We start from the raw sequence: 119,948 nt of genomic DNA on the forward strand, positions 1-119,948 counted from the left end.
ATTCACTTCAGTGCATACAACAGTATGCAAATAGACACATGCCGAAGTGCAACCTAATCCAGACCTGTGAGAGGCAGCTAGTCCATCAGAATATGGCCACAACGTTCAACGCTGATTCTGAATGTTTTTTCATGAGTAGTACGTTCAGTATGTTGCCGTCCAAGATACTCTCCTTATTTTTACTTTCATCTACATCTATAGGGCACTGCTGACTATGAAAGAACACATGGGGGAAAAAAAGTGTAAACAGAGCAAATCTGTATTATTTTATAGATTCTTCAAAGTAGCCACATTTTGCTTCTGTCCACCAGCTCTGTGAGGTAGTCACCTGGAATGCTTTTCCAACAGTCTTGAAGGAGCTCACATATACGCTGAGCACCTGCTGGCTGCTTTTCCTTCACTCTGTGGTCCAACTCAACCAAAACCATCTCACTTGGCTCGACACTGGGTGATTGTATAGACCAGGTCATCTGATGCAGCGCTCCATCACTGTCCTTCTTGATCAAGTAGGTCTTACATAGCCTGGAGGTGTGCTTTGGGTCACTGCTGAAGAACAACTGATGGACCCATTAAGCAGAAACCAGGGATGACATGTCGCTGCAGGATGCTGTGGTAGCCATACCGGCTAGGTGTGCCTTGAATTTCAAATAAATGGCCAACAGTGTCTTTAGCAAAGCATCCATCACCATCACATGTTTGAAAGTGGGAAACACACATGCAGATATCATCCATTTGCCTTCTCTGTGTCTCACATAAACCGTGGTTACAACAAGAAACAAATTTTGGACTCATCAGACCAAAGTGCAGATTTCCAGTGGTCTAATGTCCATCCCGTGTTTCTTGGACTGGCTGACCCTCATGTCTTAAAATAATGATGAACTGTCATTTCTCTTTACTTAGCTGAGTAGTTGAGTGGCTCTTGCCATAATGCTCTGTAACCTCTGCACAACACAGCTGATATCAAACACATGAAGAAGGCAAGGGATTACACTAATTCACTTCTGATGAGCAACACCTGCTAACTGAAATCATTCCAGGTGACCCCCTCCTGAGGCTGGTTGACGGGATGCCAATAATGTGAAAAGCTGTCATCAAAACAAAAGGTGGCTTCTTAAAAGAATCTAAAATATAAAACTACAAAATTCCAGATGTGTTCCTTGATACTTTTGAAAAGAAAGTGTGTTTCGCCAGCAGAAACTTTCTAACAGCAACAATTCTTTTTTCATGGCATATAGGAAGTTACATTCTGTGGTGTTGTATATCTGCTCGGATCAACTGAGTGACTTTAATGTAGCTGTGTTGATTTTGGAAATACTGTACTCAGCAAGGCTCAGTCATTCACAGCGAGGATGGAGGAGGTCCACCCCTTCGTGAACACATGATATTGTACACATGATATTATTATTGCATAAAGGAGATGACTCTGCTTTGTCAAACCGTTCAGCAACAGCTGTTTCTGACCTAACCTGGATGGGATTTTTTTAAGAAGAAAGGTGAATTCTCAATACCATAGGTTTTTCTAAAATATTTTACCCTGCGAGCATGATATTATTCAAAAACTGTCGGTTGGTTGTGGACTTTAGAGAAACCTCCAAAGCTTTTGAAAAGAGGATACATGTATCTGAATGCAAAATGACTCAATTCTAAGCTGAAACTGAGAAAAATGGACACTGAAATGCATTAGTTAGGACTTCCTTAATTACTTAATTAGCCTTCAGTTGAATGAAAGGCATGGAGCTTGTCTCAGCTAATTATAACCGTTAGGGCATGTACCAGCAGCCCACTTACATTCTCTTATTTGAAAAGAAGAAGGAGAGCAGGACAAGTGTCTGACACCTTTGACACTCGTAAATAGACTCAACAGACCACTCAGCTGGGTAAGCAAACACCAATAGGTTGAGGAAAAGAAAAAAAAATCAGCAACAATCAAACTTCCCTGGAGGCAAATCCAGTCAGCAGTCTGCTTCAGGATCCACATCTTCTGTGGAGAGAAAATCAAACCCAAGAAGTCATTCCCAGCAAATCGATCATCACCGCAGGGAATGGGGATGAGAGTGGTCGATAAGGGGTGAATTGGTATCCCATTACTGCGCATTGATTTTACCTGACAAGGAAGAATGGAGCTGATTCTCACAGTGTCTGTTAAGAGTCTGCAAAATGTAAGAGACAACTCCAGGAGGAGTTCAGAGGGATACAGGGAAACGCCGAAGAGGACCGTAAAACATTTCAATCCAACATCCAAACATTCAAACAACAGCATAAAGGCACAGATACATCCAAAAACAGACCTGGATGACACTGGGTCCAGCACATTGGACGCAGCGAATTCTGTCATGTCCAGTCTGTGTTCGGGCTGCACGCGTGGCCATAAATTTAGGACCACCCACATATGACTGCAGGAATCCTTGCAAAAAGAGACAGATGACAACATTTCCATCACAAGCATCTGTCTCTGTCATCGTGGAAAGTATCTTTCTAAACTGCTACACTGCTTTATTTACATGGAAGGCATCTCAGCCCTTAGAGTGTTTTATGTTTTCCAAAGAGCAGCATACAAATTACACCCCCATTTCTGGAAAAGTCACTGTCAAAGTTCTGTCCTGTACTTTTAAAATCCATGAAGTGATCATGACTTCACATGACCGAGGAAGTTAACTGAAGCTTTTTCTGCATGATATAAGTCCAATATAAAAGTGACCGATACTCTGGACAACCCACAGACCAGCTGTGAGTCGTTTTTATTGGAGCAGAGAAAATAATAAAGAAAACACCTGCTGACAGCAGGGTCTTTGGATTATCCAGAGACAGGGTGCGTGCACACCAACACATGCACATGTCATTTTTCAATGCTTTGAGCAGCACAAATGAAAGTCTGCTCTCTGTGTTGTACTGGAGGGGAGGCAATTTCAGCAATTCTTAACACCTGTGAGGATGAGTGAGACATCCTTAAGATGTCATTTAAGAATGTGGCTGCGCTCGTTGACAGCTGTTTTCCCCAAATCAACCAATCAGAGCTTTGTATTTGAAACTAAGAATGGGAACACCATAAAAATAGAGACGAAAAATGGGCATAAAACTGAAACGAGTAGATGAGTTGGTTGCTGCTATATCCATTGTTTTATGTACTTTATCTTACCTTCAAAATAAAATAGAGTAACTCTCATCCCCCAACCAAAAATCTGCTAACAGGAACACAGCACAGTATCAAGCTGAGGGAACGAAGTGAAACAAGACGGCAATGTACTCTGATTATCAGGCTAAGACAAGAGAGCACGGCACAGCAAAATCAAGCTATGAAGTCCAGCAGACTACTAGACTCTGAGGAAGACGTGTGCTGAAGCATGGAGCTGGGAAGGAATAAAAAAATCTATCAAGCACCGAAGGTTCCCAAGGCTGGAGTTGGTTTGAAAACAGACACTCTTCCTGGAGTTAGCTGTCCAGTCAGATGCTGATCAACAACCCAGTGGCTTGTCTGACATGCCTTACACATCATACATAGCTATGCCTCCCCATGGCTTTGAATGTATTGCTTCTATTATTGCATAGGGTACTGCACCTTTTCTGGCAATATGTACCAGTATGTATGTATGTGTGAAAATCCAGAGCATCAGAGAGAGAAGACCTTTATGTAGCATTCAAATGAGGAGAAAATGAGGAAGAAAAGCTCTGTTCATATAGTGCTTTTATCTAAACCTCTTTACAAGTTGCCTCTCATTCCCCGATCACACAGTTGCTAGCGACGTAAGTTGCTAGTCTTGGGTGCAATGTCTTTCTCAAGGACATGTCAACATGTAGACAGGAGGACCTTGGGATGCACCCACCTACCCTGTGATTAGTGGACAAACCGCTCTAACTCCTGAGCCACGGCTGCTTTTTGGCCCGATTGCAAGGCAGTCTTGGCCCAGCAGAAGACCAGACACTGCTGATCACTTGGATCATACCATCAGCAACAAGGAGGATGATCAAGCTAAATACAGCGACATCAATAAAGAAATAAAAGTATCTGCAAGCACACCACTTAAATCCAGGACAAAGGCTCACCTTTCAGCATGACTACCCAAAGCACCCAGCCAAGTGGCTTTAGGACAGGGTTCAGAATGTCCCAGAGTGGCCCCGGCCAAAGCCCAGACTGGAACCCCACTGAGAACCTGGACAGACTTGAAGACAACAGTTTGTCAATGATCCTAATCCAGTCTGACAGAGGATAGGAGGCTCTGAATTGGTAGAGGTAGCTGTTGGGGCTACTTTTAGCTTTAGGCTGTCCTGTGAATACACCCCTGGTCTTTCTCTTAAAAAAAGATAAGGAAAAAAAGGTATGCATGTGGGCTTCAGGTAGTTTTTTTTCCACAGGTCTTGTTGGGTCAGTAGAGACGCAGAAATCAGATGCACCAAAACCCACTTGAGACTAATGGTAAAAATAAGATAAAAATAAGGATGAAAATTGAAAGTTTCAGGAAGTCAGAGCTAGTTAAATGCTGAGGTGAACAGAGAAGTTTTTTCGTCCCTGATATCTAAAGGCAGTGTGTTCCAGAGCTTTGGGGCGTCTTGGACAAAGGCTGCACCTGTGAATTTCTTTCGGTTTTACAATAATTGTTACAAAGGCATGTAGGAAGTGCCTGTCTGCAGAGATGCATTTCTAATCTTCAGTACATGACTGGAAACACTGCCGAACACCTGCTTTAACAATGCTGTAGGTGGATCAGCACAGGAGGTGGATGAGTTGGAGCTCAGTTAATGTAATACAGGAACATTTTCCCATGGTTCCATCTGTTTTACAGTGTTTGCTGAGCTCATCTGTGTTTACATCAGCAGCTATGCTGGCTCTGATTGAAGTTCTGTTGTTATTGAAGAACGATGAGGTTCGGTGGGGGCGCTGCTGAGTAGCTGGTCAATAGTGGAGATTAATATTTTAGTCTTTCTAGCATTCTGGGTAATAATCTTGGAAAGGTAAAAAGTAAACACAGTCACGGCTTCTTTTTGTATATATTACAGTGAGCCCAGTTTTTCATTTTCTTCAGCTGCTCCACAGCTGTTGCTGTTGTTTAACCATGGAGAGATTCTGCCAGTCAACCCCTCATCTCTAACTCTAAAACTAAAATGACCTGCCTTTTCTACTGCTTCAGTCATTTCCTAAGTTTAGTAAAGGCCTTTCAACAGCCTCTTGAGAATTTGTCTGTTCAGTTTCAGAGGAGACAGAAACTAAAAGCAGCAGTGAGTATACATGAAATAAAAGCCAAGTAGTGGGCCCCAGTGGGCTGTATTCTCCACATACATCTACACAACAATGACCTTGAATTAACAGGAAAGGAGCAAAGCACACATGTACATCATGACAATGTGTCCCAGATAAGGAGGTGAAAGATGCTGAGGCCAGGTGACTTAATGAGAGCATGTTGTTTTCCTCTGTCACAGCAGGAATAAAGTGATGTTTGCTGCCACCAGAGGCCTGAATTCCACAGGACACGAGTCCAGTAAATAACCTGTCAAACTGCATCCAGTCACACCTGCCACGGCTGTTACAGCCTGTGGTCACTTCCACAATAAAAACCAAGTCAAGGACACCACGCCAAATAAAGCTTGTGCTATCTGTAAGGTTTAGACCAATGCTTTAGAGAAACACTGTCACTATTCTAGCTCTGTGTTTAAAGTAGAACATCTTCTTTCCAAAATATTCACTCCAATGCAGAACACAAATCCTCTCTAATGAAACCACACAAATGAAAATGTTTTAGGCGGGTGGCAAACACATTCAGAAGAAAAAAACTCACTAAACACCCCTCACTTGGTTCTAGGGTGGTAATGCTTTGAACCCTTCCTATGTCTTATTGATTTCGTTGTTTATAGCCTGTTTGTCTTTTTTCCAATGAATAACTGGCAAAAAAAACATAAAACAAATATGAGTATTAATTTTAAAAAATATTCATTTCAGTCACTATGGAGTTTAACAGCATAAAGTGCTTCAGAAAACACCTAGGAGAAATTAAAAATTATAATAGTTCTGATAGTGTTAAGCCTTTTGGGTCATGTCTCACCTGTATCTCCTTCTTTTTTTTTTTCTTGGAGTTTTTTTCACTACCTGGATGTGGCCATCAGTTTCCATGGGTCCATTTAAAGAATCAACACAAATAGTATCTGAGAGGTATTTAGGCACTGTGATCTATATAACACCTGAATTTTGACCTGAGTACTCTCACTCCTCTCACGTCAGTCCATTAAGTGAGTCATCATTGTGAGTTTTCCAGCAGGGTTTTCCTGCCTTTTCTGCTCAGTTTCTAATAATCAGCCTCTGTGACCTGCCTCTAAACATTGTCTCCAGATTCCTGCCACAGTTCTCCCGTCTTATCCACCACCTCTTCCTTTCCCACAGTCACCAGCCAAAAACCCTCTGCTTCCCCTCAGTCCTCTCCTTCCAGTGCCTCCAATGACCATTCAGCCCATTATTCTACAGTTCTCCCTCCCCACTATCTGTCTCCCTGCCAGTTAACAATAAAGCCAGCCTGAACTTTTCTAGCGGCTGCCTCTGGGTCTGTGGCAGAAAACCTTTTTCAATCTGTGAGCTAAATTTCAGGTTTACTGATTACTGAGTAAAAGTCTCCCACATCACACATATAACATTCAGTCACCTGACAGAAAAATAATACACACACGCTGCAGTCACAGCAGGAACCTCCTTCAGTCATCTCAGAGGTTAGCCAGACTGACAGCCTGATATTTGAAATTGAACGAAAAGGCCAATACTGGCCTGATGGTTCTGTCCAACCCCTGCATCTCATGCCAAAAGCAAAATATGAAATTGAAGTGGAAGAGACAGAGATAGAAAAAGAAAAGAACAGTGCTTGCACTCAGCAGTGCGCCATCTGTCTCACTGCCTTAACATCCTGTTTGATCTGTGCTGGCAGCAGCAGCGTGTGATTCATGCTCCGTGTATCTCTGTTCAAACGTTTCAAAATGAAACTTAAGAGCCATAAATGAGGACAACTGGAATGAAATGAAAGCATTAACAGAATTAACCTGCTTAATGTCCACAGTATGAACTGCAGCCCTTCTGCCATAGTGGAGAAAGCATCAGAAAGCTGCCAGTGACATCGTGGGCAGACTCTGATATGTGTTAATGTTTCAGATAACCATCAATCTAAATTCTTTTCTTCTTATACCCTAACAGCAGACAGTATTTACTGTATGTAAAGTACCTGAAACCACGTTGAGACTCAGAGTGCTTTCAGACAAACGAGTTCAATCAAGCTCAGTGCATTTTGTTCTTCCTCTGTACTTTGGTGCAGTTTACATGTAGAGTGAAAGCAAAGCAAAGCAAAGCGGACCAACCACAAGACTGCGTGATGGTATGTGATTTAGCATGAATTCAAAAGCTAAGACATGATTAAATTCATCGGCCGATCATCAACTTTCCCAGACGTGAGCTCCTAATCAATAAAATCAATAAATCACTGATCTGTACAATCATGTAAGATCATTTGTTAGTCATGTTAACACATGCATGCCGGCTGAGACTTTGCATCATGCACCAAAAAGTTAGAGCAGTGGTGTGTTGTGCTCGTGTCCAACTCCAAGTACTCTAACAGTTCCTGATTCCAAAGAGAGCAAAACAAGTCGCATGTAGCAGCCCCGTGGTAACTGTATCCTCCTCCTATGTTACAGCAGAGATGCCTGCTCCTCTTCATCGTCACCACAGATGAGGTCCAGTTCCTGTCTCAACTAATATAATACAAAAAATTGATTAAATAATAAACACACCACGTTCAGTAGTGTGCAGCATGACCCGCATGTAGCGCTGATGATGTAGGATGACAACACAAAAACTGTCCAATGGCTGAGTTACCTGTCAGTCCACATGACTTCACGTTCACTCCTCTTAGTTCACTTGTAAAAGATCAGTGTGAACAAGAAATAAACCAGGACTGAAAGGTAACAATGGACCAAACAACAGGTGTGACAGCGAGTTCAGTGAGTTTTTCCTCTAATGATGAATACCATCCTAAAATAAACATCTGACCACACACACACACACACACACCAGTGATCACTGCCACACATTCTCTGTGGCTTCAGTCCCAGAAATGATTTTCCACTTTGCAGGTGGTCTACCTGGTGGATCACGGACCCCACAGAGGGAACCCTTGCTGTAGTGGTCATTTAAGAAAGCTCCTTTTAACAGACACAAAGCACTGCTGCAGCCACACAACCCAACAAGAACTATTCAACTATGGCTTTCATGACATACGCAACGACAGGGCAGGCATTGTATTTACCAGCCGAGACAGCGTGGCCGGTATTGTTTCCACCTTGTGAGGGTGTGTGTGTGTGTGTGTGTGTGTCTCATGATGGAAGTGAAGTGTAAAAAGAGCGTAAAGATGTTTAGGGTAAATCACAAATTAAGCCATTTCAAAAAAAAAAAAACCTTTCGTTGCAGTTTTCAGTACTAATCCATAATGACTCCACCAATCTTTTTATTTACTAGCAGATTAGAAGCTACGAACCACAGACATATATCTAATGAATGGTACAAACTTAACAAAGCAGTTTCTGGTATTCCTGCAACACAATCTTAGAAAGGGTGCAATCTCACAAGTTTAGACTTTGATCTACAAGTCACACATGTTCATTCCACATATGACTCATTCTCCTGTTCTCTCAATGATGCTGAATTTTACTGATGGGACACATCCATTTCATGTGCCAGTCCTTATCCAAGTTTAATTCAAGCAACCCAGACAATCTGACCTTTCTCCTGGCAGCGATTTAAGGCATGACTTTCTCAGCAGATTATCAAGCATCCCTCCACACCACTACTCCTGGCTCTGCCTGTGTCACACCTACCTGGTCTTAATGGTGGGGTTCATCCTGAGTGGAAACAGTCCCAGGTCTACGTCTTGGCTGTCAGGGTTAAACTCTAGGGCTCCTGAGACGTAAATCAGAAAGTAGTCCCAGAGCTCGGGTAACTTCTGGGAGGAGAGAATCATGAGGGAAACTTTAGGGGTGGTTGTGTTTGTGGGAGAGGAAAAGACAGCTGTCATCCAGAGAGGGGGGCACCCGGCTGTATTATATCACCTCCCTTCAGCTTGCCTTTAAGCGCTCCCCGGCTGAGCCAGCCCCAACAGTCCACTCAGCACCTACGTTTAGCTGACTGACTCCTCCCCTCGGGGCAGAAAACAAGAACAAAATGAATTCACCCTCTCCAAACTGCCCTACTTTCCCACGGGATCACTCCCATTTCATCTTTATCCATTTTCAACTGGAAACCACTGTGTTCCTGGGAGAGGAGTGTCTGGTAAAGCTGCTGCTTTACAGAAACTAAATGGATTTCTTCTAAGGCTGTGAACATTGTGTCATTTAATCCTATATGGTATGTCAACAAATGAATAACAATAAGAAAGCAGTCAGTGTGCTTGCATTATGGTGCTGAATTTTGTTGGTGTCAGTAGAGTTTAAAAATGCCACAGAATTTAACCTTGATTGTCCTGCAGTGTTTAAATCCTTTAATCTACCACATATTGTTCGAGTTCATTATGAATTTGCTTCATGTGCAGGGTTTTACATCGAGCAGCTGTTGAAACAGTGAACAGGTGCTCCAATCACAGCTACAGAAGCAGTAAAGGTATCGCCAAAGAGATGACACCGGAACACTCACTAACACCACAGTTTGAAGCGTCTGCTGTGTGTGTGTGTGTGTGTGTGTGCGCGCGCCTGTGTAGCCTGTGTGTGTGTGTGTGTGTGTGTGTGCCCAGTGTCTAAAATAAAAAAAACGCAAAATCACCTCAACTAAACCTTACGTCACCTACACACACACACAGGCTACACAGGCGCACACAAGCACAAGTTGTTCACATCTTTAATCTGATGAAAATGAATTATATTTTAAAACTAGAAGTCTAGAAGTTAGGCTGATGATGATGCACTGATGGTGCTGTTTCTCATCAGTCAGAAAGGTCATCTGGTGAGGACGGAGCTCACTGTCTTTAAAGACCAAACTTGATTTTAAACGACTCCACGTGTCGGCCGCTCTGAGACAGCTGACACTTTATCACAAGAGCTGCGTCTTATTCATTACATGTGCCGAATTGATCGGGGGGGTGGTATTGATTTTTAGGCTCTTCAGTCAAGTTTAAGGAAACAAACAGAAACAACAAAACCAGATTTGGAGTCGACTTTTCTATTTCATCCTGTCTCCAGAGCGGACGCGCGCGCCGGGGTTGTACCCGAACTTGGTCCCTGATCACGTACCAGTAAATGAGCGACAGTCCGTCGAAACGCTCGAGCTCCCTCCCCCGCTGTTTCAGCAGAGACATATTATCCAAATGTGGTCCAGGTGTTGAGCCCGCACGCTGCCGCCGTCAGGCTTCACGCCACAGACGAACTGCCCTCGTCCCACGAGCGCATAACTGTGTCCGCGCGCTGCGAGGCTGAGCCGGGTGCCTGCGCTGACTGCGTGGATGTGTCAGCATTCGTCCCCCCGCGGATCAATGAGACGGACTCTGCGCGCCGGTAACGGGACGCTCTGTCGGCCCGATTCTAATCTGAGCGACACGTGGGCTTTTTCCTGCTGACTGACCTCAAGCCATCTGGCTGACAAAATTTCAACGGCGCACCGCAGTCCTGACAGGTCCTGCTGTCCACACAGCAGGACAAGCCCAGTCTGCCCGGTGCCACTTGACTCTTATGGATCACTGCTGCTGCATTCAAGGTCCGGTTCAGAAAAACAGTCCGTACACAATGCACGGGAAAAAAGTTGTCCGGCTCACACTGTCGCTTGGTTTGTGATACAGAAGTCATTAGACATTAAAAGCTTTTTTTTAATTAAAAAAAAAATGCACCACTAAAGCACAACACCAATTAAAACAAAAAAGAACCACCTTAAGAGACATGAGAACATAAAACATTTATGTGTATAAGGGTTTTTCTCCAAAAAAGTTCATTTTTCTTGTTAAAATTAAAATGATAAAAAGTTAACTGAAAAACTAAGAATCTATAAATGTGCAAATAGTGTTAATCTGAAAAGCTGAACACGATTTCCCCTGATAACCACAGTCAAAAAGTATTTGAGAGCAGCCTCCAGTGTTAATGTGCCACACTGGAATCAACTGGACGGGTCAACAGTCCACAGGGATTCAAAGGTAAACTGAAATTCACAAACATGGACCTCGACCCGCAGACTTTACCAAGTGTTTTATATGTTTTTAGTCGTCTTGCTTTATTCCCTAAAAAGCAGTATTGATACTGAGTGGGCTATCCTGGTGAAAAGTAAGTAAAGTAAACAAAGAAGCTACAAGATAACCAGCAGAAAAATGTGACAACAGTGTGTCTGCACATCCATCGTGCTGCACAGTGAAACTCAAACATCACAGTGAAGTAACAACAAGCAAAACACACTGTGAGCAGCAACACATACAGGCTGGCCTCACATATTAAACAATCAGTGCGAGTGTCTGAATCTGTGCGTCCAGTATGTGTCGTGTACTTGACAAGCACTTGTCACAGTGCATGCAAAGCGCACAGGGAGCAGCAGGACCTGGGGATGCCCCTGTGCAGAGGTAGGAGTAAGTGACAAATGTGCAAGTCACAAGCAGGTCTCAAGTCTAAACCTTCAAGTTGCAAACAAGTAACTGTGAGAATCAAGCGAGTAGAGTCCCTGCTGAAAGTCAAGCAAGACTAGTGAAGTCAGTGTTGAGGTCAAGCGAGTCGCCAGTCAAGCCTGTGACATTCCACATTTAAATCAGTGGAGAAAAAGAAGAAAAATTATGTTGGTATTTACAGCATCATTTGACATTTTGTGGCAACCATTAACGACTAACACGTAGTTTAACTGCATGGCCCTGAACCAGTCCGCTGATTGCCATCAATGATGCCCCTGTGCGTCCTAACAGGTTAATCCAGTCATGGTTTTAGAACAGAGGCTCCAGTCGACAGAACAGGCCTCCCTCACAGAGGTTTAACAGATTCAGCTGGAAAGGGATCAGACAGGTAGCTGACTCAGCACATGAACAGAAGAGCGACCCTACAGAAGAAGCCGGCGATGAGGTGATGTTTCTCTGTGTCTCTTCATGTTTGAGATGATCCTGATCCAGATTCATACGTGCTTTAACTAGTTCAAGCTCAAACAGACAGGTGGTCCTGTCACATTAAAGTTTATTTCTTCTTTTCAGCAATAAAGAATAACTGCTGTTAGATTAGTTTGAGTGACTGTATGGTGTTCAGCAATCTGACAGTCTGAGGGAAGAAGCTGTTTTTGATTTTGGTGTTGGACCTAAATTGTGGTATCGTCTGCCAAAGGTACTTTCTCTCCAAAGACAGCAACCCACATAATGAAAACAGAGGCCCCAGTGGACCATGTCGCTGTCCATGGTGCTGAAACAGAGGGAGACAGGGACAGAGCAGCCCTGTGACTCACTGTATGGGTAAGAAAAAAACCTTTTTTATTTATTTATGTTTTTACTAACCTCTAATTGTTGAGGAAATACATTCTGGCAAAAGGCCCGTTGTCATACAGCTCTCCACGGGAGCCAAGTGGCCGAGTCTCTCCTGTCCACAGGTGCTTCTCAGGAAGGCAGGAAAAAGACCTCTCTGCAGGTGTGCTTTAACAGGTATAAGATCAGATAGACTTTGTTGATCCCCAGCCGGGGAAATTCAGGTGTTACAAGCAGCAGGTAATAGCAGGTGGAAAAAAATAGCAACAGAAATGAATGAAAGCTGACTGTAAGGGCTATGTCAGAAATAAAAGTATGCAAATATATATATTGCCATAAATAAAGGTCTGTTGCGCATCAGCCTCAGCAGCTTGCAGGCCAGATAAGGCAGTGGTTAGCTCATCTTTTATGAACATCTCACCTGGTGACTTGTGAAAGAGGGCATCCACACAGGTGACCTGCAGCTTGTTTGGCACTCTTTGTTCATCAAAAAGTCTCAACCGGCTGAGAGATCTCATGACCAGGGGATCCTGCAGGCTGGTCTGAAACGACACATCATCCAGGGCACGAAAAAAACCCAGATTCGTCATGTCTTCAAATCTTTGTGTCGTACGCTGCACTATGTCATCAAGGAGCTGAAAAAGAAGCATCAGTGGCCTGTGTCCTCCCCCGTCACCATCGATCCATTGTTTTTTTAAACGATGAACTGACCATTCAGTGTTGCGCTCAGTCAACCCTGGTCTCAATATCATTCTCTGAAACACTGAATTTTTTCGCTAAGGCAAACAGCACATTGTAATGCAGTAGCAGACAGCAGCACCCCGCTACAGCAACTAAAGAGGAAAACTATGGTAACAAATGCAATGGCAAAACTCACATGAAACAGCCGTGGGAATAATACATTAATTTCCTGAATCAGAATATATCAGTGGGGCCAGGCTTCCTTTGGTCTCAGAGAGAAACTCCCTCTGTTCACATGTCGCTTGTATGAATGTGATGTAAAACTTTCTAGCAGCATCTATTCTGTCAGATGTCCTTTCCACCTCAGCAGCACAGTCAATCACCACGGACAGGAATGTTTTCAGATTTCCAACAGTGTCTCCACTGAATGGTTTTGGGAACAAAAGGCCTTTCTGGGAAACTGATATGATCCAAGAATATTTTGTCGGGCAGGATTTCTGATTGAAAAAGAACCATAACAGATCTTTTTCACACCTTTCTCCATCACTCACCTTGAACACCTTTGAAATTCTATGACTGTCAACAGCTCTTTAATGTACAATTAGCCTAAAACACCCATCAAAGGCAGACCCAAAGTAAACTGAAAACTGTTCACCATTCGGTGAACATGCATGACTTGGTCTCGAAACTAAATGTAGCAGTCGTGTACACAGACAGACTGAATAGTTAGCACCTGGAGTGTTGTTTCGATCTACTCGTATCGACCTTATACAGTATCAACAGCACCCTCCACTGGAGCTCTCCTATGAAGTGGGAATCTTGACACTTGGCAACTCTCTAACTCAATTATTTCCAGCGCCTCATTCAGGTGCGTCATTTAGCAATGATTAATCTACTTCTTTTAATACCAACTAGACTGACACTGCCAAGTTTCTCCTCAGTCTAAACCAATCTGTCCCTTTGTTTGCAGTCAGTTTTATTCCAGCCAAGTGGATTTCTTTGTCACTATCACATCACATTACTGTACATTCTTCTCTTTTCTCCCTTACTTCTTCCCACTGCTTCTTTCAGTCTTATCTAGTTCTGTCTTTCTTTCGCTGTTGTTCCTCTTTGTTCTGTTGATAACAGAAAAGCAACTTCTTCCTGTTCTCTAACCAAGCGTGCACCATGATGGGCAGCTACTTGCTGAGTGACCTCTGAGGACATTGTCAGGTAACAAGCCTATCCCTGTTAAGGACCACAGCAGTAACAGACGGTCAGAACAGTGATGGAAGGATCTCAGCCCTCAACACGGTCTGACAGGACTAAAGTTGAGCCTGCTTTGGGCTGCTTGTGGAAGATGGATGTCCATCACCGTGGCAGCCTGCCACTGATTCCCAACATAATAGATGTATGTGATGTGGCCCTCTAATCGCTGCTGTACATGAAAGACAAGACATGAAAGCACCTATCAGAGGAGCCAGACCTGCAGGTTCACTAGCCTCACATGTCCCATTAAAATGCCTGAAACTTTTGTAGATATAAACACATTTTTCAAGTTGAAGTTGAAGTTTGGTCTTGTTTTAGGCTACCTGAAGAACACAGAATACAAAAATATGACCACACTTTTTACTTTTTATATGCAGTCATATGATTAATAAAGTCTTGTCAACAATGCTCTGGTTTGTTGACCTACAGTACAATTTCATCGTATGTCTCACAGCTCAATCACAATGCTGAAATGGAGGTTTGGTAGCAACAGCTGGGCAGCAAACCCATTTCACATCGATGAAATTTTATCAGTATATGGTTAAGGTTGATCTAAACTTCCAGTAAACCCTGTGTTGGAGGCTTGTCTGGTGCTATGCATCATCCTAGCCTTGCTAGATGGAGTGAGTTAAGTCTCTCCCATATGCTTCTCATCAGGATGTCTGCACTCCAATCTCCTTTTACCTTAATCCCAGGGTGGAACCGTGAGGTTAACAAGCATCAGCGCTCTGACTCTCCGACTTGCAATGGCTGCAGATAGGATTGGGGACAGGTAGCTAATCCAGTCACATCCAAGATGATGTCAAACCCCACCTCCTCAGCAATGGATGCTAGCTATTGACCCTAAAACTATAGCAGACATTTCCATACACACACTCACATACAATATGTATTCAAGGGGAGTTTTTGAGATGCCAGAATTCATATTTTAATTAGGTGGTCAGGTATTGCAGGCTTATTAATTTGCAATTTTTTTTACAGTGAGAACTTGTATTATTATTATTATTATTATTATTATTATTGTTATTATTATTGTTATTATTATTATTATTGTTGTTGTTGCTGTTGTTGTTGTTGTTGTTGTTGTTGTTGTTACATGCCAAATGAATTTTTAACAAATATACTGTGTGAATTTCCTGTGAGGTCAAGATGCACACAGCAAGTTAGAAACTTGTTTTTTTCAAGCATTTATTCCAAATAGTATCTTCACCTTTTTCCAACTTGTAAACAATGGCTTTAAATTTGACCTAATGGGTAATGTATAAAGGCTTTCCATCGCATCTTTTGTCTGTTTATGGTGTTTCAATGAAAAAGTATCACAAAACGATTACGAATTCTGATTACATTTGTAATTACACTGTATTAAAATAAATATAACACCATTTGCTGTATATGAAACTATAAAGAGTGGCGTACAGTGCAGAAACCCGATGAACCCCAGTGCTCATGAATATTCAGTGGGATTATATATAATCATCTTGAGTGTTAGTCTAGCAGATGATTTAAGACATCAGTGAAGCCTGAATTCAGGCGCGTTACAGTTGGGTCAAATTTAGATTTGTAATACAAAGCCAGTAACTTCCAATGAAGCTGACAACTGATCACATTTGTATAGATACTGTAATATATTCTGTCTATTAGTACTGGCAATAGTACTTCAGGTTTACAGCATGGTGAAGCATCCTGAGCTTTATGACATATTAGTGCTACCTGGATGTTTCATGCTCACTGGATGTCAACACATCAGAAATCCTCTATGAGTTCATCAAGTCAATCTACAGTCTCCTGGAGGTAACTAGTAGTTCAGCTGCATAACTCTCCAAATAGGCTTACAAGTGAGCTGGCATGGTTTTGGGTCTTACTATAATCCACACAGGCAGACAGGCGGCTCGACATGTAGCACCCTCTCCTGGACAAACTCAGAACTCTGTAAGAAGTCTTATTACTTCACCACTGTCAGTCTTTCCCTGCAGGCACCTGCTGTGACGACACACAACGATTCATCAGCGGAACTCAAAGCACGTTGTTGAGGGAGATGACAAAAAACAAAATGATGATGTGTGCTTCTGTAGACAGTATCAGACGGTTTAAAATGGATTGAGCCAAAGCAAATGAAATATCATGAAAGGTTAGAACATACAAGTCAAATCAAGCCTGATAGACATGTGTCTGGCAGTCAAACCCTGCATAAAACACTAATCATTACCCAGACACCATTATCATCTTATTAATAATGCAATATTTCAATCATAGAGCGTTGCCAGGCATCAAGCTTGATGAAGATCTATGACTGAAAAGATGCATTTTCAATTGGCTTACAGTGCTAACAGTATACAGGATTCATTGCTTTCTAAAGCATAAAAAAAATCAAGTAACCAGAAGGACTAAAAAGTACAAATAAAAGATGAGACCATTTGGGTATCAGACACATTCAACAGGTTAATCTGAGCTCATTTATATTCAGAGCTTTCAACCAAAAGATCAGTGTAATTTGTTACATCATCGGAAGTTATTCTAAAAAAGTTGTAACCTCTATTATCCAGATTCCTTTAGTTTCCCTTTTAAGGTGGTATAAAACTCCCTATTTATTCATATATATGGCCAGAAAATTGTCACATTTGAATATGCTGACTCAAATCAGTATTCAGTCCTCAGTGGTAGCATACCAGCATCTCCTTGGGGTTTTGGGCTGCACCATGGAAAGGTTTTTGTAGGCCTGTTGGAGCAAAAATTAATAAAATTGAGGCAATCACTAACTCCTATGTAAATTCTAATAGTACATATAATATATGTACTATATTGTATAATTCATTTTCACTTTTTATTCTGATCTCTTTTCTTCTTTCTCCTTTCCTTTCTCTGCGCTGCTTCTCATCATTAAACGGCCTTTTGACCCCACAGGGTTTATAGTGCATTCTGAAGGTGCCATTGCTCTGCAGTCATGCTCAGTAAACATCAGCACTCAGTTTCTCTCCTGTGGTGTGGGGCTGGGGGCTGGGAGGGGAGGAGAGAGGCTGACAGAGAAAGTGTCCTCTCTGATCGACCGCCAGACGCATGACATCTAATTATCACTTGAAAGAAATCTAGATCTGGACAAGCAGGTTGACACAAGCAGGTACACACTAGGTATGCACACACATACACACACACACACACACACACACACACACACACACACGCCTCTGACGTGACATACCAGTTGGAGGTGTGGTTCTTTCACTGTCAGGTTTCAGGTGCACAGAAAGTGGGATGGGAAGAGTAGGAATGTGATGTGGTTTTCTCCCTTTAGGCAGCACAGTCATCTCAAAATGATGAAGACAGAGAGGGGAAACATGGAGAAGTGAGTTAGTGACTTCTGCCCTTGATCGAGGCCCCAACTCTGCACTGGAGAAGTCCATATCAACAAAAAACTATGCTACTGTCTTTTTTTTTGCATGGACTTTGTAATCATAATCAGTCTATGCAGTTACATCTCATGTTAATGAAGGTTAATTGTAACCATATGTCAGGTTTACAGCGAGCCTTGCTTAAAGGAACAGTTCAACATTTTGGGAAATAAGCTTGTTTGGTTGCTTGTTGAAGTTAGATAAGAAGATCAACGCCACTCTTGCAGCTCTACGGCAAATATGTAGCTGGAATCAGGAAGAAATAGTCTGGCAGATAACGCCCTGTAAATCAGCAAATCGCCATCGTTGCACTTTCTTGTAGCTTTTGTACAGAAACAAAACCCAAAACAAAACAGATACTTGTGTTAATTAAGTGCAGGCAGGAGGATTTTGAGAAAAAGATTTGGAAAAGGAAAACAAGTGCGTATTTCCCCAAATGCTGAACTATTCCTTCAAATGGGCTAGGTGGTTAGAGCTATCTTGAGGATTCCCCCTGCCTCGTCCGTAGACAATCACCAATCAGTCAGGCATTATAAGACAGGACAGAATTTAAAAGATGTCCAAGGGTGGAAGATTGAATGTAAGACCGGCATGTGTGTGTGTGTGTGTGTGTGTGTGTGTGTGTGTGTGTGTGTGAGGTGTTGGTTTGGCCACAGACTGTAACCAGTGTTGGCTCTGTAAGGCTTACGGCCCGGACAGACAGAGCAGCAGTTTCCTGTCAGAGGGGCTTTGCAGGGTTTTGGAGGCTTTAGCCTCTGCTGGTCCCAGGACTTCCTCTCTCTCTCTCTCTCTCTCACACACACACACACAGACACACACTCAAACATCACATATTCCCATATCCTGTAACTACAGATTGTTCCTTCATTGTCTTTGTTTTGTAAGAGTTGTATTTTACATGAACAGTCTGTACAGTGCAGTGTGTTCATTTTAATGATGTCCTGATAGTGTGTCCTATTGTGGACTGGTGGACACTAGTTACCAGTGGTGGAAAAAGTACTCAGATCTTTTCCTCAATGAGAAATAGCAATGTAGAAATACAATATTACAAAAGTCCTGCATTACAGTTCTCATTATGGAGAATTATGGCCCAATTCAGAATGATAATTATTGTTCATCGCTATTTCACACTGCATATACGGTAACTTAATCAATAATAATATATCAACTTTTATTAGTTGATTTCTATTCTGTATTCATGATCTGAATGTGCAATGTAATTACACATCTTAAATAAATGCAGTGAAGAAAAAGCACAATATTTGAGCAGCAGCAGAAGTATCAGACTCCACCCTAACAGGAGTAGAAGTATAAAGATAAATTGAAAAAAATCAACTAAAGTACAAGTGTCTGAAACTGTACTTGAGTACAATATTTGAGTAAATGTACTTAGTTACCTTAGTTAATTTAGTTACTTAGTATTAAAAAAGGCTGTAGTCAGGTTTCCATCCAAATATAATGCAAATGTCCAGAAAATGGAAAATGCAGTATAACTACAAACTTCCATCCACTGCCGATAAGGCAACATTACGAGTCAAGCGCCGCAAAATAAACAGCGTGGTGTTGACTCTGCAGTTGGGTGACAGTTGTGTTTGCCTGTTCTGTGACAGTGGGTGACAGATGTGATGTTTTCATGTGATGTCACATGCTTTTCCACCTCAGCAAGCCATATTAACTTTTATGCAATATTTTGACCTTTTTCCACTCAGTCCCAAGCCTGAAGATTTCTACAGGCTCACTAATATCTAGTTTAAGTATTTAAGAAAGGCTCAATAATTTCAGCTGCTTACTGTAGTTTTTATCAAATGTTGCTCAAACAGGATCAGTTAGTGCATTTGTTGGGGAATATATTCAGTTGTTTGTTAATCAACGCTTGGTGCTTAAGAAGTGTGTGAGTAGTGAGCTACTGAGTATTTCTTGCGGCAGGACTGCGTATGTGGGATTGAGTCAAAATAAACTACAATGTGTGTGTTAGTAACGAAGGAGTGCAGCAGTATGACCTACTGGTTTGATTTTCAGACAACAACAGAGCTCTATGGCACAGAGGAGGAAGATACCAGGCAGAAGAATGATGGTGGTTGTTGTGTGACTATGCTGTATTACTGAGTCATGAATGTGGCCTCACCTCAGCATGGATCACTAGGCTAAGGCTGGAGAGCAGACTATTCTAATAATGCTAATCAGTGTGGGCTTGGCAGGGTTTTGATGTGTGTGTCAGTCTGAGTGTTTGTTTGTGTGGATGGTTGCATAGATCTGTGTGTGAATATGGGATGTGTGAACCATGGTAGAAAGATGTTTGCTTTAAACCTGACGAGTGGGACGCTCCTGGCATCGAGAGGCTGTGGCTGCACACACCCTTCACCTGCTACAATACTGAAGCCATTCAGCTGCAAATAGCTCAGAGAAAGGGCCTTTGTTCACCCAAAGTGAAACATCTTTTCTCACTTTGTCCATGAGGTATGTAGAAATGCAGATAGTTTCATTTTTATTGTCCAGTTTTTGAGATATCTGCCTCTCATTTGTGCTGCTCAAAGCATTCAAAACTACATTTCTACAGCAATGTGACTTTCCAAAAACAACTTCTTGATCATTCCAGTAGTTTCTTTGGCATAATGTGTTTCCAAATTTTCTTTCTCTCCCCTTCACATTACATTTATTTACCACAAAATGGTTTGGTTTGGGTCATGTTAGGAAAAGACTGTGGCTTGGTTAAATACCGAAAAACATATCCTGTCTTGTCTTGTGTCATTGTTGACTTTTCCAGTGTTTAACAGGGCTTTCCCAAAGCTTAACAAAGTGCTTAGGGAAGCCAAAACACAACCATAAAAAGATGTTAAATGTCAAACAAGCCTCAGTTGCCTCATGCAGATACTGTAAAGCAAATAAAGTGCATTGTCTGTGAATGTTTTGCGGATGCATTTAATATGAACTTGTTTGCAGGTATGTTCATTAACAATGTTGGAGAACAGACAGTGAACAAGAATGCACTTTATCACTATCTTCATTATTATCTGCTGCTGATTAACAAATGACCAAAACTGCAGTGACACGTTTTTCTTCTGCAGTTTAGACACTGATACAGACTAAAGTCAGTCACACCTGCCACACCTGAGCTGCTATGTGGGTCTGGAATGACATCCACACCCAGTGCAATTCATTGTTTGTGTGTTTCCTCACACCTGTGGTACTCACTGAGTTTTTTAACTCTGGTCAAGCTCTCACAGCACGTCAAGCAGACATACAGGAAATTATCGAATATTTCATTTTGTAGCCTGTTTGGGTTTCAGATATTTTTCTCTGACTTTAAAACTACTCGAGGTGTTAGATTTAGCGAAAGTCACAGCTAAAAATGTTAAGTATGGCAGAGTAATGTAACTAAAACACACACCTCCTGGAGACCCGTGGCACATAACTCTACAAAATGACATTAGTAGTCACCTCAAAGACTCTGTCTGGCACCACCCCAAGCAACAATGTATCTTAAGCCACATGTGTCATACTTGTCATACCTGCACTGAACCCACCTCCTCCAGGTAATAGAGCTCTGGTGACAGCCAGACACACCTTAAAGCTACCGAAGTCACACCTCCCTGGGGAATGTGGACTACGGGCCACAAACAAAGGCATGAAAGCACTTCTGTTTTCTCCATGTCAAACCTGCACTCATTCATCTGCATGGAGTCACTGCAGCATAAACACCTGTCCACATTCTCACTGTCACTTATCTGGCTGCTAAAGCTCATACAAGCTCACTTTTCTTTCTATGCGGGTGCACAGACGGGTAAATGCATGAGGAATTAATTGAAAATATTGAATCAATGTCACATGCATGCTATGCATACAACCGCTGGACAGAAAGCTCAGAATCAGGGGGGAACAATGTGTCTTTGTCCAGTATGTGGAAGTGATTCAGCTTTTAACCTTGTCAGAGATCGCTACAGGGCATGACTACCTGCACATTTTGTCCACAGCAGCTGCCAGTGCAGGCCATTCAACCCTGACACCCTCAGAGTGAGAGTTCACTTCACATTCCTTGTTCACGGCCAATGTTAGGCCTCATCTATTCGTTGCAGGATGTCAAAGAGCTGCTGCAGTGCGGTCAGCCCTCTACCTTCATATCTGAGCCTGTGGTACCCATGATGAGTTGCCTTTCCTGTCTGGATGAGGTGCAGGGAAATCCAGTCATTGTGAGTTTATTGCAGCATGTAAGGCGATAAGTGCAGTGTTGCTCTGGACAGAGACAGAAAGAATGCACAAAGAACTGCAGACATGGGCAGTGAAAGTACTCATGCGGTAATTTACACATTTAACAATACTGCGAGTAGGTTCACAAACATCTTGTGCTTTATTTCACTGATCTGCGCTCTCTTTTCTTTAGTCATATGCACATGTATTCGACTGGATAATAATCCTAATCATTAAAGATCAAAGCAGAGAAACCATGCACGACTGGCAAGAGCCACTGAGGGAAAGCTGCACTACGTCTCCCAGCATGCTTGTGGGGAGGAACTGGATGGAGTCCATCTATCAGCATGCCTGGAACGCCAGGAGATAGTTAAAGAAAGTTAAGGTAAGTTAAAGGTTACATCTGGACTGTTCTGCTGGCCCTGTTGCTGAACAATAAGCACATGAGGATGAATATGCATGCAGAAGTTGTCTTTTTGTTGCCCTCCTCCCTCCTCACAGAGGTCACATGTCAGGGTTAAGAGCAGAGCGGCACCTCACAGGTGTTTGCAATCCAGGAAACTGGAGCAGCTGACAACCTGCTGTCATGTCTCAGTACTCTCTCTGCCTTGTAGCAGCACATTAAATGTACTGTGGCTGAACTGGTCCTGAAGCCTTGTACTTCATCAGTAGCTTCATGAGCCTAGGCGCTGTGTCAGCCCCTCCTGATGTGCTCACGGTCAAATAGCTGCAGTACTGGTTCTACAGTCCAGACAGACATTCCAGTCATAGTACAGTACCTCCACCAGCCTCCCTGACTACACCCAGCTGGAATGCTTCACCTGTCATCACAAAGACAGACCACCTCTGCCACATCAGCATTATCTGAAGAGCAGCGTATCAGCGTTAAAGACAGGATGAACCATAACTCTTATCATAGAATAAGCATAGATTTACAAAAATTAGTGAAGCTGCATCTGTCTTTGCAATGTTTTTAGTATTTGTCAAAAAGGATTAGCAAATGATTACATCCTGTGTTACTTATGTTTTACACAGTGTCTCAACTTTTTGGTATCAGCTCTGTAATTTCTCTAATTGTTCTTGTAAAAGTGCAGACTGGAGACAATGAGCAGCATTAACATGGACCTTCACCTCTGGTTTATTATCCATCAGAGTTTTCTCTACTGTCTACATTTCAGCTCATCTTATTATCAAAGTGGTTAAAGGGACTTTAAGAGAATTAGTGACTGTGTTGCCCTGCTACAATACTGTATGTTAATTAATGACTAAAAATAGGTCTGTCCTGCCTGACATCTGCTGTGAAACATTTTCTAAAGTCCAAATAAAGTCATTAATAAACCAACCCACCACCCAGAGTGCTGTGTCCTTTTCCATCCACCGACAAGTGTCGTTTCATGTTGCATTTTGAGCTGCAGGCATGTTTGCAGGGAGGGTTTGGCATGATGTTAATGTTTAAGCAGAGGATGAACTGTACCCTTCAGTGATCCATCAAATCCACTGACTCCGAGCCTCGTATCAGTAGAGGAATGCAGTGGGGAAGGGGTCAGCGGGGGGCTGTCACCCCTGCACGATAAGAGATAAGCACAGTTTGGTAGGGTGTACAGGCCGTTTGACCACGAGGATATGAGGTCTTTTCAGTTTGAGCCTGTGTATGCTGTCTGTTGCTCTGTTTATTGCTGCTTGTCCAAATCTGATATATTCACTCTTTGAACCATAGAATGTCTTTGGGAATGTCATCTATCTCCAAATTACTGTACTACACCATTACCAAGTCACAGCCACATCCAGGGTTGAAGCATTGCATTTTTACCTGCATATGTAAGTCACTTGGTAGGTGAAAAACCACGTGGACCATCAGTGACAGATGCATTCCACAGGGTTTTCATTCCTCTCCCTGGCTTTCCTCTGCTTTCGTCCTGTTCTTATACATATTCACACTCACATCCATTGGGAAGTTTTGTTCCATGGAGCTTCAGGTTTGGGTTGGTCTTTGTTTTTTCCAAATGCAATTGATTTCAAATTTCATTCTGTCATGCACTGTCTGAGAGAGAAAACTGGAGGTCACGAAAGCATTACTCTGGTGAGCTAGCAGTCACAAATGTCAAGAAATATAGTTTCAGGTGTTGTGTCAGGTTCAGGTCTAATATACTGCAGTACCTACATGTTCAGACATGTCGAGTTTTAGGAACAGGTCTCGGTGCCAGACCCAGAACTCCAGGGGCTGATGTCACGTTCTGTATCTGACTTCACATGTGTATATGTTTCTGGAATTTACATGTGATCTGTTTCTGAGTATGTTATATCTGCATCAGGAGAAATGCATCGTAATGCAGGTGTAAATGCACTCAGAACATGTCACGAGCTCAGTGTGATCCGAGCAGCTAGACCACATCTGGAGGTGATCACACTGTGATCAGATTTTAGTGTAAATGTCAAAAGTTCGACTCTTTCTTGTTTTCCCGGAGACCCTGTGTTGGCTCCCATGCTGCACTGACGAAATGGCAGCATTCAAATAAATGACAGACCTGTGTTTTTGTCCCACAGGGCTACTGTCAGTCTGAACGAGGTCCTACACTATAAATAAGAAACTGTGTGAATGAAGCCAGCTCAGACCCTCAGCTCGTGGTGGTGGTGCACTTCCTTTGACTGAAAAGTCAAAGCAAGGCCTCAAGAATACACCACTACATCAAACTAGACAGAATAAATTAGACTGTACAGATACATACATGGATCCAGCACCTACATCCACCAGCAGCACAGTCTCAAACTTTACATGCACGAACACACAAACTCAAGGCACATTACAATTTGAATGTTCTGCTCAGCTCTGTTGTGGTAGAGGGGACAAAACTCCTGCTGAACTTCACTTTTTTCCATGCCAGCGACCTGTAACGCCGACCAGATGGGAGGAGTACAAGGTGTGTGTTGAGGGGACGACTGGGGTCAAGGGCTACAGTGTGTGCTGTGCGTTCAGTGGCTGCGCTGTTGAGGTCTGGGAGGTCGGGGGTTGGCAGACCAATGATCTTGGCGGCCTTGTGCGTGATTTGTCGGTTCTTGATGGGGGTTGAAGGCACATTAGAGAAGCAGGAGGAACAGTAGAGGAGGGTGGGCTGAACGATGCTTTTGTAGAATAGCAGCAGAAGGTTGGGGGCAATGGAAAGTGCTTTGAGTTAAAAATAGATCGCAGGTTAGCACCAGGTGGTGTAACTGCCAAAAACTCAAATTTTTCCAAGTTAAAGGGAGGAAATGTGATGAGAAAAAAGAGGGCTGAGACACCCGTCAGTCAAGCACATGTGTTCAAAAACATGACTTAATGTTGCTTGATGGAGGAAAGAGTCAGGTGGCCGTGTTATTTGACACTTGGTTTGAACTTCTTTAAACTTGAGCTTCAGGTCAAACTGTTGTGAACTCTGGGGTCACCCACTTACTATAATGAGAACAAACAAAGGCAAGCGTGGCCGGGCAGTTAAATATAGCTGCTGACAGCAGGCAATGACTCAGTCAGACATGAAGGAGAAGAAGCACTTTATTAATCAAATGCAATTTCTACATTTTGTTATTTTTCATTCTGACACAGGCCTGAAATACACCACAAACCCACAGAAGGCACACATAGACATGCATTAGTGGAGAGCTGTCAGAGTGCTGCTGCCCAGCAGCACATTTCCCTGCTAAGATGGTGCACACGAAGAATCATTTGAATAGGTTTAATGAGCAGAAATTCACTTCCAGCAAACATCCTTCTTTAATGCTTTAACTACTGCTCCCATTTGCTGTTTGCATGCACCAAGCTGCACGGAGGAAGGAGTGTCAACTCAGCACTATACTGTTAATTCCCAAAACTAGATATGAGAGCATGGAAAGAAACACACACACACACACACACACACACACACACACACACACACACACACACACACACACACACAGCCCATTGTTTAGGATCACACCCTTGGCTTTTGGTTCAGGCTCTTCCCTCCAGTGATAAGAGCCTTCCTTCCATGGTTGAGAGGTCATGGCTGTCAGCCCAGATGTTGAATGACTGCGTCTTTCCACCAGGGCGACTGAAACAATGACCCTGTTTGAAGATAACTCCACTCTAGACAGTCCTTAGAAAGCCTAAAATTCCTGGTGTTCGCACAGGCCAGCTCTACATTCAAGTGCTTTTAATTGTCATCATTAAAAAAAAAAAGAATGATGAACCATGCATCGACTGTCAAAAGCACTCCAACAAAACAAAACACGTTGCAGTGTGTGAAGTGTGGGCAGGTTGCTGCAGGTTCTAGTGAGAAGATCCAGTTTAAAAGATTATCATGACGACACTGGTGTCTTTTTGCCAGAGCCCCCTGCGGAGCCAGAGAAGTGCTTTCACACAGCTCATAACCCAATCAATCATCATGTTCTTAATGTAAAAAGATGTTGTTAAAAGATGTTGGAGTGCATGAGATCCACCAGCCCTGGCGTGAAGAGATGTTGACCCTTTCATTTGCTACGGAGTGAATCACTTCCCATGACTTTGTTAGAGCGATACAGTGTAGGATGAACAGAAAGGTCGGCAGGTTAGAAAACTTTCTGCAAATCAGAGCAGAACTGGATGTGCCTGGTGAGCTTTGGAGGAGAAGGTCATTATCTACTCTGGTTTCTGGCTACATCTTTTGTATGACCCTTCCCTCCAAGAGCGTGTAACCAAAAGATGAAATGGTGCCTGGCACAAGTCATGCAGATGTTTTAGAATGTAAGGGCTGCGTCTTTCTGCAATGCCTGACTGATGCTTCAGAGCACTGACTTTCCCACAGTTGCAAACAAGAAGCAGGGGCAGCGTTGCCCCAATCATTTTATCTTTTCTGACATTTGGGAAGCGAATATTCCACAGCTCAGTTTACAAAGTAATCAATCATGAGTGTCAAATGTTAAAGCCTTTGACTTGCCAATGCAGTGAAGTGCCTGACTGAGCTTTTTGTTGGTGCTCTTTGAAGGAGCCCAGCTGGGACAGTGCAGTGGACTGAGGGGCTTTGCTTTATCTCTTTTAGCGTGTGCTAAGCGTCCGTCGGTCTGAACACAACCTTATATGCAATGGGCAGTGTTACAGGAGCACATGGAGCTGTGTCAGCGTTGGCAGTTTCTGAGGAGGCAATGAAGTACAATCCAGAAAGGACGGTTTTAATGATAGTTTGAAAGCTTTACACACAGTGTTTGCACGGTGGGTCATAAAGGAAGGATTCAGCTTGGAAAGTTATTACAGTGACAAACATTTGATCTTGCTTCTAAACACCTGCGATGTACACACTGGAAACGAGGCGCTCCTAAAGTAGTCTGCCAACATTACACAAGTATTTGATTGGCCGACGCCATTTTTGCTGCAGTGCTAACGGCCTTCTAAAAGGGGCATGACCTGATGATGTCATCAGGGTTATCTTGGCCTGAGCTGAGACTCCGAAGACCCACTAACAAGACTCTGTTTAGTTGCGCTGTGGGAAACGTAGAACCCACTGTTTTTGGAATCTGACCAATATCAACCTCCTGTTCTTCAATCCGTCACTGTTAAATGTAAAGTGACAGATATGAGCCAGGCTGATGTGCCATTCCTCCCTCTTTGTAGTTCAGTCAGTGGCCTGGTTCACCATTGAAAGTTGTAGTATCACTGTTACACACCTTACACTGACTGAGACACACACGCACACACATGCACACAAACAACATTCACATGGTGGGAGGACACTGTCGAGTCTGACTGGTTCAGCCGGTGCAGTCTTGCTGCCACACCCCCAGCTACAAACCATTCACCCACCCACCCACCCACACACACACACACACACACACACACACACACACACACAAACACACAAATGCATGCATGCAAAACTACAAAGGGCGTGTCTACATTGGTCTATGGATTCATAGCTGATCTGCATTAAATAATAAATCTTATAATTGCTCTCCGCTCTAAAGCCAATGATATTAACTGCATTTCTAAATCTTTGACTTTACAACATAGTAACTGTGCACACAGACGCTTTTCCTCTGAGAGGGTTTTTTCCCCAACACAGCAGCGTGCTGCCACACCCTGTTTTACATAGTCCTGTGCTTGTTTGAATTTTTGTGCCATAATAATGTGCAATGTGTTGTAATGACAGCAGACACTGTTCTGTTTTTCTTGTCCAGAACAGGAACTCATTTTAAATGTGCTCATGTCTCTCAGCCCCAGTGTTTATTTCAATCCTGTCTATTTGCATTAAATAATGAAATGATTGAGTGTGTGTGCGTGTGTGTATGTGTGTGCGTGTGTTTGGCAGTGAATACCTGGGAGGTCATGTGACGGGCGGGGCCTCTGGGGGCTGGCAGGTACACAGGCAGGGTGTGCAGGTTCCAGCTGATGAGTGCGGTGTCGCCGCTGCGGTGAGAGAGTGTGTGTGTGTGTGTGTGGGAGGGGAAGCTCTGACACTGACAAGCTGTCTGGGATCTGACACACGACACTTACACACCGGGAGGTCGGGACGTGCAGAGGACGCACAGCTGAGGTTCACCTGCGCTGCTGGGATTGTTTTCTTATCGGAAGCCACTGGCAGGTGATCTGTCGCCATGTTCAAGAGAAAGAGCAAGTCCACCGCTATAACGCAGCCAAAAACAACGTAAGTAGGAGATTTTCATTTCCAGCCGGCTGTGGCGTCTTCTGGACGCGGTTTAGTTGCTTGTTCCACTTTGGAGCTGCTGTGCCAAACGCCATTAAAGAAAGTCTCACTCTAAAGTGACCTTGCTTCACTTCTTTTCAATAAGTACCTGTATTACCTGTACTAACTTTACTCCTCAGTCACTCTTAACTTCGGGAGCAGCATTATCAGTAAAGTAGCCTGCTATCTAACGAACTTCATTCACCGAAATTCACCGTAGTGCATTAATTGTCTAAGTAAATAAGATTTAAATATGAGAAATCGATGCCAGGCGAATTATAGACATGCCGAATTTAACAGAATATCATATTTGTTCACCAGACAACTCAGGTGTTATCTAAATCATGGTTTATTTATCGTGCAGGCAAAGTCATGTAGATTTTGTCATTTTTCAAAAGGAGTACGGTGCGTATTCTGAACCTGCAACGAGAGAACAAGGCGTACCAACTTGCTTCATACAAAACAGCAAGGATCGACCGGTTGTGTTAAGTGAAACTGTGCTCTCTGGTGCTTGATTTAAGATGTCAATGCGCTCAATGAGTCCTTGCGTTTAAGACACCAATGACAACATATTGTAAATTGGATTGCATAACGTGTGCTTTAACTCCTGTGAGGGTGTGGTTGATAGGCGCTGTTGTAAAGTTGCAGTAACAGGTTTGATAAGTATTCGGCTGTCCTCCTTAGGAAGACAATGTGTGGGGAATTACTTGCAGCCTCTCCTACAATATTTCTGCACCGAGCCTTCCTGTCTTTTCACCGGCATTGTGCAGTGAAGGTGTCATTAGGCTGTTTTCCTACCCTTCAGATGATAAAGTGCACATGTAGAGGCTGAAGCTGGGTTATTAAATCGTTAACCCAAATGTCCCACTTCAAGCAGCTCTCCTGAAGGAAGAATGCCTTTAAGGACAATAGGGAGCATGATGCTCTTTGTCACTCAGCAGGCATGAGAGAGTCAGGGGCCCCAGAAATAACACCCTTTGGTGTCGAGTAGCCAAAGATCGACAAATCTGTTTTTCAAGTAGTAATCCTGCAGAGTAAGGTGGGTTCCTCCCACTGTCACACCTGCCACCAAGAGACAAGGAATAGTCTCTCTTCCTCCATGGACTCCTCGTCTTTGTACTGTGCTTTGCACTTATTGGTTTCTACTCATCAGGCGACAGTGAGGATGCCTTAGAGAAGATAAGTTCATACTGTAGTGACTACTTAACAACTTCTGTACCCTGATAACCCCAACAGATAGTGACGGAAGCTTAACGATACAGCTCCCCCCTCTTCGTTTTCTCCATGCTGCTGTTTTTATTCAGCTTTTAGTTGTTGCATGTTAAAAAATAAATAAATAAAAGCAGGAAAGGTGCGATCTGAGGTACCTGACGAGCTGTCAGTGTGAGCCAGGATAATGACTGCTTCACATTGAAGCTTGGGATCCAAAAATGGCCGGATCACCCAAGCCCTGGAGCTGGGGATTAGTTCCTGTCTCTGCATCCAAACAGTAATAAGGGGAAATGCTAGTTTAGGCCTGTTACAAGGTTTTAAACTTGAAATCTTTTCATAGAAAGTTGGGTTAGAGAAAGTATAAGATAGGCACTGTATGTTTTGAAATAAAATAAGATCAGATATAACTTTATTGATCCCACACTGGGGAAATTAAGATATGTAGAAACAGAAAATATAGTTCCTCTCCTTATCTAGACATTGATGGATTCCTGAAGAGGCCTAATGATCTCAGCTCAGTGATTAGGGGAGCCTCTGGTCTGCAATAAGATGTGAAACAGCCACAAAGAGAAACAAAATGACCAAAAAGAGACACAAAGCGACTACAAATAATGCGGGTGCGTCAATTTCGATCTGTTGGTCTTGCTATTATGTAATGGGGTGGGGGTCCATTTAAAAGTTTTGCTGTGACGCTCCCTGACAGCAGCAGCCCTCCACACCCACTGTGACTTAGTGCTGGAGCTCTCTGGTTCTAATTTGACCCTCTCCCAGTGGGAACGTCTGAGTCTTGCCAGTTCCTTCCCAGAACCAACATAACCGCACTCAAAACACCGAATTAGAACCAGTGAGCCTCCCTGGAAACTATTGACATCGTGTTTGGAGCACAAAGTACATAGCAGAGCAGGTAGAATTATTGTGGCATTATTATTTTCAGATGCTTGAATTACGGTGATTAAAAAGCTGTATTCTGAGAGTCGAGGCAAATCGCTGTTTCTAGTTATGTAATGCAAGGCTGTTCATTTGGACCACAGTCAGTGGGACTGCTAAACGCTCAGAACACCGAGGCAGGGCTGGATCTCATCTGTTCTGAATTTTAGAGCAAAAACATCTCTGCTTTGAAAACCATGAATTCACACACATGTTCTGTACAAACCAGAGGTTTTTATCTTGTAAAAGCCTCTGAGGAAATAGTAATAGCAACTGTGTTTATGCCTTGCATTTAATGACCAGCTGATGTTCTTTTTGTCCTCACGTGTGCAGTAGCAATCCAAATCCATGTAGTTTAGGAGACATGCGGTCTGTACAGGAGTATGCTTACACAAGGACCTGTTGATTTGAGGGTGGAAAAACAGAACTGTATCTGTTTGCTATCCTGGGCTAATGTTCTGAGATGTCAGAAAACCCCCTCAGGGTGTTGGGCCTCGACACTCTCCGGTGCGTGCCAGTTCAAACTTGCTCTGAAGTTGTTTCGTATTAAAACCAGCAGGGCCCTGGAAATGAAAGTCCAGGTCCAGTGTGCATTCAGCAGATGGTGTGTGGCTTGTGGTGAATAGGTGTGGATGTGCGGGTGTGTGTGAGGAGACGGATGGTGGATTTGAACTGACAGACGTGGACTCTTTTTGCTCTGTGTCTGTCACCGGCCACGCACACACGCTACACACCTTATAGACTATTAGTGACACTATGCTTCACACAAGCACTTGAACATGCACTTTGACATACATTACAGAGGGTGATAGTAATCACAGTAATTGGACGAGGTGTGTCTCCTGCATGATATGAGGCGAAAACCTGCTGGGCTAGTTTCCTTTGCTTTAGCTATGTGTCATAAACTTGTCAGGGTCCTGCCAATAAGTTGTTTCCTGAACTCAGAGAGCACGACATGCAGTCATGCACACTTGTGTTCGATGCTCGTCTTTTTGACAGTATGGCAGGTGTGTGCAAGCAAACAAATTCCGTTATGTAGTGTTATCTGACATTTGTCCGTTTGCATCCAGCAGGTCAGACGCGGTTCTGGCACTGGCAGTTACTTTGATTCTCAGGAAAAACATGTGAGTCACCACCTCGCTATGAGGAGGACAGAGGAAATAAAGTGTTGAATAGAAGCAGTCAGATTATGACCCTTCGAGTCCAATCGGAGTCATTAAACATCTGTTATCTGCCAGTGCTGAAGCTGATCTGATTGTTGTACCTATTAGCTGACACTTTGAAATAACAGCAGCCACTGTGCTATAGCTGCTAAATCTGACTCACACAAAGACTTTCTCATCTTAACTTATTGATCTGACATGAATGAAAGTCTAACTGGAGAGTGTGACTCCTGAAACTGACATGAATGAATCACTCTGAGAGAGTGGAGCTTCTTCCCTCACAGAGGATCTTTGGCTGCAGAGAGAACAGTTTCATTTTGTTCTGTCATCAAGTGACTCACTGAAATAACATCAGCGCATCATATTTTAACACTGGCTCATATGAGAGGCTGCTGGCTGACATGGATGTGTTGTACGCTGCTCTTTGCTGATGATGATTAGCGTCAGAATTTAGAGAATCCAGGTATTTTGCTGACATCAGTTTTTCCAGTGTGTTGCTTTTGACATCGCACACTGTCGTCAGGTGAGGTGTAATGACCTTTTTAAGACATTTTAACACATACAAAGACAAAAACATCCATTTGGCAGATGCTCGTCCAAAGCAGCTGGCTGGTTTTGTGCAGCCAGAAGTCCAAAAACCCAGTGATCCGATCAACAGTGATATAAAACAGAAAACCCTCACACCTGAGAGGCTGGAACCAAACGATGTTCATCAACTAGCCAATTCTTTTTTAACAGTTCAACACTATTGAACTGAATAAAGACCTCGGTGATGTTGATTGCTATTGATGCGTTTTGACTGACAGGTTTGCATGGACGTTCACATCCTTAAACGCATTGATTGTCTGTGGTAATTGAGTTGGGAAACGGCAGCAACTTGTGGACGTTACAGACCCAAATCACCTGTCTGTGTTTGTCTTCCAGTGCTCCGTCCACAGAACTGACTGCGCTGATCGAGAAGCTGCAGAAGAATGCCGATAAAGTGCAGAAGAACATCTACGACGTGGAGCAGAACCTCAACAGGGTACCGTTTGATAACAAAGACTCTAAAAGGCCTCAGAGATCTGATAATACTGACAATCTCCAAATATGCAGAAAATTTACCAGTTAAATAAAAACAGACAAAATGTTTTACCTGTGGGCATGACAGAATGGCCAAGAGGTGCACTTACACGCAGATGCGTAAGATGGTAAATGATCTCTTTAACCAGTGGTGCAGTGTAAAGTAAAATGGAGTTTCAGCTATGGTATAAACTATGAATTAATCTCTTAAATATTCAGTAAGCCTTAAAGCAGGAGCCTTAAATGCACTTGTGCAAATAGCAACATGAGAACCTTGAATTTAGGGGACCGCTCCCACCCCAATCAGCACAGTGTGGTGAAAAGAATAATTGTGAGATTAACTGGCCACCATGCTAATAAACCGGTGTAATGCTCCTTCACGTATTTTATTGGTGTAAATAAGCTGGACCAGATTCCTCTATTCATACTTTGTCAGTTAGAAGAGAACGTTAGCACTGTAGTGAGCAAGTTGAGATGATTTATTTTATTTATTTAAAGGCTCATGTTGTTTTTTTCATTCATACATTGCAAAGGTGCAGTGACTTAGTATTTTACTTTCAAACAGTAGAAGTGTGTGCTTGTGTCTGTGTTTTCTTCTTTTGCTGTGTTCGGGATGTTTCAGCATGTGAGGATGACCAGTTTCTAAAACCACAATTGACAAATCCTCCCTATTCTTCTTTTAATACAACCTCAACATTTCCTGTATCTGTTTCAAATTAAAAGCCCTCTCGCATTTCAGTGGACAGTGGACCTCTTTATTTCTCAACATGGCTTTAATTTTGAAACATTTTCAGAAACATATGTGGAAAAATGTGTGACACTGTTTTATTACAGTACCTTAAATGTACCTACTGCCATCTTGTGGCTCTCTCACATTACTACAAAATAGAGTTTGGGTGTGATATTATCACATACACATCAGAAATCTGAAATTTGACTCAAATTGGTCTGTAACATTTAAGATGAGTTATCCATTACAACAAAGTGTTGAAAAGAGCATTATTATGTTGTTGAATTAAATCAGTGGAAATTGCCAGGAGTTCATCCACCCTTGTTTTTTTCGGACTTTGTTTCCTGCAGCCGCCCCCCTGGCCATTATTTAAGACTTGACTTTTACTTGATTACCTGCTTTCTTCAGTAAATCCTTCACGTGACTTAATCCACACATATTCCTTTCCGCTCTGCAACATGTCACGTTATTGAAGTTGCTCTAACTTCTGTTTCACTGTGACTTTAAAGCAACTATAAAATATTAGATAAAGTACCAAAAAGAAACAGTCCACATTTCCAGTGGCTTTTAGTTCTAGACCATGTTCAACCACGCTTAAAAATAACCTCTTATATTTTTCAACAGTAGCTAAAATGGAAGGAAGACTAAAAATTAACTTCACTCTGTGTGTTTATTCTGCTGCTGTTTGTAACTTTCCATAAAAGTGTGGCCATCTTTCTTACCTCCAGTATGTTTTCTGATGCAGGATGTGAGTAAGATCAATGAGGGGAAGCAGCCGCTGTATCAGGATGACACCAACAAGAGAATCCTCAACTCTCTGGAACTGCTCTCTGGCCTGGACGAGGACGCCGTCAACGCCAAGCGCCTCCAGCATCCACAGGCCGAGATGATAGAACAGGAGTGAGTAGTAAAGTATTCACTCTTTCTAGTCTTATCTTTCTTACCATCGAACATGGGGGTTGCAATGAAAATTTCATTGACATGTGCAATGACAATAAAGACTCTTGAATCTTGAATTGAATCTAGTTAGTTCTTAAAGGCCAAACTGTGTATCTAAGTTATTATATCCAGAAGAAGTCATGTATGTTAGTGTCAGCAAGCTGCACACAACACACAGTACACACTATTTTGTGAATTCTCAAAAACATACCTCTGTGACAGAGAACCAGGCCTTTATTTGGAACACTTATACTGAATAAGAGAAAAAGTTTAATTCTTAATCTCCCTGTTTCCCAGTTAATGCAAACTCATCACTTCCTCCATGTTTACCTGTTGCCTGGTGTGAAAAATGTGCAGGAAATGTCAGGAAAGTTTCACCGACAGCAGCTTAATAGCAACAGAAGAAATAGCAAAGTAGAAACCATTGGAATACTGTAAATTCTCATATAAAGGCCAGGATTCAAATAATGGCCGAGTCTCAGATAGTAGCCCGGGCATGGGCATCGCAGAGAAATAAAAGCTGTTTGATACTAAAGGCCGGGCAGGAATACATTTCGGGGATGTCAAATTACCTGTAGTCTACAACAACATGTGCACTCTCCTGATCGATGTTAACAAAACACTCTCTCACATTAGAAGACTTTTAATGTGAAAATTCTGTCGGAAGTGTTGAGTTTCATTCATGGCAGTTGCACATTGTTCGGGGAAAAGGTCAAAGTTGAAAGCCTGACATGGCTGTACTGTACATTATACTGAATTTACCAGTTGTTAAACAGGTAATGTGGCGGAGTGCACATCCCCTTCCCACTGAGGGCTCAGGGATTGATAAGGTCACCGTCCGAGGCCCTGTGGAGGAGGTGGAGAAAGCCAAGCAGCAACTGCTTGCTTTGGCAGAGGAGAAGTTGTTGAGTCCCCAAAAAATCAGTTTTATTTTAACATCAGTAGAATGTGCAAGGTTACAGAGCTCGACTTTCCTTTCCCTGATCCACAACAGAGTTGTGTCAGTTCATGAAGTCTGACACACTACCTCTCCCTGACCCAGTATTTTATAGACAGAACATGAGGAAATGCTGAAACAGTCGTTGGCTCCTCCTCGTTGACGTCGGGCGCTCTCTCTCTCCTCTGCTCGGTCATCTTCGAGAATCCAACGTCACCGCAGCAACCTGTTTGCAAGGACAAATCTAGAGAGACAACCTTATCCCTGACGCCAACCTGTTCTATCTTAAGTCGAGGGCCCCAAGATGTCTCCCATGCCAGGCCTCTATCTCAAAACCTCCTGTTCTAGGTCGCACTGGCCTTAGATATATTTTGCACACAAAGAATCACTCCTCGTCTAAATCACTTCTATGAATAATAAAGGAAAAACGGGAGAAGTAGAATTTCTGTTGATTATTCAGTCACACAATCCATCAGCAGAAAATATGAATAAGATCAACATATCAGGATCATTAATGTAAGCATATGCATGCAATCTAACTATTAGCAGAATATATGTGTGTAATCAAACCTATCAAAGTATAGGAATATGACCCAAATATCCATCAGTAAGCACGGAGGAAGTGTTGAGTGTGCATTAACTAGGAAATTAGAAATAAATGCCACTGAGGTACATGAACCAATACTTAATAATTGACAGTTATTAGTGACTATATTTGTATTTAAAGTATGACATGACTTGAGTATGATGCTTTTAAATAAAATAAATCTGGCCAGTATTGGCGACAGGCATTTATTTTGGTGATCGTCATCGATGAGCTCTTATAAGAGTTATTATAACTGTTGGTACACACAGGAGCTGTGTGGTCTTGTCATGCTTAATTTAATGCACGTTATTTGTTTGCTGCATATTCAGCATGAAGCAGCTGCGTGACAGAGTGATGAAGCTGAGAGAGGATCATGACCACATCTACCACCTGACCCGGACTGAGGGGATGCCCACCATCAACTGGGGCTACATGATGGACGAGAAACTGGTAAGAGGCGTACCTGTACACTCACACAGAGAGCTGCTGTGGACCTGACAGTGTAAAGATAAAGATCACACTCATGACAGGCTCGTTGATATCTGGTTTGGAACCGTATGCTGCGGAGAAGTAAAGCAAATCGAAAAACACATCTTGATAGAAGTATTTGTGGAATGTATTACAGTTTTTGCAAAAGTAATGGACACAGTGAATGTCCCAAAGCGGGCTCAAACTGAGGACGTTCATGGTCAGTGTTCAGACAGAGTTAAGTCCAAACTGTTAACATGTGATGAAGGGGACTAAAGTGTGTTGTTTTGTCTTCCTGTCCAGGACAACCTGAACAACAAGGGCTTTGGCCAGGACCTGCCGTCTGTGGAGAACGAAGTGGAGGAACACAACATCTTCCAGAGTGAGGTGGAGGCTCTGGCTCCGCACATCTCCAGCGGCGGAGACAAGGTACAAACAGAAAACCAGAAGAGGCTCAGTGACACCTGGACTTATCAGTTTTTGTTGATAGTGACTAAAGACGGTCTGAGTTTCATGAGGAGTAATAATCATGACAGTGTGTTAGTTCTTTGTCTCAGCAGAGTCACAAAAATGACAGACTTCTCTAATGCTCACTAAGAAGCATTAGAGACAGAGAACTTGTACTGATAATTAAAAAACATGTTGTTTATATTGAAAATAAATCACACAATTGCTTATTAAGATTAAAAGCTTGCACTTTTTTACATAACCATCATGTTTAGCAGTGGTGTGTGCAGTATGCTGTAACTCACATGACCCTGTTGTGTTTGCCTTGTTCTCACTCTCCCTGTTTCCTGTTTGTTCAGGAATACATCAGTGGCCTCCAGATGAAGTACAACAAGCTGCTGGCAAGAAACACACACACACAAACACACACACTCAATCTGTAAGCACACAGGTATGCACTTTGAAAAGTGCTGAATAAAAACAGTCCATTTACCTTTAATTTAAATCACTTAAAAACAGTTAAATTCAGCTTAATGGGTTGTTTTCATTTCCAGTTCAGCAGATTAGCATTACTTATATTGTTAAATATTTACATGAATAGATGTGCTTTTTTCCAATTAATTTGGCTCGCTAGCTCGAATCCTCATGTTTGAAAATCTGTTGTCTGTCTTTCCCTCGGTCAGGCCAATTCCAGCACCCGCCAGCGCAACCTGCTGAGCCTGCGGGACTACATGCAGCGCTGCACCAATGAGCTGTACTGGATGGACCAGCAGGCCGAGGAGAGAATCAACTACGACTGGAGCGACACCAACCTGGACTACCCCGCCCGCCAGAGGCAGTATGAGGTAGCTGAGGGGACGGACGCTAACAAGTAAATAAAACATGATCCACAGTGTACTCAGCACATCTGTCTCGCCCAACAGAACTTCATCAGTAAGTGTCTGGAGTCCAAGGAGGCCACCATCACCAAGCTGAACGACGATGGAGAGAAGCTGGTTGCCTCTGACCATCCAGGGAAGAATGTTATTGAGGTCAGGCTCATCTGTGTACTGCACTGGGGGGGTCACATGGTCTTACTAATTAAAATACCCACATATGTAATTCACCTCTTGTTTTTACATTTTTCCTTGACGTTTTTGATGGTTTTTAATTTATTGTGTTCCTCCTGCCTGTATATTCTTTAATTACTGTGTCATTTATTGTTTTATGTGTAAAGCACTTGTGGTGCTGCTTTGAATAAGTGCTATACCAATTATTATGTTATTATTATTGTTGTTTGCCAGGCTCACATGGAGGCAGTCCACGCTGACTGGAAGGAGTACTTGAACCTTCTCATCTGTGAGGAAAACCACCTCAAACACATGGATGAGTACAACAAGGTTCGAGACACAGGTGATACAGAAACGTACCCTGAGCATTCAAACAGGTGAAGCTCATCTGTGTGTGTGTGTGTCTGTGTGTGTGTGTCCAGTACCACAAGGAGGCGCGTGACACTCAGGACCTGCTGAAGCATCTGGACACAGAGCTCAACCAGAAGTACAACCCGGAGTTCAAAGACGTGTATCAGATGGAGGGTCTGATCAGGGAAATCGATGTGAGCACTCCTTTATCTGAACGTGGCTACATCTCCAGCCGTCTATACCGCTGACTGCTTCAACAACACCTGAAAACATGCGTTCCTCTGTGTGTGCAGGACCAGGCCAAGGCCATGGACCACTTTGATGAACGGGTCAAAGCGCTTCAGAAGCGCAGCCTGCAGGTTTTGCCTCTGAAGTACCGCCGGGAGACCCCTCAGAAGCTGCTGCCCATCGAGGCTCTGTGTGAGTTTGACACAGATGAGGTATGTATTGGTGTGTGTGTGTGTGTGTTGTTGAAAACTAATCATTTCAGAGCTACTTGCCATTTGTTGCTGATTTCAGAATGCAAGAAACCAACAACCTTTATTTCCAAGTTTTCAATCCTTCTGTGTTTCCACAGAAGAGTTTAAACTAAGATTAGGGTTAGTCATAATGTAGTTAAACGCAGTTTAATAGCTGGTAAAATGGAATTCAGACTTAAATTCACACCAGGTAATCATCACAGAGAATGATAACCAGTTTTTTGTTATTATTATTATTATTTATTTAGTTATTTTCAGACCAAAAGAGAAGAATACATAAATGTATTTGTTTTTCTATTGTTCAGTCATCATTGTTTACCTTCTTCTGATTTCCTAACTGTCTTATTTCCTCCATATTTGTCATCTAATTGTCCCTCTGTGCTGCAGCGACCCCATTCCCATCTTATCTTTATTTAATGTTATTTTTCCTCTGTCGCTGGCTGTCAGTGCTCTAATCCCAGGATGCTCCCTGCTATCAGAGTGCATGACTAAGCACTCTCCCTTTGCTTTGCGGCTTCCTGTAACTTCAGAGTTTTGTAGTGTAATGTATTCAAATCCCTTCAGAAGCGATCCCAGGCTAAGACTCTGAGGATGTTATTTAAAACCCCTGCAGATCAGAATACAGGGGATTTGAAGTCTGCTCTTTGACTAGAGCCCATGGAGCTGTTCATCTTAGGGGTAGCAAACCTCTTCCTGTGTGGGTTGTCTCTTGACCTCACTGATTTCAGGTTTTCAATCAAATGAAATGAAACAAAATTTACCTTTCAAACTTCTAGTTCCTTATTATTATTATTATTATTATTATTATTATTATTATTAGCTAAATTTTAAAATGGGATTGTAAAATTTGTGTTTAAAAGAACTTCAGTTCAAATCCTCTTTAATTATTAATCTGTTAACGAGGTTTAGATGAAAGCTCTGTGTTTGGTGAGTATGATTGTTTTACATTCAGCTGTGGTCCACTGGCAGATGACAGATTGTAATTGTTGGACGTGTACAGGGGCAGATTTTGCGTGGCGAGAGGTACACTCTGCTCCGGAACAATGGCGCCAAATGGGACGTGAAGGATGTAGCTGGCCGTAAAATCACCGCCCCGGCTGTCTGCTTCATGATCCCCCCCACCGACCCTGAGTCTGTGGCCATCTCTGACAAGTGAGTGCATCCGTGTACACAAAAACTACATTCACCGGATGACAAACTCAATTATGTTTTATTCTGGTGCAGTAATAATAGTAATAAACGTTTGTTGTGTTGTGTGTTTGCAGCCTGGCCAGCCAGCAAAAAGCCATCAAGCAGAAGATGGCGAGCAGCAAGGGAATCCTGCTGAAACGTTTCGATGAGCTGAAGAAGGAGAGCGGGACTGGCACCACAGGTACAGGACACATCCAGTTATGCGGTGTTGCAGATTTTAGGAAACTTGTCACGCGTAGCATGAGCTAACACATCTGAATCACCGACCAGGCAAAGTGTGAAGCCCCTTGTTCACTCTGTGGCAGTTGGTTTCTGTAATTTGTTTTATGATATAAGGATATTCTCTTCTAAAGCATACTCTGCATTAACATGAAGGTTCTTGCAGTTCTGAAGTGTTATTACTAGTCCCTGTACCAAAATCTAGTTTAAGATCTCTATTATTTCATGTGATGCTTATTGTCACGGTTGGCGTCAAAGGCAGACAGGGTTACAACCCAAAAGCAGACTCTCGGTATGGCTGGTGCAGTTCAACAAATGTATTAATATAACAATCCAAAACCAAAGACTAGGTAGGTGAGGGAGGGGAGGATCCGAAAGACAAGGTCCAAAGTAGAAAACTAAATCCAAACCAAGGAAGGAGACCAATAATTAACAAAGTCTAAGAAACTAAATCCAAATCCAAAAACAAAGAATCTCAGGGGAAATCTCACAGCGACAGGAACACATGACATAAAAGGAAACTTACAAAGACTGAAGGGAAAACACGGACTTAAATACACAGGGAGGACAACTAATGAGACACAGGTGAAACAAATCAGACAATCACTAAGGTAGGAAAACACAGGAAGTAAAGCAAAAGATGACACATGAGGTGAACCTTTAACATAAAACATAAAGTCAGCAGTCAGCATGAAAGTGAAAGAAATTAAATGTGTGTTGGTCTTTGCAAGTGAATATACAAGTAAAATGTTCATTAGATATATCTGTTACAGTCAGGAATACAACAGTTAAGTTTGCAAAGACAGTCAAGTAGTGTTGGCATTTAAAGGATACTTCCAGCTGATTGAGATCTTGGATCATAGGACTTGAATTTTATTGGTTTGGCCATCGTTTATGTTGGTATTGATAATGTGCTCACCAAATGAACAGCTGAGGTCTAACAGAGCAAGAAAGAAATGATCAGACAAACAAACTCCCAGTGATGTCTGCCTGCTCGTGTTTCTTGTTTGGCCGTAACCAAAATAACAGCCCAAAGTATGGAAATAAGACACACATTGTAATAACCAAGAACCATCCATTAAATTATAAAAGTGGCTTTTACTGTGAAAGGCGTTAACAGTTCCTAGCTATACTTTCAAAGTGTTGTCGTCTTTGAAAAATTTAGTTTCATGCCAGTAATTTGGCATGAAACAAAGCTATTGGCTACTGGCTGTCAGGAAAATATTTCAAGTCCTGCAGGACATGTTTTATGGCCTACCAGAGCTGTCACTCTGCACCACTGAAGACACTAGCTGACTCCAATAATGAAGCTCATCATGTTGTGTGTGACTGTGTGTGACCTCAGACAAGCAGGAGCAGCAGTGTCGCCAGCTGATGGCCGGTCTGGATAAGGTTGTCAGTGACTTGGACAAACAGGAAAAGGCCATTTATGCTCGAGTGCGCCCACCACTGGAGCAGAACAGGCCACTGCAAGACAGCGCTGATCGCCTGCAGGATATGAAGGTAGTAACTTCCACTTTATTCTGTTGTTGGATTTAAATTCTGTTTCACGCAACTGCTACATCTCTCAACGTAGCTCAGAAAGCTGAGAGAGTATTTATACATTTTACACCTCACCAACACAGACATTTGCTTTCAGGACATCGCTGCTGCAGTTAGTAAGATTGAACCAGAAAAGTCCTCTAAAGTGCAGGAAGCAAAGGACTTCTTGATCTCAAACCCAAATTGTGCCAGCGCTCCTCAACTCCACAGCAAGGTGGACGTCGCCAACAAGAAGCACGCCAAGGTTGAGCAGCTTCTTCAGTGCTCCCAAGAGAAGTATGGGACTTTATATGTATCAGTATCTCATCGTCTGTGGCTGCTGTGAGAGCAATATTCCTCATGTTTTTCTGTTTCTGAATTGCTTTTAAATCTGCTTAAAATGGGTTCAGATCAAGTGTGTTGAATGACATGCATTCCATGTGTCTAATAACTGCACTCACCTTTGTTTTAGACTGAAGAATTCCAACCAGCTGGAGACGTCCCTTCAAAATGGAAAGACTTTACTGTCCACCTATGAGAACATGCTGGCCAGGGAGGAGGTTGCCCCAGCTGATATCTCCTCAATTGAGAAAACACAGCGGGATCTTGCAGTAAGATGGCTCTTTTATTGTTCGCCAGCATTACAATGACATCCCACTTCGACTGCATGGACAGGACAGTACAGTCATGCGCACACATGAATATGCATGCAAACCAATACACATTCCTGCAGGTGATTTTGTGCTGTTACACTGTCTGACCGTAACATGCCAAATGAAATTGCTACACATTCATTGACACATAAGAAACCTGGGGCCAGGTGACAGGTGGGGTGTCAGTCGGGGTCCAACAGCAGCTTTGCCCCAGAGCTCCCTAACAAATGAATCCAGCTGTGTTCCTTACATATAAATGTAAAAGGTAGTACTTTTATCACCAACTATAAGGTACAAGATTCTTGGAACAAACTTTAAAGTATTTAGCAAGTGTCACTGTCTCGTTTTATCATTGACCTGTCTGCATTATACTTTCTTGAGGAACATATTATTGTGTGTTTGATTTATTCTCTCTTGCTACTCCGGCAGGATATTGCATCAGACCTGAGGTCCAAAAGGTCAGTTATCGCTGAGACAGAGCAGAACCTGCGTTTGGCCAAAAACAGCTGTGACAACATGGCCATCAAATTCCAAGAGCACTGCCCCGACATTGAGAGGCAGGAGGCAGATGTCCAGAAGCTCAACAAGCGCTTGAACAACCTCAACAGGCAGACTGATGCCAGGTGAGTGGGTCAGGACAAGAAAGTTAACTGAAATCTGTCCATCAGTAATAACTGGTCGAAATACTGAGCATCACACCACAGATGTGCATATCACACAGACACAATGATCTCTTTTGCTGCGTGTTTTAGGGCTCAAAGTCTGCAGAGAGCCAAGATGGCGTACAGCAATTACCGCAATGATTATGACAGTCTGAACAACTGGTTGTCTCGTGTCCCAAACTACGAGCCCCGTGAAACTGATGACGTGAGACAAGTGGAAAACAAGCTGAAGAATCAGAGGGTGAGAGTGACGAGCAACAGGGAGATTCATACTCTGCATATTCATGGTGTAGAGGAGTCGTTTGTCAGTGGTGCTGTAGAAAAAAAGCTTATACCAACTTCCCTGTTTTCTACAGAACCTTCTCTCTGATATTGCAAGAAAGGAGTCTGACTTGAACAATGTCTCCAAAAATGGCAAGCTTTATCAACAAGCTGTCAAAGTAAGTATTCTACATTCTACACTGATTTTTACCACCACGGTGGTGATGAAGGTTTAATTAATGGTTTACTTATTCTATTTCTAAGGACTACGAGAATGAAACTGAGAAGTTCAGATCTATCCTTGACCTCGAGGATGGAATTGTATCTCAGACATACAAGAGGAGCAGACTAGAATCACCTGCAATGGCTGTCAAGGCAGAGGTGAGGCACACCAGCCAAGCTTTCGTGACATGTCGCTGTCAGTTCACTCAAATTATTATACCTTCTGTTGGTGAAATGAGGAAGTATTTCAAAGTACACAGCAAAGACATACAACCTATCCCAGTCTTCTTCATCCATGCCTTCAACAGCCTCTCCCTCCAACTGAAGTTCAATGCAATGTAAAATGTTGCTGCATTTTCGCAGCACAGATTAGCCGTTGCCGGCACATTTAAAAGGGGTACTCAAGCAATTCAGTATTGCACTTCCATAAAGAAAAATCAAAAGCAATCGACACTGAAAACCACATAAATTTTATTTAAAGTCAAAAAACAGATGTATTAACATCAAGGCTGAACTACTATTTGGACAAGGAATAAACACAATCCATGTTTTCCTCAACTACTTCATATTATCAAACTGGATGTAGCTGATGGGCAGAGACCCAAGGGATCATGAAAATAAGAAAATTAAATTTCTCTATTCTTTGCTTCTTTATTATGAGTTGCCGTATAGTTTTCCCCTTTTGAAGATTCTAAGAACTACTCAAGTGAAACAATCTAAATTGCAAGTTGAATTTAATTGGACATGTATCAAAAAGGTTGTGAACCACAAAAATAACTTAAGGATTTGCTGTACATACTGTCTGTGACATGTTATTTCAATGTTTACAGGAAGCTGCTATTGAGGCTAAGTTTACAGAGGTGAATGCTGTGAACAAGCAAAAGCTACAGAATTTGGAGTTTGCCCAGAGTCTTCTCAACCAGGTGAATTATTTTCATGACAGTATTAATAATGAACAATAATAACATGATAAACAATACTAATAAAGCTTGTTCCTCTATAGCAACCTGACTCCAACATGATCCAGGCTACAAATGTCCAGTCAGTCCAAGCTGCTGCCCCAGGAGAAGAGCCTTGGAGAATCAGGAAGCAGCTGCAAGATGAGATCCATAGGAGGGAGCAGCTAGAGAAAGAAATTGAGACTATACAGACTGACATCTATGTTCTCGAAGGACAGAAGCCCCAGGACACAATTGTCAAGAAGGAGCTGATCAAAAAGGTTCCTGACCCCCAGCTGGATGAGGAAATCCATAAGGTCCAGCAGAAACTCTCGGAGGAGCGCCGCGCTACCCACGTCCTGGAGAATGACCTTGAGGTGCTGAAGTTGAAGGTGCGTGGCCTTGAGACAGAGGTCAAAGAAGGGGCACAGCAATACACGGTGAAGGAGGTTCTGCGTATAGAAAGAGACCGTGGTCAGGAGGAGGAGATGCGCAAGCTTCGGGAGGACTTGGATGAGCTAAGAAGGCAGAAGTTGATGAAAGACAATGAGCTGATTCAGATACAAAAACAGGTGACACTTCTGGCTGAGGAGAAGAACAAGGAACAAGAGGTCATCACTGAAGAGGAGGTCATCAAAGTCCAGAATGATCCCCAACTTGAGACAGAGTACCGGGTTCTCCTTGACAGGAAGCAAAAGGAAATGGATGGCAGGAAGCAGCTAGAGGATGAACTTCAATTTCTTCAGGAGAAGCTCAGAAGGATGGAGAAGGAGAAAGCAATGGCAGAGGAAAAGATTTCCATCAAGGAGGTGCTAAAGGTAGAGAAAGATCTAGCCTTTGAAAGGGAAGTAGAAAACCTCAGGAGGCAGTATGAAGATGAGAAGTCCAAACGAAGATCATCACAGCGAGAAAAAGCTGATCTCCAAAGGAAAATAACCAGCCTAGAGGAGGAGAAGTCCAAAGTTGTTATTCAGGAGAAGGTGCGAGAGATCGTCCGCCCTGACCCCAAAGCTGAGAATGAGGTTGCCAATCTCCGGCTGGAACTTGTAGAGCACCAAAGGCGCTATAAAGATGCAGAGCTCCAACTTAGATCCCTGCAGGATGAGTTGACCATGCTGAGGAATAGAGGACCTCAAGTGGAAGTCAAAGAGACTATCAAAGAAGTCATCAAGTACAAGACAGATCCGCAGACTGAAAGAGAACTGGAGAGACTTCGCAATGAAATTGTTGATAAGACCCACCAGACTGAGAAATCTGAGATGGAAATCCGCCAACTTCGTGATGAAATTCAAATATGGAGGGACACCAAACCCCAAGTGCAGACTAAAGAGGTGGTCAATGAAGTGCTACAATACAGGGAAGACCCCAAGACAAAGGAAGAAATCGAGACACTGAAAAGGAAACTTGCTGATGAACAGAAGAAACGCCTCGACCTTGAGAGAGAACGGTCAGCCCAAGAAGAGAAAATCAGAGTAAAGAAAATTGATCTGTCTCAGGTCCGTGAGAAGATTGTTCAGCAAGAAGTGGTCAAGATGGAAGAAGATCCTCTCCTCAGATCAGAGTGTGACATCTTCTCACAAAACATCAGCAATGAGCAGAAACAAAAGGAGAGCCTGAAAGTGGAGCTCTACCAACTGCAGAGACAAAAGGCTGACCTGGATCTGCAACTGGAAGAACTGGAGCGTGAGCGCAGGGCAAGGCGCGATGCAGAACTGGAGATTCAAAGGCTTCGAGTCAGACTTAATGAGCTGGAGATCCGCGACAAAGAAAACCGCGAGAAGGTGACTGTCAAACAGAAGGTAGTCCTGCAGCAGGATCCTCAACAGGAGAAGGAGCACTCGATCCTGAGACTGCAGCTTGATGAAGAGAAGCACAAACGCACTCTGCTCGAGAAAGAATTGAATGCCCTCATCCAGCAGCAGCTCACCCTGGAGAAGATGGATGTGAAAGAAAGAGTTGTCCGTACTGAGAAAGTCCAAGTTGAGAGGGACCCAGAGGCCGAGATTGAGATTGACAACCTAAGGAGGACTCTGGAAGATGAGAAAAGGAGAAAGCGAGAACTTGACCAGGAGTTGGCCACTCTCGCTTCCAGGCTGTCTGATATGGAGTTCTCCAACACTAAGTCTTCTAAAGAACTGGAATACATCCGTGACGAAAGCAGCCGACTGCAACAAGAAAACCACAGGTTGCAGAATGAAATCCGCAAGCTTCGGTCCGAGATTGAGATCACCAGCAAAGAGACTCGTCTCATCTCTGAGTCTGCAACAAGGGAGGATGGAAAGAACCTGGAGTTGAGGCTTGATTCACTGCAGAGGGAACTAGCAGAGCTCAAAGGCATAACCAACCAGAAAGATGAGGAGATCGAGAAGCTTCAAAAGAACCTGGCAGCAGTGAGAATGAAGAAGGAACAGAGGGAGAGCCATCTCCGTAGGTCTATTGTCGTCATTGATCCAGATACAGGCAAAGAGATGCGACCTGAAGAGGCCTACAAACTTGGTCTGATCGACTGGAAGATGTTCGTCAACCTGCAGAGCCAGGAGTGTGACTGGGAGGAGATCACAGTTAAGGGCCCCAAGGGAGAATCCTCGGTTCTTCACGACAGAAAATCAGGGAAAAAGTTCTCCATTGATGATGCGTTGCGTCTCGGGCACATCACAGATCGGCAGCTTCAGCAGTACATAAACAAAGAAATCTCCATCCAGGAGTTCGGTGTAATGGTGTCGGGCAAGAACAAGTGAATGCAAACATGCTAAGAGGGTGCATTTTCAGTTTAATCCTACAAGATTTACTCTGTTTCATCTCTGTTGATTAAAAATTCCCTTGTGTTTTACTGTACTTCCATTCTGATTTTAACATTATGGTGACTTGGCATTGTTTTGTACTTCATAAATGCACTATGTATTTATTTTCTTATGCATATTCAACTTTGTGGTACTAGCAAGAATACATGGATCGATATCGTTACAGCCAACTATATAATATTTTGTGTGGTAGGAGAAGTTTGCTCTGCTGAGCTTTAATTTCTTACACTGGGTACTAGAGTAAAAAACATATCTTTGATTTAATATTGCCATTTAAATACACAAGGGTAATAAATGTTTTGTTTTTTGTGGGGGTTTCCCAGGTTTATCTGATGTGTGCTTGGTACGCTTCAATAAAAGTCAAATCAAACAGGAAATATTGTGTTTGTTTTTTGTTCATAATCTTATTACAGTGAAACATAGCATTGCTGAGGAAAATGAACATTTATTTCTATATACTTATTTTGATGATGGATGTTCAGTACAAATCATTGAATATTTGAATAGGACATGATAAAATGAGAACAGCTCTATAATTGAGTGATGGCTCTGCACCTTTAAAGCAGCTGCAGTCTCACTATTTGCAGGAAATGCTATTAACAATGCTCGTAATAATAACGCTAATACTACTACTACTACAAGTAATATTAATAAATGTTATTTATTCAGTGCTTTCCAAAATGACATTTTTTTTCTGATTTTGTGAAATGTAAAAATTACCCATAACATTTGTCCTGGTATTCTAGTTTTATCCTAGTTATACTGTAATTGCAGCATTCCCCAGTTTGATTCCAGCCAGGGACCATGTGTTGCATGTCATTTTGCCTCTCTTGTCTATACTGACTTCCGTGTCACTCCTCTCTTGTCCACTGTCAAAGAAAGCCAAAGAAAGTGACATGACATATATAAAAATAAGAGCATAAAAGAGCATCTCCTTTCAGAGCATTATCAGCATTAATGATACATTAATGTACAAGCAGCATTTTAATAGATGTTAAATAAATATGTAAAATACAAATCGCAAAGTAATTATAAACTATAGTTTTCAGATGACTAGATAAGCAAAAGTACATTTTCCTCCAACATTTAATTCTCGTAACATAATCGAAATAAAGGTAAATGAGGAAATACTATCAAGGCTTGCGGCTGTAATTGCATACATCCACAGTATTTTGTGTAGTTTCCATCCTCCTTCTCATGAAGACTGTGACATGCTTCAAAAAAAGCTTGAGTTATGGTTGTCAAACTAACCAGTGGGGGAAGAAGAACTCAGATCTTGTATTTATGCAGAAGTATATCACAGTGTAGAAATACCATGTTACAAGTAGAAGGTAAAAGTACTCTTTATGACCAATTTCAGAACAATGCACATCATTTTGTTGGATTATTATTATCAATGCATTATTGTGCACTTCACTATATAATATATGTTGCTGGGTAGCTTGTGAATTTGGCCCTGGTGATCAATTAAGTCTGACCTTAAACTGTAATAATTAATCACACTTAATTTGTTGATTGTATTTTATATTATTAATCTGAATCTGCATGTAGTACCTTAGGTTATCTAATAAATCTGATGGAATATAAAGTACAATATTCTCCTCTGAAATGTGGTGGAGTAGAATGGACCCATTTTATATTTAATGAGGATCGTCGGTGCTTCTCTCCCCTCCCTCCAAGACCTCTACACCTCTCACCTCACCCGCAAAGCCCTTTGTATTACGAGAGACCCCACCCACCCGTCACACAGCCTCTTCAGCCTGCTGCCATCGGGAAGGAGACTGCAGAGCCTGCGGGCCAAGACAGCGGGACAGCTTCGTCCACCAGGCTGTCAGGATGCTGAACTCTGTCCCTGCTCTGCCCCCCCTCCACACAAACATACAACCAGGACTATAACTCCCTGTTATTTATTTCTTTTTAATATATGTCTTGTCACAGAGGTTGACAGTAACGTAATTTCGATTCTCTGTTTGTCTTGTACATACTGAAGAATTGACAATAAAGCTGACTTTGACTTTGACTTTGACTTAATATGAACTGTCCTTGAATAAAAAAAAAAGAATAGCTGTGGAATGTTTCAAACCTTTCCCATCAAATTCAGAATAAGCATATATTTACAAAAAATCAATGAAGTTGATGAGGTCAAACATTAACTGTCTTTGGACTGTTTTTAACTGACTATTGGTCAAAAATGATGAGCAAATGATCACATTCTGTTTTACTTATGCTTTGCACTGTCGTCCTCCCACCAATAGGTGGCGATACGTCTAGTTAAAAGCATCTGAACATAGCAGCACGCAGGATATGGTACAGAAATTAATCTTATATGAAATTAAAGCTTGTTAAGTATTAAGTTCAATATAATATGAAGCACGTATGTAACTGCCACTATATGTAACTATACGTATTAATTTGCAGGATGCAGCGTTAGATTTACCTCAGCATCAGTTTTTATTTTGGTTTGTAAATAAAGTGCAAGTGTTTTTTTCCCTTCTGTTTCATATATATGCTTTATATGTTTGTGTGTGTGTGTTACAAACTAGTTTTCAACATCATGTAAAGTCATAATAAACACAGTAGCGGATGTTACATAGAGAGGAAGGGCTTGTCCGCACATGTGATTAGTGGGTGTGTGTTGTCTTTTCCCTTCATTCAGTGCGACGTTTTATTAAAGTTGTAAGATGGCGACGGTGCATCTGAGGATCGGGGACCTAGTGTGGTGAGATAACCTTTAACCGTTGTCAAGCGCCTCCGTTTCTGCTAAATGGTGTGGTGTCACCTAAAGTAATAGTGCATTAGTTCGTTTAACATCAACGTTTCATGTAGCTGTTAACCAGCCGTAATAAATGGAAGTGTCCGCGTACCAGGCTAGTTGATGGTCAACCCAAACAAATTGCTAGCCAAGCTGACTCAGCCAGCAGCCGTCGTTAAGTTAGCTGCTAGCTAGCGGACAAGCTACAGCAAAGGGGTTGACACCATAACGAATTTGTTTTTCCGGATACAAACCTGTCTTTTATCACGTTAACGTTAGGTTTAATTCTTGCGCTGAATTATTATGGGTAACGTGTTACCATGTACTTCTAATTTTCTGATGTTGTAGAAATGTTGTGGTCTGTGACGAGCTTTCCTTGTGCCGTAGCTAAAGCGGATATCTACTGTAGTTATGTTAGCTTCGCCCATTCGCGGCTTCCGTGTTAACTGTTTTGACTCTTTCTCTGCAGACAGCACACGCTTGTCTTTATTTTTTGAGTGTCTGAGTTTAGTTTGATTTAACACAAAGACGTGACTTAGCTAGGTTAGTTATTTGTGTGGAGAATAACGTCAAACTGCTCGTCTCATGTTGCCTTGTAGAGCTAGTTGGTGTTTCTTATTATGGTCTTTGCAACAACATTACAACATGGCAATATATAAACACAAGAAACAAACTTTGGTTGCGCATTTGTTACTTTTAGCCCGATTAGTCGACACATTGCAGTAACGTTACACCAGCTATTCAAGCAGCGACCATTTGTTTTCCCCTGTGACGTCGTTTAGTTGCCTAAAGCTGCTTTGAACGTTTTAAATGCCTTGTTTTAAACCCTGGCAGCTGTCAGACCTAATTCATTCGGACACCAGGCCACTGCTGAATTTTATTCAAGTTAACATGTGACTGTATTGTCAGTGTGAGGGACAGTAACGTTACTTGCCCACAAATTTGATGTTGCATCTTTCACAAACCCTGTAAGATCATGTTATGTGGCCAGAGGAAATGTTTGTACTACTTATGAGAACACAATGGCAAGAAAGAACAAAGGAACAAGTAGTAGACCACCAACTGGAAAAAGTCCTCAGAGAATTGGTGTCTTTTCTCTGCTTTTCAGTACCTTTATTACAATTGCTCTGTTTTGTAGTTCTGCTGTTCTCGCCTGGTATTTGTAGCCTTGCAACACAAGCAGCCAACTGGAACTTTGAATTTTTCTGATCAAAGGACAGGTGAACAATCATAATTCGGCCAGAGATTTGCTGCCAGCTTTCTGTGCTTGGCAACACTTGATATTTGGTGGTATGGACATATTTTGCCACCCTAGCAGCAAGTGGTGTAAACTGGTTAGCTGAGTTTGAATGGTGAAATACAGTGAAGTGTGTTGAACATGAAATGATCAGATTAATGGAGTATGTTGTAATACATCTCTGTTCTAGATAAAAACACAAAAAAAGGACAGAGATTAAATGTACCACTTTTCTTTTTCAGGGGGAAGCTCGGTCGTTACCCACCATGGCCAGGAAAGGTAAGAAGTGAAAGCAAGTTAATGGCTGCTTCAAAACTTGAACACTTGCGTGACAAATCTAATGCTAATATTGGACCATAATATTTATTCATATTTCAGATAGTAAGCCCTCCCAAGGACCTGAAAAAGCCCAGGGGCAAAAAATGCCATTTTGTGAAATTCTTTGGAACTGAAGACCAGTAAGTCTGGATAGTGAGGCTCCTGTTCTGACTGACCTTGCATTTCTTTTTCCATTGAAAGCATAAGATCTGTGTTTCTGTGTGCCTGTCCAGTGCCTGGATCAAAGTAGAACAGCTGAAGCCCTACCACCCCCACAAAGAGGAGATGATCAAGATAAATAAGGGGAAGCGCTTCCAGCAGGCGGTTGATGCGGTGGAAGACTTTCTAAAGAAAGCGAAGGGGAAAGAACAGGTAAGGAGTTGTCCTGTGACACTTATAAGACAAGTATGATGGTATAACATAAAGGGAACATGTAACACTTTAATCACAAAATAAGTCCAAGGAGATAAACATGACACAGTAGAGAATGAGGCATGTACAGATTCCTGTTTGGAAATCTCCCGAAAAACAGACTTCTCGCATGTCTCACTGACCTAATTTAAGTAATGTCAGATTTTTAGGTAAATGTATTCCTTCAGAGAAACTGCCATTTGTTTTAAGCCCCTTTTCAGTCTACTTAAAAGAACTAGTAGTGTTCTCTAAACGTTTGACTGTGTCAGTAAAAGCATCATCAGTTCTTCTGTGTCATCGTTCAGAGAGCAGCACATGACAGCATGGCAGAAAAAAAAAGATTTAAGGACAAACTTGTTTCAAATTGAACACACTGCAAAGCTAACTGTAATGAAAATAGAAAGGGTGATGCTTCATAATGCTGACAAAAGCTCAAAACAAAGAAGGGTCTCTGAAAAATTGTTGTTGCATGTAGAGGAAATTGGGCGATTTACTGTTTCACCTGAAACACAACCATGTCATACAACACGAATAGTTCAGAAAAAAGTACCAGAAACTCTCACACTTGCCAAGAGCATGTTTCATACACACTAAATATTGCCTAATATTGTCACGACATAGCCTTAGAAACATGACTTATTATAGCAAAGCAATACCTGCAGCTGAATATGTATAATTAAATGTTACTCATCATAATTCCTGATTTATTTGTGTTAGTGTTTAGTAGAAAAATAATAAAAGCCACACTGAGAATGTTGTACACCAGTGTATTTAAAAGTATCCAATTCTATCTATTGTTTACAAGACAAATGTGTGCATGTGACATAGCACTGCTTTTATGCCACCAAAGCAAACAAGTGAAACAGTTTTGTTTCCACCTGTTAAAGCGATCAAATAAAATAAACCCTATTGAAGTGAAACTTTGCTCAGTGAGTCCTGCTCTTCCCAGCCTCCTTCATGAAATAGTCCGAGGTGTCATGTTCAGTCTCAGAAAATGTTTATTCAGGTGGACACATGGTCTCTGTGGAGGCCATCTGCCCACCAGAATGAGTGCATTCAACATTTGGGAAATCAGAGCCATCCTACATTCGTACAGTTGTGAGAATGCTGAGAACTGTCTTGACATGCAAAAGTAGCAACAGAAAAAGATAATTTGTGCTTTTAACAGAACTCAGATGGTAAAGGGGACTCAAAAGGAAAGAAAACGCCCAACAAGCCACTGAAAATACTGGAGGAGGATGATGAGGATCTCAGTGCCCTGAAGGACCCCTCTGAGAAGGTCAGTAGAATACTGACAAGTTGAAAACATTACCCTGTCAATCATGAGTTAAATAAAGGTTTACTCACTATGTCATTTAGGAAAAAACATCATGTAATGTGGATTGGAAAAAGTGAAGACAAGATTTACAGACAGTAAACACGTTCTTAACCCCATCCGTCTCGCATTAGTGCATTGAGCCATGCACCGATCCTTTCACTGTCTGTGCCTGAAATGTCAGTTTTATTTTTGACAATAAGATCTGTGATCTACAGCTCTGTTTCACTTCATAACAAAGCAGGCATTAGCTTTGACTGCAAAACCAATCTTCCAATCCAAGTGGGAGACAACCTCCCCCCCGGTTGTCTCCCACTAAAATAGCACAGATAACTTATGTTATCTAACTTATCTAAAGTTTGTATGGAAATACTGTTTATATTGATGACGAGTGGCGAGTTCAGCGTAATGTTTTCCCAGGAGAGTGCAGGGAGCTTCCATTTAATGCAAATACATGATGTACATTTTTTTAACATTTGACACTAGAAACACTAGTAAAACTACTACTACTACTTGTCTGACATTTATTGACGGCAGTTAGTTATCGGTTTGATTAATGGTTTACAGTTTAATAATGTGTGCTTGTGTTGACTACTGACAGTGACTGATAAGGCTAATTATCAGCTAATTGTACTTGGTTTTTAACAGCAGTAAATGGGTGCCGTCTGTAAAGGTATTCACAGCTCTTTAATTTAGAAAAGTTATCATTATTTTCCCTGGCCAGCTGTAGGCATTAATGTAAGTTATAAAGCGTGTCTGTATGTGATTGCTGGCTGTCAGGGGACATTACACAAACTAAACTAAAGTAGGATTGTGGATTGTGTTGCAGGAGTAAGTCCTTTTTCTTGTGGACTTTCCGTCAGCACCATCAGACTTGTAGCAAACACTGTCACTTATCCACTCATAATGGTGTCAAATATAGCAAACACTTTAAATAATCAGTTAAGCCTTCAATCCATTGTTTGTGTTACATATTGCTGGGGAATACTGATAAAATGTGATGAAGAATTGTCTTCCATATACTCTTTTATGCCCTGCATACATTTGTGAGTATAATCTTGAAACAGGTAAAAAGATCGGTCTTAAGTTTAGAGGACACGCTAATATAATACAGCGGGAACTCAAGAAGAAGCATGTACCAAAGCCTTACTCAATTCTTAAAAGTTTAGATATGTTTCAGTTCCTGCAGGACTGAAAAACGGTGTCAAATTTCACGACCACCTTTTTTTTACTACATCATATTTTCCAATTTGTTTCTAAACACAAGACATGTTATCAGGTTGATACCTGCAGTAACAGGTGGCACGAAAGGGCAGCAGAGGCCATGGAGCTGATACTAGCCCCTTTTGCACAGAGATCCTGCAGTACTGCTGTAAAGACCATCTATACTCTGGCTTTGCTTTTTTTTTTACACAGAACGCCAGCATAATGCCGCCCCAGTGTGTGATTTTTAGATGCCAGTATTCTGGAAGCAAAACAGGCAATACAGGCGAGACGTGTAACACAACAGTGTCGGTTTCTGGTGGCACTGGCTCCCCCAGTTTACACAGATGTCAATTTGGCTCTGTTACTACCTCTGATGCTGATTAAACAGCTGAACAACAATGCCCACCCCCCACCATGTTTGTACGTTTTATCTAAAACTGTGGGGCGCAATAACACCCCAGCATTCCTGTCTTTTAACAGGCTGTGTAAAAGGGGCTACTGTCCGAGTGCCACACATCACACATCAGCATGATTACTTAAAGGACCGGCTTATCCAAGTTGCAAACAACATTTTCTCTTTTTGGTTTTATTTGTCCTGAGTTTGAGATACCCGTCTGTCTGAGATTTCTGCCACCATCCCAAAACTGTGGAGGTGAATGAAATATTATATGTGGCCCTCAACACTGCCTTCTGCACACATGACAGCGAAACATCCCCAACTACAGCAGACATGGACCTGTACAAATTCACCCTTTAATTTAGGTGAATATGTGTCTCTCTCCTCCTTAAGGACTTAACTGATTCTGACCCCGAGCCATCCACTATTGAGAGGCTGGGGGCTGGACCTGGCTCAGGATTCAAATGGGAAAGCAGTGTAGGTGAACTCCCCTTCCCACCAAGCCTGCCTTGCTGTTCTTCTACCTTACCTTTATCTTTGGCTTCAATCACCAACAACTGCAGACCTTTCCCTTCTGACCTGTTTGGTGCTCACTCTTGGCTACTGAAACAGTTTGTTTGGTGTGTGCTGTTGAGATGGTCACCAACTCTGTATGCGGAGGCTCAACAGGAAGCTGAGGTGTGGTTCAGCTGACCCAGCTTCCTGCTTTCTGTCAGACTCTCGGAAGTAATAAGAGCCAACCTGCTCCTCGGGACCAGGGTTGATGACCACTCTGAATATAATGCTCTTAAACCTGAGTGAGTGAGTGAGTGCAGTAGTGTGTGTGGATGTATGCGCATGTATGAAAGAGCGAGAGTGTGTGTGTGTGTGTGCGTGAGATTACGAGAGTTTGAGTCTGTGTGTGTGTTAGAGAGAGTGAGATTGTGTGAGAGAGAGCGAGATAGCGTGTGTGAGAGAGAGAGTGAGGGATTAAAGAAACAGCACACGGCCAAATAAAAGTTGAGTCACGAACTGTCCATCTATATGTCAGTGGAAACATTTTCACATCATCAAAGGTGTTTGCTGCGATTCCAGTGCAACACCTTTGGAATTTCAGCAGCAGCATTAAATGATAAACTGAGTCCAAACGGCCCAAAGTTGCATCATTATAAGTATTTTTATTTAAAGGAAAGAGTGCATCACTCCTGGTTTTTAACAGCTCATTTCCTTGTTTCAGGTGGCGTTCTATACAAATTACATCTAACAACAATACTGCGACATACTGAATAAAATTTCTGCCTATTGGTCATGTCTGGCTGCCTTTAAAAACCAAAGCAACTTTTTTGTTTGCAGGCCAGAATGAAACTGTGAAGCTACCTCATTGTGTAGTACATAGTTCATCAGTTTCCACTAACATGGCGAGAATCAGAGAGTGACTGGCTTTGTGGGTCGAGCTGATCATATTAATAGAGTTGCATCGTACCTGAGAACCTAAGAACCAGCTAGTTTAGTGTTACAGATACATTGGGGAAAAAATATTTTGAGATTTGCTAGCAAGATGTTTTATATAATTGTGCTTAATTATTTGAATTCACTTTCAGTTGTTGGCTGGAGGATATTCGCTGCATAGAGCCTGATGTAGAACTTGTCTAAAGTAATGAATATAGGAATGAAGAAGTTACCTGTAATTGCACAGGCCAACCATCATACATACATCATGTGAAGCAAACACATTTGTGTCAGTCTGCTTCCTTTGAGTAGCAAACTGGGTATTGGTATGAGTATTGTATGAGTCAGCCAGGATCAATAACATGCTGCTGCTGTTTGTTTGTTTTTTTTCATGTGAATGATTTGTGAAGCAGTTAAATACATTAACGTACAGTTTGGATGAAGAATTCTAAAATTTATCTGAGAAATTGACAACATTCTTAAATATTCTTAACATTTCATCATCATCAGAATCAGGTTTTGGACCTTGGATGGAGTCACAGATTTCTTACCAGAAGCTCTAAAATATGTCAGTTTGCATACTGACTCTCATGAGATCCCTGGTGTGTCACTGCTGTGTGGTGTGGACTCGAGGGTTTCTGCACACTGTAAGAGAAGACTGACACTGATCTCTTCTTCTGTTGCAGCCTGTGAAGGATGACCCACATTTCCATCACTTCCTGCTCAGTCAGTCTGAGAAGGTAAGAGGAAGTATGCTGCTTAATATTTTGACAGCTGCACCGCACCCATAATTTCTTTTTTCTTTTTTTGGGAGGGGGGCCTGTTAGATTTTCTTGTCTCGTCTGACAGCCAATTGGGTTGACCACTGAATGTGCCACTTGGTTTTGATTAGATCAGTAGTGATAAAGATCTTCACCCCTCTCTGGACACACCCAAGCTGAGTTTCCCAGAGGCAGTAGAGTTTCTCATGGCCACCCCCAAGTGGGCCTGAAACAGTTCAACTGAAGCAGCCTGTGGCTAAACTGATAAGTTCTTTGTCACCATGTGAAGCATCTTAACCTTCAGCTCTTAATGTCCCTGGGCACAGATCCACGTTTCAGCCTAGTGATTTTTTTTTTGTTTTCTTTAATACCATTCAAATCAGAAAAATATACAGAAAGTGCTATTTCATTACATGATTAGAGTGGATGACTTAGTAATGCACCACTCGAATACACCAACTCAGTACACAATATTGGCACTAATATTGAAGCCAGTACTGACCAGCTGTTGCCTAAATGAGACTAACCTGCTTTAAACGCTGTTTGTCCGTTGCTGTTTTTGACCAGATTTTTCTCCCTCTGCACTGGTGCTAGCCCTGGCCAGAGGCATTATGTTTTAGGGCTGTCCCTATATCAGCCTGTCCCATTCTTGGAGTGCGAAATTTCATGAATGCCAGGAGGAAATTTCATTACATTTAACACAAACGTCCATTCTGGTGGTGGCCTTGGACAAACACTTTTTTGATCATAGCTCAGCATGTACCAAGGCTGAATGCTACTGCAGGCAGATTCAGTTCCAACCTGAAGCCCCTTGAGACAAAGCCCTCTTTCAAACTTCTTTACTCTGTAAAATAATCTCTAAGTGAAGTTGCTGTGAACTTGGCATTGCAGCGTGCGTGTGTGCATGTTTATGTGCCCTATGCTGGTCACCTCATGTCTGTTTCCTCTCTGCCCACAGCCTGCCTCATCAATGGAACCCATTAGCAAGCGCCTGAAGATCATTGAAGAGGTAAAGTAACCAGTGAATTTTGGGAAAACTAGCCAGTCAAAATGTTTCACCCTTTATGGACTCGCTTTAATCATAACTTAAACTCTTCTCTTTTACAAACTAATACGCTTTAAATTTTAAACTCTAGTGTCAATTTGAGGAAACATTTGGCTGAATGAAAAATGAATAGCCAAGCTAGGTGCCACTTCCCCTTCTGTATGAAACTGAGTTTTGCTTTTGGTTGTGCAGGACTCAGGGTCAACATCTATCCAAGCAGCAGACAGCACAGCCATCAATGGCAGCATCACACCTACAGATAAAAGGTATTAACACAATCTGACTGTAGCATTGCAGAACACCATTATCAAAAGCAAACAGAAAAACAGGTCAGGGTTAACACCCTTTGATTACTGTTACTGTGTTTCTTATGAAGAGTTTCTTCTATTTTTGCTCAGAGAACATGAGACATATGAATGCTTTTTTAAAAATTTCAGTGGTAACCTGCTCCTATTTTGATTTGTTTGTTCTTTTTGATGTTTGCCCTCCAGGATAGGCTTCCTGGGTCTGGGGCTTATGGGTAGCGGTATCGTTTCCAACTTGTTGAAAATGGGTCATGTTGTCACAGTGTGGAACCGCACAGCAGAAAAGGTACTGGAATGCAACACACAGTCAGCGTCACACAGGCCACTATGTCATCCAGTTTAAACTTGGAGTGTTTATTACTGACACTGTGTCTGATGAATGAGCTCTCATCAGTGACATGTTGCAGTGTTAGGCTGGTGATGCTATATGTCATTTGTCTTCAAAAAGGATAGGCTCAAAGAGGTCATAAATAGGATCAAAAAGACCCCACATCTGATAACAGTGAGCTGTGTATTTACAATGGGTTTTATTTAGTATCAGTATAAGAAATACTGACCTTTTTCTCAGCAGTTGATTTAGTTCTCTCTGTATTTACCATGTCCTGTTTATTTCATCCACATATTAATGCCTCTCTGTAGCTTATAGTCATTCAACCAGTGTGGCACACTAAAATTTAGGAGGGTTCAACCCTTTTCTAGCTAATGAGAGAACGACACACAATGAAAAACACAGTTTGGTCATGTCAGGATGTAGTGGTGACAGTCTTCTCTGCAGGGAAAGTTTTATTTTTATAGATTAAAATCACAAATACTCCTCACGAAAAACCTCTTATCGGGCAGAAAGAAGGCAAAAAACACAGGGAGGATTAGAAGACCTCAAGCAGCTTCAACCTCAACTGGTGGAGCCTTGACCACCTCAGTTCAGTGAAGGACCTGCAGAGGATGGGCTACTCATAACAATAAACATGTTATCAAACAGAAATACATGCGTTGGAATGATCTGATTCCTAAAGTTAATGTTTGGTTCAAACCATAGATTGATCATGTAGGTCTGTGTTGGCATGCTGCTGCTGATTCATGAGAAAATGACTCCCGCCTGCTGTGTTCCAGTGTGACCTGTTCATCCAGGAGGGTGCCAGGTTAGGCCGGACTCCTGCAGAGGTGGCTTCAATGTGTGACATCACTTTCTCCTGTGTCTCAGACCCAAAGGCTGCCAGGGATGTGAGTACTATCTCAACTACAACAACTACTACCTGTGAAAGTGTGAATCACTGTCTAATGGGTAAAAAAAAATGGATTTGTTGCTCTCCAGTTGGTGTTGGGACCCAGTGGAGTGCTGCAAGGAATCAGGCCGGGCAAATGCTACGTAGAGATGTCGACTGTAGACCCAGAGACTATCACAGAACTATCACAGGTAAATGCTAACACACGCAGCCACACGCCAAAGTAGCCAGTATAGAGAGCAGTAGCACTTATCATTGGATTGCACTGTATCAAATTGTTATTCCACGTTTGAATGTCAGGTGATCACATCACGGGGTGGCCGTTTCCTGGAGGCTCCAGTGTCAGGAAGCCAGCAGCTCTCCAACGATGGAATGCTGGTCATTCTGGCGGCTGGTGACAGAACAGTGTACGAGGACTGCAGCAGCTGCTTCCAGGCCATGGGCAAGACCTCCTTCTTCCTGGGTATGGTCTGCGTACTGGTACAAATTTTAGCAAAGATAACCAAGAACAACTTCTGTAAAATGATTTGCCATTTTTAAGCTTTGATTTCTGTAGGAATTAAACAAAGGAGATATGACATGTAAACTTTTAGAGGTGCTGGAAGGTGGATTTTGTTATCTTTGGTGTCCAAACCAGCAGTTTCCCCTTGTTTCCAGTCTTTGTGCTAAGCGAGTTAACTGGCAGCTGGCTTTGGCTACATATTTAATATACATATGAGTGGTGACAATTTTCTCATCTAACTGTTGCAAAAAAATAAAAAATATATATACACACACACACACACACACATATCCTGAAATGTCCAACTATTTCTTTGAAGGAATGTGGAAAGATTGTGATTGTTTGTTTGTTTGACCTTGGAAAAGTCTCCCCTCTGGTTTCTATGAATGTCTCAGAATGCTCCAGCTGCCAGATGGTGTCAGATTACCACATTTTGTGTATTTGCATTGTTATAGCTTGAACTGCAAGCTCCCTGCTTTTTAATGTGTGTATAAAAATGCATGTATGTGTTCTCAGGCGAAGCAGGGAACGCTGCGAGGATGATGCTGATCCTCAACATGGTGCAGGGCAGCTTCATGGCCACCATTGCAGAGGGGCTAACCCTGGCCCAGGCCACCGGCCAATCACAGCAAACCTTCCTGGACATCCTGTGCCAGGGCCAGATGGCGAGCACCTTTGTGGACCAGAAATGCCAAAGTAAGTCAACTGAAAGCGAGTTTTAAGTTGTGTGTTCTGATTTAACTGCACTTTGCTAACTTTTTGTCTTTTATTAACTTTGTGTAGCTTTTATTATATCAGAGAAACTGCTGAAATGAACACTGTCACAATTTCAAACTAATTTTAAGAAATAATTTTTGAAGATATGCTTATAACAGCCTTTGTTCTTGCCTCCCCCAGATATTTTACAGGGCAACTTTAAGCCGGACTACTATTTGAAGCATATTCAGAAGGACCTGAGGCTAGCCATATCCATGGGTGACATGGCCAACCATCCAACCCCAATGGCTGCAGCTGCCAATGAGGTACAACTGCAAGCTTTTATTATTTTTTTAGGTTTACACTTTGCCTTTTGTGTGCTCATTTTTTATTATCTTATTTTGTTTCTTTGTATTGAGAAGGTTTTACAACAGTGCAATGGAGTCTTTCTGTTTTTCTCTTACTGTGAACTGGTGACCAAAAAACTGCCTGCTTGCTCTCAGTAGTCTAGACAGTACGCTTTGAATTCAAACACGTCATTACAGTTCGTATAGATCAGTATTCCTTTCCCGTGTTAAAGCGATAGCTTGAATTTGAATAAAAAGTGACATCCCTATTTGAAACAGGCTTGAAATGGACTTGGGCCTTTATTCCTAATTTCCACCTGTTCTCTGGTCAATGCAAACTCAAAATGATCTCCATGTTCACCTGTTGTCTTGATAATATTAAAATGAACTCCATTGTAGTAATGTCAGTAAGGGTTTGATGTGAAACATCTACAGGAAAGGTCAAGTTTTATTGACTGTAGCTTAATAGCAATAAGAAAAGGCAGCAAGGTAGAACTGATTGGAAATGACTGATGAACAAAAAACAGTATTCCTGTTACAAATACTGAGCCAGTATTGTCCAGGTGTTTATGGGGTTGTGCTGGCCATTATTTGAATATAACTGAGATTTTATATACTCATGGTTCACAGAGAACACTGACTAAAACTGTCCTTTAGTTCCACCAGTGTGCCAAAAATACAAGTTAACACTAGACTGAGCAGAGAGAAAAACTTTGACAAGAGATTCATCAGCATGGAGCGTGATAAATCAGTATTTTGCTGACTGGTATCTGCAACCAATCCCTCCCCAGATTCTTTATGAGCTTGTAATATCAGCTGTGCACTCAGAAATGTCACTTCTACCACTTCAGTATAGTGCGGTATGTTGAAAAATTCTCTGTTGAGACTTTCTTTCATCCACCGTCAGTAATAATAATCCTTTCTGACGAAAGAGTAAATGCTAAAATAACAGGAGCGAAGCATGTGCAATACAACTAAATGTATGTGTTTTTTCCTCTTCCTGTGCAGGTTTACAAGAGGGCGAAGGCACTGGACCAGTCAGACAATGATATTTCTGCAGTCTACAGAGCCTACATTCACTAGAGCGACATGTGACCTACCGTCTGGACCACACAGTCTTTAATCCCTTATTATTTCTCCTTTGTCATGTAATGAATTTTTTTATTTTAAATTCTAGTCATTTTATTTCATTTTGCCCCAGCGCCAGCCATTTTACCTGACCACAAGTCATGGGATAATAATTTGTGAGAAGCAACCTTGAGCATTGCACTGACTGTACTGGAGGAATATACGCTGTAAGAGTGCTCCAAGTGAGGTTGTACCACTGCACTGCTGCTGCAGGGGCAGCTTGTCTGGTTTCTGACAGCTAAAACACAGTAGAAGTAATGCAGGGTGTTTGGCAAGGATGTGGGGTCCAGTGCCACTGTGAAGAGCGGGGTGTCCAGCTCCAGTCAGAGAAATTGCTGTCAGGTTTTGTGGATGCATAAACCCTAAAGAATTATTATTTTTTCCTTTTTTGTTCTTGTGCAAATGATGCGTTTATTTAATTGAGTGTGATTTTTGCTTATCTTTTAAATGTCCAGAATTCCGTGAGAGAAAACACCAAGAACATGCCACTGCATTGCCTTAATATTGTAACCCCTCGAGTCTTTCAATGATAGATGTATTTATTTATGTTTCTTCCATCTCTATTTGGTGCAGTTTGGCCATGGCTTGTTTCTTATTTGACAAGATGATTTATGCTTTTAAGTTGATGTTAATGATCTTTCTTGAACAGGTTAAGGACAAAGCAGCAGATGTGTTGTGGCCTTAAAATGCAGTAATTGGTATTTCTCATCGAGACTAGAGATTACCGTGTTTGAAACCCTTCGTTCTTGTGTTTGGAAGAGTTCTCATTTTCACTGTGTTTTTCTTTTTTTTAATATATTTCTCTGAACATAGATTAATTCAATTTTTGAGTTCCATTTTAACTGGAGGTAATGATTAAGGCCCAACACCTTTTTTGTTTGTTTTTTTTCAGATAGAGCAAAAAAATTGGGGTTTGAAGGCCAATTTTAGACCATCATGTGTCACAAATACACAATTAGAAACCAAATCAAACTGTTTTAAGTGGCTTAGTGGCTGGAAGGTTTCGTTACTGTCAAAGACTGAAACCTCAAGCTGTGGAATGAACACAGCGTCTTCAGGTCCTCGGCCAGTAGCTAATTTTTGACGGATTATCATTATCCTTAGTCGTATCCTAAATACACACGGCTCACTTCAGGTAAACTCTGGTGAAATATGGAAACAATCAGGGCACAAACCAAATGTTACCATGGATTCTGTTTTATTATTTATTTATTCTTACATTGGCCTCAGACAGATTTCAGGTCAGATGAAGGGAGGGACAGCAGGTGGTCATGTGATCGGGTTGGGGTCGGGGGTGGTGATCTCGACTGCGTAGTAGAAGTCTTCCTAAGTCTGCTCCATTCTTGGTGAATGAGATCTGATTCTGGTCCAGAACCGGACCTCGTTCTTATAAACTCATGACAAGTTGATCACATGTCTGCTCATAACTAAGAAGAGCTGTCAGTACAGAAACCTCAAGCATTATGTCTGAGGTCATTTCTGTTTGTCATAGAGCACTGACCAGTTTACTTTTAGTCTATTAAATATCACTACATAGCTTGGTTGCAATTCTTAAGTAAATGGATTAAAGGGCTTGTTGCCAAAAATGTGCATTTAGATCTCATTTCTTACCTCAAGTGTTTCTCAAAAATTCACTGCTGGTCTGCTCTACTTTGGTCCAAATTATTTTCAGTCTGATCAGGTCAGGTGGTGTCTCGTACTGTTACAGCAGGTCTCAGGTCTGTACCAATATGTCTCATAACCAAGTGAGACTGTAAGGGATGCATGGAAAATACACTGTGAAGTGCAGGAAAAATGGCATGTACTGAGGCTCTTTTGCGGTCTGTTTGTGTTCTGGACCAGGTCAAATTATCCCTGAGTATAAACCAATGTGCTCTTTTTCTAAAATTGATTAATGCACATTAGGTTTTTCAATGGATCCGTTGTGGATTTAGTACAGACGTTGGAAACCATGAAGACCTCTACTACGCAGCCTACTTAAGTATGCAGGTGCAAATGACAATGCCCAACACATGCCAAAGAAACATGGCGTGGTTGTGCAGACTCAACCAGAGGTGGTCTGTCCCTGAGCGGGTGAGACAGCTGTGTTTTTATATCTGAGTTCTGATTGAAGGACAAGTCAAGAAAGACCGCTTTAACCTCCTTTAAGCGCTCTTCATTCCACCACTAACACCACAGCTCGAACACAGTGTCTGAAATCAAACTCTAAGGTGACTGTGATCACGTGGAGGTTTGGGTTTCATGCTGCGTTCATTTTCTGTCAGATTTGACCAACAAACCCACTGACACCATTTTTTCGTAAGCTGTAGCAACGAAGGTATGACACTGAGACAGAAAGCAGAACCTCGAATTGAAAGAAATTGTGAATGCTGCCTTGCAGGAAAAGACATAGTTGTGTTTTTTTAGGCCCACACTTTTTATCAGTTTACACTGTAAATGAAGGAGTTTATCCAAACGAAATCATTTTGTTGCATCTTAAGCATCTAATGTCCCATTTTGAAAGATTTTCTGTTTGCCAAACAAAATATGTGAAAGGTTTTTCATTTGGGTTCCCCATACACACCCTAGTGTAAAGAACTGTTTTTAGAAGACAGATGTAAATAGCACATTAGGTTGAGTAGGGTTTCTTTTATATCTACAGTAACTGGGATTAATGAAAACAACTACTTTTGGTTTTGACTCTACAGAGCGACTGTATAACATCTTTGTGTCTTAATACTGTAGATTGTTCAGTTGTTCAAGTGTAAATGGTTTATTAATATGTGGCTTATATAATCTGGCTTATTATCGCATTGAAATGACAATGAGTTGGATCCTGTCAATGGAAGGAGGGTGTAATTTGTTTTGGGGGATATTTATGATTTTGTGTACATGTGGAAATATCAAGACTTTTGTGCTGTTTAATAAATCCTCCTGATTACTGACATGTATGGCCTGTAATTCCATCAGAGCTCTAACATTTGCCACTCAGTGCCTCTCAAATCCAACCATGTGTTCGTGTCTCAACACTTAGTGGCTCACGACCCCCAAGTCCACTGGTTCCTATTTAACAAAGTCATTTGTTAAAATAAGGCACAAATATACAGTCTCATTTGTTAAAAAAGGTTCAATAATCAACAAGCAGCTGGCAGCTGCAGTTATCAATCAAACATTACTGAAACAATAGGAAACTGCATTGTTGGATTAATCTACCTTTACTCTGGTGAGTGTTTGGGGCAGCAGGATGGTAAAAAGATGATATTAACAGCAGGTCAGCTGTGAACAGAGGCTTTGTGAGGGAATTTTACTGTTAAGTACAACTATTACAGTAAAGTGTCACAGCAGGCTGGTGCTAAATCATTTGATAGACTTTTTCCTTGTCTCTAAAACAACATTCAATCCAGTCATGTAACTGAAGATGTCGGACCTTGAACTCGTAAAGTGGCGACTGAAAGTCATTTCATGCAGTCGTTTGCAGCAGGATACACTGAAAGTAGATTTCACACAAAGTTTAAGATGCTTCTAATGTACAGTGATCCTTTGACATGGGATCATTTTATTATCGTGTTTTGATTAGTTCTACTATTGAGTGTACAACCATAACTGATGCAAATAACCCTTTGTAGGTGAATAATTGAGAGGTATTATGGAAAATGAAGTCCAGTCAATCAGTTTGAGAGTGATAGAAGCCTCTAATGCTGTGTTTCCAGTTTTAATACTGGGGCTACCTCTCTGTCCGTACAGTATATTGTATTGTGCCTTTGAGTTTCTGTGTGTCACCATGGAGCAACAGACTGAGCAAGCACCCGTTGGAAACTAATTAACCATAATTCTACAAATGAAACATGATTCCAGTGAAGTCTTATGTAGTTCTCGTTTATTTTAAAATCTGGTAATCCAGTAATGCTTTCTCAGTGAAGGGCCCACAGATGGATCTCCACCTAATAATAAGAATAATTAGGAACAAAAAACTGCAGTGGAAATAATGTTCTACAATGTTGTAAAACCTCATAGTGAAAGCTTCCCTCAGTAATTCCAGCATGATTAATAATAATAAATAAACAATAAACTTTATTTGTGTAGCTCTTCTCATACTAGAAATGCAGCTCAAAGTGCCTGACAACAAAGAAGTGACATGCACCAAATGTTTCACATAAAGAGGACATAGAATGACCATCAAAACAGAGATATACATTAATGTAAAATAACATGACAGAGAAGGGCTTTGTAGAAGGACCTCAGAATCAGTTGTGGATGTTACAGGAAGCCAGTTCTGCAGCTAAAACTGGACTAATGTACTCTCTCCTCTTGGTTCTGGTTAATGGTTGAGCTGCAGAGTTTTGAATGAGCTCTCTCAGTGTTTTTGGGAAGTCAGTAAACAATGATTTACAGTAATCGAGTCAGTTTGAAGTAAAAGCATGAATCAGTTGTTCAGCATCTTTTTTGATTTAAAATGGTCGTACACTTTAGCTGTTTCTAAGGTGGAAAAATTAAGTTTTTGTCACCTTGTTTATATTGGACTTGAAGCTTAGATCTGAATCTGAACACCTAGACTTGTAACCACAGATTTAATCCAGGCAGGTCGTTTCCCCAGATTTTTAAACAACATTTTTCTTTTTGATTTGTGGCTGGCTAGTAAGATTTCAGTTTTGTCCTCATTTAATTTGTAGAAATTATTCCTCATGCATTGATTTATTGCCAAAAGACAGTTAATAATGGAGTCTATAGCTGATCTTTTGCATCATTTGGTTCAGCAGAGATGTACAGTTGTGTGTCATCTGCATAACTATGGAAACATACATTGTGCTCTCTAATGATGTCACCAAGTGGCAGCAGGTATAGTGAGAACAGGGATGGACCAAAGCAGCTCCCTGCAACCCCAAAACAGATGTCATGTTTCTCAGATGCCCCTTCTCCAAGACTGACATCAAACCATGCCATCTAGGTCAGATTTCTTTAGTAAGGGTTTTACAACAGCTGTTTGGATAAGACAACCTATTTATGATGGGATTTCAGATTGTGCAGACTTTCCTGAATATGTTATAAACCCTATGACCGATGCTATATGTCATTCAGTTATTTGTACAGGTGTGACAGAGGCAGTATTAACAAGGACTGAGGGCCCACTCCCGAATGCGAGCATAGGTAGTAAACAAGTGTCTCAACATTTTCCATGTCAGCCACACACTATAGTGTGTCACTATGGATGACGTAGACGGAAGTTGTTTTCCCAAATAAGCACTAGTAGGTGGGGCTATTTTAATAGTTAACGTATGACCAGCCTAATGTTCCATTCAGGTGAATCTCGTGAAGACCGCAACACAGTCCCGTTATAATAGTTTGGCCGGAATAAATAACAGAATTTATCAGTCATCAGTTTTGTTATTTATTTTTTTTTTTAAGACGATAAGCACGCGACTGATTTGTGCTCCAGTGGCACAAAGAAGGGAAAAAATTGCACATACGGAAAAATGAAATGATTGAAAGTAAAGACCAAGCCGTGTATAACCGAAATTACATTACTTGATGCTTTTATGCTCCCAGTCCCATACATTTTGCCCGTCAACGCCTCGTCTCGTAATACAAAAGGGTCATTATTTATGTGTATTTGCCGGTGATTTGGGTCGTTCATGCTAGAGCGGGCGTTATTTCTGACAGCACCTGAAGGCAACAGGTCCTCTGCTAAGCTAGTGAGTAGTGAGACGCGTTCATCCAAAAGAGGGGACTGTGTTTAAAGGTGGCAATCGAGGGTTTGCTTCTGGCGGCTGCACAAAATGCTCAACTCGCAGAGATCCCTGTCTGAGCTGCCCAAGATGTCCGCTGCTAGTCAAGTGGAGAGGGCTGTGCTGGTAGGTTGTTCTGCCGCTGTGCAGCGCTGCGGGCAGGCGGGGGGACGGTGCTGTTGGACTGCATAGCTAGCTGGTGTGTGACAGCTGTAGGATAACATAACATGTTGACATATGTGCGTAATATTTGAAAATACTGTAGCTGTAACCTAGCTTAGCCGCGTATGTAGCTGCTGTTAGCCGCGAGCGACAGTAGCATCGTCGCGCTGCGATGCAGGTGCTGTAGCAGGGGCTCGCGCAGCTCGCTCTGTGATGGTGGTGACGGTGGTGACGGTGGGCCTGCCTCTGTGGTCGCACTTCACCCAGATAAACTCAGACAAGACGAGTGGCTGGTGACCGTGAAAGTGGTCGTAGAGCATGATACGTAGCTGACCACCAGCCGAGCTCACTGTCTCCTTACTAACAAAGTCCGTTTTCTGTGTTTACTGTCACTGTTCGCCTTCAGGGCTCTACATACAGCCCACATGCTTCTGATACGAAACAGCAACATTAGTGTAAATTTAACAAGACGAGATTCAAACATGGTGTCATGAACAACAACAAAGCTAAACTCTTTTTTTTTAATGAATGAAGTGGAAACGAGTGACTGTCCGGAAGAACTGAAAACCCTGATAAGACATCAAAGACCTCATGATGTGTCTGTGAAAATGGTGAAAGAAAGTAGACATGAGCTCCACTAAACAAAAAAAAGGATGAATTCCAAGTGTCTTATGATGTCAAAGTATGTTTCACTTTGAACCATTCGAGGCCCAAAGTGTTCTTTAGTTAGGACATGATAAAATGTAATCATGTTGATAAATGAAATGATGGTATGTCTTACCATGAAGCTGAAGAAAATGCTTCTATACATAGTTACAACTCAGCTCGTTATGATGAAATATAAGTAATGATATACAATAACAGAGCAACAGTCAGATGACTTCCAGCCATGAATTATTAGCAATAATGAAATAAATGAATGACAGGCTCTATTTTATGATATCTTATTTATTCTACACACCTCCTTGGACAGAAAGCAGGACTGAGACAGTATCTCTGATGCAGGTTGCTGAGTCCATCCATGTCTAAACTTATTCATTTGTTACTAATAACAGGAAGCCCTGTTGAAAAGGGCAGTGGTTTTAAATAATTAGGAACTTACAACGATAATGTTGACAAAAAATCAGTTGTCCTCATTTGTTAAATTATCAAATAGTGGTCGACCGATATGGGTTTTTCAATGATATTTAGACAGCATGGCGGCCATTATCGCTTTTAGACTGATTGGGTTATATTTAGTCTACTCCATAATCATCTCCCTAAAAGAGTTTGAACAAAACAACATTTAAACCGTTATTTATTGCAGGGATGTTGTATTATACTGTCGATGTTTAGCTAGGTGCACCTGAGTGGATATACCTGGAGAATAAAGTGAGGTACAAAGTACAAATGCAACGTGACAGAAAGTGCAAGCTATGAAAATATGAAAAAAATGTCCAGAAAGCCATATCTGTAGTTTGTAACTTTGAACTGTAACTGTTTACAAGCTTCACAGCTACTATAAAGTACCAAAGGAAAAATGCATGAACTGTATTATAGGTTGCATCACAAAACACATAGGAGATGTAATAAAAAGCAGGGATAGAAAAATGGAAGTTAACAGCCAGGGGTTGAGTTTGACCTGTATGGTAACAGCACACAATAATAATGTCTGTTAGTGTCAGTGTCCAGCAGTGAGGGTGGAGTTGTACAGATGGAGGAAGGATCTGCTGTGGTGTTCAGTGGAACACCTTGGTGGTGTCAGTCTGGAGCTGAAGCTGCTGACAGCTATGAAGGGGTGAGAGGAGGTGTCCACGATGCTCCCCTCTCTCTGACACCTCCACCACACAAGCTAGTTTTACCCCAGGACACGCTCATCAGGAAGCTATCCTCCATGAGAGAACATCTGCAGCGTGATACTGCGGATGTTGAACAACTCTGAGGAAGTATGAGCTGCTTTGAGTCTTCACATACTGGGACTCCCAGGCCCTTTCAGTCCTCAACCGCCTATAGGTCTCCTTTGATGCAGACAGAGTCACCTTCCTCCTGAGGGAGGGGCTTTTGAGATTCACCTGTGAGACAGCATCGAGAAAGGAAGAGCAGAAGTTATCTGCTGACAAAGTGGTTTTGATGGTGTTTATTATCCCGCTCCATTTACCTGTGTTTGTTTTGAATGATCTGTTAGGAGTTCAATCTTTATTGTGTCTCTTTGGTAGGAGGAGGAATTCAACTGGCTCCTTAAAGAAGAAGTGCATGCTGTCCTAAAGCAGCTACAGGATGTCCTCAAGGTAAAAGATTAGCTGTCATGTGTATAGCTGTGTTAAGGGCTGAGTGATGTGGTTGAAATCAATATCACAATATTAGAAGCCCATCCCACAAACTTTACACATGAAGATGGTTTGTACTACTCAGCCTGTGTTGGATGACGTCATCTGTGGGTCTAAGTGGTGGCTGGAAGTTTAAAAGATGTGCTTGTTTAGCAGGCAGGGAGGGTCTAATGAAAAGATCAAGTTGCATTGTGGGGAATGTAGGATCCCATGCTGGAGACTACGAGTCAGGATATTTCAGCCTCTGCTGCATCGATCATGACCCCCAACTTAATGAATAATGAATGACCACAGTGATGCTCCGTGCAATGAACTGCACCCCACCGTGATGCTGTTTGATGAGACAAAGCTCCTCACACATGTAAAATACTTTCTGTTAGTTTGTGTTTATATTTTGGTCAACAGAAATGTGTAAAATGATAAGTGAATATGATCCTATCATCGCCATGCCACTAAAAGTCAATAAATGCCATCGCATTATCAGCCACTCCTGGCTTTAATGGATTTTCAGGAGATGTCTGATTTATAGTCCAGAAGTAGAATTATAGACCAGAAACATTCAGTCTGTAGAATTGATGCTCCTCACCTAAAATCATGCATCTACAGTGTCAACTTAAAGGCCATAGCTTATGATTTAGATTTGATACTAATGGTAAGTTTTCTCCACCATCAACAGGAAGCATCGAGACGTTTCTCCATGCCGACACCAGGTCTGGAGAGTCAGCTCAAACAGGAAAACTTCATCCTCGGCAGCTCAACGTAATCCCTCTATGACCTCTGCCCACTTTATTTTAAAGTGTAACTCTGGTGTACAGTTGCTGTAGCCACAATGAATGCATTGTAATGGGTGGCTCATCTTTAGTGACAGTAGGCCCTGTCTGTGGCATAACAGTTTCCTCCTGCGGAGGAAGTGGCTTTCAGATGCTCACTGATAGCTGCTGAGACACAGAATGAATGTGTTGTAATGTTTAAGATCTGGTGGCCTTCTTCACACACTGCAAAGCCTTCCCTTTGCATAATCTGTCTTTCTTAGTGTTCCTCTGGTGACGCTGAAATTAAATTGTGAAGTGTTGTTTTGCAGCATGGATCAAGTGAAGGGGGTGCTGACTCTGCAGGGAGAGGCTCTGACTCAGGCTGTGAGTTTGTCTGTGTGCTCCCCTTATGTGACATGGAAATGTTGATCCAAGCTAATGTGCTCCTTGTTAATGTTTTGCTTGTCTTAACAGGACATAAACCTGAAGGTGGCAAAGAGCAGCCAAGCGCTGCACTTTCAGTTCAGAGAGGACAAGCAGTGGAAACTACAGCAGGTACTGCGTGTCCGTGTGCAACACCATCAGAGCACTGGAAACAAAACTGAGGAAAAACTGCCATTTTTGGCTGTAGCTGTGAGGAGAGTCTGGTTTTTACTCTTTTTAAAGTTTTCCCACTTTTTGTCCACTACAAGGGACACTTTGACTGAGGCTGTATAAATTCAAATAAACGTCAAAGTACATTTTCCCACCAATGGTGATCCTGACCATGACTGTGTTAATATGCACATGTTTAGTCCTACATGTGTTGTTTTTACTCAAATCTATTGGTGAACGTCTTTAACCAGTTTGGTCTGTATATTTGCTTTGTATTTTACAGCTAATTATTGGCCTGTTAGCGAGCAGAGTTTGTTGAAACCCGGAGGGTACATACGCTGGTTCAGTTCGCCATCAGGTCAAAGACACATAACACTGAACTGTTCAGAGGTTGACTGACTTCATCTCAAATGTAGTACGCATAGTTGTAAATAAGTTGTTATGCAGTTTAATCATTTCGTTTGACATTGAGTCATTGAGTTTTCTTCCTTATCCCACAAATCCAAACACTGGCTGTGTGGAAGTTCATTTACAGGAAGCTCAATAACCTGTGCAGGTGAACACAATGAAAGGATGTGAAATGTTACAGATTGAGCTTAATAACTTACTCTTAGTTTTTACTTATCATAAAATGTGTTTGTAAATCATCCCATCAGCCACATTTTTATGTCACTGCAGACATAGAGTGACCCTGTGTTCTCCACAGGAGAATCTGCACACTATGTTGGCCTGTTGTTAGCTGCTGGGGTTGTAGACAGGAGTGTATTCTGTGTTGCTTGCTGAGGTGAGGTAGCTGTTCAGTGATGGCGTGTTGTTAGCTGACGGCCAGTGATGGCAGAGAGAGAGAGGCCGGGGGATGGACAGAAAAGTACGCATGGTATAGTATGTACATATGTGATATACGGTATTTATGTATCTGATGTATTTACATATTAATAGCAGATAGTATGTGAACATAATACAGCGATATTGATCTAATAATAATGGTAGTATTGGTAATAGTAATAGAAGTTGCACTTTTAATAAAGTGTTATATTTTTGTATGCAAATTGTATTAATGCTGGAATCCTGCCTTTGTCATAATTCCACCTCTCTCTTGTCTCTGTTCATCCATCAGATCCAGGATGCCAGGAATCATGTGAACCAGGCTCTGCAGCTGCTGAGCAGCCATGATGAGAGCTACCACTTCAAGACTGGAGCGGAGGTTAATAAGGTGTGTCCTCTGCGTCCTCACGGTAAAAACATGGATGATGTCCCAGTCCCTGACTGTTCCAGTGACACTGTTTCTGTTACCGCCGTAGCTCATGGATGCAGTGATGCTCCAGCTGACACGAGCACGCAACCGCCTCACCACCCCGGCCTCCATGACACTACCTGAGCTGGCCACCAGTGGTCTGATGGTACAGGACACAAGATGGTGCACACTACACAAACACTGTTTGAACATACTGAGGACAAATGTGTGACTAACAATGGATGTTTGAGGTAGAAATCCTTCTGTTCAGTCTGATCACGAAGGGGATCATCAAGATGTGGGGCAATATTCATGTTTTCTGCAAAATTCTTACAAAAATAAACAGATTTGATAAGAATCTGTGGTTATTGAAGAATGCTGACCAAGAAGGTTAACATGGTCAAAAGTATGAGGAAACCAATGTCCTTATACACTTGTGTGCTTTTGGTTTTTCCTGGTTTGTTCTGGACCTGTTGGCTCCAATGAAGAGATATTTCTAATGCTCCAGCATACAGTGAAACTTTAGACAGCTGGTCTACAACCTCTTCTGGCTTAAAATGAAGCTTTGCCTACTTGTGACCCCTGAATATGTAAAAAATACATTCAAGTTGTTGAATCTGGATTATTTTTAGGGGCCTGGAGAATTCACAAGCAAAAAGAAAAGAAGCAGAATTCTGTGTAGCAGCATGTTTTTTTTTTCTTTGGTTTTGTTTTTCTTTGCCAAACATCTTGCAACTGCTCAGATTGACCTTGCAACCCGTAGCCAGCAGTGCGTGTTTGTCGCTCTCCTGCCACCGTGCACAAAGACTCCATAAAGAAATATCCCCAGTTTGGTGTTGAAGAAGTTCATTGAAGAACTTCCACACAGTCCAACACCTTCTGGGATGAAGTGGAACCCTGACCATGTCGCCCACCAGTGTCTGAATGGTCCCACCAGTTCAAATGATGGACAGACTGAACCCAGAGGGGTGGAGGCTGGTATAGCAGCAGGTTAATGCTCATGGTGTTGCAGTCACATGTTCAGCCATGTGGATGCAATGTTGGGGTGTCCACAGCGTATTGAGCATGGAGTCTGAGTGCAGGCAGTGACATTTCCCATTGAAAAAACAGAACTTGTCAGTGCTCTCCGCTGGACTGACTACATCACACACAGAAAAACATGTAGCATGAAGCCTTGAGTTTCCTCCTCTTCCTCTGTTTACTCTCTGTCTCCTTCCATCACCAGAAAATGTTCTCTCCTCCCATGCCCGGGGATGTGATGGTGAACTTCTACATCAACTTAAGCAAACTGTGTCTGACTGTGTACCAGCTTCATGTGCTGCCTCCCAACACCACTAAGGTTGGAACTCGTGACTCTCTGCAACACTATATCGAGCTACGTACAGCATTACGTGACTGACGTTTTCATGTCGTGTCTCTCATTTCAGAATTTCAAGCCAGCTGGAAGCTCAGTGTTGCACAACCCCGGAGCAATGTTGTAAGTCCTGCTTCATTTCTTTCCTTCCCGTTCTTTCTGTGGCATGTGGTATACACAGACAGATTAAAGGAAATAATACACACGATGAAGACATTCAGAAATAAACATTTATTTATAATAAATGAAGAGAAACATATCTGATAACACTTAAATTGAGAAATAATGTGTGTGCTCAGTTCATTCCAGAGCAGTTTGGAAATCTGTCTGGAAACTCTGGGATTCAGGAAGTTTGTCTTAAAGGTCCTTTAAATCTCTCACTTTCCTCTACAGCGAGCTCAACAATAACCGGTTTGAAGTGAGCCACGTTCACAAGGTGGAGTGTGTGGTGCCTTGGCTCAATGATACACTGGTATTCTTCACCATCTCCCTGCAGCTCTGTCAGCAGCTCAAGGACAAGGTGGGTGTCTGTCCTCCAAGATGACTGAGAAAATATTACAGACACATTAATTATATTCTCACTTGATGAATCAGAAAGTGATATGATCATATATGTTTATGTTATGGCTGCCAATTTTGATTATTTCAGCCTCGTTTCTGAGGAATCATGTTTTTCCGTCATGCTGGCTTGGCAGACTGCTCTAAATACTGCAGTACCCATGAGCCTTTGCTGCCGTTGCCATGGAGAAGAAGCCAGAGTCTCAAACCCCAGCAGCTTCTCTATTTTAGTGTTTTTATTATCCCAACAATTCCAACAGAGCAGGATGTCTTCTCTATAGCCTAGTCCTTCATATCATATCAATAATCTCGTCTTATCAACTTTATAGTTTTGAGGACCTGGACCAGGACCTTCAGTATTTCTGAAAAATAAGGTGTTTGAAAGTTAGAATCTGCATCTTAATTCCGTGCGAATGTGTCAGACACATATGTAATCATTATTCAGGTAAATATAAGTAAAGGACTGGCTTTGCTATCAGCAGATATTCAATATTTGGATCTGGATCTGGTCCAAAAAACATTTTAATAAGCACATCAGTATTCACATAGAGACTAATGTTACAGGAGTGAAGCACCAAACTCCAGCATTAGCAAACCGGCCAAGTTAATGCAAGATGCACCACTTCACAAAACACTTAGCCGACTCTGATGGGAGTCCACAGTGTGTTTCACTTCAACAGACCTGTGACCGTACAGCTGTGAGTTGTGTGGATGATGATGGGTTCATTTGCAGCAGAGACGGTGTTCTCAGCTGCTGATGCCCATGTCCACAGGTGATCTGTTAATGTCGGAGCTTACGTGTAAATGCTACTGATAAGTGCCTACTTGAGGCTACTGTTGGCCTGATATACAGTGTGTGGTTAGTTAGTGGATGATTAACTCTGCATGCGTAATAAGCTCCTCTGTCCTCCTGTCCCTGCAGATCTCTGTCTTCTCCAGTTTCTGGAACTACAGACCTTTCTAATCCACCTCCTGTCCATCCTCCAGAGACCGGTCAGACCCAAACTAACCACACAAGTGTAAGGGACATCCTGGGAAGGTTTTTATTTTTTCTATGTTTATCATCCAGTCATTCTGTTTCAAGTGTTGCATGATTAGCTGGAGCCAAACAAACCCTAACAGATATCATGTTCGCCATTCCCAGTTGTGTTAGCCCAGCTGACAGATATTTCTCTCATGTATGTGTATTGGATCTCCCAGCACTGACTTGAACTTCTCAATGAATGAATGTGATTGTTGCTGATTTACTATTAGAATTATTTTTTGTTACATTCAAGGAACTTAGTGCTGACAGAGTATTCATCTGGTTCTTCATCCCAAAGTCTTCTGAACGGTCTTGTTGTGTGAAACACTAATTTGTGCACTCAGGGTTAGAAGACTAAGCAGCACTAAGAGGACACAGTGGGAGACTTTTTTCTGGAATACGTTTGGTCCCTTCACAGCAGTTTTAAAGTTTCTTCGACTTTCTGCACTCCCTCACGATATAGTCCTCGTTTCTTCAGGCACCTCATTTTACATGTCGAAGTCAATGTTGTCAAGCCGTGTTAGCACTGCTGAGGCAGCGTGTAATGCCCTCTGCAGGAGCTTTGTCGTGTCTGAGCGAGTGTCCTGAGGTGTTGTCTAACCTGCAGCTGGTTTGCTGTGGTCTCCAGCAGTGGATAAGTTGGCCCACAGATTTCTGAGAGAACATCTGTGTTAGAAACTGAAAGAAGTGGCCATGTTTTATGAAGCAGGGCCTAAAAGGCACTGATGAGTCGCATTACAGGACTGGTGAGATCCAGTGTTTTTGGAATTACCTATGTTAGGAACTAAAAGTCAGGATATCACAACCTTTGCAGCCCAGATTGTGACTGGTCTTATGTACTCATTTATTTATCTCTCTGTTGTGCGGCCCAAAGACACTGGAGCGACCTTTGAATCTCTGCATGTCCAGTACATCCAGCAGTACTAATGAAGCCGTCCAGAGCACTATCTGCCCAGGGTATCCTAGATGACACTTCTATTAGAAGAAAGCCCACTTACTCTGGATTTGGAGGATTTGTCTCAGTTTCTCTAATTCCAGAATTATTCTTACGAGACAGGTTTTAGGTCAAGTTTAAAGCTGTGGGTGTTACAACAGTGTACTGGGGATGCAGCAGTATTGCAAAGGGAAGGCAGAAGTTTTGCAAAACGTCTTAGCTGTGAGGGGATGCAGTTGTATTAGGAAAACATTTCCCACTATGATCTTTTAGGGGATTCACACATGTTGGTGACAGAAAGTGTGTTTCCTCATTCACTGACAGTATAGTATCATCTGTTTGTGGCTCAGTTCCAGTGTCTGTCCTTCCAGACCCTGACTCATTCCTTGGGGTTGTTCAAGGTAATCACCCACAGTACAACACAGGGGTAAAAACTGAAGTGCGAAACAAAAGGAAAAAAAAACAACAGTGGAGTGCCCACAGAGGTCAGCTTATCCAGGTAGCATGACATCACATGGTGCAGTCCACTCACTCACACAAGGTTTGGAACCCTCACCCCCTGCTGTACTTGTGCACTTAGAGGAATACTGCATAGACTTAGAGCACTGTCAGACTCACAGTGGACAGTAAACTGCAGCAGAACCAGAGATATTGTGTTTCGTCTCTCTAAAGATTTCTTCTTCCTTGTCAAAACCTGTCACCTACATTACCCACAATGCCACTCAACACACAACAGTTGGGTCAGACATTGTGTTTCATGCACTTCTGTATTATTAAGTGCCACGTCTGAAATATCTGACATCTGTGCTTTCAGAAAAATCAGTTTCCAAGTTGGAATTACGACCAGTTGGAAACTGGTAATTCTGAGATCTCTGGTATGACAGGAACATGGCATTAGGGTGGGCACTGGATCTGGGCCTGTTTGTTTGTTTTTGTTATTGATCATTATCCCATTTGGTGGAAATGACACAACTCACATTCCCTGTTAACTACATGGATATGTCTAAATGATAAGCTACTCGTCACGTCTGTTGTTGTAACCTTTGATTTCAAGTGTTTGTCCGCTCTATGTTCATATTTATTTGAGATGTTTTGCACATATGTTGTTGATTCCCTGTGAACCAAACACTAATCCAATCATGAACAAATGACTTCATTCCAGTAAGTGTTAATCTATTTAAAAAGCTGTCTGTCATATATAATGTGGAAATAATTTATCTGATATCTGTGCAATAAAAATATTCAACAGTCAACAGTGAGATGTCCGTGTTGAACTGTCCACCTCTACGCTTGCTGCCTGCGACACTGAAGCTACACAGATGTGTGTCAGCACAGTTTGTCTCCACCGTTCAGACAATGATCAAATGATTTCTGGTGCTTTTCACCACTTGTCTTTTCACACAGTTCTGATGTTAAAAACATTCTCACTCCTTATGAAGAAAAACCTGCTTTTCTCACGTAGTACAGAACTCTGCAGTCAGGATACAGTCACGTGTAAGAGACACACGGGTGGAGCGACCTGAGTCTGACAGACTGACTGTGGCTTAGAACAGTGGAACAAGCACGACGATCTTTTACTTGAGTAAAAGTACTAATAATGAAATGTGAACTTCATCCATTGCTCTGTTACCGCGGTGACATTGACTACTTGTGCTGACTCGTCAGGATAGTTTCCTTATGCAAATGAAAATGACTGACTCCTCCTCGCTGCTGGAGATTTCCCTCGCCTTCAGAAAATAGAAATGACAACCAAAGAAAGTAAGTCATTGTGAAAATGATGAAATACTTCAGAACGAGTTGAGTTTGAATCACTTCTTCAGTTACTTCACATTATCGGTTGATTTGTATATTTCACACAAGTTATCCACGTGATTATTTGAGGATGTCTTTTTTGTTTATTCAATGTTAAACCTCATGTTTACATCAGTGCTACTGAACTTTAAACATGTGACCTGTGTGTAGCTGTTATAATCTGAAAGAAACAGTGGCCCACAGAGAGCAGGCCAGCAGCAGTCTATACCTGTGTGATCCAGTCAGAACTGAGCCTGTAAACCTCCCTGCTGTCCTCAGAACAGCACAAACACACCTATTTCCTGTGTTATAATTTATGCCTTTGGATGATTCTGTGTCATCTGTCATCCAGAAATGAACGTGGCATGATGAGCAGGAGTGCACGACACATCGATCGAGCAAAGATTACATTTTTATTACTTTTCTGTATTTATTGCTTAGTAAAACCATGAAACTTCATCATTTCGACAAATAAAATCAGCAACAGTGACATTAAAATCTACAGAGGCATTAAAACACAGACAGCTGAGGCTCTCCAGCTCTTCTGTTGTATCCTAGCAATAACAAACCCCACATAGCAGTGACAACAAGATCATGTGTGCTGGATTTCCATATCTGGGTAGCAAAGAGCTTGCGAGCAACAATTCATTCAGTGTGCAGGTAGACTAAATCTGGTCGATTTTACAGACAGTAAAATCAAAGCTTCTGCTTTGGCACAGGAGTCTGCTACGAGGCTCTGCTTCCCGCTTCATCAGCCGTCACAATACTTGATGAGCGCAGTTCAGCTGTCAGAGCTCCATACCCATGTTGTCGATGCCGACCTTCCGTCTGCGAGGCTGTTGACGAAACAAAAAGGAATCATTGACTTCCATCCATCATTGCATCATTTTAATCTTTTTAATTATTTCAGTGAATGTTTTTCTGTTTCATTTTTGGTATTTTATGCATTTATTATACTGTATACAGTATTAATACAGTATTAATAGATTATGGGCTATTCAGAACCTCACCTCACTCTAACAGCTGTGTGTTCTCCTTCAGTTCTCATGGGTGTGTGTGTGTGTGTGTGTGTGTGTATATGTTTTTACCTTGTCGTCATCACAGCAGCAGCAGCAGCAGCAGCGGATGAGGACTAGGATGACCAGCAGCAGAACCATGCCTGACAGGGAGGGAGCATACAGAGGACAAGTCATCAGTGTTCAGTGTGGGACTTTAATCGTGTCAGGGTGGAAAAGCTCCAACATCCACAACCAGAACATCACATGGAGCTAAAAGTGGATGTTTGGGATGGATGGATGGAGTGCTCTCAGTAAAAAAAGGTTTTATGGATATGGACCCTGATGTTTCTGTGTTATAGAGATCATCAGGGCGGTTTTGCTATAATCCATTTCCTGCACCTTCACTCACCGATGAAGATGAAGAAGACTGCAAAAGAGGCGATGTCCCATTCGGACTGGAAGAACTGCTTGGACTGCAGTCTGGAAACCACATCGTTGAACTGGTCTTTAACCTCCTGCTCCAGGTTCCTCTGCTCCATCGCTCTGTCAGCCTTCACGAACACGAACACAGTGTTGGAGCGCACAGCTCACTGTCAGCCTGAACGGAAACACGGCACACGAGCATCTTATTCACGACGAGCCAAAGAAAAAAAGAGCCAATGTTGAATTCAATTCATTTTTAATGATTTCCATCAAACATTATTTTTATTATATTACAGCAGTATATCAGAGAACAATTTTCTTTGACACAGAACAATGATCATTATAGATACTGACGAAACCAAGACATCAAAGTTCCCAGGTTGACTGGAATTAACCGGACCGGCATAATATAAATACTCAATTGTGACTTTAAAACACACTTGTGAGTGTGTCTGAAAACTAAAATCTTTGGTTTGTGTGATTAAAGGACAAGTCGGGTGTGCACTGTGCACTGAAACCGGTTTTGCTCGCTGTAATCATTCCTCCTGTTCATGCTGGTCACTATGATACCACTTCACGAAGACAAAGAGGGAATCTTTGTACTAAAACAATTGAAGATGTTCTTGTTCTTGTTTGTCCACTGCAGAAGTATGTTTGCTGTCCTCAGTCCATGTGTGGGCACAATAAGTCATAGAGACGACAGAGCTGAAGTCCAGGCCTGTTTATGAGCTCTCAAACGTGGAACACACATACTTGGACATCAGTCCATGATCAACATTACTCAAATGTTTGTTGAAGCCCCATTTTCTCCTCAGTTACTCAGAGCATGTATTTTACTGACAGCATACTTTGCATTTGCTCAGTGTGCTTGGCTGCTGATATATTGAAGCCTGCAACACGCAGCATAAGACAGCAGCACATGAATCCACCTTTAAACACACCGCAGATGTTCTGCATGTGGCTGTTAGCCACAGAAATCAGTGCCCTTCGGTTTGTGTCGGCTGGTAACCAGGCGGTATCGTTACACATCATCATCATCATCATCATTATCATCATCAGCAGCAGCAGCAGCACATTACAGGAGGATCATAAAGCGGTCTACTCGAGGTTTTTGACGGTATTCGACAGTAACATGTTCATGTACAATAAATCCAAACTTATTCCTGATAAACTATTAAGTGTTTCGGGTTGGCGCTAGGAGTCAAAGCAGGCTGCTTACCTGTAAACGGAGTCGCTTGTTTTAGTCTTTTCCTTCCGGGTACGAAGGTCTGGGCTACCTGGCGCACCTGTTTACAGTGACGCTCTGATTGGATGAGCCTCCAGTGTTGTGTTATGATTTCCTCCTCAGTTTTCAGCAGGATGACACAGACTCCAGGAGCTGGAATAACACCGTGCAGCAGTGATATTCCTGCAGCTGCCCCACAGCTGTGTTATCTGTACTTTACAATGAAAATAAAAAAGTCAAAGTCAAACCTTTGGTTCATCACGTGGACTTGGTGATAATTTATGAGATGAAAAAGTCCAAATTGTGAGAGTCAACACTTTTTCACGGGCTTCCTCACGTCGTCAGCGCACACCTGATCTGATACACGGAGCACCTGAGTCCATTTCTTCTTATTCTGTCCCAAACTCTACAAGCAGGGTTTTACACTGGTGGTCCAGTAAAATCCGAGTCGCATAAGTAGGAACCATTTTGCATTGAGCAGTTAAATTAAATCTTGATATACTTGTAGAGCACAAGGGAGAAAGAGGAGGTGTTACTTTTTTAATGTTATTAGTTTATATGTCACTCTTGTGGAAAAAAAACATCTACTATTCCAAACAGAGTATTTTAATGTCTTAAAAACATGTCAGGGGAGGAACTCCAAACTCAGCACAACAAAATGCAGAGAAAATGTCTATTGTGTACTGTATTGTATTAATAAACAGGGAAGTGAACTGAAATTAGGTCATGAGGTCACACAATAAAAACTGGGAGATTATTATCATTTTTTTATACACTTTGGGATGATTTGATTGGCTCAGTAGTGTTTGTAGGCGGCATCCAACCTACACGGAAATGTTCCCTGACAGACAGCTTCATTGACCAATAAGCGCATCATACTGCGGTGTCGTCATATTTTTGCTTACGTGGAGGCAGGAAGTGTACTTCCCCCGGTCTTCCGGGTTGGAGTTCCTTCAGCGGTTGAAGTTGTTTTGGTGGTGCGATGGCCGAGGATCATGCGCTCCCTCTCCGGGTCTCGGAGATCAAGGACCCGGCGGCTCTCTTCGAGCGCTACAACACCGAGCAGATCCGCCGGATCGAACGCAAAGTCCGCGGGGAGATCGAGCAGAAGAAGGAGGAGCTGAGGCAGATGGTGGGGGAGCGGTACCGGGACCTGATCGACGCCGCCGACACCATCGGAGAGATGAGGCAGTGCTCGGAGAGCGTCGTCCTGTCCATCCAGGACATGCACCAGTACTGCCATAGGCTGAAACAAGGCAAAACCAGTGTGGGCAGCAGCAGACAGGAGGTGAACGGCTTACCTAACTACATCTGTTGTAGTGTTACACCTGCGCCAAAGCAGAACGAGCTCCGTCATCACAGGGGCACCAAACTTCATTTAAAAACTTGGCAATTCATTATTATACAGGAGACATGCAAATGTACACCGCAGTTATGTCCTTACATCACACTTCATGTGACTCCAAGCAAGATGCTGAACAGTTCGGCTTGAAAACATTGCTGCACAGAGCATATCTGTCAACAAAACCCTAACTTTAAGAGATGGTCTGGCGGTTACTTCCACGACTCTTTGGAACCAACACACACAGCACCATGCACATAAAAATACCATGTTTATTCAGATGAAGTATTGCCGGATGATCCCATGCCCTGTTGATTTATAAACTGCCTATGATTTTAAACTTGTTCTGATGGTTGTGTATTATTGCTGACATGCAACATTAGATGTAAACATTTTTAATGAAAGTTGGGAAATGCAAGTCCAAAACACAATGAACTTCACAGATGGTTCTTTACAGTTCCATACCACCTGAAATTTACATTTTATACATTTTAATGGAACCAAAACTATAAATAGCTACATTGTCTTGTGTTTGTATTTATTATCCTCATATCATTGCGTCTCCTCTCTCAAATTCAACAAATGTTATCTTAAGTCTTTCGAGCCTACTACACACATGCAGTGTGTCTGTGTCATCATGGATGTAGGGCCAGATCCAGAGGCAGTGGCAGGAGAAGTTCTACACCATGGCCTCCCAGATCAAGCTCCTCTTGGAGATCCCAGAGCGCATCTGGAGTGCCATGGAGGCGTCCCAGTACCTCCAGGCCACTCAGCTCTACCTGCTGTGCTGCCACCTGCACAGTTTGCTGCAGCTAGAGGCCGCTACAGGGGGCCACTACAGCCCCGTACTGGCCCGCTTTCCTATCCTGGTTCGGCAGGTAGCCACCACCGGACACTTCAGGTACTGGGTGTTTTCTTACTTGTGTCTTTGTAGATGTCATCAAGTAAATTTACTGTTTGTAGGGAAGTAATTCTAAAAGAGACGATCCACTATTCAAAACTACACATGCGTGGATCCACATGCAGTAGATCCAGTTAGTGGAGGCTAAATCATAGGTCACTAACTAGCCCGTCATCCTGCAGGTCCACCATTCTCCTGGACAGCAGGTCTCTATTGCGGGGCCGGGCGGTGTCGGACCAGGCCATCGCTGAGGCCCTGGTGTCCACCATGCTGCTGGAGGACAGCTCGCCACGCCAGGCCCTGGCTGACTTCTTGCTGGCCCGGAAGGCCTCTATCCATCAGCTCCTCAACCAACCACAGCATGGTATTTTACCAGTCGTAACACCTGCCAACATGCATGCACTTTATTGTCCCAAAACACATTTTTTATGCAAAACGCATGAAGCAAGAAGTGTTGCTTGAAGGCTTTTACTGTGAAGCAGAGCAGTAAATGTGTGCTGTTTGAGTAAAGCACAAACGAGTCATCAGAAATGTCTACCCGTTCATAAAGCTGTGTTTGGTCCAGGTGCGGGGATCAAGGCTCAGGTGTGCAGCCTGGTGGAGCTGTTGGTCACCACTCTGTTCCAGGCCTACGCCGTCTTCTACCTGCCCCCAGAGGGAGGCCCTAGGCCGGGGGAGGGGGCCCTGAGCTGTGGCATGCTCTTCTCTATCCTGGAGAACGTCACGTCCACCACGCCTGCAGGTAAACAGCTGGGATGTTCTGGAAGTAAGGACACTTTCAGGGATTTCCTTACTGAGAGTTATTTAAAACAGTCCTTAAACAGGAATGCTCTCATTATCATCATCATCATCATCATCAAGAGTGATTCCCTAATATGTTCCTGATGAGAGTGGAGCTGAATAGGTCTGTTGGAACATGAGCTCTGCTGTCTCTGCAGTGTGTCATGGAGGGGGTGGGGTGGCTTCTCCATGATGGAGAGCAGTAGGTTGAGTGACCTCCGGCTCCTCACTGACTCAGATGTCTCCAGGTTTTGACCCATGATAGTTCTGGCCATGTGAATGAGTTTTTTGATCCTGATGGCATCTCTGGCGCTCATGCTGCTCTCCCAGCAGACCACGGCTCAGTAGATGGCACACGCCGCCACAGACTGCTAGAAGACCTCCAGCATCTTGTTGCATACATTGAAGGATCTGAGCTTCCTGAGGGAATAGAGTCTGCTCATCCTGTTCTTGTACACAGCATCAGCGTTTGTTACCAACAAGTCAAAATGAAGTTTTTCTCTTGTCTGTTCAGTAGAAAGTCGAATCCATCCTCGATCTGTTATGTTTATTACATCTGTATTCTGTTATTTGACCAAATAATGACTCCTATAAGAAGAGGTGTGTTTTTTGATGCATCGGTTGGACAAGGGGTTGATTGCATCAAGTGGAAACGAAGAATTTCACAGTCAGACTCAGGATCTGTTTCCAGGCAGTCACATGTATTCTGATGCCGTCTCTCTCCTCAGCTAAAGGCAGGAGGGTGTTGCAGGAAGAGACGAGTACAGGCAGCTGGTTCAACTTCCTGCCTCCCTCCATCACCGAGTTCCAGCCTGCCCTTCGCACCCTGGCTCAGCCAATCCAGAGAGAGCAGCTCCGTGACACCCTGCAGCAGTGGATCGATACGTAAGCTCCAACCAATCAGGACATGGCTCATCTTTTCCATTTTTACTCTGTTTCCTTTTGTCCTTTAGGTTTTTTTAAATTTAGCATCAATGTCTAATTATTAGAATATGCAACCGAGAGACTGGCTGAATGATTTTTATACAGCAAAACACCCAAATTGCATGTCAGCTCCCAGTTTTTTTAACAAGCAGGAAGCAGAATCAGACTTCTTCTCCTGCCTCTGCCTCTTCTTACATTAGCAATGAAGTTGTGAATAGGGTGTCACTGTCAGGTTTTTAATGTGATGTTGATTTTCATTTATGTAATAATATCTAAACACAGGTTGGAAAAATTGTACAACTTCACAATTATTATTCAGCTTTTATTTAATTAGTAATTTACATTATATTTACTTTATTGATTTAAACAGAAGTCTCAAGGTGTTTTTTATGACTTTGGATTAGTACTGACTTAAGCACTTAATCAAGATCAAAACTACCAATGACTCATCTTCTGTTGATGGCTAGTTAATGCCTCTCCATTCTTTCCTCTGTTCCCAGCTGTAAGGAGGACATCTGCCGTGGCGTTGGCAGCCTTCTCGTCTATGTGAAGAGCCTGAAGGGGTTGGCCGCCATTAGAGATGCTGTGTGGGACCTCCTGTCCACCGACTCCATCAGTCAGCACTGGAGCACTGTGTGCCAGCGGCTGCTGGAGAGCCCCCTGGCAGTCTGGGATGACTTCCTACAGCAACTGTTCCTACAGCGCCTGCAGGTTAGTGTGCTCCTGGCATCACAGTTGTTACCACAGTTCAGCATCTGAATAGGAATATCTATTTACTTTGTATGGAGTCATGCCTCCTTGAAATTTATGTCCGGTTCGATCTGAGAGTAGTTACAGGCCTGCCTGATGATGCACTAAAATTGTACATATTGCACCAATGATTCCTTCCTTCTACTCTGCAAGGCCATCACCAAAGAAGAAACTGAAGCCATCTCGACAAGCTCCATCCAGCTCCTCACCTCAGCTGTGAGGGATCTGGAGGACCAGACCATCCATACTTCTTCAGGTACCAACCAAGGCTCTGGCCGGGGAGCCCAGTACGAGGCAGACGTGGCCTCCTACCTGTGGTCGGAGTCTCCGGGGGACCTGCTGAGCGATGCAGGGTGGGTCACCGTGACCCAGAGGGGACAGCAGCACCAGAGGAGTAGCCTGGCCATGAAAACCCAGGCCCTGACACCCTGTGTTCAAAACTTCTGCTCTTCAATGGATGCTAAGCTAAAGGCCAGGCTGGATGACCTCCAGCACTACCTTCCCTCCCAGGACACAGGTAAGGGCAGTCACAGCCTAGTCTCCACGGGGAGGCAAGTTCTGAATGTCATGTAGCCTGAAGCTAGAGCCCCACAAGTGAATCATGGAGGCTGAAATGATCATCTCATGTCAAAATAATCAGGTGGAACTAGAGTGCAACAGAATTCATTCATACCTCCTCAGGCTGAAAACTTGATGATGTGGTTACTATTTGCAGGGCTAGTTGGAGAGCTGCTGTAACCAGCAAGCTCACTGGCAACACAACCAGCAGCATGCTTGCACTAGCCAGCCCAACTAGCCTGCCATGCTAGCTGGCCTTGACCTCGTCTAATTCAAACAGGGTTTTATCTTTTTGGACCAAGTATATTGACAGCATAATGTAGGGCAATCAGAGAGTTGACATCTTGGCCAAAAGCTAGTGCTAAAAGGATGCTCATGGCATTGCCACAAAGAAAAGGGGTTAATCTTCCTCGGAGCATGAATGTGAAAGCAGATAAATTAAATGCAGTGCTGGATAGCAGAGCTCAAGAGACGCCAACGCATAGCCCTGGCTGTCTCAAGAAGGGTTGCCATGACATTTTGTCCACACATTCATAGTCCTCAGAGGAATCTCAGTGAATTATTCTGTAGCGCCATATTGAGGCTGACATGAGGCTTCAGTTTGGTTTCAAAAACACAGGAGGGTTCACCTTGTTGATCTGACTTTGACTTTGTTGGTCTGATTTGACTTTTCATCTGTCACGTGTGTGTCTGTCATCATTTTCACTGGTCCAGTGAAATGATCTGACACATTCTTGCACATGAATTCATGAATTCCAAGCAATATAGCCTAATGACCTCCATGATCCCCTGACTCAGTGCCACCAGCGGGTTGATATTTTTGGTTTGGAGTGAAAACATTCGTGTTCCCCTCAGGATGATTTCTAATTACTTTGGTGATCCTCTGACTTTTCATCTGTCAGCATGAACATTTTAACCTGCTAAGCATCAGCATGTTGTTGTCACTATGAATATCTTGGCATGCTGACGTTAGCATTAGGCTCATAGCAGTGGACTCTTGTTCAGTGTTCAGTACAGCCATTTAGTAAATGTATACAGACCCAGCGCTATTATCACAGTCTAAATAGTGACAAATGTTCATCTTCACACTGTGCTCGGCAGGATCTGAGTCCCTCTCAGGAGCAGTCACCTCCTCTGGTCCCTCCGAGAGCTCGTCAGCGTCCTCTTTTAACCGCTTCACGGACTCACCGGCAGTGGAGGAGGCTTTACGTGAAGGCTGCCTGGCCTGCGTCCGCCACATCCTGTCCTCTGTCCGCTCTAAACTGGCCGCAGCCTCACCAGACCCCAGCCCGGCCCGCCTCAGTTCAGTCCTCTTCATGGCCAGGCTGTGTCAGTCCATGGGCGAGCTCTGCCCCAACCTGAAGCACTGCATCCTGGGAAAGCAGAGCGGGTCAGAGGCCACAGCGAAGGGAACCCCCAGACAGGGCAAGAAGCTGGGAAAAGCCAGGGCCGCCGCAGAGGTCAGCCATGCACAGGCCAAGTGGGCAGGTCTGAAGGAGGAGCTTCTCAACTGCAGCATGGAGGCCTACCGCATCTGGAGCTCCGCCCTCTCCAAAGTCAGACTCTGTCAGAAATGTCAATGTATATATGTGACATTTTATTTGTTCATGTAGTGTGACATCTGTCCTTTTTTTCTCTCTTCAAACCATATTATTACTTATATTTGTGATTTATATTCATGCCATTTAGTCCCAGACAGCATAGAAACAACACAGACTTCTAATTCAGATGGTGAACAGGAGGCTGTCAGCTGTCATGAGCAAGTGCCTTTACAACACCAAATTCAGGCCAGAGCGAGGTTAGCAACTAGCTGGTGGATATAGTGGAGCTTGTAGTAGCTAAGAGGCAGATATATCCCTGAGGAGTCGGTGGAGACCAAAACAGTGAATATTGGACTTTAAACTTCAGCTGGTAATATGTACATTTTGTGTTTTGTTCTGCCCCAATGTGATCAAAAACCTTGTTGGAATTGTTTCAAGACCTGCCTAGTAACAGTGTGGTGTTGTGACAGGGGCTGCTGGATAAGTTTGGCACAGCGCTGCGTGCTGAGTCTGCCGGTGCCATCCTAACAACAGCAACAAACTGGGAGGATCTGGAGATCCAGGAGGAAGCGGAGTCTGGGAGCAGCGTCACGTCCAAAATCCGTCTTCCAGCCCAGGTCAGCCGCTCAGCACGGCCTCTAACGCAGTCGGGAGGCGCTGCGATTTCTGATTCCGTTAATGATCTAATGTGAAATTCTGTCTTCGGCAGCCGTCTTGGTTCGTGCAGTCGCTGCTGTTCCAGCTGTGCGTGGAGGTGAACAGGGTGGGGGGCCACGCGCTTCCTCGGCCCACCCTGCAGGAGCTTCTGCAGGCCTGTCTGGCTCAGGCCCTGCAGCACTACCACAGCCTCACACAGCAGGCCCCCAGCAGGGTAACACACACACACACACACACACACACACTGTGTTGAGGATCCTGCCCTGTTACATGTCTGGCTTTCCATTGTTGCCCCCCTTTGTATTGTAATCCCTGACAGCCTTGGCATGAGAGGAATCGTGATGAGATTCAAAGTTTATTCTTTGAAACTAATTTGATCTCACCACAATGGCATTAGTAGCTGAGCTGTTCTCCTCATGCTTACTGCAGGCCTCATGATGTTTGCAGAGAAACCTTTAGACACAGCTGTAGTGGCGTGGTGGATGGAGATGGAGGAATAAAGGGTGAAGAGAGCAGAAAAAACATTATAATTGAAAACAGGAGGAAGGACAAAGGAGGGAGTAAAACGAGGATGTGGAGGGAAGTGGACTGTCTTTTCATTCAGTTGCATCCCCACTAGCTTCCTGAACTTGTCTGCTTGCTTTTTTCCATCCCTCCATCCTGCAGGAGGGAGAATTCCCCATGACTCAGAACAGAGCCCTGCAGCAGTTGTTCGACCTCCGTTACCTCAACAGCACACTGGGCAGCAGGCTGGAGGAGGGCAAGAGCTCCAGATCCCACCAAGACCCCAGGTAACATTCACAAAGTCAACACATGCAGCCATTTTGGTCGTCTGCAAGGGGAGTTTAATGAAGAGGGGCCCCAGGGCCTCCTAGCAAGTCAGAGTGGCCTGCAGGAGTGGGTGCAGCCTTCTGAACCTTTTTCATTGAAAAATGTGCAAAATAGAAACATTATGCAACATACATTTTTGTACTTTTTCATCCCCCTGCAGCCCCAGGCACACGCATACAATCTAGGCTTGTGCGATTGTGGGTTATTAACAATCGGACAATTGCGCCCCCTAGCGGTTGATGAGTTAAAAATCTCCTGGGAGTAATTGTTCAGATGCTCCATGTGTTGATTGCTGGTCTGATTTGGAGATGGAGGCCTGCATGTCTGATTAAACCACCTGCATAGTTTTACATACAGATTTCACACACACAGCTTCGTTGTTCTAAAAACACGTCACTGCTCAGCATGAAAAGTAACAGACAGAAATAACATTTCAGGGTCAGGCTTCAGTATTTGGCCGTGACCGCTGATAGTATTCATAATGTTTGTTTGAAGGCCTCTTTGTTCAGGATGTGCAGTCTGAGTCTTCAGTCCATCAACACACAGGTGCACACAGACACACATGCAAAGATCTGAAGTTCCAGAAGGTAATTTTCTCTGGAAAATGGAGCAGACTGTGGCTGGTATTGCAAAGAAATACCAGAAATCACTCCCAGAATTGATCTCAATAGCACGCCTGATTCCCTGTTGTTGTGTAGTTCAAGATAGTGGGAGGACAGAAAGAATTCCACTGAAGAGCTATGTTGTCGTAAACCAAACCTCAACGAACATTCAGCAAACATGGGCAGTTTTTAAATGATTTTATGACAATGTAAATCAAAAGCTTTAGAACTTGGTCGTCCAGTAGCATAAAGAGGATTTGGAGTTGTGCTGTAGCTGATTTCCACTACTTTCCATTCAGATTTTTTTCCAGCTTTTTTTCGACATTTCTGTTGAATTTCTCTGTAAATGTAAATCCTGACAGTGGTAGAAAAGTCTCTGCAAACTGCTAACGTTGTGTCGTCTTCCAGATTCCACGAGGTCTGTGATTGGTTGGAGAGCTACATCGACCCGTTTGACCTGGACGTGTTCACACCTCCGCTGAACTCCAACCTCAACCGTCTGTCACAGAGGACCTCGGTACTTTTAGACCCCTGACCCACAAAGCACACACACAACGACACTGCTGAACACAGAGCACGAGCTCTGACTGTACAGACCTGCCAATCACATTGGGCCTGACATGAGTGGCTACAATGACTTAAGACGCCTGTGCAGTATGTGGAGCTGAACCTGAGGTTGTGTTTCAGGTGCTGCTGGGGCTGCTGACGGGCTCAGAGAAGCAGTTTGCCTCGCGGAGCAGCAGTGTGAACTCCCAGGAGCCTTACAACATCCTGCCACTGGCCAGCAGCCAGATCAGGTGAGCTGTCACAGGGTACTTTGTGTAACATTGATAACTCATTTAGTATAATCAGCATAAACAAACCATGGCATCGGCCTCTGCTGGCCCCTCCATGTCATTCTGCCTGCTGTGGTCCTCAGTGCTGGGGTTTGGACTTTTGATCAACGAGACTTCAGTAGTCCACTCACTTCATAGTAACCCAAGATCTCACCCAAACCAAACACAGTGGAGAATCTGACTTTGATTAGTTTTATTTCAGCCGTTTCCGATCCTTTAGAATATGCCATATCAACCCTGACACCGATCCTTAAGCTCTATAATATAATCACCTTGGCTGTAAACCATTTGTCTGGTGCCCTGCTGTGGCCTGGTCACCATATCAAAAACGTTCGAATAGTAGCTGTAATGTCAACAGGCTCAGAGTTAATTTAGTGTTGTATTTATTTAGTATTATGACTTGGGTAACTTACTAATTTTAGTCTGTTACGAACCTGAATCAAATATACATAAGAGGCTCCATTCTGTTATAAATCCAGCATGATATTCATGTAACTTGCATGCAAATAAACAACTGAATTTACTGAAAACACATGAAATCATCAGTGCCTCCATCACTCAGTGCCTCCATCACCCAGAGTGGAGACCTGTGAAGCTGAGAGGGGAGACATGAAGGGGTGGTCTGCCCATTCACCATGATGCTCACTAAGCAGAGAGCTCTCAGGAAGTCATGGGCACAGTTAATTTAAACACAAGATACTTGTGCTCAAAAAGAGAATTCATTCTCAGTGAAGAACCTTGGAGCTCTAATCTGCCTCTATACATGCCAAAGAGCAGTGATTCCTAACACGTCTCTGGGGGTCATCAGGTGGAAACCTCCCTTCAACAGTGTTTCGCCTATTTAGTCCCACTACACCTCCAGGACACAGACTTACTGACCCTTCCTGCTGTCATATATGTTCATCTGCACTTTTAATCAAACGTTGTGATTGCGGAAAACAGTATTTTGAGGGGATTCCCAGCGTGACCGCTCTGTCCTCTGCAGGTTCGGGTTGCTGCCTCTCAGCATGTCCAACGTGCGTAAATCCAAGTCGGCTTCCAGGAGCTCCGATGCTGCTCAGCAGCTGGTGAGTAACCCGGCCGGGCTCCGGTGTCTGACGCCGCTGTGTGTCTCTGTTGTTTCATATGCTGACAACCACAGCGTGTCTTCATTTCTCTGTTTCATTGTTTTGTTCCATCCTGCGTTAATGTTGTCTGTTACACCCTCTGCCTTCCCAGCGCTTTTGAGTGCGAGAGACACAGGCAAGTTCATCAGTATGGGTCGATGTTTGTGTGTGTGTGTGTGTGTGGTTTGGTTGTATTGTCAGTTGTGCCTGGGTTTATCTTTGGTGCATTTGCAGTGCATTATTAACTGATGAGATGATTCCAGAGATGGAGGGCTGCTGTTCTGCTCTGTTCTCACTAATCTCCCACTCTGTCGGCTCATGATGGTGCTCAGTATCAGGCTGTTGACCCTGGGGCATTCTTACCTGTTTGCGTGGACCAATCCCATTTTAAAATTAAACCGATATTGCTAAAGTTTTAAAAAGGGTTAAAAAAAAGCAGAAGTCTCCATTCAGCTTTAGTGGGGATTTGTCCAAAATCTGGTGCATATTTAGTTCCCCCACTGAAGAAATACTGGGAAATAGTGTTGTTTTCTGTCTTACCAGCAGTCACGTGATAACATCACCATCAGTCTGCTTTGGACCTAGTAGAAGCTGAATTGTCACTCTTGACTGAGCACGGCCAACAAGTTGCCCCTGCTACCATCATTTGTGCTAAGCTAGGCTAAACATGTCCCGTCTCTGTACTGGATACACACAGGTAAAATCAGTCCATGTTGCTTTAATCTGAGTTTTGATAAGACAGCAAACATTTAAAGCCATTTAAAACCATTTAAAGGTTGCTAGCATCCACAACCACAACGGATTAGCTTTATAGCTGCTCAAATACTATAGGTACTTAACTATACTGTATCCTGTACCATGCTGTATGTATCCTTAGCATGCAGCACCAGAGCCAGGCTCGACCTAGCCCTGATCCTGGACTGTCATGCTATGCATCACAGACCTGGAATGACACTAGGATTTACTACACACCATGGTGAAACGTTCTGTTACCATCAGAGGCCACCATGAACTCAGCACAGCAGTCCTGCCTTCGTAAGCAGTGTTATTCTGATTAACCACGAAAGAGCAGCTTGCTATTGGTCAAACAGAGGCAGAGACGCCACGGCAGCATTGGCTGGTCACACTGCCGGTACATGGCCTGTTTATGAGAGATGCATTTAACACGACTGACGAAGAAGAAACTTGTTAAAGAGCTCATAAAACTGACACCCAATGGATGACTTTGTTATCAAATGTCCAGATTCCAAGAGGTGGCAATCCAGGACCTTAATACTTAGTATGACAGTCCTGGATCAGGGCTCTGCGGATCAGGGCTTTGTGAACAGGGGTGGTGTATGTTTGCATCTCTGATGAAGTGATGACCAACAGGACAATCCACCAAAAACCTCAGCCAACCTGTTTTCTCCTCGGTCCAGCAGGCGCCTCCATCCTCCACAGCAGACAGTGCGGACAGCTTCCGGCCGGGCAGTCTGTTCAGACAGCTCGCCGATCAGGACGAGGACACAGCCGCTCCGTCATTATTCAAGCTCAGCTGGCTGTCTGGCATGGCCAAATAACCCTTTACTGCTCAAGACTTTTTATTTGCCTTTGCAGAAACTTTGTAAAAATGATATGTATAGTAAATATAATTTTGTCTTTTGAGGAATGTGTCTTGTGTGATTGAATTTTTGAACATTTTCAGGGCTGAGTTATCCTTGCAGACATCAGGAACTACTTTAGAAGTAGTGTTTTGAAATACAACTTAAATATAAGTTAGCATTCTGACTGTTAGGGGGGTGCTGGCATGTTAATATTGAGCTCACAGGAGAAAAGGTGGCAGAGGTGCTCTGCCAGTCCATCACTTTTCCTCTATCACCACCTTTATGTGGTTATTTGGATTTTAGTAAAAAATGTCAGAGACTATTGGATGCATTGTGTTGGAATTCGACACACATATTAATGTCCCCCTCAGGATGAATTGTAATAACTTCATGCTCTAACTTTTCATCTAGTGTCATCATCAGGTCCAATATCTTGGCTTACGGCCAAATACCTGCAACACTGAGGACATTCCCATCAGCCTCAGCTGGACAAATGTTAGCATTCAAACACACTAAACTAAGCTGGTGAACATGGTGAACATGATACCTACTAAACATCAGCACGTTGGTGTTGTCATTGTAAGCATGCTGATGTTAGCATTTTGCTCAGAGCAATGCAGTGCATAAGCCCCACAGAGCTGCTAGCATGCCTAGCAGTCTTATTTGTTCATTGTGCTGCTAATTTTACTTCTTGTACAAGATGCAAAAGCCCTCGCTGTTCATGGGCTTAGTTGCATCTTGCAACATGTAGCATTTACTTCTGAAGTTGCACACGGCACAACACACGAGCCAACACACTGTCAAAAGCAAGAATGTCACGACCTTTAACCTTAAAGTGGCAGAGTGATTTAGTATTTTCTGAAAGTTCAGGGGCTTGAGAGAAACTATTGGAAAAAAAATAATGGTTAAAGGTGATTCCTGACTTTTAGTTCCCAACAGGCCTATTGGTAAAGTTCCAAAAGATCCAAAAAACCTGGATCCTACACCTCACATTATGCAATCAGCATCAGCATCTCCTTGTTTAGACCCTCCCTGCTTGGTAAATGCTTGTAAAGGATCTCATCAGACTAGAAATCTCCTCACAGAAGACATCACTACTGCACACACTGAAAAGTACAGTAAACAGATGTTCATGTGTAAGACTGGTGATATTCCAAACATCTCATATCACTTTTATTAGCTGCAATAGTGTTGACCCTTCTGTGACTCTTCCTTATCGTTAACTGCATCACTGTTGCAGCTATATTTGACCAACAGCTTATTATTCTAATTATTCTATGACACATAAAACACACAAACACAACGATCTGAAGTCAGCTTTATCTTCATCTCATTTATTCAATTTGCAGAGATAATCAGATTTACATACTATAAAAATGCAGAGAAATCAGCTCCCTTTAACTTCAATGATCTGACATGCTGTGGTGCCTTGTGACTATGGCTGGTTCAGCAGTTTGCAGAGTACAGATAGTTAAGTAAAAATAAAGCTTAAATCTGATTAAACATGTCTTGTGGACAGCAGTATGTACAAACAGCCACCAGTATTCAGTCATCACACACTGCAGTAACTCTAGCTGCAGTGTCTCCTCACGCTGTTACTTGTATGAAGTAATATGCATGAAATAACTATAACAAGCTCAGCTAAAAAAAAAAAAAATGTTGTTTAAGCTTTGTTCAGCTCTAGTGAAAAGCAGACAATTGCTTTGGACAAAGCTGCTAATGTACAATAATAATGATAATAATATATTATTTTGAATCTCCAAAAAGTGTTTTTAAGTATTCAACATGAGATAAATTTAATTTGTTCATACAAATTTTGACATTAATATTTGTATTTGCACGTCTCTGGAGGTGCTCAGACTCTATGGCGTGGTATATCTGATCTTTGATATTTACAAGCCAATTCTGGACGTGTCTTTTTTCTTGTTAAAAGGCCCCCCACCCCTTATACAAAGGAACAAGACAGTCATTTGGTATCTGCATATCCCAGCAACAAATGTTAACGCTTGCCCAGGAGCTCAAGGGGTCAGGGGGCCGTGTGCCTGTTAGGCCGGTTCAGTAATCCTTCATGATGAAAGCTGCATTTTTCACATTTGGTAATTTGCTAAACTAGAACAACATTCATTGCATGACACTGGAGAGCAAAGCAAATCCTTATGTACAGCGTACATACAGACCCTAATCGAGGGCTGCTTCCTGCGTTGGTACTTTGTGGATGACGTGATATGTGGACCCCTCCACTGTACACCTCTACTTCTTCCTGTCTATTTTGCTCATCATGGCCTTGACGTCGACAGGAGCGGCGGCAGCAGCAGCCTTGGCTCTGTCTTCCTCCTCCTGCTGCCAGAGGATGATGGGATGGATGCCCGGGCTTCGGTTCTGAGCATTCTGCTCCAGCTGGGCCGGACTGGGGTGCAAACAGACACATGATGAACTCAACATGATTGTAAAACCTCTTTCTCTAGGGAGGGTCAGAACTGTTGCTAGTGGCTTCAGATGGATTAATGAAGCTTGCTGAGATTTACCAACAGATGGTGAAACCTGTAGTGTAGTTACAAGCCTTGTCCTGGCCAGATATGGAGTTAGCATTCATTTTCTAGTGTGATGAGGCTGGAATACCTTATGCTCACAGTGCAGCCGTAAATGATTAAAGGCTCACTCCCTCCAACAACAAAAAAAACATTTTCTGATATCTAGCCATACAGTTTTTTGGTCATTTGTCCAGGTCTGGAGGTCTCCACACCAATGCAACAGAGGTGGTGGAATTTCATGTGGTGCTCACAGCGTTGAAGGATGACAAATTTAATCTTTCTTTCACAAAGCACCGTGCACATTGCTTTGGAAAATCCACGCAGGTCATTCAGTATCTTTCTAGGCTTCAGTGCCATTGACATGTATGTGAGTTTATTCAGGAGCCTCTCCAGTTTCAGCTGCAGTATTCTTGTTTGACCTGTCAGCATTTTTCTAATCAGGAGGATCATGCTGAGAAAGGCTGCAGGTCTGCATGGCATCAGCTCCAGGCTTCTTATATCCGGTGCAGACCAGTTTTGCGAGTAGTTGAGCACATCTTCAACCTGAGCCTGAAGCTAAGGAGAGTGACATCACACCTTTTGGAGACCTTGGAGAGGCTGGTCCATGCCCACCCCCGCCCCCAGTGAGTGTACAGTTCACCTATCAACCAGGTTTAGGGTGGATGATGCCACAGTTATACACATATTTTGAAGCCTTTTGTACCCATATTTGGATGTCAAAAGGAAATACTGAACATGTGTGGTCAACATGTCTTCATGTGCAGTGATTGCTAGATGTCAGTAAAGTATAGTAGGGATCAGATCCGTGAAGCCACCAACCTGAAGTTATGAGGTTCAGGGCTCATGGCCTTCTTCTGGATGTCCTTGTATACCGGTGACTTGAGGTAACGGAAGAAAGTATCCTGTACCAATGAAAGCATGTGAAACAGCAGGTGACCTCAGGTGCACGACAAAAGAGCCTGAACGAAATTTTCTAGACAATCCCACATTTCTCAGACAATCCATGACAACCGAAACAATCTATTCCCCACCACGGGCAAACCCAACAAGATCAATAGCTGCTAGGCTTCTCTCGCCAGTGAAATGTCATGAATTCGGCACCTTCTTCCATGATGACATCATGATACAATGCATACATTTTTAATGATCTAGAAGAGGTGATACAGCAGCTCTGCTCCTCTATCTCTACCACAAAATATGGCAAACACGTATTCCTGTCTGTCACATGATGTACTGAATATTATAAACTGTTCTTTTCAGTCAGGAGCCTTCACCTCTTCCCTCAAGCGTGCTATTATTACGCCAATACTAAAAAAAACAACTTAGAACCATCTGTGTGAAGCAACGACAGACCGTCTCTTTTCTTAGTGTCTACAAACTGCTGCATTGTTGCTTATCACTGCATCATCTGTGTGATGTGTATCAATCCGGCTTCAGGACTGACCACAGCACAGAAGCAGCTCTCATAAAAGTAATCAATGATCTGAAGATCAACAGTGCTTCAAACAAACTCTCCATTTTAGTGTTACTAGATCTGACAGCAGCCTGTCACACCGCCGGCCATGGCACTTTATTCAGTAAACCAGAAAATTCAGTCGGCCTATCTGGCTGTGTCATTCACTGGCTCTCTTCTGACTGAACAGGCGTCTCTTCAGGGCTTTAAATCTGCCAACTTTAACATTTACCACAAGGCTCAGTTCTAGGCCCCTTTCTTTACAATCTATATGCATTTGGTTCCATGATACAGAAGAACAATGTATTTTACCATTCATATGCTGATGATACACAATTATATATTTCACTCTCACACTTTAACCTCATCCCTATAAATGACCTTGTCAACTGAATCCATGACTTTAGACAGTGGATGACCCAAAACTCGAGATCTGTGCAGTGTGTCCTGGAGGTCAGAGACAGGAAAACTAGTACTAGCTGAATTAATTTCAAAATATGGCCCACTGTCTACAAATCACTTAATGGTGAGCTCCTAAAAAAAAGTCTGACCTGCTCACTGCTTACCAAACCCTCCAGAACCCTCGAATCATCAGAGTCTGGTCTGCTAACTGAACCCATGACCAGAAGTAAATCTGGTGAAGGCACATTCAGCTAAAATCAAGCTTGAGACTCACCTGCTCTCTCAGGCCTATGACAAGCCAGAGCCTCCATCTCTCTGTCTGCCTGTGTCTCTCTTTGGGCATGTGATGTGATGATTAACTTTTATGGAATGTTTCTTTTAGACATGTTCAATATGTATTTCTATTCTTTTTAATAAGTACATATTTGTCGTGTGTGAAGCACTATACAAATCAACTTGACTTAACGTGACCTCACTCTGAAAATGTGTGTTTGGATCACGCATTTACTCAAATTAAGTAATCCTTAAAAGATAAAATTACAAGCCTCATTAGCTACAGGGTTAGAAAGATGGTGCCTCTTTAACAGCACACAGACGCACCTTTTTCATGAGCAGGAAGACGTGTGTCTGGGCTGCTTCCAGCACGTAGCGGTGAGGATGCTCCAGGCCTTTCACCGTCAAACCCATTGTCCTGCCATCAATGTTGATCCAGCGGGGGGCACCAGGGGCCAGAAAGGTCCTGAACACACACACACTCCAGATCAATATTATACTGCTTGGCTGAAACCTTATTTTCTCTATCAGCTTCTGAAGGTTATGATCCCATGGGTTCACACTATTTCTGCCAAAGTCAGGGCAGTTTTTGTTACTTTCACATTTCACATTAATTTAAACACAAGATACTTGTGCTCAAAAAGAGGATTCATTCTCAGTGAAGAACCTTGGAGCTCTAATCTGCCTCTATACATGCCAAAGAGCAGTGATTCCTAACACGTCTCTGGGGGTCATCAGGTGGAAACCTCCCTTCAACAGTGTTTCGCCTACTTAGTCCCACGTCACCTCCAGGAGGGTAGGCAGTGAACTCCGGCGTCCCAGAGTCACCCCCCCTAGTGCCAGTTCACACTGCTCCTACACAATCCAAACAGCACCGCCACGGTCAAATGGCACTGAAATATATGATTTGTCTCTGCTCTTCTCACTGGATTAAAGTGGGTGTGGTCAACCACTACTATGCACCTATCATGATGGAGCAATACCTGAATTAAACTGCACACACACACACTGACTGATGAAGCAGTTAACATTTATTTCACTGTGAAATTCAAGTGTTTTCCTGACTATCTTTTATTGTTGCTTACGTATTCATGACTATTAAATGGAAAAGATAACTTGACAGCTGTCTGAACAGACGTGTTTGACTGCCCTCTCTGGTTGGAGGTTTCAGTCTGCTCCACCTCTGACCACAGCTGGCATCACTGATACAGATGTGTGCACCTGTAGCCACACCCAACAGTGATGTCAGTGAAGATGATGGCAGCGGCATTTCATTGTTCTACAGTTATTGTAATAAGTTTTGAGAGGGTAAGGAAACTAATGGTGTGTTGTTAAAAGTTGATGGATGCCACTTTCAGGCATTCAAGGGCAGCCTGGGGACCTTAGAGGTCTTGAGGAAATGTGACTGTCGGTTGATCCAGAGCTGCTGGTGAGCAGCGACATGGTTATCCTTTTGCTCCTCTATGCTTTGAAAATAAATAGACTAGATTTGTACACTCAAAAGTCTGTTTTATCCATCCAAGTATGCTACACACTACACTGACTGTAAAAACCTTCATTTGCAGATATTAGACAAAAACAGATACATGACACTTGCTTTCATACAAAGTACATATTTCCTCTTGGAACAGACTGAGCAGCAGTTTGGTCAGGTAGACTGATCTGACATTTTGTGAATGAAGGATGAAAGGACAACTGAACTAGGACCAGTCCATGACATATAAAAGAAAGCAGGAACATGACTCATGGAAAGCTGTGAAAGAGCTCAATCAACACACTGTATGTACAGTATATAGACAGATATACAACGCTTTTTACTGTTAGTATCTGACAATGAATACCGCACACACACACATACACACACACACATACACATGCACACACGCACAGAGACGACAATTTATTTGTCTTACTTGAAAATGGTCTCTGCTTTTGCTGACATGGAAGATGCAGAGCCCAACTTCAGTTCCTCAGCTGCCTCCCAGAAAGCCAAATTCTCACCTGGGATACACACACACACACACACAGATACATTTCACGTGTCAGCTGCATGTCGTCAGATCCTGTTTTTTGGACTGAAAGATCAAAAATATCACATCTTTAAACCTGCTTTGCTAGCCCAGTACGCGCCTTAGCTTACTATGAGGACCAAAACTACAGGGAGGGAGAGACAGTAACGGGGATGCTTTTGGTGACAGCTGTAAACACACACCACTCCTCAAACCTGAGGAGTGCTGAGTCAGGTTTAACACAAGAGATGGACTGAAATGTGTTGGGTGAAATTTGGCAAACATACCGCTGAACTCTTTCTTGAGGAAGACCTTGAAGTCGTCTCTGCCTCTCAGGTCGCTCAGCAGCTCGAAAAAGCTGAAGGACCAGCGCTCTACTCGCATCTTAGTGGGGACATCAACTCTGGACACAAACACAGTGACTCGTCACACACTGCTCATGGCAGGGATTTTAGTATCCACATATGCTTTTTACAGCCAGCTATTTGATGCATTCACTATGCAGACCCATCTGTCTGGAGTTATGTTTGTGTCATATAAAATTCATTTAAATTGGTTTTGTATTGTACAGATGAAATTAAAGGTTTGCTTTTACATTTTTTGTTAAGTGGATTTATAAGTCCAGAACCAAAAGATTTGAAGACATAATTCCATACAAAAAGCTTTTGTGGATTTCATTTTACCAGGAGACACTGTCTATCTCTGTACATTTGGTAGAAAACATTATTTTGGGTATTAAAAAAAGAAAAAAGATCAAGGTTTAATGTGGTTGAAAGCATCTGAAAAAGCTACAAAGTGTTTCTCCTTTTCATCCTTGTTTCCAAGGTAAAGTATGAACTTTCACACTTTCACACTCCACAGTTTGCACTGCACCAATATTCAACAAATATGTCTCAAATGAAACCCCGCCTGTCCTCTTTCCCTCAACATATAATATTATATCATATTACAGCCCAGACTTCCTCTATGAGTCAGAGGGAATACAAACCATATTGCGAGGAAACAGCATGCACTTCCTGTTTTGTTTTTTATTTTATTGATCTATTTGATTACTGTAATCCCAGGTCATCAGTGTAATCCTTTCATGATGCGAGACACCGTCAGGTAGATGGAGAAAATGAAGCAGGCCTCACCTCCTCATGTTGAGCGTCCAGTATGTGTCATTGTCTGTTTGCCAGGGGTTGCTGGGTAGACAGGGGGCCAGGAACGGGTCGTGGTTTTTGTAGGTCGTGACGTACTTGACCAGTCTACAGAACCAGAATATTATGAGATCAGTGGAATCCACAGAGCCTCAATGCTTCCTTACTGTTTCTAAACTCATCTATCTGACCTCAGTGTGTGTGTGTGTGAGAGGTGTGTGTGATCGATCCTACACATTTTACCATATATAATAAGATAAGATATAGATCTTAGATATAGATATAGATCTAATTACAAGATGATACAACATAATTACAAGAAAATGCTTCAAATTAATTTGATCTCCTAGAAATATTCCCAAATAGATAAGAAACCATAGAACTTACGCCCCGAGGGACACGCTAGATTTGACCTTTGACCTCATGATGGCTTGTTGATAGAATATGTTCTAGAATAAAAGAAGAACACAAATGAAAACATTATTTTTTGGGGGGTGAAATTTGGCTTAAGTTTTAGAAATCATAAGATATCACACTCTCATCTTCTGATAAAATCAGATGGTCATTCAGCATGTGTGTTAAATACTAGGACTTACCATGCGTCTGTATATGTCAAAGCTGATTTTCTGAGAGACAAGAAGAGGAAAATGTTTGTTTCCATGGGAACAGTTTGTTTGTCTCTAACCATTTTGAAAAACACAATGTATGCACTGCAGGTAAGTCTAACAGAGGGTTGAGCACAGAGGAACACCTGATGCTGCTACACCTAAAGAAAGTGACTACTGCTGAAACACAGACAGAGAGGTGGAGCATAACAGAACAACAGTCCCTCCAAGATAAAAAACATCATTTGGGATTACTAAAACCAAAAATCGCTACATTTGCAGCAAGTTTTCAGGAAAATTGACTGTGCATTTGTAAGATTGCTGTCCTGAATGAAACATCTCAACTTGCCTTTTTAAAATTGAGATTGTAATTTAAGTTGACCTGTTTTTTAATAGGCGGAAAGTAAAATTTAAAGCGTTTTTCCCACATGACCAATTAGACAAATTTACAAGCTCTTAAAAATAATGCAGTGGGTGATTTTACATTAATTATTACGCAGGCAACAAAACCTGGAGAGACCGTCTAAAGGCTAGATGGCACACACGCTCATATATGAGCGTAGTTTACACACAGGAAGGACAATCTGGATAAAACACTGTACACTCCTATTTTTACTCTCTTATCTTCGTCAGTGTAAGGAGATCTGTTCGAACAGAGAAAAAGACAAGACAAGAAAAAGTGCAATGGATGAAACAACATCTGTTTGGTAATTTCCTGCTTCCAAAACAGATCTGCTTGTGCTGATGTGGGCAGATGAGTGCAGACGAGGTTGAAGTTTCTAGTCAAATACTAGAAAATGAGATCATATCAGCCTTGTTTTAGCCAATTTAGTCAGTTTTAGAATTTATTTAAGGTTTTACTGAGAGGGACCAGGGCTCTACTGGCTGTTCCTGAGTCCCGGCTCAAGGCTAAAGGTGACCGGGTCATGACAGTCAGGACCCCTCAGCTCAGGAACTCTCTGCTCCCTGCTTATACTTAAGTGTTGTATAAGTACCTCACATAATTGTGCTTAAGTACAGTACTAGAGTGAACGTATTTGCATTGTTGCATTCCACCCCTGGCTTCCATCTATTCGGCATGCTAACTGCATCCTCCAGATGCTTGGACTCTTTGTCACAGTTCACAGTCTTGTTTTGATGTGCAGGTCCTGCAGATTATCTACATGTTAAACATTGTTTCAGTGTAGTGAGCATGTGAGCCTTCATTCAGCATGGCCACCATGCTAACAGCTGTGTGGACAACTTTAACACCAGCAAATACACAGAACATGAGGGTAGCACTGGAAAAACACAAAAGCATAATGAATCTATGGAGGCAACATGTTCAGCTAGAAGGACTCCCTCAATGTTTTGTGTCCACTGTGATGTGTTTGAGGTTATATAGTAAAATATCCCATAATAACAAAGCAAACAGCAAATGCCAGGACTTTGTTTTTCTATTGAGGATGGAGTGAATGGAAACTCTTTAGATTGACTGAGAGGATGTGTCTACAGCGTGTACTGGTCCAGTAACAAGCTCAATCATTTCATGGAAAGAAAGCTGTTCATTTGTTTTTATGGGAACTTTTCTCTTGTGGGACCCAAGATTGAACTTAAGCTTTCTTGGGTTTGATAAGCACCTTAAGTCACGTTAATGCTCCTTGCTTTGCTTCCAAGCAAAGCAGATACAGTAGGAGCTGCTCAGACTTACAGACATCTGGCACTATTTCACATTTTACCATGAACATTAAGCTCAGTGACCCCTCAGACAGCAGCACAGGACTCTCTCTGGGCAATTCCATAATACTGCACGGCTACAGCCATGTCAACAACATGTCTCAGAGACGTTTCTTCAATCAGTGTGACAATGAACACTACACAGGATCAGTGAGATTTTGTTATGGAGCAGATGTCAACAAGAGCTGTGTAAAATAGCATTCTTCACATTTATCTGTCTACATGTATCCTGATATTAAATGTGAATTCACGAGAAAGCTCAACCTCCAATTTCACCCGCTATTAATAACACAGCACAGAATTTGAAAAATGGAACAAAAATAAAAATCTGAAAACCAGCTTGCTTTGTTACATGTTTTGGTTGTAGTTAAAAATGGATCTGACTGAGCTGTGTGAAAGGAAAGTTAAAGAAGGAGAATGAAGAGAAAGAAAAGGAAGGAAAGGAGAGGAAGAGGAGTGAGAGAGAAGAGAGAGAAAGAGAGAGAGCCACTACTCTTCTCTCTAAGTGGATAGAGAGATCAGGCCAGCAGTTCTACTCTCCATGTTAAGCTCCAGTAAGTTTCTTAAAAGACCAGCTGACCCCAATCCTCAAACCCTCCACTGTGTGTGTGTGTGTGTGTGTGTGTGTGTGTGTGCGTGTGTGTGTGTGTGTGTGTGTGTGTACGTGTGTGTGTGCATGCATATACTGACCTGTTACCTCATCTGTGTTGGGATCAATAAGACGTTCGGGACCACAGTCCATAGCACTGTGAGTGCGACGCTGCACACACACACACACACACACACACACACACACACACACACAAACACACAGGGGACAGGTTCAATGTACAGTAAGTGTAAAAAGACCATAATCTGCTACTACTGCAGGTATAATGAGAGCTCATATGCAAACATGTACCAATGGCATGCTGGAGTGTGTGCATGCTCACTTAGCTGTGAACACCTGATTTCAAAAAGTCCAAAATATCGACACAAAGAGTCACACACACTGACCGGTGGCCTGTTCACTATCCAGTAAGCCCTCTCCTGGCAGTCAAACACCACACGATCCGGCTTCTTCCTCTCCTTACCGGCCCTGACACACACACACACACATAGAAAAAGAAAGAACTGGAAGTTCAAGCAGTGTTAACAGGAACTAATTTACCAAAATGTAAAACCTGAATTAAGCAACCTAAAATGCTCATTGTGTTGACAGATTGGGTATAGTGGTCTCCAAACGGGGGCAAGGTTGTCAAAAAATGTCTAACTTCTCAGACATATGATACATGTATAGATACATATGTGCATGAGAAAATTAAAGTGTTTGCTGCCATACCTTTAGTATTTGAAAGAGTCATCTAGGCCTGGGCACTGAACCCTGGTACTAACCACAACGTGTCCACAGCACGTTATCAAAAAACATCAGGAAGTGAAAGTTGGCGTCAGATGTGTGGTCAGATTCAGAATCTTATTTACAGAGACTACACATGTAGCTGCTGTAGCCTCCGTACAGGCCAGCCCATGTAATGTGTCAGATGGTTTGTTAGATCTTGTTTGATCTTGTGATCCCTGGAATCCTTTCCCTCCTTTTCCTGTTCATTTCCACGGTCAAATAACGGTTAGGTGCCACCAAAACATGATTGAAGTGCTGAGGTTCAGCACCAAGCTGGAATGGTTTTACCTACTTGTACTGCTCGGTGGCCTGCATCACGATAAAGTCCCACTTGTGGTTCAGCCATTCATGAAGGTGGTTGTAATGTGCCTGTTTGTAACACAATCACAGTCACAGCATGGAGCAGCACATAGTTAAATCACTCCTCACACGTTCATGGAGAACCAAACACATGGAAGAAACAGTGAAGACACTCTGAGAAGAGACGAGAGAAAGAATAACCCTGATGATGTGATCATCTTCGGTTCAGAGGCTACACAGTTAACAGAAAGTCTGCCGGACACACCAGGCCGCTGGACTTACTTTACTATGACACCAAAGGGTTGCATTGTGGGAAATGGAGCAATAACAACATTTTAATAAATATTTTACCAAATAAATAATTGCATTTTTTTTTAATAAGGAAAACACTTAAAATAAACCTAAATTTCCTAAAAACTGAAATATTTTCACATGGTTTTCATTCATAGGCAGTTTGTACTGAGCTCAAAGAGTGGTTGTAGTTTCAATGATTTCCCTATCATGACTGTTGGGATCCAGTAAAATAGCTTTAAATGTCTTCAACTACAGAAAGGAAAGCATGAGGAGGAGAAAAGTGGTAGTTTAAGAGGGAGTTGGACTCAGATACAGCCAGGTTTAACTGAGCCTTACTGCACTGCTATGATAAGACATGGACTCGTACCCAACCCGTGCTGTCGCTTGAATGTGCAGGATGCATTCTGGGTGAAGGTGGTTAACTTCAACACACTGATAACACACATTTCCCAACTGCCCCTGCGCTACATCTGGTCAATTGTTTCCCTTTCAGACAGGTTGCACCAAGTCCGCAGGTTTGACTGCAACCAAGAAGATCAGAATTCAGCAGTGGAAGACTGAGATTTGGTCCCTTCTGTAATACATGTTTCTTTGAACAGCACACTTTCAGCTGAGCTGGGGATTAAACAGAACTGATGAACTTATCTGTGCAAATAGTTTATATCCAAGGGGTGAGTGTAGTGTACCCCAACGCAAAACTGTATTTGGGAAGTCATCATTTTCTTGCATTGCTATGACCCAATGGAATTCTCTGCCGGCAGACATCATTTCATGTAAAAGTCCCCACGTTTTTTCACATCGTGCCAAGCGTTGGCTACTGTCGACTCAAGAGTGCAAACAATTTTAATTGTGTGTGTGTGTGTGTGCGTGCGTGCGTGTGTGTGTGTGTTGGGAGGCAATCTGTTTTGTTCTGTCGAGTCTGCTTTTATGCCTCTATTTATTTCTCCTATATATTGTACCTCTGCCTTGCTCTACGATTTTATTAGTAATTTTTCTTTTATGTATTATTCCATCAACCTGCCCAGGGACTACAGGTGGAAATTAGCAAGTTGCTATCACCTGGCACAATGCATATTCTCTTGTTGCACAGAATTAATGTCTTATTGTGCGTTGTCCCTGTTGAAATAAATAAATTACATTACATTACATCCCAAAAAAACAGTCAGGAATTTAAAGATTCACTCGCTGAACTCGTTGTCGTAGCATCCAGTAACTCTCCCCAAACTTCCTCCAAACTCACTGCTGACGTTTTGAAACGGTTCACAGTTGAGTTGTGAAACTTAAACAGAGAGCTGGGAGGAAATGAATGGGTGCTAAAACAAAAACCAGAGCGTATTTTCACAAATAAATCCCCCAAATTCCTCAAATGCTTCTGAGTATGACAGCAGGACATTCTGCTCAGACATATTTACAACCTGTTCTTGGGCAAGCGCATGTTGCCACACTGAAGCCACGTCAACACGTGTCAGGAGAAAACAAGCGACCCGTGGAGAACTGTCAGTACTGCTCGAAGCTTTCACAGCATACAGAATGAAAGAAGCACATTTCTAACACAACGAACCTGTTCGTAGGGTTCTAGCTGGCCTTTCTTGCGGATGTTCCTCTTTGCAAGATAAATGGCTGCAGTCAGAGCAAAACAAGATCGTTACCAATCACACACGTCACAAAAATGATTATTAACTGTTGTACAAAGTGAACACTTCAAATCTGCTTGTTTGCAATTTTTTCCACAATCAGAGAAAACGGCTCAGTTTGATACGTGTGTCCAGTACACACACACACTAAAACACACCTTCCTGCAGCTCCACAGTCGTCTCATCTCCATGTTTTATCTGACAGTCTGGACTTCTCATTTAGGTGCCTGGCTGCAGGCAGTTGAGCTGAAGGAGGCGAGAGTGCCCCTGATTCATGCTCCTCGTCCAGATTTGTCCACACTCAAGTTGTTCTTAACCATGTGGCTCGTGACTCATCTTTACAAGTCACTGATCTAATCAACCCCTGACACCATGTGACATACTGTACCCACCGTAGTCAGAGTCCTCTGCAACCCATTTCTGTGTAGGCCAGAAGTACGGGGTCTGGAAAGGTTTAGATCAGAAAGACAGTATTAGTGATTCAGTGTGTAGAGTGTCTGTAACAGTGGCAGCATTATGTAACACCTGGTAAGATGTTCCACACGCAACATTTTCACTAGAGCTTTGCTACCTGACCTGAACACAGTGTGCAGTTCTGGACATTCTGGCATCAGGCTTTTGTCAAGTTTGGGTTTTTCCACTTTCTAAATCTCCTGTTTGGGGTCCTGGATCATCCGTACAGTATCATTGTTAGATTAGACTTCCCTTAGAATTACTTTCAGAGACCCCAGCTGTGAAAGCTGGCCTCCATACACATTAGCTTGCCAGAGTAGCTCCATGTAGCTCTGTGCATAGTAGAGACAATAAGAAATAAGAAATGAAGTGGAGCAATACGTTTCATATTTTAAACTGCAGGTCTCAGACAATAGTTAGTTTCCTCTGAGAAAAACCCTCCACAGGATCCCCAAACGGTCACTGCACCATGACAGGGAGATCCCTGTGCTTAAAGGGGATGAAAGCAGTGAATGTGATTCGAACACACCCAGCTATAACAGATCCAAGTGGCCACGGAAATACCAGAAGTATGTTCGGCAGGGCTCACTTGACTGCGATGCGCTGTTCATGACAATAGAGCCCATAGTCTCAGGTCTTGTGCCAGGCTTTGTTTATCATATTTGGCAGTAAGTCAGGTTCAGTCAGGTCAAGAGACGTTTCAGCTTAAATGTAGTGGTCTGATTCATCAATAAGTTTTAATATCAAAATCCACCATGAAAAAACAAATAAATTAAGAAGATAGATTTAAAATAGCATGGTCCCTATTTGATGAAATAAAACAGACTTTCTCTCAATAACTGATATCAGACAGGTTTTAAAAAAAATGAATCCTTTATCTTATTAATATCTTTCTTAGTGATGTCCCATAATACTGTTTCACATCACACACTCCATCAAAGCATCAGCAGTGAGCTGTGCTGTTGTGGTTTTAACACTATCAGTGAGGACTTTAATGAAGGAAAATCCTCTCCAAATTCTGTTCCCCTGTGATGTCCAACTGCACCACTGCTTCCAATTATAGACAGCAAAGAAGTGGTGGGTATTAAGTTTTACCTGGAAGCGGTAGAGGCTGGCATCGTTGCACATGACCAGCTTCTTGTGGTTCTGCAGGGGGTAGATGTAGCCATAGGCCACTAACATGGTGGCAAAGGCCTGAGCCTCTGGAGGACAGACATGGAGAGGAAGTGAGCTGATGAGACCATGGATGTCTTCTCTCCAGAATAATGTGTGGGGATGTTTTATTAAACACATTTTGGATTTTACAGTGTTTTACCTTCTGGAGTGGTCTTCATCTTGTTGGCAATCCACGCGATGATGTCCTTACCTGTGTGGAAACACAGATAAGAGTTGAAACAGTGTACAGACCACACACACACACACACACACACACACACAGACACACACACTCCAGTCTCTGCATGGTTGTGTATCAGTTTTCTACCAGTTAAGGTCCATTAAACCTTAAGTGCACACTTCAGGCCTTTAAAGACTCAAGACCATATTCCACTTTGTCTAAATCATTAATTTTAATTAAATAAGCCCTCAACTTCCTGCTCTTCCTCAAACTATTTGCATTTTACAAATTTCTGGCATCCAAATTGTTGAAAATCATTCTTATTGTAATGATTGTCATTAAAGTTTAAAGAGTCAGTAGGTATGGAGTGTGGAGTGTGCCCCAAGAATAATTATAGGCCCTTACTGGATTTAATTATGATAAATTCAATAAAAACTATCAGAAATTAGCACACGGGAGAGCCATCACCTCAGGTCAAGACTCAGCAGTCCACCGACAACTTATGGTCAAGGGACTGTCATCTGAGGACGATAATGTCTGTATTTTGGCCAGAGGCAGAACGTCTTCTAGAGCCTCAAGGCAGTCCATTTGCCTTTGGAAGCACCTAAATATCCTCACAATGACAACACGAGCATGCTGATAGTTAGCAGGTATAATATTTATCATGCTCACCACCTTACTAATATTTGCAAACGAGCTCTAAACAGAAAGCACAGATAAGGCTGACTGCAATGTCTTTTGGACATGAACCAAAATACCAAAAAGTTGAAATTTTGAGCTAATCATGGTGCTAAATGAAAAGTCTGACGATCACAGTGCTGAAAATAATCATATAACTCAGAGAACATGAGCTTATGTTCTGAAAAGTTTACTATCAGTATTATTTTCATTCGTGGCTCAGTTTTCCATCAGTAATGGGTCACTGATGACCTCTCAGACTCTCAGAGTCTCCGAGTTAGGTTTAATAATGTGTTTCCACCAGCTTTCATTTCAAAGCACAGTGACTTTCATGAACTCATGCTCTCAGTTAATTGCAGGGATGATGGAGAGCAGCATTAGTCAGGAGACATGACAACACAAATTAATAAGTAGATGTAACAATCACTGTAGATGAATCACACTGCTGCTTCTGCTCCACCTGATCATTACCTTATACTCAAAGCACTCCAGTTCACATGGAGGGTTTGGCCCGTGTATCCATGTTGACCTTTCCCTCGCTGGTCTTAGACTGGTCTTAGCACTTAAAAGCCACTTTGGCTCCTAAAGCACTGTCCAGATCTCATCCAATTGTAGGCTGCCTTATTTAGCCTGCGTTAGCAGATTAGACAGCAAGGCCGCCGGCAGCGTCTCTGCTCAGTCCGTGCTGTAAAACTGCTGTACTTTGTCACATGAATTTATTGCATACTTTTACTTGTGAAGCAAAATGTAAAGCATTGTCATATCTGGTCTTTATTCTAGGAACTGAACATAATATTTGATAGGACCTAAAATGAAGAGTCAGTGAGCAGGGACATCGAAGCGTAGACTGCAGAATCTAAGAAATTCATTGCTTTTAGAAATAATCAATACAGTAATTCTGCCAGTAAACTTGGCAGAAAATGAAAAAAAATATGCTGTGCATGTTTGTAAAAACAGGCATCGGCTCTCTTATGTACATAACCCTCCTTTGAGAACAAGCTGAAAGCACAACTTCAAAATCAAACAATCTGTGTGCGTTTGCTTTCTCAGGCTCTCTGAATGTGTGTGTGTCTCACCAGCGATGACATGTGGGATGGTGGTGACATTGAGTTTCTGCTCTGAGCCTTTGACCCCGCTTTTTGAGTCCTGCATCTCCACCACAACGGCCTCCAGCTGAAAGCAGAAGGACAGTGATAAACACTTCTGAGTTTCACACAATCAAGAAGGAGGAAAGTTAGGGGAGAGCTGGAGATTGGAGATTTACAGGTTTTTCCAGGCAGTGATTGTTATAAGGCCATTTGTGTATGGGACTGGAACAGTGACACAAAATGTTGGCATTGAAAATAAAATGTTTCCTTTTCAATGTCAAGTTTTATTTTCAATGCCAAAATTTACAATCTCTGTTCTAGCCCAACATTTGGCCAGGTCTCAGTCCATCTTGCTTGTTACATGGATGTGAAAGTATTACTGGCTATGTGATTAAAGTGATCAAAGTGCTGTTCATCGGTGTGTGAGTGTGTGTGAATGGTTAAAAGCTCCTAATGTGTGAATGCAGACTTGTGCGTTGTGTTCTCAAAGCGCTTTAAATCATTTACCATTATTATGAAAATATTATTTTGTTATTCATTTTCATTAAAAAATGAATTTTATTGAACATGGGTTTTATTTAATTACAAACATTTTATTTCCAGTTTTCAAGTTTCATAATGATACAGGGTACAATGATACAAGCCATAAGAAATAGAAACGTGACACTGTAAAAAGTAGCATTATGAAACAAAACTTGCTAAATAATAATATAAAAATAAAAGCAGGCTTTCAAAAAGGGGCATTTTGTCCTTTAATTATTAAGGTAAGAATGATGAAATAGCATTTAATAATAATAATAATTTTAAATAGTTTTTTATTATTATTTTTGCAAAGTATTATTTCAAGCACATATTTTCCCTACAATTTATTCATGTGAATTATTTCCTAATTATTTATATATTTATTTCATATTGATTACTTTGGAGCTCCATAGTTGCGTATGCCTTTAAGCGTCCTGCAAATAGCAACCCCATAATATGCAGTTTGACCAGAAAAACCTTGCATGTACTCTTATGCTAGAATGAAAGTTGTTTTTTAAACATGCACATATAAACAGTTGAGTATCTCTGTTTTGTGCTGCTTCATACATCTATCTCTTCTGTGGGTTTATTTCAGAATAACACTTCTTTTCCTCACCACTGTAAAGCTGTTCTAGCAAATGGAAGCCCACTCTCACTTTCCCAAACCTCGTACATCCTGGAAATGCTTCGTCACAGGTTAAGCTTCTCAGTCAGGGTGACGTGGTGCTGCCATGTGTAAACAGTTGATTGGATTAAAATAAAGACCCTATGTGTTGTCATTTTCTTAATTGTCGTAATTCTTCAGCTGATGCAGCTGCAGCTGTTGGGTGGAAGAGCAGGCTGTCCGTTTTTGCAACGTTAGTGGTTTGACTGATCCTGTCCACATGGGTGGTGTTTTTAAGACCCCCCTGACTGCACATATAGTTCTACGTGTATACACATAAACATCCAAAAATATACAGGGAATGGACAAAATGCAATGAGGTGTGTGTCAATATGGAGACCCGTGCTGAGCTCTGCACACACTGAGTTGGATTTCACTGGTTGAATTTGTCTGTTCTACAGAACATTACATCGTTTTTCTTTCACACTATAATCCAAAAAAGCTGAATGTTTTTTTCTGCTGTTGACTCCGTCCTGTCAACCTGCACTTTGCCTCAATGTGCCCGTGAGTTTAAAGCTAACAAGTTCCAGTGAGGAATGTGCCAGGTGAGGTCAGGTTGTGCTGCTGAACTGTTCGGTGCATTTCGACAGCAGTGACGCCTGGCAGCAGGGCAGCAAAGCCACTTGGCTTTAAAGAGGAATTAGAGCTGATCTTTAAGAAGTCCCTGCTCTCATGGTGGCAAACAAATCATGTGTAAGTCTTGCGCAGACACACATGTATTTAAATGTGCGTTTAATCCGAACTCTCATGTACAAAACAAATAAATCTCATTTTGAAAAAAATGGAGAAAGGGGAAATTTACTGTTGCACGTAAAAGCAAATGTCAGCATAACCCGGAGATGTTAAGTTTAATTTAACTTTAGAATAACTTTAACAATCAATATACAGCATTTGTAATGTTTAAAAATTCAGATTAATTAAAGACTTTTATTTTATGGATAATATAACTACTTGATATAGAGTGAAAAACTAAATAAAACCAATAATAATGATAATGATATCCACTCACCTTTTTTAGGCAGTGCATACGGGGCCAGAAATGTTGCCCCCGGTTTGGACGGGCTGTTCTAATTGTCATATTTGCAGATAAATCACAACCAAATCAGATGGAAAAAACAAAACCCAAAAAAAACGAATCAAATCCTTGTGTGAGATAGTCCACTTATAATATCTATAGTTGCTGACAGAGTGTGTGTGCATGCAGTGCACTTCAACACACTCCTCCTGTGTGGGGATTGTAAGACAGGATGGGAAGGATGGATTTATCCACCAATCAGCTGTAGGAAGCCTTTGTTTTCATCCCCCGGTTACAGAGAAAAGCCTGTCTGTGTGACGGCGGGTGCAGAGAGAGACCCAGGAGCGGAAACGGAGAAGGTTACAAAAGTTTTATTTTCACTAGAAAGGCAATAACTCAAACAGTCGCTGGCAGCGTGAGGTCCAAACAAACACAAACTCAGAGAGGTCCAGAGGGTGCTGGGCTGTGTGGGCATGGGAGGCACTGGAACGAAAAGAGAAGAGACAAACGATTACTCCAAAAAGGTTTAACGAGATATCAACAAGTACTTTACCACAAGAGACTTGAGACCAACTGATACCACGGTACGTGGAAGTGTACTCTGGCGTCGAGGAGCGTCTCCGCAGAGGTTAAGTAGGCGTCCTAATTTCAGGAAGTGAACTCAGGTGTGCCCAATCACTCCTCGACGCATCGGGGGGGGGGAAGGGAGCCTCAGGAAAACAAAACGTAAAGTTACAGCCAACACAACAGAACACAGGAAGTGGACCTTCAAATTAACAGCACAGACAATACCAACCACCACAGTACCCCCCCCTCAACGAACGCCTCCAGGCGTTCTACCCGGCTTGTCCGGGTGAGCGGCATAAAAGTCCCGAAGGAGAGAGTCATCCAGAATGAGCCCCCTGGAGACCCAGGAACGCTCTTCCGGACCGTAACCCTCCCAATCCACCAAGAACTGGAAACCACGACCGCGTGGACGGACATCCAATATCCGTGACACCGTGTAGGCGGGGTGACCGTCAATGAGGCGGGGGGGAGGCGGGGCGGCGGACGGCGGGCTGAGCTCGCTGGAACGCACCGGCTTCAACAGAGAAACATGGAAGGTGGGGTGGACCTTCATAGAGTCTGGTAGTTTGAGCCTGACAGCAGACGGGTTAATGACCTTCAACACCTCGAATGGGCCGACAAAACGGGGAGAGAGCTTACGTGACTCGACATCCAACGGAAGATCCCGTGACGACAACCACACCTGCTGACCCGGTCGGTACTCGGGGGCGGAGACGCGGTGAGCATCGGCCAGCCGTCTGTTCCTCTCCGTGGAGCGAGTGAGAGCAGCTTTGGCCGACTGCCATACCTCCTTAATCCTCCGGAGGTGCTCCTTCACAGAGGGGACGGACACCGCAGTCTCCTGCTCGGGAAACAAGGGGGGTTGATAACCCAGACAGCACTGAAACGGTGACATACCTGTGGCCGAACAGGAGAGGGAGTTGTGGGCATATTCAATCCAAGGCAGGTGAGTGCTCCAAGAGACGGGATGATGAGCAGCCACGCAGCGAAGAGCGGACTCCAGATGTTGGTTTGCTCGCTCTGTCTGGCCGTTACTCTGGGGATGGTAACCAGAGGGCAGACTCGCCGTGGCCCCCACCGCCTTACAGAACTCCTGCCACACCTGGGAAGCGAACTGTGGACCCCGGTCAGAAACCACGTCGAGGGGAATACCGTGAAGCTTGAACACATGAGACACGAGTAGACTAGCAGTCTCGAGGGCAGAAGGCAGTTTAGGCAGGGGAACATAATGCACAGACTTGGAAAAGCGATCGACAATAGTTAGAATGACAGTGTTACCTTCAGATGGAGGAAGACCAGTAACAAAGTCCACGGCGATGTGTGACCATGGGCGGCTTGGGACGGGCAAGGGGTGCAGTAACCCCGCAGGGGGATGATGAGAAGCTTTTCCCCTGGCACAGACAGAGCAAGCGGCAATAAACGCACGGGTGTCACGGTACATCCTGGGCCACCAAAAACTCTGGCGGAGGAACTGAAGAGTGCGGTTGAAACCAGGGTGACAGGTAAGTCTAGAGGAGTGAGCCCACTGGAGGACTTGCGATCGGACAGAATCCGGGACAAACTTGCGACCGGGGGGACCGGAACCCGGGTCCGGTTGTTGCTTCTGCGCCTTGAGCACGAGGGATTCGATCTCCCATGTAGCCATCCCCACGATGCAAGCCGGCGGGAGGATGACATCCTGATGTTCCGAGTCCAAGGGAGGAGCAAAGAGACGGGACAGGGCGTCGGGCTTAGTGTTACGGGAACCGGGGCGATAGGAGAGGGTGAAGTTGAACCGGCTCAAGAACAGGGCCCATCTGGCTTGGCGGGGATTCAGCCTCTTAGCGGTGCGTAAGTAGGCGAGGTTCTTATGATCAGTCCAGATCAAAAAGGGAACCGTAGCACCCTCCAGCCAGTGCCTCCATTCTTGAAGAGCCCAAACCACAGCCAGCAACTCTCGATTCCCGACGTCATAGTTCCGCTCGGCCTGGGATAAGCGGCGAGAGAAGAAAGCACAGGGATGAAGTTTGTGAGTCAGAGGGTCTCTCTGGGAAAGGATGGCACCAGCACCGGAGTCGGACGCGTCCACCTCGACCACGAACTGATGGGCGGGATCGGGGTGTTTGAGCACTGGGGCGGAGGTGAACAGTGCCTTAAGCTGGGCGAAAGCCTGTTGGGAATCAGGAGACCACAGGAAGGGGATTTTAACAGAAGTAAGTCTAGTGAGGGGAAGAGCTACCTTACTGTAGTCACGGATGAATCTGCGGTAGAAGTTAGCGAAGCCGAGAAACCTCTGCAGCTCCTTCCGGGTGGTGGGGACGGGCCAATCCGTGACAGCTTGGATCTTGGCAGGATCGGGTCTTAGCTGACCCTTGGCGATGATGTAGCCTAGGAAGCTCACTGAGTCAGAATGAAATTCGCACTTCTCCGCTTTAACATACAGTTTATTCTCAAGAAGTCTCTGAAGCACTAGTCTGACATGCTGCCTATGTTCCTCTAAATCCCGAGAGAAAATCAATATGTCATCTAAATAAACGAAAACAAACCGATTTAACATGTCTCTGAGGACATCGTTAATGAGAGCCTGGAAGACTGCGGGGGCGTTAGTGAGACCAAAGGGCATGACAAGATATTCAAAATGACCTAACGGTGTGTTGAAAGCTGTCTTCCACTCATCACCCTCCTTTATCCGGACGAGGTGATAAGCGTTACGGAGATCTAGTTTGGAGAAGATGGTGGCGGAGCAGAGTGGTTCAAAGGAGGGGTCGATGAGAGGGAGAGAGTACCTGTTCTTAACGGTGATGTCGTTGAGTCCACGGAAATCGATGCAGGGGCGAAGGGAGGCATCCTTCTTTTTAACGAAAAAGAAGCCTGCCCCTAACGGAGAGGAGGAGGGGCGGATGAGTCCAGAGGCTAGGGAATCCTGTATGTATGTCTCCATGGCTTCCTTTTCGGGGCGTGACAGGTTATACAGGCGACTCGAAGGGAGAGGGGCACCAGGGAGGAGGTCTATGGAGCAATCGTAAGGGCGATGAGGAGGCAGGGACAGGGCCAACTCTTTACTGAACACCGGGGCTAGGTCATGGTACTCGGGAGGCACGGAGGTAAGGACAGGGGGCGTGGGAGGTGGTGGAGAAACACGTGAAGAAAAGGGGTTGGCCGAACGAAGACAGTGGGCATGACAGAATGGGCTCCAGGTGGTGATACTGGCAGTAGTCCAGTCTATCTGGGGGTTATGTTTAAGCAACCAGGGGAGGCCCAACACCAGGGGGATCTGAGGAGAAGGAATGACGAAGAATTGGATGTCTTCTCTATGATTCCCGGAAATTATGAGCGTGACAGGGAGCGTACGTTGAGTGACCTGAGCTATACGTCGGCCGTCTAAGGCGGTTACATTTCTGGGCACCGGGAGGGATTCAAGGGGGAGCTTAAGCTGGGTGGCTAGTTCGGTGTGGATGAAACTCTCGTCTGCCCCTGAGTCGATCAGAACTCTTATGGGAAGAGACTCACGACCCCAAAGCAGACAGGAGGGAACAGTAATGCGGGAGGGAGAGCTGATATTAGGGGATGTCTGACTCACCAGTGCGCTCTCCGTCACGGGTGAGCCTGCCCTTTTGGCGTCTGAGGGCAGTTAGCGAGATAATGACCTCCCTGGCCACAGTAGATACAGAGCCGCTGGTTGAAACGTCGCTGCCGCTCGCTAGGGTGGAGACGGGTCCGACCCAACTGCATGGGCTCCGAAGGGTGAGAGGAGGACGTGGAGGGAGCAGCGGAGTGGCCGGAGGATCCGCCACTGGCTGAAGGGGGAGCGAGGGAAGCTGGCTCGTGAACATGAGAGAGGCGAGTCTGGGCTTTCTCTCTCTGTCTTTCTCTCAAGCGGTTATCTATGCGTATGGCGAGGGAGATTAATGACTCTAAGGAATCGGGTTCATCTCTGGAAGCTAATTCGTCCTTTAACTCACTAGAAAGACTCCGTAAGAAAACACCTCGTAGCTCTAACTCCCCCCACCCGCTCTCTGAAGCTGCGATACGGAAGTCAATAGAGTAATCTGCCACTGATCTCGCTCCCTGCGCCAAGGAGAATAGGCGTTTAGCAGTTTCCTGCCCCTGTCGTGAATGATCAAAAATACGACTAAGTTCCCTCGAGAAACTGTCGAAAGACGAGAGAATGGGGGAGTGCTGTTCCCATAACGCTGTAGCCCACTGCGCTGCCCTGCCCCGTAACAAATTAACTGTATAAGCTATCTTAGCTCTATCAGAAGGATAACTAAGGGGTTGTTGATCAAATACTAGTGAACAGCGCAAGATAAACCCCCCAGCATTACCAACTTCACCTGAAAAGGGTTCGGGGGCCGGCACATACGGCTCACGCTGAGAGACAGACAGAGAGGTAGATTGGGCTGCAGCGGTTGCCGGTGGGGGTGGCGCTGGTGTGGGACTTGGGGAGGAAGGAGAGCCACGGGTGTCCGTGCGGCTGAGGTAAGCGGTGAGGTCACGGACTTGGACGCTGAGACCTTGTACTGCCTCCATTACTCCCCGCAGCATGTCCTCGTGCTGGCCGAGACGTAGTCCTTGATGGGCGAGCGCCGCTCGAAAGGGGTCCGAATCCGCTGGGTCCATGTATGGCCAGAGTATTCTGTGACGGCGGGTGCAGAGAGAGACCCAGGAGCGGAAACGGAGAAGGTTACAAAAGTTTTATTTTCACTAGAAAGGCAATAACTCAAACAGTCGCTGGCAGCGTGAGGTCCAAACAAACACAAACTCAGAGAGGTCCAGAGGGTGCTGGGCTGTGTGGGCATGGGAGGCACTGGAACGAAAAGAGAAGAGACAAACGATTACTCCAAAAAGGTTTAACGAGATATCAACAAGTACTTTACCACAAGAGACTTGAGACCAACTGATACCACGGTACGTGGAAGTGTACTCTGGCGTCGAGGAGCGTCTCCGCAGAGGTTAAGTAGGCGTCCTAATTTCAGGAAGTGAACTCAGGTGTGCCCAATCACTCCTCGACGCATCGGGGGGGGGGAAGGGAGCCTCAGGAAAACAAAACGTAAAGTTACAGCCAACACAACAGAACACAGGAAGTGGACCTTCAAATTAACAGCACAGACAATACCAACCACCACAGTCTGGGTGGTTCTTAAATTAACTTGTGAAGAGAGAGTCCTGACAGATCCACTGTCAGAGCTGGAGCACTTTCATATTTATGTGGCTTTGTGAGTTGTTTGATTAATTGATATATTCAAATACAATGAAATCATGAATTGTTATTTTGCATTTAAAGGATGCAATATAAAAAGACAGTTGGGTGGAAAAGTAAAATGATCATCAATCAATTCAGCCTTTTGGGAATCTTTTTTTACACTTTTTGTACAGATTAAACAAGATATAACATTAATTAATGAGCTCCTATGAGTTACTGTGAATTAATGGGTTATGGTGTCTCAAGTGCTTTGTGCATGATTTGAATTCATTTTCATCCACTAATTAATTAATCTTTTTTTTTATGTATTTTATCACTCCTATCTTTTGATCTAGCTGTGTATTTACCTCAACAGAGAATCTGTCTAACTGAATGAGAAAAATGGTGAGAAACGTTGCAACAGGAATCTGTGCGACCCGCCCAAACATCGAAGCGTGGTCGCGCTCACTTCTGTTATCGTGAGCGCGCTTCGCCCGCCACTGTACCTCTCAATTGTGCTGCGTTCAATAATATAGAAAAACGTGGGATTTTTATTTTGCAGTTACTGAGCTCCGCCTTCTAATCATGCATGTGACTGACAATAATTTTGGACTTTTGATATGCCAAGCACACGTGATTTTACATTTTTTTTAGTTTTTTAACGTCTTGATAAATAACAGGATGACAGTAACAGGATAACGGTTCAGGATGATCTGAATATTGTTAATCCCTTTGGATATATGTGAGGACAGGTTGCCATTCGACTTCAGCTTCAGTTTATTTAAA

The 119,948-nt window shown here is 42.9% G+C and overlaps 6 protein-coding genes across 9 annotated transcripts; 4 read left to right on the top strand and 2 right to left on the bottom strand.

The window, feature by feature from the left end:
- Positions 1–28,326: 28,326 nt before the first annotated feature.
- Positions 28,327–47,782, top strand: ppl (periplakin). The gene is made up of 22 exons (XM_041956764.1): positions 28,327–28,548; positions 32,814–32,913; positions 34,427–34,581; positions 36,473–36,593; positions 36,915–37,040; positions 37,418–37,459; positions 37,742–37,903; positions 37,982–38,089; positions 38,342–38,437; positions 38,530–38,652; positions 38,752–38,898; positions 39,938–40,089; positions 40,203–40,309; positions 41,693–41,850; positions 41,987–42,165; positions 42,341–42,479; positions 42,951–43,144; positions 43,274–43,424; positions 43,540–43,623; positions 43,709–43,825; positions 44,497–44,589; positions 44,670–47,782. The coding sequence occupies exons 1-22, from the start codon at positions 28,499–28,501 to the stop codon at positions 47,340–47,342; spliced, it is 5,277 nt and encodes a 1,758-aa protein (XP_041812698.1). The 5' UTR covers positions 28,327–28,498; the 3' UTR covers positions 47,343–47,782.
- A 2,269-nt stretch (positions 47,783–50,051) lies between these two features.
- glyr1 (glyoxylate reductase 1 homolog (Arabidopsis)) lies at positions 50,052–65,402 on the top strand. The gene is made up of 16 exons (XM_041957279.1): positions 50,052–50,124; positions 51,637–51,673; positions 51,773–51,852; positions 51,946–52,084; positions 53,292–53,402; positions 55,435–55,518; positions 57,156–57,209; positions 58,189–58,239; positions 58,468–58,541; positions 58,767–58,866; positions 59,691–59,801; positions 59,893–59,994; positions 60,104–60,266; positions 60,822–61,001; positions 61,203–61,327; positions 62,357–65,402. Exons 1-16 carry the CDS (start codon positions 50,087–50,089, stop codon positions 62,429–62,431), a joined length of 1,524 nt encoding a protein of 507 aa, XP_041813213.1. The 5' UTR covers positions 50,052–50,086; the 3' UTR covers positions 62,432–65,402.
- Positions 65,403–68,158: 2,756 nt separating this feature from the next.
- Positions 68,159–78,343, top strand: rogdi (rogdi atypical leucine zipper). Its single transcript, XM_041957012.1, has 11 exons — positions 68,159–68,304; positions 70,536–70,607; positions 71,323–71,405; positions 71,728–71,782; positions 71,873–71,953; positions 73,110–73,205; positions 73,294–73,392; positions 74,452–74,565; positions 74,654–74,703; positions 74,974–75,100; positions 76,061–78,343. The coding sequence occupies exons 1-11, from the start codon at positions 68,230–68,232 to the stop codon at positions 76,100–76,102; spliced, it is 894 nt and encodes a 297-aa protein (XP_041812946.1). The 5' UTR covers positions 68,159–68,229; the 3' UTR covers positions 76,103–78,343.
- A 923-nt stretch (positions 78,344–79,266) lies between these two features.
- Positions 79,267–81,572, bottom strand: smim22 (small integral membrane protein 22). Its single transcript, XM_041957821.1, has 4 exons — positions 81,528–81,572; positions 80,295–80,483; positions 79,976–80,046; positions 79,267–79,723 (listed from the first exon to the last, which is right to left on the bottom strand). The coding sequence occupies exons 2-4, from the start codon at positions 80,422–80,424 to the stop codon at positions 79,676–79,678; spliced, it is 249 nt and encodes an 82-aa protein (XP_041813755.1). The 5' UTR covers positions 80,425–80,483; positions 81,528–81,572; the 3' UTR covers positions 79,267–79,675.
- Positions 81,573–82,478: 906 nt separating this feature from the next.
- On the top strand, positions 82,479–94,005 carry cog1 (component of oligomeric golgi complex 1). Of its 4 annotated transcripts, none has more exons than XM_041957853.1 (16): positions 82,479–82,821; positions 83,523–83,776; positions 83,959–84,140; positions 84,342–84,518; positions 85,285–85,441; positions 85,981–86,191; positions 86,384–86,747; positions 87,890–88,344; positions 88,800–88,946; positions 89,039–89,200; positions 89,653–89,777; positions 90,828–90,936; positions 91,107–91,216; positions 92,241–92,322; positions 92,474–92,497; positions 93,783–93,896. In XM_041957853.1, exons 1-15 carry the CDS (start codon positions 82,516–82,518, stop codon positions 92,480–92,482), a joined length of 2,850 nt encoding a protein of 949 aa, XP_041813787.1. In that variant the 5' UTR covers positions 82,479–82,515; the 3' UTR covers positions 92,483–92,497; positions 93,783–93,896. The 4 variants fall into 4 exon arrangements, with proteins under 4 accessions (XP_041813787.1, XP_041813788.1, XP_041813785.1 ...); XM_041957854.1 differs by having other exon boundaries at positions 93,780–93,887; XM_041957851.1 differs by lacking the exon at positions 92,474–92,497 and having other exon boundaries at positions 93,780–94,005.
- A 1,622-nt stretch (positions 94,006–95,627) lies between these two features.
- rgs9a (regulator of G protein signaling 9a) lies at positions 95,628–113,497 on the bottom strand. Its single transcript, XM_041957032.1, has 17 exons — positions 113,429–113,497; positions 111,222–111,318; positions 109,447–109,497; positions 109,227–109,333; positions 108,071–108,122; positions 107,606–107,664; positions 105,743–105,819; positions 105,069–105,150; positions 104,770–104,832; positions 102,348–102,377; positions 102,139–102,200; positions 101,746–101,859; positions 100,900–101,015; positions 100,517–100,604; positions 98,931–99,069; positions 97,295–97,377; positions 95,628–96,351 (listed from the first exon to the last, which is right to left on the bottom strand). The coding sequence occupies exons 1-17, from the start codon at positions 113,495–113,497 to the stop codon at positions 96,195–96,197; spliced, it is 1,446 nt and encodes a 481-aa protein (XP_041812966.1). The 3' UTR covers positions 95,628–96,194.
- Between the last annotated feature and the right edge of the window lie 6,451 nt (positions 113,498–119,948).

Source organism: Chelmon rostratus, chromosome 17, assembly GCF_017976325.1.
Source record: "Chelmon rostratus isolate fCheRos1 chromosome 17, fCheRos1.pri, whole genome shotgun sequence".
In the NCBI taxonomy this organism is placed as follows: Eukaryota; Metazoa; Chordata; class Actinopteri; order Chaetodontiformes; family Chaetodontidae; genus Chelmon; species Chelmon rostratus.

Excerpts from the sequence above, each read along its gene's own strand:
- ppl (XM_041956764.1), top strand. The coding sequence starts at position 28,499 with ATGTTCAAGAGAAAGAGCAAGTCCACCGCTATAACGCAGCCAAAAACA. Across the intron at positions 38,653-38,751 it reads GTCTGATCAGGGAAATCGAT|GACCAGGCCAAGGCCATGGA; the intron begins GTGAGCACTCCT and ends CTGTGTGTGCAG. Across the intron at positions 38,899-39,937 it reads GTGAGTTTGACACAGATGAG|GGGCAGATTTTGCGTGGCGA; the intron begins GTATGTATTGGT and ends GGACGTGTACAG.
- glyr1 (XM_041957279.1), top strand. The coding sequence starts at position 50,087 with ATGGCGACGGTGCATCTGAGGATCGGGGACCTAGTGTG. Across the intron at positions 52,085-53,291 it reads AAGCGAAGGGGAAAGAACAG|AACTCAGATGGTAAAGGGGA; the intron begins GTAAGGAGTTGT and ends TGCTTTTAACAG. Across the intron at positions 58,867-59,690 it reads GGAACCGCACAGCAGAAAAG|TGTGACCTGTTCATCCAGGA; the intron begins GTACTGGAATGC and ends GCTGTGTTCCAG.
- rogdi (XM_041957012.1), top strand. The coding sequence starts at position 68,230 with ATGCTCAACTCGCAGAGATCCCTGTCTGAGCTGCCCAAGATGTCCGCT. Across the intron at positions 71,406-71,727 it reads TTCATCCTCGGCAGCTCAAC|CATGGATCAAGTGAAGGGGG; the intron begins GTAATCCCTCTA and ends GTTGTTTTGCAG. Across the intron at positions 73,393-74,451 it reads TGGCCACCAGTGGTCTGATG|AAAATGTTCTCTCCTCCCAT; the intron begins GTACAGGACACA and ends TTCCATCACCAG.
- smim22 (XM_041957821.1), bottom strand. The coding sequence starts at position 80,424 with ATGGAGCAGAGGAACCTGGAGCAGGAGGTTAAAGACCAGTTCAACGAT. Across the intron at positions 80,047-80,294 it reads AGTCTTCTTCATCTTCATCG|GCATGGTTCTGCTGCTGGTC; the intron begins GTGAGTGAAGGT and ends CCTCCCTGTCAG. Across the intron at positions 79,724-79,975 it reads GCTGCTGTGATGACGACAAG|CCTCGCAGACGGAAGGTCGG; the intron begins GTAAAAACATAT and ends TTTCGTCAACAG.
- cog1 (XM_041957851.1), top strand. The coding sequence starts at position 82,516 with ATGGCCGAGGATCATGCGCTCCCTCTCCGGGTCTCGGAGATCAAGGAC. Across the intron at positions 89,201-89,652 it reads CACAGCAGGCCCCCAGCAGG|GAGGGAGAATTCCCCATGAC; the intron begins GTAACACACACA and ends TCCATCCTGCAG. Across the intron at positions 90,937-91,106 it reads GTCTGTCACAGAGGACCTCG|GTGCTGCTGGGGCTGCTGAC; the intron begins GTACTTTTAGAC and ends GTTGTGTTTCAG.
- rgs9a (XM_041957032.1), bottom strand. The coding sequence starts at position 113,497 with ATGACAATTAGAACAGCCCGTCCAAACCGGGGGCAACATTTCTGGCCC. Across the intron at positions 105,151-105,742 it reads CAGGCCACCGAGCAGTACAA|GGCCGGTAAGGAGAGGAAGA; the intron begins GTAGGTAAAACC and ends TGTGTGTGTCAG. Across the intron at positions 101,860-102,138 it reads TCTAGCGTGTCCCTCGGGGC|ACTGGTCAAGTACGTCACGA; the intron begins GTAAGTTCTATG and ends CTGGTTCTGTAG.